Source organism: Glossina fuscipes, unplaced genomic scaffold (genome assembly GCF_014805625.2).
Source record: "Glossina fuscipes isolate IAEA_lab_2018 unplaced genomic scaffold, Yale_Gfus_2 0, whole genome shotgun sequence".
Lineage (NCBI taxonomy): Eukaryota > Metazoa > Arthropoda > Insecta > Diptera > Glossinidae > Glossina > Glossina fuscipes.
This window is the reverse complement of record NW_023998414.1, coordinates 19,356,873-19,490,335: the sequence shown is the minus strand read 5'-3', so window position 1 is coordinate 19,490,335 and position 133,463 is coordinate 19,356,873. Positions and strand designations below refer to the sequence as shown.

Here is a 133,463-nt window from a genome sequence, read left to right as displayed (position 1 = left end):
TCTACCGTCACTTTGGTTGCTCCTTTGAAGCAATTGATAATAACATCGCACCTATTGCAAACCAGTTTCCAACTCGGAGTTATTGTACAATCTAATACCAAAATTCCATGCTCGCATTCCACGCAACCTGATATACCGAGGCTGTTCAACGAGTGGGGGCACGTAGGATGGGTGCAAGAATTGCATCCAGCATTTTTCGGCATATCCCTGAAGGGAGGATGATTATAACAATATGGACAGAAAGGATAAGAACGTCCTTTCGCGCCCGTTGAAAAAACTAGCAGATCAAATTCATCAAGCGGACATTTAAATTCCCGATAAAATTTTACAGTGCCGTTGTTTGGGAGAGAGTAAGTTTCATCGCAATGTGAGCAATGTAAGCGTGCCGGCTTCGATTGGATATATTTCATGTAACGACGACATTTGCCGCAACGCGAATGCGCTTTGCCTGTTTCAGCTAAGGGCGAAAACGATACTTCAAACAAACTATCCATGCTGGCAATATTCTTAACGAAATACAAAAATTTCAAACGAAATATATCTATGGCATGTTCAAGTACGGCGTTAAAATTCGCTGAACCTTTCGCAATTAAATTTAACATGGACTCAACTTCGGAACGCATAGTTGGCAAAACTAACTCAGGATCGATCTGAAAATGGAGATGTTAAGGATGATCTTCAGTTACTACTCTGGTATCATTACCTTTTGGTAACCGTGAACTAATACTATACCCAAAGTAGTAGGTATAAGTTTACGACCGCTTCCGATGGTTACATAATTACGCTGACATATATTGTTAATATGTACGGGAATGGACGCGTCTGTCCCAATACCATGCTGTTCCATTAGCGTAATCAATTCTGCTTCTGTGAGATAGTCTGGAGGGCTAGTCTGATTTTCGGCTAAGCGCACATCATTTATTGTAATCTTTTGACCTTCCACGAAAGGTGGTATTGGATCATCACGAGCAAATGCTTGCCATGTCATGACCTTTGTAAAGCCAGGATCTATTAAAACGTTTGCAACGCAACTAAACATTTCAGTACCAACACGTAATTTAACGGTAGTAGTGCGATATTTTAAATCCTTAGAGATTGTGCCCAAAAAATGACGGCATATAAAATCATATATACGCCACGTATCGCCATCAAAATCGGCTCTGGTAGCCAATTTCATAGGTGTGATAGGCGGATGATCACCAGCATCTTTACCTTTTCGAGGTGGATTGAAATCACCCAAAATTACTTGAGCCTCGCTCCCAAATTCGCTTGAAGATTTCAAAATATGTAATACAGCTCTGCGGAAGGTAAATTAAATTTTTAATAGCTTGAAAAGGTAGACGCACATATTTACTTTAAATCGAAATTGGCTGGATATTGATTGGTCTCGGTTCGCGGGTAACTGATATATCCTTGAGTATATAGACGTTCAGCTATTTGCATTGCTTGAAAGGGGCCTATACCTAATCCGGCACTACAAATACGCATTAGTTCTACGGTATTCAAAGCCTGCGGCCTACCCTTAAATTGCTCTTTGGAAACAACACTTTCAACTCTAGATGGGAATGTATTGGATTACTAAAATAAAATTCGAAATTTCGTTAATACTAACAAAGCTTCCTTTTGTTGTTTGACCAAATTCATTAACATAGTAGCTATTTCTCTTTTGAATAATCGCACCCGTGCCCAATCGAAGTTAAATTCTGGTTCACCAGCTTTCAACTGTAAATACCAAAAGCTTTCAGGTTTAAATGTTTGTATATCATCGTGCCGTTTTACACAAAAACCCAATGTTGGTGTTTGGCAAGGTCCGTACGAAATTAAAGTTGAATCCAAGTCACCGTAACGACCTTGGAAAAATTTCGTTTGAAATCTGGTGAAAGCACATCCTATACGTAAATCTAATTCTTGCCGAGCATCCACAGATTTCGCTTCATTCTCGTTTGGATAACCCAGCGTTTCCATAGCGCTCTTGATATCTTTCTCAGTGATAGCAGAAAAGTGAGCACGATAAGTTATATTGCGACTGTAAATATTGTGGATGACATGTGCTACGGCCGCCATGACTTCATAGCAAATGTTTTCGCCTTCTTTATCACAATCTAGCCACAAAACCAAATGTTCACATCCCCGTGCCTCTTGTGCCAAATAACTATTCATATGCAATTTGGGATTTGCTTCCTTTTTTTCGGTGGGACAGCCAAACAATTCGATGGGATCTACTTTATCCCAAGAATTATATTTGCCTGCAAATTCCAAGCTCATTACGTGGCCACATACGGAAGTCATACGAAACAATACCGTTTGATTGCGGAATTGTCCACTCCATTCGTGTACCGGGCAGTTGTTATTAGCTAAAGCATACAAATTGAAGGAAGTTAAAAAAACCGGCGTCATTTTATGTTACAGAAATTGTTAACCGTCTACCAACCCTTTCTAGACGAGCATTTGCCATTTGATAAGATCTGCGCCAATGAGGTGGCTAAAGATGACTTTTCAGCCACCATTAAAACTTTCTTCATTTTATTCAGTTACAAAATCATTCCAATTAAATATTTAAAACTTGTTGCAGGAAGTGTTAAATGAAGCCTCTCGAACTCGACTTCGAGCTTTCTTGTTGTTTATTTAGATACGTACTGAATTTGTGCTATGTTTTATTTTTACAGGGTGACTAGTGCTTGCTTAAAATCAACAAATTTATGGACGACAATGCTGTCTAAAGCGCTTAACACAATGAATGCGCTGAACACATCATTTGCATTGCATGATTGCAATAAAAACATATATTGCATTATATGAAGTAAAAAATTTCTTTGGAAATTATTTTTTTTTGAAGCAAAGACCAATTTTAATTTTTTTTGTGGTATATATTTATAGAGTTGCTTCATTTTATTTGTCTTTGGCGCATTGTACAGCGAATAGAAAATTGGGAGCAATAAGGGATGATTTGATATTCCTTGCAAGTAATTTCGAGTTACGAGTAAAAAGCCGTTCCGTTTTCTATTGCAAACGTTTTCTTTTTTCTATTTTATTCTGGATTTTCTTTTTTAGAGTAAATTTTTCATAACATTAAGATCCGAAGAAACGGAAATTAGCGACGAGCCATAATTACGTATTGCCAGAGTATTTGCTAAAATTGACTGAGTTGAATAAATTCTAAAAATCTGGTGGCAAAAGACCTTGTTCCTCGGCATGCTCTTTTAAGCAAGCACCGTATTCGATTGCCGCCTCACAGCTTAAAAAAAAATAAATAAATAGAAAAACGCATAATTCAGAAAACATATATATAGAGTAACAATTTATATTCATTTACTGATCCTCGTTGACTGACAAATTTTCGCACGCCTCTACCACTTCTATAGCCAACTCCTTTTTATTATCATCTGTAATCATAATTTGAGCCACTTCTAAAGTTTTTTCTTTAACCAGTTTTCCATCATCGTTCATCTGCAATACAGTTAACCATTTAAAAAGCAAGAGTTATTCATGTGATGCTAATTTTTCTTTCTTTTTTTTTTTTTCTCATACAATTCCAAACTTTTTCATCACGCAAGATCTTAAGCATTTGCCTTCAGTGCTATCAGCCGGCTTATGTTCTAAAATGGCAGCTATGTCGTCTAATATGTGCGTAAGAGCAAGGTCAATTAAATATATCGTAAGAAGAAGAATTTATTTTAATTTACCGTCCGTAGCTCCGGTTTCATCTTTACAATCATTGGCAGCAGCCAAAGCGTTTTCTTTAGTCAATTCCTCGGACTGCAATGAAAATAAATTTTGAGCTTCTATAAGCATAAGACATATAAGCGCAGTTTTTCATTAATTCATTTCTCTTTTTTTGTTAATAACTTAAAATCAAACACTATCCCTTCTAGTAAAGCAACCAAGCAATTACTAAATATTAAAGAACGCAGGTTAGCGATTAAAATTTTAAAATGTTATGACCGTTCAAGGTCGACCATTGAGCATGCTACACTACTTATTAACGATCTGTTCCCAACAGAGCTTTGTATGGGAAAGTGATCGTAGAAATGACTTCTCGATTGAAGCATGTTTAACAAGGTTTGTTCTTGGATCAACACATGCGCGAGGGCAAGATTTGAAAATTCGCTGACCTGAAGACTAAATAAAAAATACGTAAACAGATATTACATAGATATGCGGTCAGATTAACAGACTTTTATTAAAACGATTTTAAAAATGATTTTGAATGAATGTGCAAAATAAAAGGTGGATTTTTTTGCTGGATGTTGCATACATACTCACAAATTTAATTTACCCTTACGATATGTGATAAAGTCTGGCTTTCAAATGCGAATGAATTTCATTCCCGTTGCAAATGACATCAATCTTTTCAGAATAGAATCGGCATTGAATCGGCATTCTATCACTTGACTACAAATTCAAGACATATTTAAGCTGCGATTTGATTTTCTGCTTAAATAATTTTTAAACAGTGTAAGGCTCATAAAATTGCCGGATCGATATTCTTCATTTTTTTTTCTACCCAGACCAAAAAGCAGGATACAGTCAGCAAAGTCAAGAAAAAAAAAAAAGAAGATAGCGTGTACACTAGAATGAAGTCTTACCTCCCAAAGAAATATAAAAAATCGGCTTTCACGTCTTTCAATTTAATGTAGATAGATACCAGATAGATACCGGTGTGTTTATGCTACATTTAAAAAAAGCTGTAGTCAGCATTAGCGCCAGGCAGGGGAAGTAACTGAACGTAATTAGCGTAAGTGAGGTTTATTCGCTTATATATGCGTATAATTATTAGAAGCAAAATTCCAAGAAATATCTGGGGCAGCTAGAAAAAAAAATATCCATTTCTCTTTTTCTAGATTCGACCTTTTAAGTTGCGTGAAATGCGGTATAAGTCACTTTTCACATTTACGCTTATGAAGGATTCGTAGTTATTAGATAAGTTCTTCCGTTTGCAACATTACGAAGCATTAATCGCGAATCTCGCAAAACATTTTCAATTTGTTTGCAAAATTTTGAATGGATTCAACTCTGTTCCTCTATCGCTCGTTGTTCAACGTTAACGTTAAACAGAACGTTATAGCTTAGCTTACATATTTTCAGTTTATTGCTTCAGATGAAGTCTCAAAACGGACACGATTCGTTTACAAACACGGCCGTAACAGTAAAAGAATTTCAATTTGCGTTCGGCAAAAGAAATTGAATCAACAGTCAGTCAGCAACCATAAAAAACGATCGCTTTTCATCTAATCAATTTCGCAATTTTGTATCAAATCTAATATTCCAAAGGGAAATTCATCACAAAACACTCCAATACCGATTGTTATAAAACAAATAAAATATAATGCACAGCGGTCGACCGTTAAATGGCCAACATAGATAGACCTGCGGGTATTGTAGGCGTGTTGTTTGAAAAGTTTGAGTCATATTCAAATTCCTTTGCAAGTTCATAGGTGATCGCTTGATTTTTGCGAACAGGCGAATGTGTATCGCAGATACTACATAGTTGCGCAAACGAACGGTCGGACGGATGAAGGGACGAACATGCTTAGGTGCATTGTGAATTCGGATTTCTGAAGCTTACTTCTGCGCGTTGTAAACGCATTCAAAACAAAATTGAATTTTGATACTTTATGATATTGATTGAGTGGGCATGGTCAATTTTTATTCATTTTTGTGCAGGTGCTGCAGCATTGCTGATAGAACATACGTTCAAATGTTTGTAGGTTAATCTGCTATAATTTATGACTAATGGGGGAAAAAACAATTTTTCATTCCTTTTAAAAAACAGAGGTATCTTCTTTACTTTACGCAATACTGAAAGAGTGCCCTTCAACCGATTTGGCCCAATTTTAATAGCAACCTGGACGTAAGAACTTTCAATGTTTCTGCCATATTTGGAGTTAATAGCCGCATTTTTGCGATTGTGAGATTGTTTGAAACAAACGAACAGTCGGACATGCTTAAATCGATTTAGATTTGTGTTACTGATCAAGATTATATATATATATACTTTGTGTGCTTTTTGCTTGTTATTCAGAAAGTAAAACACATCACATCCACTATACAAAAATAGAAAATATCATCTATGCTCGTCCGATATTATAGAGTATGAAGATGTAGTGCGTTTTCTTCGTCCTTTTTTTAGCATCACGCTGATAGATATAAAAAAGATTCGTTCACGATCGAAAATAATTTTCTTACTTTTTCGGAATTTTGAAACTTGTGAAATTGAATATAATGCACTGTAGGCTGTTTGACAAATTCTTGTGCTCGTACACAGTTCCCCATTATTCGCACATCCTAGCTTGATGCAAAAGTAGGAGGAATGAGAAGCTTTTTATTGAAATCTCGTCGTGAACACTAACCGACAGCATGCTCCTGTACTATATAAATACGTTCCCAATGATGCGGCCAATGATGCGTTCATAATTAATTATATACGTTCACGTCTACCTTTACCTTTTACTTGGTTGAGTTTGGCAGATTCACCCCAAAGCAAATATTAATGCCTGAGATCTATTTTGTTGATATGAAATGGAAAATAATTTCATTTTGGAAATTTCCTTTAAATCCTATACTACTACAGACTGCAATACTATTTCATTACGCTATAGATAGATATGTCGCACCATCATCATCGTATCATTAAATTTGAAACCATATTTTAAATCTTAGGTTGCCGAAGCAGTCATTGCTCGCTTTAATAATATGATGAAAATATTAAGATTACTTTATTTTATGTTTGGTTTTTTTGTTTTTATATTTTTATTGTATTTACCCGAACAATTGATAATTCAATTACAGTAATTAATAGACAAAGATTTATTAGAAATTTCATATTTTATTGAATTGAATTTTTTTTCAAAATTGATTTTTACACAAAATAACTGGAAAGCGAGACGAAATATTTGCGTTGTAATGAAGTCCGCTGGTAAGATTCTAATAAACAAGCGATGAAAGAATTCAACGGCTTTTATTTTATTGTACTAAGTAATAAGCAAATTAATGGGGGGAAAAATTAAAATTAATTTGTCGATTGTTTTTATATTTCAATAGTTTTATTTTTATTTTTGTTCTTGTTGTTATTGTTTTTTTTAAATTCTTTCATATATATTGTACATAAAAACATTACAGTATGTTCATTATCAACTTAATTATAGGTTGAGAGAATTATATCGTTGTGTTTGAATTTTTGTTTTAGTTTTTTTGGTGAACGTGTGAAAGCTAAATTATATAATTTGTTGCTAGTTGTTGTTAACTAAAGAATTAAAATTTTCACAAATGAACGATTGAGATAATTTTCCATAAAATATTTAATGACACCTAGACATGTAATTATTTATTTATTTATTTCTTTTTCATTCTCTTTTTACATATGCATCCAAATTAAAATCTTAATAACAATTACTATAAACAATTATGAAAAAACAACCAGCGATCATAAGATCAATTTAATAATTCTTTAATAAGAAATACATTATTAATTAATAATTTCTTTTACAATTAATACAATTAATAATTTCTTTAATAAGAAATACATTCGAGAGCAAAAATGACGTATAACCCTTACATTTTCAGCTCGAGCCAAAGTATTTATTAAATTAAGTTTAGTTGGCAAATGTAACTTAAATTAAATTAAAGTATACTTTGTCAGTTTTTAAAAAAACACCTAATGCTTTCCCTTGACCAATAAAACAATAGAAATATGCAAAATCGCTCGTTTCAGGTAGCGCTGGTTCAGCAACACTGACCAGGTATAAAAGGATATTTAAACAATCAAATTATTAGAGAAAGGCATTTGTTAATACGAGCCTGACTGGATGCGATTCCATCGGGTGTTTCATCGAATAGATAAATTTTCGCACAAAGTCCCAGTGGTACCTTATTCCATTCTTTCGTAATGGCGGTTCGAAGCTCCCCAAGACTCGTAGGCGCCCTGTTTCTGCTCGTTTTTTTTTTTTTTTTTTTGAGATCCTACCGTAGATGTTCATTGGGATCGGAATCTGGGCTTCGAGAAGGCCACATCGTAGCCAAGACAGCAAGCTTCTCCAAGTACGGACGCATTCAGGCGACGGCATGTGGTCTTGCATTGCTAGAAGGGAGGGCTATCTGCTGAGACATCGACTGTAGCCACCAGCCTCTTGATTTCACTGGTGTACCCGTCGAAAAGCATATCGGCTTTAATTTAGCTGTTGTGCTACTTGGCTTTTGCTCTTTGTTTCCAGTCTCAATTAGTGTAACCATTTAAGAAACTGCTCCTGATATGCGATCCATTTCCTTGTTCTAAATGTCTTTGGATTCGATAAAGAACCTTTCAGCGCTACCTAAAACGAGCGGTTTTGGGTATTTCAATGGTTTTATTGCTACTGTAAAGATTTTGAAGGTCATGGCAAACCGTTACGAATTTTTCAAAAGTTAACACCTTGTGCTTTAGTGTTATTTAGGTTATGTTTGCAACTTAAATTTAATTTAATAAATATTTAGGTTCGAAATGAAAATGTAATGGGTGTGCGATTTTTTTCCCCTTGAGTGTATTTGGTAATTGAATTTCAACTTTTATTTACGCAGAAGTTGATTTTAAGGATAAAAGAGGATAAACCAAGACGACAAAGCATTCGAAAGCACTTTTGGCAGAGTAATGTATCTCTAGTGAAATCGTTTTCTATCTAATAACCGATGTACTGCGAGCAGATGGCTTAACTTTTGTTTTTGCCTAATAGTCTCCTATTTTTTTTTTTTAATCACTTTTGAAAGAAAATCGTGCCTTAAATTAATTTTGTATATTTATTGGCAAAACATCCTGTTTGTGCAACAATCGATAGACATGCAAGCCGTTCACATACCTGTCAATGGAAAATTTCCCCAAATTATTTACATATAATTTATACATGTTTTCTTTTGTTATATCTGCTGTTGCAGATATATTTCTCAGAAATTTGCAACGTAAACGAATTACGTGCCGAAAATCTCATAAAGTATTAGGAAATATTAGTATATTTGCATTTCTCAGTAGTGGGCTTCGAAATTTCTGAACATATGAAAATTTTTCTTCTATAACCGATCGAGACCATTATGGCCTGAAGTTGTTTTATATAAATAAGTAAAGAGTTCCCTTCGTTTGTCAATTCGATCTGCGTAAAGAATGAATGACTAAATTTTGAAACTTCAAAAATTGATTGACAAAGGGATGGATGATATAGCCACAGTTGCGTTACAAAGAATTAAAAAAATTATGTTCGCTTGCGATCGAATCCTTTATACCCACCGCAGTTACTTCAAAAAAACAAAAAAAAAAAAAGGGCACAACTAAATTTCCATACTCTTTAAAGCTGGAAATATTTGTGTGAAATATATGAATAATATATGTGGGTCCATCGCGATTGTTCCCGTTTTCGTTACCAAACTGTATGCAAGAACTCGCAATGTTTTCGGAAATTTTTGAAATCAATATCTGCATTTTTGACATATACACAGACGCACAGATGCACATGCTCATATGAGGTCTTTGAAGCTTCCTTATGGGTATTGCAAACGTTTTGACAATGTAAATATTTACCCCACCTTTCGGTGGTGTTTATTGGAATATACAAAGCCGTTTCCCATATACTCATAATCAAAAAAGAAAAAAAAAAAAAAAAATGTATATATATATATATTTATAGATATATAGATATTCGGTTTAGATAGAATCTCTTATCTATCTATAATCTATCAATAACTTTTGTATGAAATTTGATTAGAGGATAAGGCGTAGATCTATCCTTTTGGTATATCGATCGCATAAACTGAGAGCACAACCGGTTTTCATGAATTATAACAGATAAATCTGCAAAAATTTCAACGAATGAGCCACGCCTACTCCATTTCATGGTTCGTCATAATTTCATTTGAATCCACATTCTTTATAACGCATATAAACAAGCTTCAAAAAACCCTTAATGTATATAAATTCTTGGTCAGTTTTAAATTTGGAATGCGTCTAAGCATGTCCATCCAATCATCTGTCTATCTGTCCGTATTCGCGAAAAGACTTGAAAGTGACCTAAACTTCTACTAAACATGCGAAAAAACCTCAGATCGCTTTTTCTTTATGTGATTTTCGTTCTTTACTCATAAACTACAAGAGAAACACGTTAAAGGCTTCCAATTTTTTTTCTGAAAATAAAAAAAACCAACCGCGCCCACTTAATATTATAGAGTATGAGAATTTAGTATTTTTCCTCTTTTCTGTCTTTTTTAGGATAATGGTGATGGGTAGAAAAGATTTTGTCACGACCGAATATAATTTTTTTTTTTTTTTTTTTTTTTTTTTTTTTTTTTTTTTGTGTATGATAAAGCAAACGTATGAGCTGCGCATGTTGACCTAACTTCGCATAACTGGAAATTTATCCCACTTCTCCCTCTCAATTGACGCTGACCTGCTGCGACTTGCGCAGCATATCATTTTCGCATCTTACGTCATATTCTGAGCTAAAGATTGAATAGATTTTAGACTATTTTATATATACATATAAAATATATTTATTATATCCTAAACCACTTATGGTACATGGTACATTAAGATTGGGTGGACATACGTAATACCCAAAAGAATTTGCGATAGACCTCTCTTTTATTATACCGATCGATTTAGAATCCATCTAAGCTTGTCTGTCGAGCTGATGGCTGTCTAATCTATTTTTATATTCAACCTACAGATTGCAAGATTTTGAGATAGTTTGAAAAAATTAGGTACAACTACCGTGCGTGCATCCAAGGACGGACGCTATCAAAATTAGTTTAGACCGCCCCTGGTATAAATTTCGTGGTGAAAATTGGTTTATAATAGCAAATTCACAAAAAAGTTAACCTTACCGAATTCGGACCAAGTAGGTCTATTTGTTTGCATACCGCCGCATAAAAGGATTTTTAGGAAATGTAAGCCAAAAAGGTCTAATTATTAACGTTTTATGATGAAAAGTGCATGACAGTAACTTGACATAAAAGTTAAGTGAAACAAATTTGAACGACATGAGTCTATTTTTTGAACCCGACACGCTATAAGATTTTTTATGAATAGTAACTCTTTCAGAAAAAGATTACATTTTTAATATTTTATGATGAAAATCGGTCTTTAGCAGCAATTTTGAAAAAAAATTAATGATGGAGAATTTGGATCACATAGGTCAATTTTTTAGACCCCAGCATATATAAAGGTTCTGATGGAAAGCAAGCTGTTATGTGGACAAAAATGCTCATTTCTCAAGCTTGGTAAATTTGGATCATACCATATGATGGTTTGGGTACCCTAAAATATGCGGGCTTCCATGAAAAATTTGCTTTTGCATCGAAATGATGTGGAATTTTTGGTGTATTCTTACCAAAAACGAGTGCATAATTGTACTTGGCAAAGTGATGTAGGGTATGCTCAGCCTTGCCCAACTATAATATTTTTACTTCATTTTTTATATACAATAGGAATAAATTTACCAAAAAAAAGTTCTCATCATTAGTGGCAGTAAGTGTGAGTTAATTACTCCTATACTCTCTAATGACTTAAGGGGTAAATTAATTTTATCACACTCTTGGATACCTTATAAAATGGGTATGTATGTTTTTGATTATTGTTAAATTATATATAAATCCACATTTTCTTAAAACGTGCCAATTAAAGTGTCCAACTTAGGCTCAGCCATCTTCTTATGCAGTTGGATGCTATTAAGATTTGAAACACCACGTATTTGTTGACGTTCAAGGGTAATATCTTTGCATCAACGTCTTGTTGATCTTGTCTCTTGTTTCTTTAAAAATTCAGAAATATATTATTTATTAGATCTCGTCTGACGGTCAATATGTACATGAACCGATCCGGATGGTTCGAACTGAGAGGAAATAAGATAAAAAACTTTCATCTCGAATAGATTAAGAAACGTATTCAAACTTGTAAGTTATCTATTATGAAAAGTATATAAGATGCTGCCAGAATCGTATATGACCTCACTTCTATGTGAATACCGTTTTGCAACGTACGGAAATTTATAGAACTTACTTTACTTTAAATTCAGGCAAGAGAGAAGATTGGTCTTGATATGTTTTTCACTGAGCAAATAATGAAATTTGTTTTTTATATCGTTTTTATACTTTTCGTAAAATTAACACCGGTAAGCAAGCTTCGAAATACGACAAGAGAGAAAATATTTTATTGAAATATTTTTATGCAGGCAAAGCAGGCAAGTAATTTCGAAATATTAATGGACATGATAAGAGAATCGGTTCGTGAATGCTATGAAGACGAAGCGAATACGATTAAAATTGAAATAACTGAAGGTAATGAAAAAATGAAAAAAACAAAATATTTTCTTCAAAAAAAAAAAAAAAGCCAAGTATCTAAATAAATGTAGTTTCGATTCTTAAATTCGTAGAAGGCTTTCGCGATATATTACAAGGCGAACAAGAGGAAGTTTCACGCAATGGGAAATGTTTGCGTTATTGCATTCTCAAGAATAACAATTTGGTATTTATAACTGAAGCTAACACATTTATGTTGTAAGGAATTTTTTATTTCATATTTCTATTTTTTTTTTTTTTCGTATTGCATCCACAGTTCACTCCCGATAATTTATTAAGTGAAGAAGACGTCCTACAATTTTTTGAGAATCTATTCGCCGTCAGAGACATTGATACGAACATTATACAGCATATTATTAAAAAGTGTGATAAGGCAATGAAGCATGAAGAAGATCGGTAAACCGTTTTGTTTTCTTATTTTTTGTTTCGTAGAAAATTTGAGATCATTTTTTTGTTTTCTTCACCTAACAGTTGTGAACGTGCCCATACAGCGTCCGTGTGTATTTTGAAACAATTAAAGGAGTTGGAACTAATCAATTCAAATTAGTATAATTTTTAGTCAATATTCAACGCTCTTGGATTCAAGACATAAGGTATAAAGACTACTTTTTCTTTAATTATAAAACTATAAAATAACATAAAATAGTGCAATGGAGTTTCCTCTTTCAACACATAGGAACTAAAATCAAAAATTTATTAAATTTTCTTGTTAGAGTCCTTTCGTTAGAAGCTTTTATTCATCTTTACAATAATGAGGACAAGTAAGAAAAATATATTCGACGGGGGCCGAATCTCAGATACCCATCACTATGTTTTTCACATTCTGCCATTTTTAGGCAGATAATCTTATAGATATAATATTTTCATTTAAGGAATGAACAAAATGGTTTTAAACATTCGGTCTTGTTTGCCTTATGATAAATAAGCATTAAATCTCAATAAGGTAAAAAAAATTAAATTTAATTACTCGTAACTTTGCGTGGATACAGCCGATTGGTTCCCTCTATGAACCTAGAGAGTAGAGAGTGTCTCGTAAAGCAAATGTGAAAAATTTCAATCTTCTAACTTTAACAATTTCCGAGTAACGAGCAAAAATCAAAAATTTTTGTTAAAAAAAACTGGATTGCCTTCAGTTTACCCTCCATTGCACGCTTCTGCTCTGACCAAATTTGCCACATTTTCAATACCAACCCGCGTGAATCCAGAAACTTGGAATGTTTCTACTAAATTTGAAGTTGATATCTTCATTTTTGCGACCAGGAGAAGGCTAACAACACGCATCACGCAGACGCACAGACGGACGGACATCGCTAAATGAATTCAGAATTTCACGCTAATCAGGGATATAAATACTTTATAGTGTCTCTAAAGCTTCCTTTTGCATTTTATATATATTTTGGAAAAAAAGGAAATGAGTATACGCTCATCTTACAGTGGCGGGGCAAAAAAATGAACCAATTATGTTTTCTCCATAAAAAGAAACATATTTTTGAAACACACAGAGTAAGAATCGGCAAGGCTGATCTTTAGATGCCTTAAGCAACTTTGCCTAATACAGTCATTCATTCATTTCCTTAATAAGAGATAAAATTCTCATATTGGAAGAGGCTCAAACGTAAACGTGATCTAAACTTAGAAAGCTAAAATTACCTGGCAAAGCTTTTATTAGTTTCCAGTTGCGTCCATCATGACAAACCACAAATTACGATAACATGCAAAGACGTAGGTCCCCTATGGCAGATTTGCCAGCGATCAATCTTCGCCATACAATATTAAAAATTAAACCTTTTTGACAAATAAAGTTTCATATTATCATTACAGCTCTTATGCTATCTAAAAAATAGAGCTACGTAGTCCAAAGTAGGGTTGATTTCCTTGTCGATTTACTATTATGAATCAATTTTCCACATGAAATATTGAATATTAGACCTCACTATCATAAAAAGATTCAGTTCTCGTAGGAACGATTATATGGGAGGGGGGTTCAAAGAATTGCCCCTGCCGTGGCAAATTTTTCGTACCAACATAGAATGTCAAAATACTTCTACTCGGTGACGTTTGTCGAGAAATTGCAACATTTTCTCATGTCATTTATATGGGGAAAAGTGGACCGATCCAAATGCTGTCTTCCTTGGGTCAAGGCATATCAGTGTATCAAATTTCATCAAAATCTCTCACAAATTGCGTTCTGTTGGCTGGACACAAATTTGCATGGTCAGACATCAGACGGATGAACGGTCACACAGGCTTAGATCAATTCAGAAAATGATATTCGATTTACTGGTAGGAGCATCAAAATGTTTATCGTTTTATCTATTGTAGTTCATGAGTAATGAGCAAAACTTCATCTTCTTTACTTCAGTTAACAAAGGTGTTGTCAGTTTATGTTTTCTTATAGGACTACCGTTTGACCGATTTCGCTAATTTTCAATTTGCGTGCAATTTGAAGTCAATAATGCTATTTTTTCGATTAGGACCACATTTACCATACACATTACATAAACGGAACGACGGGCAGATCAATGCGCTTAGAACGATTCAAAATTTGGTGCTGATCAAGAGTAGAATAGAGTCAAATATGTTATGGAAGTTCTGAAACCTCCTTCTGGATATCGCAAAATGACTATATCCCCAGAGTTACAACAATAAAAATTTCGATGTGTATTAACAGCTGATCCTAGAGTACCTGTACAAAAGTAGAATATACCATGGCCATGGACTCGGAACATTATAATGTATCGGAATTTCCATATTTGCGAACTTTTATGCCCACCGTCAGAGGATGGGGATATATGCATTTTGCCAAAACGAGTGGGCATAAAACATATTAATATTCTTGATGGGCATCAAATTCCAAATCGATGTAAGCATGCGAGCACGACTGTCTGTCCATCAGTGCCAACATTCTATAGACCGAGAGACCGCAAGAACCGAACTAACGGTTTCAAATTTGGCTGAAATATTAAAAGTTCTTGTATCCAGGTTGATGATGGACACAATTGGTCAAAGGACACATCCGCGATACAACATAAGCTAAGAGAATTTCCATTTGCAGGAGCACGAAAATGGGTTTTTTGCTCTTTATTCATAAACTACAATAATACAAATTGATATAATCCACTTTACGACGTTTATGGTGGATACAAAAGATCTCGCTACGACCCAAATTAATTCTTTTACTTATTTCCTTTTTCAATCTTTTTGAGCCCCAAAGACGAATCGAATTTTCTTACTTGTTTTATTAACGCATTATAAGAGCTATTATACATAATACGTCCGACCTTTTAAAGACGAATCAGGTGAACATTTCATCATAATGACTTTTATAAATCATTAAAAATGTGTTTAGCTTGATGTTGTTGTGACACCTTTCCTATTAATCCCTTGCTGTTTAATCTCATTAATTTCAGAGTGGCCATAGAGAGTGGAATTAATCATTTGGCCGGGTTGTAGTAGCTTGTCATACATGGCGTTAACCTAAGCTGTGCATTGTTTGAGCAGCTTGGTCCACTTTGGACCACGATCTTCTTCGTTTATTATTGTACCTTGCACCGTTTGTTATTTATCTCTTCACAAACAATTGGATCACGATTTTTGTTGCAGCAACGATTCACGGATGAAATTCCCCTACTGTTTTCTCCCCTATTTATTCAGGTGATATTCAAATCGTTCCAAATTGCTATTAATCAATGTTCAAATCAATCTTCAGCAATGATGTCATGTCAAGATGAGTGTTGGATTTCCTTAATTTCTGAAAAATTTTATCGACTTAAGCGAAAATAAGCAAACAACAACTTGCGTGCTGCAAATTTTGGTAAATCGTTTTCATCACAATGTACTGAATTTTTTCAAAAGCTTTCGGAACCTTATCGTTTAAGACGAGATGTGATTGTAAAATTAGTGAATTCTTTCGGAATTTTAGCTAACTTTCAAAACATAATTACTTTTGGCTGAATTAGTAAATGTCACAAATGCTTCTTCTTTATTTTACTTGTGGAGTGTTGCCTTCAATTTCTGGCTTGATCGGGTTAGTTTTATAAGAAAATGTGAGACTTTAAGTTAATCAATGATAAAAGGCGCTACGAAGTTTTTCGTTTATCTAATACAACCTGACATCGCAAAAGTGTATTATCATTTCTTTTCCGCGCGGTGCTCTCACTGAGAGACATGGCTTTTTGTTTATATAAATTTTCGCCTCGTTTTTGAATAGATTATAATAATTTTGATAATGATTTAATTTTACCTTAAACTTTAAGTGAATAAGTTGACTTTTTCAATTTAAAACATAAATAAATGAATTTCAAATTGTTTTGCTACAAAGTATACCAAAAACAAGCAAAAAAAAAAAAAAACTGAAACTAATATTTTGGTTACATAGTCTATGCTCTGGTACTGATACACATAGATGATAACTTGCCAATCCGAAATGTGCATTTATATGGAATATTGTACCGTTGGAACTGAAATGGCCTTCAATTAAAGAATTCCATTCAAACTAGAATGAGCCTTATATGTCACATAGCTTGGAAAAGTTTCGTACATGCATTATAAATATCTTGTTTTAATCAAAATTGACTATGGCTTGATTGTCTATGGCAATGAAGGCAAATGCAATATAAATATTCTAAAGTCGATTTATTACCAAATGATGATAGCCAGCGCATAAGTTTTCCGAAGGATATACATTAGCAATATTATTGTCATTCAGCTTTAGAGAATAAAAAGCTGGAATGATAACAAAGCTTTTTTGCACGAACAATTCGATACTCGAAGAGGACAAAAAAAATAAAACTCAAAAATTACTATGCGCAACAGACTTTCGCATATATAGTCATTCGAGCATATGGCCCTAAAATACAGGCGGCTTTAAAAGTGAAGATTTGGGACACTTCAGGTCCAGCGTAAAAAAATCGTTTACGCCAAATTAACTCTTCAGAGAACTGATCGCAAAGATAATTCAAATTTGAAAAATAACCGTTAGTACCTTCTCTTTACCGAAACCAAACAAACAAACAAAACGATTATCATCACAGATAGTCTGTCAATCTGAAACCTTCTAATTCCTACCTGAAGTACTACTTACACATGAAGGAATTCTTACAGAAATACAATAGAAATTTGCCAGGTGTCGAGTAATATTGGTGTTTTGGGATGTGAGCCGAATAGAACATAGGCTTACATATCATGAAAGCTCGCATAGATCCAAGTTTAGCAAACTTAACTTTCTTTGCAAAAATTTTATTATTTTTCATAGAAGACTAGAAATTATATTTAGAGGCTTGCTTTTCATGATAACACTTATATATGCTAGGGTATAGAAATTGACCTATGTGATCCAAATTCTCTAATATTGATATTTTGCTTAATTGCTATTATGAACCAATTTTCATCATAACATATTAGATAGTAAGCATTCTTCTGATGGGCTTACTATTCATGAGAAATCTTATACGGAGTAGGCTGCAAGAAATAGACCGATGCGATTCCAATTGCGTGCACTTAATTCTTATGTCAAATTGCTATCAAGCACAAATTTTCATCATAAAACATTAACGATTAGATCTTTTTATCATATAACGATTCAATTTTCATAAGAACAACTGTATGAGAGGGAATTGCAAAAATGGACTCTGCCGAACTAAATTTTAATGCCAATTTTGACAGTCGAAATAGTATTACTTAGCGGCTTTTATTGAGAAATTTTGAGTAGAGAATTTTTTTTCCATATAACGATCTTTCAAAAGTAAGGCATGAATATCTCGAAAATTTGCGACCTTTAGGTTGAATATAAAAATATATTGACAGACCTGGAGACGGGCGGATAGACATCTGATCGATTAATAATAATAGTAGACGAAGCCATCTCAAATTTACCACAAGCGGTTTAGAGTATAAAAAATAACTTTGTGTTTAATCATAGTTTAGCAAAGACACAAAATTGTAATTTTTAGCAAAGACACATAAGAAATCAATTTTTGCGCAAATTTTGAATAAATTAATCCCTATTATTTTATTGAAAACTTTTTGCTAATGTGTGCAGAATTGTTTAATATTTATATATTATATATATTTATTACATATATAAATATGTATATATATAGAATATATAAATTATTATTTCAGTCTTACTATATAATACAAGAGTAGACAAACGACTAATTCTTTGCTGTTATTGGTTTATTAGGTTTCATGTAATCAATATTTATTGTTGCGTACTTACTTTACTATATATGTGCTTCACAAGTAATAAACATTGATTTTGAAGGAGAACCTGTTTGAATGAATGAATGCTAACGTTTACTAAACAAGCATTGTTTTTTTTTATCCAGTGCTGGATAATAGTGGCAATTGGAATAATAATAAAGGAGGAAGTTACACCTTAGCCTTAGAAAAGGTTACCAGAATTTTTCTTCACATAAAAGCAGCATAAATGTAAATTGCAACGTTTTGTGAAAGTCTAGAACTAGAAAGCCTTGAATATTTAGCTTTTAGAGTAGTAATGCAAAACAGAAGGTGAAAGTACAACTTTAAAAGTCCAGGGTGAGGTGAATTGCTAAGGAAAAACGTCTGGTTAGGATATCTCAGGGAGAATCAGTTCATACATAATGTTGCATATGTGTTTTATGTAAAAAGCATAACATACATGAGTTTACCAATATTGCACAGATTTGCTGAATAGTTTTACAGCAAATGCCAGTTAATTTATATGTACGAGTAACATCTACTAAAGACATTTATTTAATAATGAAGAAAACATAATTCTGTTTACTGGCAAATAATTATGTCAGTTCTTTTTCCTGAAACCAACACATTGTTTATTACTATTCGATTTTATACAAGTTGCAGTAAAACGAAAGATTTGATCTTAGTAACGCTCAAAACTGTACAACCCATTCCAGATAAATCTCTATTCTATCTATTTTAGTTTAGTATAAATTAGTTTGATGTTAGTTTTACTCGTCTAGAGCTTTTGAGCCGCTTCAAATGTGAGACCGTTCATCCATTCAAACAATTAAAAGGAGACTTTATTGCTTTATGATGAATGTCTTAGACGGATCTTCATATAAGTGCATTTAGATTGACGTTTACAAACTTCAAAGGTGAATAAATACGAGTCGTATTATAAAGATGTGACATCAAAGAATTTATGATTAAATTCCGCGTCCATTCTAAATCGGGTGTTCGCTTACAGGAAGCTGAGAATAGGGGGCAAAGTTGCTTCAACTTGATGTTGCAACCGTAATGCTTGACCTATCCATCAGAGAAGTTCTTAAAATAGTAATGAGCGCATTGTATACATCACAGAGAAAGTGGAAGAGTTTCATCGTAGGCGATCATAAGCAATGCATCATTTATTTCACGTACTATTGAGCAACATAGAGGTCAATCTTACCCACAAACGGAGAGGATCATGTACTGCTTCTATCTAATGCAGCAACGACTACCTCTTTTTCCTACCTTGTACGTAGTAGTGCTCATGAAAACAAAACGACGAATTTCGAAGACGAATTTCGCACAGATCTGTCACTTTGAAAAGACCTTCGAAGAATTTCTGTCACTTCATGTTATGTTCAAATTTGTCTTTAAAATACGTAAGTAATTGAAAGCCTTGTTGAACAACAACGGAATAAGAAGGATGTCTTGTAAGATTAACCCTTCATCCAGTGGCAAGCATGTACTTATAACCATGTTGCGTTCCTAAGAAGAATCTCCATATTCCCATCGACGCTGTGACTTCTCTGGGTCTATTAAAATCGTGAATCTTTTTGCCGGATTTTTCCGACGGTATTTTTCTTTTGCTGTTGTCAATGCATCAGGTCATTATCCACATCAAATGGGGACCTTACATCGATCTCAAACTTGATCACTTCTGAATGTCACATATTATAAGCTGTAAGCTCACTGAAATATAGTTATGCACCCGGACCTGATGGCATTGCATCATGTATACTGAAATCATGCTCTGGCGAACTATGTAATGCTATTGCAAAGACTTTCACTCTTTCTCTGCGGACAGGGATTTCCCCTTTTTTGTTGGAAGAGTAGCTTCTTTACGCCCTATTCACGGAAATGGAAACAGGCGTCAAGCCGGGAAACATAGAGGCGTTGCTATGTTGAGTGTTCTGCCTAAGTTGTTTGAACGAACTGTTAACCAACCCTATCAAATATTCTATTTGTCCATATCAGCATATATATTTTTAAAAGGAAGATCAGCCGTCAAGAATTTATTAGAGTTTACTTGCCATATTTTCAGGGTTTTTTCTAGTGGCTTTCACAATAATGTCTTATATACAGAATTTAATAAAGCCTTTTGTTTAGTTACCCATAAGTTATTGGTCTTTAAGCTCCGAGCCTTGCTGTTGCCTTGAAATGAATCGACTTTTTTTCCGCAAGATGGATTGGTCAGAGAGAGTTTTTGTCAACTCCATCTAATCTGATGAATTTCCCGTGAACACAGATGCTTCTCAAGGGTGCCACTTAGCCCGCTGACTGTTTATCCTGTACGTCACTGACCTCCCTTCCGCGACTACGCTAATGTTTAAAATTGTTTTCCCCACTTAAAATGGAATCGCACTCTTCTCTTTTTCAGTTCGATTTACATAACTTGGTTAGAAAATTTTATCCATTCATATCTAAAAAAAAAGCAAGAAGCTTTCCTTCTTTAGGCCGAATACATTTCCGACTTAATGTTTTCATTAATTCACACAAATTGGAAAATGTGGATTCATTTATTGATTTAGGGAGATTGTTCGACGAACAACTTTGCTTTAATCTCCTTATTAAGCTACCTAAATTGAAAAGTAGTTCTGTACTTTAGGTAGGTCTGGCTTTATTATTAACGACACACATGTTAGAAAGTGGTTGTGCATCTTAGCTTAGTGAAATTAATGCTTGAATATGCCTCAGTCGTTCATTAGCAACCGGTACTAATTGTCCAGAGGGATTCGCCCGTTGTCTCTTTATGGTAATGGATTGCTTTTGCTGACCTTGCCTTCATTAGGTTCCTGGTCGATCTGGTAAATTACTTTATTTTCATGAAGCTCAGTCAACGTAGATATAAGTATGAACCATTTAAGTACCTGCAGGATATCTATAATTTAAATCCAATATCCGACTCTTTAAATTCTATCAAAGCTACTCTCTATAGAATGCGAGCTCACTCTATGTCGTATTTGAACTGACTAAAATATGCTGCTAACTAAAATTGGTTGCCAAGCCTGTGCATGTTTGCAACGGTTTGCGGCCCGGTTGGGAGTGTGCCTCTCTGCTGCATATTATGTACATGTTTTTTTTTTTTTTTTCTTTTTCTCTTCTTTACTTACGCATGAATTATGTTTTATCTTCCTTCTTAATACATTTTATTAGAGTTTATCGTAAGTGAATGAAATTTATTTTTAAAAATCGATCTAATTCAGCTGTAAGTCCATGGTAGCTGAATTTCATTCATGGTCAACGAGTAAATAAATAAGTCGTCAAATTTTGTAAAATTGTCTTCATGTGACTTGCGAAGTATGTGATTACATCTCCATATCTTAGTTAGTCAGACACACCTAGAGAGATCTATATGCAAAAACAGAGTTTGACGCAAATCAAGGATAGTTTAAAAAAGTGATCACTAGTTATTACTAATTGTTACGAAAGAGAGGAGAGTGAGGAGAGTAAGTTTTCTTCTTTGCAAAAAATATTTTTATATTTTTGAATTAAATATTTAAAAATATATTTTATTTTAATATGACATCTTTATTTCGCAATCATATAACATAAGGCTAACTAAAATATATATACTTCGATAACTGAATATATTTGAGAAATTTATATAAATATCCAGGATCTAAAATTAATGTCATACAACTGTTAAAGTCCATGATTGCACTTAACAGATCCGCTGTGCCATCTACCGAAGAATCCATGATTTAAAGAAGAAGAAATTTAAACTTATATTTAACGTTGCAATAAAAATTTCCAAAATTAATTTTTTTCGTTTACTAAATTTACTCAGTTTATGCAATTTGAGAAAACCATATTTTAATTTTTTATAAAATTATTATTATTATTTTTTTTTTTTTTTTTTTTCGCGATTAAATTAATTATTTCAATTTGATTTTTGATTTTATGGAATATACTTCCCAACGGAATCCGTTGGCAAGCGACCCTTTCTTGAATTAAAAACCGCTCATGCGAGAGATGGTACGATCAATGTATTGTTTTTATTTATCGTTGTAAATGTAATTAAAATTGACAGATTTCGCGGAGTGCTCGCGTTTGACTTTTCTGCTTTTTTTCTTTTATTGAATTCTAATTCAAAGTTTTTCTGGATTTATATTTATAAAGTTTATAGTAAATAACTTTCTTTTAATAAAATTATAATTTTTTCTTTTAATTGATTTTTATTTACTCCTTTCTTTTTATAATCTTTTGTTTTACATTTTTTATTAAAAAATTTTATATCAGTATTTTATTTTATTTTTTTAAAAATTATTTTGGTTTTCCAGTCCAATCAACATTCTATTTATTTACTTTTTTTTATTTTTTTTTTTTTTTGTTAGTTTCTGTAATGAATTCCTTTAGTTATTGCTCAACATTTTCCAGCTCCGTGCAATCTCAGCAAAGCAACAGTTTTTGCTGTCGATAGCTTGATGTTTTTGTTTTAACTGATTTCAACCGCTTCGTGTGTACGGAACTAAATTGTGTTAAATAGCAATATTTGAGTTATTATTGTTATTTTATTTTTTTTATTTTTTAATTTACTATGCTGTTGTTATTATTGTTGTTGTTGTTGCTCGTCGTACAATTCTACTTCCATATAAATGCTGGTGTAATATGAAAGAGTATGAAATTCGCATACTCTCGTCTAAAATTCATACCATTTGCACGCTCTTTTTGTGTGAGAAACATGCAAACAAAATCTCTGCTCCGCTTCATATTGATTAATCTGCTCTTTGTCTCTCTTTCAAAATGATCTAATGACTGAAGCAATTTCATTAAAAGGTAAAATGTTGTTATTGTTGCTTTAAAATTCCACTTCTATGTTACCTCACTATGTTTGTAGTGATTGTGAAAGTTGTGTGCTTCACATCCATTGTCATAGCTTAAGGTTATTGTATGTTAATTTCATTATTTCGTTTGCGACCTACAAAGTCAAATAAATACATTCTGGACAAATATTTAGATTCTATGTCATTATCTGTAATCGCAATTGTTCAACTCTTTCAAAAATTTCGAGCTTAAAATAGCTAAGAATCAAATTTGAAAACTTAATGCATCAAAGTTCAGATCGGGATTCTGAAATCTGGGAAACATTTTTTCTACCATTACGACTATTCGATAGGTATGAATATTACAATTATCATTAAATAGGAACTGCCTCGTTGTAGAACAATACGTACAGGTGCAATCGATGTTAAAATGGTCTTTTTGTTAGCCCAACCTAACCTAACTTAGTACGGTCTGAGAGATCGTAATCTTTGTCCATCACTTGCGACCTACCTACATAGTGATAGTGACTATATAGCAGATTTAATTATTCCAAATTCAAAAACAAGGCAATCTTAATAATATTTAGTTCTTATGTTGTCTGTTCAAAATACGTCTCGAACCGTATATAAAATTTCATTTACCATTCTTTCGTTTCTTCCGCACATCGCCTCGTTTGTTTCTCGTCTTCGCTCTCTTGTGAAAGCAGAAGGTGTTTGACGAAATCTCCTTGCATTTTTTTAATGTAAACATTGTATGAAAATTGTGTACGATCGAAGACGAATCGCCAACACCCGCCACCTAAGGCAATCTATTTGTCTTAGGCAACGGTTAACTTTTAAAACTAAGAAAAAACCTCAACTACTTGTATATGGCTATTATTATATCTGTTAACATGCAATTACTTACGATATAAAGTTTATGAACGCGCAAAAATGCTTTGATTCTCACAGCTCTCTGCTAATTTGCATTCCCATTCAAATGGAAATTCTTAATCGGCGAGTTGTAAAAGAAATTGCAATTTATAGAAAGCAGTTACCTAAAAAAGGGGTCGACTCTTTAACAAACACTGTAAACGATTATCTCAAGTTATGTTGTTTTCTGCAACAAAATTGCCCCCAAGCATAAAAGCCATCATGGTTGCTACTGCGTGAGTTAGTAAAATATTGAATAAAATCAATGACTTCCTCCTTTCGCAACAGTTTGGATTCTGTAAAGGAACGCAACACTATATAACAACTTTTCAAAATTCGTCATTTTGTTAAATCAAATTTTTATTCTCGAATTTTTATTACTCGACATCAAGGCTACCTTCGATGCAGTTTGGCACAATGGACTTGCTTTTTGAAAATGCGTTGTAAACATTTTTCTCACAAAATTGTTAACTTTATACAAAGCTTTCTGAAAGACATGCACTTTGACGTCTAGCTGGGATCTTCCAGTTCTTTTCATTCTTCATTCGATATATGGCAATGAATGGAAGAAACATCGATTCATCACTATACTCGAGAGTCAAATGGGTAGTTAACCGAATGGACAGCAATCGGTAATGCCACAAAAACTTGTAACACTGCAGCTTTGAAGCTAATGAAAGTTTGAGTTAGTGCCGTTAATATGTCAGACCGGAGACTTATTGAGTGACGTCTTATATTAAATTAATAAACTTTATTAATATATTTTCTTCAATGGTTTATAATATGTAATCATAAGAAATAAGATTTTTAAACCAGATAAATAACTACCAGTACTTTCGATTGCTTCACTGGCACGTATTCCATAACAAAAAGAGAAAAAAAAAAAAAAAAACCCAAGATCATAAATTTATATTAGAGAGTGAATATATATCGTATCGACCCAACGGAACTAAGCTTTTGTTTAGGTGTCATTAACAACCTATGAAAAAAGTAATATTTCGCTTCATATCATTTCCATATTAATTAATTACATGACTTATATAATATATAATATTGTTATATGCAAATATGATTTTCATTTGCATTTCATTTATGGTAAAACGAATGTTAGCGGTTTTTTTTTTTTTTTTTTTTTTGCATTTCGTACTCAACAGGAGAACGAAGTTATGCCAATTTGTGCTTGCGTCATGTGCTGTGGCCTCGTCTAGCTGTCCGTGCTTGATTGCTCGCTGAAATGCTTTAAATCTCAACAAGTTTAAACGTCAACTAAAAACTTAACCCACACAAACGCACATATTCTTGAGCAAATTTCACAAATCAGATTAACAATGGGTGACAGACGTCTCCTTCTAAAAGTATCACTCCTCCATAATATTAGGTCGGCACGAAAATGTTTCCCGTTTTTCCATAGAATACATGCAGAAATTTTTTTGACTTAAAAGTGTCCATCTTTTCGATTTCTATAGCTAATAATTGCCACAAGCATTATTGCTTTAGAGGACACTGTTTTTTCCATTGTTCATTCTATTTATATGTAAAACACAGCCGGCTTTTAATAAAAATTTCATCTACTAAACTGACTGCAAATTTGTTTAATCTTTTCGTTTCGAAAGTTTTACCATATATTGCTCTGCTTAGTGCCTACTTTGATCGATTGCTGTCATATCCTAGACAATGACCATTTTGAAGTGAATCAATGATCGCCTTTAACAGATTCTTTACGACTGCTACTACACAGTTGGGCAGACGGATAGACGCATGCTGCATCGATGGGTATGAAAGCTATCAACAGAGGATATGCCCTCGTTCACCTTCGTGCATGACTCAGACGTACTGTCATGAGAGCTATCATCTTAACCGAGATAATGAATGTAGTCTCATCTATCTCTTCCTGCGTTTATCGGCCTGTTGTTGCGATTGTCTCAAAACAATATGTTCTTGATTCAATTTGACAAAAAAATATTTGAAAATCATAAAAAGGACTTGCTCCATCTGTCTTTAACGGAAAATTGACCAGAAAATGAGTTTTTTTTTATTGTTAATGGCTTTTATTTCATTAAGCTTTACGCGGCTAATGACTATTAAACTTTTAATACTTATTGCTGATACGTAAAAAATAAATAACAACTAAGTCTTACAAAAAAAAAAAAAAAAAAAAGACAAAAAAACTATTTGCATAAGAAACAAAAAATTAAAACAAATTAATTAACTAATATTTTTGGCACAACAGAAAGTGATTTCTATGATAATTATTGATTAAAATATCAAAACACTTAAGCTTCTTACATGTACTTAATGATTACATAATAGATAATTTTATATAATAGAGGAAAAGGAAGAAAGCATAATACTTTTTTAATGATACTTTGTGACTTAAAGACGGGTTATTTCAACTTTTCCACCTGTCAGCTGCAACAAACGCAAACGTTCCTTGCCGGGAAACAGGCTACGGTTGGGTATATTGAAAGCCTGCTTTAGCACGCGAATTGTGAAGTCGGGCAGCAAACAAACAATCGTGATAAGTAAGCAAAAAAGCCAGATCGGTAACGAGCTGAGTAATTTGTTATAGGACCAATATATATCTGTATCGTAGCGTCTGAAAGTTCGTATTAGAAAGTTAAGGATAAAATTGTGATTTAAAAAGAAAATCTATTTTTTTTTTTTTTATTATTTTCTTGACTTTACTTACATATCAATAATGTTATAGACAAGTGTTGTCATCATGAAAGAGATTATCGAACCAATTATTGTGAATATGTACCAATAAGTGAGGTATTTGGATTCTAGCCATAGCTTTAAATTGCTGACAATAACCACCAATTGCATTAGCAGGGTGCCAAAGCAAGAGAATTCAACCGTTTGACCGACATTCAGGAGAATATCATTGGCGGAGAAGACGTTGACAGTAAAATAAAAGCATATCAGTGCGTGGTAAACGGCATGCAATATCCATCGGATAAAATAGGGCCAACGTAAATTCTTATTATCAACATTCTTCCGATACAACTCGGGTTGACTGTGTGCAAAAAAAGAGAATAATTTTTTTTGATTGATTTTTGTTATTCTGTCCGTAATATTTATAAAAGGCTATTTTTTTTTTTTATTATTTTTATGAATTAATAGCAACATCGAAAACGAAACGATTATCTCTCCTAATAACCTGATCTTTGATTTCAATTAATATCAAACACGTCTATATATTAGATTCTTACCTCATTAACGTCTGCTCCGTGTGGGATTTTTCAGTTAGCGATATAAAGAATATTGGCAGCGACGTATACATCACATTGTACAGCGTTAAAAATAACGAATCGTAGACCGATACGGATGAGAATAATGTATGAAATTGAAACAGGAACATAATACCCATAAAGAAAATGTTTTTATAAAAAAAGTACAGAACCAAAAGTGTTAAGCGCGTAGTATGATAATGACCATGAACCAAGACCAATCGTTTTAACATGCAAAATTTTGCTAAAGCGAAATCCGAACAACAGGCTGCTTGACGACCCTCTTTACCAATAATTCCAATACCGACATGAGCTTCTTGGATCATAGATACATCGTTGGCGCCATCACCGATAGCAGCGGTATTATAATTTCGCGGCGATGTTTTAATCAGCGAGACAACTTCACTTTTTTGCAAAGGACTTAATCGGCAGCAGAGAACTGCCGTACATTTAATAGCTACATCGCGAAATTCAATAGGTGTATCATTTAAAGCTGTTGTTAAACTTTTGCCATCAATGAGCAAAACACATTCACGGCCCATACCGAAAATAATTTCACGATCTAAAATATTTAAATGCAATAGCATGTCATCTTTACGCCTGCATTCGACTATAAAATATTTTAGAGCATCGGACGGGACATGACCGCAGGCTAATGCTATATTTAAAGCTGTCTCCACTTTATCGCCTGTAAGAACCCAAATTTTAATGCCAGCCTTTTGTAGAGAAATCAAAGTATCGGCCACATCGTCCTGCAAGGCATCTTCTACGGCCGTAGCACCCAATAACTCGAGATCTAAAATACAATAGAAAGAGGGATTAAATCGTTTTTGTTGTGCAAGGTCGACTATTAAATACCCTTCAATACTTTGATTAATATAATTCTGAACTTCTGAGCTTTCAAAATAAAATACCAAAAAATTTGATCAGAGAAGGAATCCGAAAAATAGATCCATCTAATCCAAACGTTCTATAGTACATTTATATGCCAAATCGCTTTTCTACGCTAATTTTTTTCACAAACTACTTAAAGTTCGATCTTATTGCTTTGCAAAGGCGAATTTCTTGTAAGAGTTTTTATATGAGAGGGATTTCAAAAAAATGGTCTCACTTCATCTAAATTTTCCGAATTCATTTAATACATCAAAATGCCCATATTCAGTGTTAGGGGAGTTGCACACATACGGACAAAGCTGACAAGTGATGAAGTGTATAAGGCTTATACTATAACTACTGTAAGTGGCAGGGAGTATATCTACGCTAGTCTTACTTACTATTTTCGATATTGGCATAACACTTTTCACTTAATTCTTTTCTGCCCTCCAAGGAATTATTGGCTTCGTTTAGCTTTTGCAGAAATTGTCGATATTCGCTTTCGGTAAGTTTTTTACGTGCGACCGCTAAAGTACGCAAACCCAGACGAGAGAAATCACTTATATGGGCATCGGTTTTAGCAATCATGTCTTGAGAATTTCTATCGCACAGCGGAAACACGTAGCTTTCGGCACCTTTACAATAAATCCATTTATCACCTTTCTCGTCCTTGACTATAACACTCATACGCTTCCGATCGGAAGTAAATTCTAGTATATGTAACCGAATAAAACGTAATTCCTCGTAACTTTTATTCGCATGGAACGCTCGTGAATAGTCCAAATGGGGCGGCGCGATTCGTATGCGCAGTAGGTCATCGTCGTCACCCATATAAACCAAACCTAAATAAGCGCACGCTTCTACTAAAGCTTTCTCATCAGGACTTGAGGCTTGGTAATCTAAAGAGCTGCAAAAGACGCGAGAAAAAAACATGAGTATGACGCATTGGTGTCTTAGTTTTACTTACTGGTAATAACATAATTTAATGCTTTACCTCACTACGGTAGCGATTTCATTTTTCCTTCTTTGCGATTCGGCTCGTAATAATAAAGTTGGTTGCCTTTGAAAGTTTGGAGCGGCATAAGATTCACGTGACCTAGTGCTAGGCGAACGATATACCACAGAACTAGCTTTAAAAACAAAATTTGTCAATAAATCTTTAATGATTACCGTAGGTATTCTTAAACGTACCTTGTGTTTGCATAATATATGCCGTGGGAGTGCCATATGATTGTGTTCGACGATGGCCATGTTGAAGAACTCGTCTTGCAGAACTATTAATATCGGTTATATTACTAGCTGCCGTACTACGTTCGGGTAAATCTATTTCAGAGGTTGAACGTTGAAATTGTAACGATATAGGACGACCTCCACCCTTAAAATTGTGCACAGACGATTGAATATTTAAATTGTTTAAGGCGAGAGACATCGGATGAACTCGGACCGAAGGACGAGTAAAATTTGGACTTCTTTTAATTATGATGGGTCTCTTACGTCTTTCCATTTTGTTCATATCACTTAGCAAAGGATTAACGTCGGAGGTAGTTGATGAAATCGCTTGCACGCCACTTGGGTCTATCGTTAACGAAGTTTCCATGGCGTTAACATCGCTTTGTTGACTAGAATGATAACTTTCTTCGGTTATATCGCCTATCGTATAAACATTTGTACACGACGCAGCCGAATTCGCTTGTTGCAAGCTGATCTGAGACGCATTCGCATTCGAATTGTTATCACTGCCAGCCACTTGAACTGTATGGCAAATTGTTAAGGCCTGGAAAAAGATTTTCTGATCTTTCTACGAAAGAGAGAATAATTTAAAAAAAAAAAATTTAATATAATTTTCCGTTAGTCCCTCCAATCTACACTCACATTAAATTTATTTATATCAATTTGTTCTAGCGATCTCTCCTCTTGTAAGCGGGTCTTTTTGTATTTAAATTTTTTACCAGCTATCGAGCATTGCTGAAAGATCATTTCGTTTTTCGTCAGAGTACCGGTTTTATCCGAAAACAGTATATTAATTTGGCCCAGCTCTTCATTTAAATTCGAAGTGTTTACAATGCACGGTTGATCGTTTGACTCATCGTACAATTGCAAATCCCACTCCATAAACAGGCCACCCAGGACTCGATGCATTTCAATTGTAACATAGAGCGAAATCGGTATCAGATAGTTGAAGAGTATCAAAAATGAAAGATAATCTTGCAAAAATTGCTTGACACTATACACATCTGCTGGCGGACCCAAATAATCCAGGTACGGTACAACAAAAATTTCATTGTATCGTTTCAGGAAATACAATAACGTCACTATGCCTATCAGAATTATTAAGATGAATATTAAAAATCTATTGATAAACATTTCGCAAGAAGAAATTTTATGGCGGGTACGCCTAGAATTCAATTGTAGTTTGGTAGTCATGCCGGTATAAACCGCACACCCGATCACGCATTCGGTATTTTTCACTCTCGAGCCACGCAATAAAAGGTTTTCAGCCGAAAGTGGTAAGACTTTTCCCTCGGGACCGGCAAGTTCAATTTTGCCATTGAAACTATATAAATCCGTTTTGGAATTTTCGCATTCAATTATTCCCAATTTATGCAGTTTATCCAGATCCATGGTGGGTAAGTCCCGGGGTACCATTAAAGTTTTCAAATTTGATTCACCATCAAGATTAGCGGTAGTTATAAAGCATTTGCCATGAGGATCAGAAGAACGCATTAAAACTAAATCGCAAGGTACATCACAATCGCGTTCCACTACAACCAGATCGCCTGGCTGCACATATTGTGATTGAATGGTTCTTTCAATACCTCTCATAATAACCGTAACTGGAACAAGTGATAGAAGATAAGTAATTTTTATTAAAGTTAATCAATTGAGTTATGTCTATCGGACAATTACCGGGTGATCGATTAATTATATTATCGGTTTTATAGCGTAGAAAATCTTCATAACCTTGTTTCGCCGCTGTTACAGCGACTACAAATACCAATGGCAGCAATGATGTCATCGGCGATACCGGAGTATCTGTAATTACAAGAACATATTTAATAAAACCATTTATTAGAAACTAGAAAATTGATCGTATATGCTCGGATCGGATACAATATATATTCATTATATTTAATCGAATTTTAATTAAACAAATAAATAATTCAATGGCAACAAGCTGTTGATCGATAAAGTGCTCGTTAAAACAGTCTCACTAAATGTCACGAACGTCACATTTCATTAATGTGACGATCATAAAATCGCAAAATAACGAAAAAAGAATTCCCATTATTTTTTACAAAAAAAAAAAAAAAAAAAAAAAAAAAACAATCATCGCAAACGAAGCTGTTTATTATTGAAAAATCTTTCACTGAAATTCAAGATACGATCGCTGGACAATAGGAAGTATTTAACGGTACACAAATTAAATTTACACATGTTTGCAATTTAGTTGTTTTTTTTTTTTTCCAGCCTATATTCATTCATGCATGTGTGAAAATTTTACAATTGAAAATCACTCAGTTATAGGCTAAATATTAATAATAACCTTGGCCGTGATAAACGTTTCCATGGATGCTCTATGCAGCGAGCACAGTTTGCTGATTAACCATTCCAGACCACGCCTAAAAATCATTTGCTTTCGAAATCTTTAAAAAATCTTGTTCAACTTATATATAAAATTTTTGGATTGTAGGCGTGTCACTTAAATACGCCTACTTCTAAATGCAATTGCGCGAATGAAAGCTAATACGACTTTTCCATTAAACACTCACTCATTATATTAGTTCTCTTCCTACCAATATCTTCTTCTTCCTGTTTTCATTGACATGCCATCTATCTGTCTACTCTCGCCTAAAATGGAAACATTTTTCGATATTTTCGATTTATCTCTTCAGTCGGCTGAAAGTAATGTACCCGAAGCGTCAATTTAAACGCATATAGTTAACTCAGGTATATAGGGTTATTGCGGAATGATATAAATTGAAGCTACCATATGACTTGAACTATCGAAGAAGCAATGATGTGCGAGAAACTGCAAAATCGTGATACTACAAACAACAGATATCTATATGCTTGAAAAACTTCCGATGCTTCCGATTCTTTTCAAAAAAGAGATCTTTGAGAAGATGAAGCAGCAGACGCCATACACTTAATCAGTAGAGAGAGGGAAGACTCCATATATAGTTTGGGAAGACTTATGCAACGCGCAGGATGCAGGATGTTTTTATGAATCGATTTAAATCGTCTCGGTCCCTCGATCCATATAAAGTCTGTGCGTGTATCTTGGCAAGTTTTAATGAAATTTGACGCACTAAAATGTTTTAGGTGAAAGAGGAAAAACACTACTGCAAAGCTGGACTACTTCCCATATATAGACAGCAAAGTTTTGCAAAAACTGTTAAAAGAAAACAATTTACGCATTTTTAATATTATATTTCCCCGCAAAAATCGCTGAAAATCAATATTTCGACAATCAAAGGCAATCGAAGCCATTAAGGCCTCTTATAACGGATTACAATGTCTACGATAGGCATATGAAAAATTTCTGTGAAACGGAACCTATTTTCAAAAGTATTATCCAAATTTGGATTACTTCGTTTGACGGTTTGACTTTTTCAAAACGTCTCTTTCATAATTTCTATTAAGAGGCCTTAACCTTATATCAATGATAAGCAAACTACGGCAGAGTATATCGCGGTCGGTCTTTTTCGATTGTAACGTTTTAATTTGTTATTTAATAATTTTATCTTCTACTCACCAATTAATAAAGATATTGTGGTCATAGCTAGAAAATAGAAGTTCGCTATACGCCGAAATTGTTCCAATAAATTCTGAGGCAGAAATGTTATAAAAGTATATTTTGTGGATTTTATGCGATTCGCTTCTTGCCGACGTTTCTTCTTTTTGTCTTCGTCATTGCCGCCAATTTTAATTTGCAGCCAATCGTTGACAGTGCTAACACGAGAGCCCTGTAAAAATAAAAAATGAATGAAAGTTTTTCATTCAAGTTTTTCGCAATACGAGAGAGAGAGAGAGAGAGAGAGAGAGAGAGAGAGAGATCTTACGAGCTATGAAAACATTGTAATTACCTTATGCCATTTCCATGATAAGCTGGTCTTAACATAATTGCCGTTTTCAGGCTTATGGCATAATGGTAAGCCACAAGGATTACAATCAACTCGCCTATAGCTCCCTAAATGATCGGGTCGTGCGATAAAATTCATATCGTAGAATAAAAAAATTTTGTTTTACTTCCACAATTTACAAAAAAAAAACAAATTTTCTTATATAGAATTTTGATTTCTTCGAAAAATTCCCGCTTATTTTTTGAACGCGTTAGACGTCGCATTTGTAGTAATTCTTGGCAAATTTACATAAACATAACATAAGCAATTAAACATTAAATATGAACGATACTATTTATTTGTAATCCGAATATATATCCGAATCAATATATATATATATATATATAGCTTTTTTGCCTTTATAAAAGTGGCTTCTGTCCTATTTAACCAAATTTGCCGGTAAACATTATAACTTGTTGTCTTGTTCTTTCTTTTCTTTTTTTTCTTTTTCTCAAACTCATGCATACATAAATATTAATTTATATTTTTATTCATTAGCACAACATACGCTACGCTATGCTGAGAAATTCGGTCCAGTATAATAGCAAACAATGGTTGTTGTTGTTATTCTATGAGCAGGTAAAAACGTCATCATCCATACACACATCGGTTATAATCTTCCATTTATTTACTTCGATTCACATTTGTTTATTGAATTGCACATTTTAAACGATTTTTATGGACTTTTAATTAACACTTTGAATCATACACAGTTGCAAGAAGTCATCATCATCATCATCATCATCATCATCATCATCATTATCATCATCATCATCATCATCATTGTCATCATCATCATCATCATCATCATTGTATGTTATTATTTTGTTATTGTATCCAGAATAGTTATATAAATGAGCAATAAATGAATGAATCTGATTAGGTTAAGTTAAAATGACTGCACGGGTCAAGGTAAGCTCGTGCAATTCAATGATGGACGCCTACTGGGATTTCACGTACAAAAAATGAACATAAGTAATTGGATTAAGTTAAGATGACTATGCCCAAAGTCAAGGTAAGCTCAGATACCATAATATAATAATAAACCAATGTGCCCAAAACTAACAAAGCCTAGCCTGAGAGCAAAACCAACTACGCTGATTAAGATGAGAGGAATAAAATCGTTTTACACCTATCTACGGCATAAGAGAATTTAATATCAATCTTTTTCTAATCGTTAAGGATAAGTTTTAGATGAGAAGAAAGGTCATATCGACTGATCTTTGACAATATGATCACATTTACTAATTTTGAACGGTAATCCTCCCATAAAAAATGATCTCCAAACTCATCTGTAATAAAATGCTTTATTGAATTAGAAAAAACAATGTTGCAAAAGACCGTTGACTTGATTGAAACTCTTTAATGAAACGATGAAATTAATCAAGTCCTTTACAATCGCATCCTATTCATCGTGAAAGAAAGATCACGTAGTCTAGAGTGACTGACTCGATTATTATATCAATCCAATCTCTGCCGTCGATTTTGAAATTTTTTTTGTTAAATCAATCAATAAAGAATGCCCTAATTAATGTTCCAGTACACAAGCCCAAGTTACATAGACTGACGGAGGAATGTCAGAAGTTACTTATTTCAAAGGGACAACTCATCCACCCTATCATTACATATATTTATCGCAGATGTATGTATGTTGATCAACTTTATGCTGTACCATAATTTAGTTTCGTTTTGGCAGATTGACACGTGATATAAAGATGATTGACACTCCGCAGTCAATTCTTAGCCCCGATCGAATCTGTTATTCAATTTAGACGTGAATTTCGATCCCTTTGAAAGATGAATGCCATTTTGAAACACATAGAACAGATGAATATGTGACACGCTTGAATATGAATTTATTTTTGGACAATTCTTTACTTCTTCTATTCACGTTTCATTTATCCTACCTAGAATACAAGGTAAATAAGCAAAAATCTCAGCATTTTTCACTCAATACGAGCGATCGGAACCATTTTGAAGTGAGCTTTGCATGATTTTGGTAAATACAGAGTCAGAGGTCAAATAATTGCCAACGGAATAAGAAAAATCGTGAACCACTATCCTTAGTTATTTATTGTTAACGTACAAATCCATGTATTAGTACGTTTTCATTATATCTTGCACCACTTATGGCCTATATTGCGGTATATTAAGATTGTGCGTATGTATGCAACATCCAGAAGGACTTGATGTACGCCCACCTTTTATTATACCGATCGATTAGGAATCAGTTTCTGAATCGATCTAAATTTATCTGTCCGTCCGTCCGTCTGGCTGTCTTGTTTTCTTGCATTCAACCTGCAGGTCACAATTTTTGAGATATTTCGATCAAATTTATGACACTGAGATGTTTTCGCCCAAGAACAAGACCTATTGAAAATAATTCAAATCGGACTACTTTCTCGATCACTACCCATATAACATTATTATTTTGAAAACTCGTTATGTGAATAACTGCAGACTGGCGGACCATGCCATTTTTGCCAAATGTTTTAAATTTTCAAAATTCGAATGCCACACACTATATATAAGAAATGTTAACTCTGCATCCCATTGCACGTAATTAACGTCTTTTAGTCCTGGTTTTTTGCAATAACTAAGATACATATTAAATGTTTATACATATATATATCTAGTTTGAAATAATTTATTTTTTTCATAAAATATTGTTATTATCCATCCATCCATACTCGGAAAAATCATAAAATTTTTTATATATATTTTTTTGAAATTTTTTAATTAACATTATATTTTACACAATTACACGTTAAATATGAGAAACTGTATTCAATTACGCTTTTATGCCGTTTTCGCGTACATTCGCAATTTGAGTCAAAAGCTTACTAAACCTGATATTGATCTTAACTTAAACATCAATCGGTGATGTTTTGCTTGCTTCTGCCGTTTCTTTTCTTTCTCTCTCCCGCTCACGCTCAGTCTATATTATTACAAAATAATAAGAAATTCTTTTTTTATACACAACTATTAGAAGATTCTGTATTAATTTTATCGTTTCGTTTGCAACGTATAAACGTGTGGACAAAAATTATATGTAAGGAGGAAAAGTTGATTCGTTAGCTTGAAAGCAAAGGGTCGAAAAGCTCTCAAGCAAGCTCAAAGCAATTGTAACTACGTAGCGTGCTAATGTGGAGATACGTGTTTCGCAAATTTTGAGGCAATTTTAGTTGAATGAAATTTAATTAGCCAACGTATTTCATTCGGAAGCGAGCGCCTTAAAGTAATGCGATCGAACAAGTTCCATAAGATAGATTTGTTGTCGATCTAAGCGAAAATCGGAAGCTATTAAGCTAATTCCGCAACCTTTTTTTTTTCATTTTTTTGGAATCTTGGGTCACTTGTTTACAGCTTGGCTTAATTATAAGCACACCTTTAAATTTATGTACAGGTGACCTAATGACTTATTCCCCACGCCTATCTGCACTGCGCTTCCCTCTGTCAATGTCTATTTCGTGCCCATAAATGCGTTTCTATACCCTTTTAGTTGTTCGCCCGTTTATTTGCGCGCCTCGAAACAATTCGCTTACTTAGCTTTTAACTGTTCGCTTGCCTTTCTACTCCTTCTCACTTGTTCCCTTATCCACTTCTCAATCTATTCGCCTAGTCATCTACGAATTTGTCCATCCATATACTTTCCTTGTGTTCTTATGAGCAATACTTTTCGCTTTTTTCATCTGTTTATTGTTGGATTTACAAAATGCTTGCAAACTATTTCTTAAATACATTTAACTTAAAAAAAAAAAATTAACAAATTCTCCAACTTGTGGACGTTTCTATATAGAGGCGCTCAAGATTCGCCTTCAAGTGATTATAGTCTTTTTTTTTTTGTTTTTAATTTTTCTTCTAAAAAGTCTATTAAAAAAGTATTACTTTGTACTGAGATAAATGAGTGCTCCGTCGTATTTGTATTTCATTATTTTTACCGCTTGCTAAAAATGTTTGTGTTATACGCGCTTTCTTATGTGCACAAGATGCAATAATCATTACATACATTTGTAATGAACTCTTCTCATTATACCCTGCATCACTTGTCATATATGGTATGTTAAGTTCGTACGAATGCTTGTAACATCCAGAAGAGCTTGCGATAAAACTACTTTTTATTATACCGATCGATTTCGAGCTATTTTCTAAATGTAAGTCTAAGCCTGTCTGTCCATGTGTCTTTGCGTTCCATCCACAGGTCGCAATTTTTGAGATATTTTGATAAAATTACACTGACGACCTATTGTGGCCAAACGGCGCACTCTATTCATAGGTACACTTTTTCGACCACTCCCCATATACAGCCTTATTTTGAAAAGTCGTTATAAGGGAAAAAATTGCAAAAATCGTTCTTTAATAATATTTCGATATTCTAAATCGGTATAAAAAATTTGCTTCGGCTGAGGCAATTTTTTGAATCCCCTGTTATATAACCGTGCTTATGAAGACTAAATTTTTATATGGTAAAAAGGTCTAATCTTCAACATTTCATGATGAATAGTAAATTGACACAGAAATCAAACTCATAAAATTATGACCACGTAGGTCTATTTTTTTGGACAATATCACATATAAAGATTATCAAAAAATATAAACCTTTTTATTCCAACGCGGCCTCATCTTCTTTATTATGAAAATTTGTTCACGAAAGTAATTTGATACAAAAATCAAGTGAACCAAATTTGAAACATATAGATCACTTTCGTGAACCTCACTCTATACATGACTTCTCATGAATGCTAAAAGCTGTTCAGGAAAAGATTTAATGTGCAATAGTTTGTAGTTAGAATTGATCTTTAGCAGCAAGTTAGCAAAAAGTTAAATGGCAGGAAATTTGGATTGGATAGATCTATTTCCTAGATCCTAACATTTATAGGGGTCATTATGGAAGTAAACGCTTGTAGGGAGAGAGAGTTCATTTTCTAGTTTTTCCAATAAATTAAGTTTACTAAATATGAATTGCGTCATGTACTGTTTTGGACACCTTCCAATAGTACCGCGTTTCATGAAAGGTGGGTCTTTGCATGAAAATAACGTGTAGTTTTTGCCACAATGGTTACCAAAGCGTGTGAATATTTGCACTAGGCGAAGTAATGTAGGGTATCCAAGGGTCAGCCTTGCCTGGCTATTACTTGGCTCACTTGTTTTTAACTCTTATGATGTGAGAAATTTTTTTCGCTTATATCAGCAAAAGCAGTTTCAAATTAATAATTAATCGCTCCAAAAGTTGCGACATTTTTCAAAACAAATTGTTTTCTAAATAAATTTCCATTTACTTGGACTGATATTACTTTAAACCGTAAATAATCGATTTTTCAACCGAATAAGATCGTAATGAAGTTCTTGCTCAGTAATTTGACGCTTTTGTCGATTTCAAGATGCACACCATTTCAAACATCGAATTTGTCCAACTAGTGACGTCATTAGCTTGATCGCAATATTTATAGGCTAAATAGCATTTCTTACGGCACTTCATTGCCGAAAGTAATTTCGCGATGAAAATTTTCATCTTCTTTCTCTTCGACATAAGTGAAAGGGCATTCGTTAACATTACAATAATCGTCCGATTTTAATAGTTATGGCCACGCAATTTTATACGTGTATCTTTGAAACGAAATGGAGGTAAGATTAAAGACAACAATTTAATTACGATTATACGTAATCTCCAATAAAATCGAATAAAAGTGAAAGGAGAATATGTATGGACTTGCAACATGAACGATATGCTTGTAGAAGAAAGATATAAAAATTTTCTCACGGATTAATGTACAGATAAGTTTTTCCACCCAAATAGAATAAGGTGAGGTTACTTTTTGGATTCATTCACCACTATTGCTGAACATAGTGAACTCTAATGTGTTGCCCTTCAGTTGTTGATTTACAACAACAACAACAACAATAAAGCAATGAACTGTTAAGTTGAAGATGTTTTAAAAATAACGATCCAATAAAATTAATGAACTTTTGTGGTTTCGGTAAAAGAGAGATAAATGTTGATTAAATAATTTGTCAAGTTTCGCTAAATAATACCAAATGTTGATGAGTGTGATAAAGTGTTTCGAACTGTCGCCCATTTTCACTTTAATTCAATTACTTGAAGGAAAAATTCAATTTTCAGAGACATCTTACTTCTCAGATATTGCTTTCTTTGATTCGAATCGATTGATTTATTTTTCAGTTTTTCCGGACGTTTCTAAATTTTTTTGAAAAGACAGATGCTTCCCTCGTCGCAAAGTAGAGAAATGCTGTCCTTTTTTTTAAAACTTAATCTATGTAAGTGCTCGCAGGTCGTGTATATTAAGCTTGCTTCCTCTGTATCAATCTTTCCATGAAATGGAACGATATTATTGTACTTTATTATTGCACCTATGGTAGACACAGCAATCAAGTATCGTAAGCTTTAATGGTTTTTGTCTAACCTCGAAGTATGAATGAAATAAAATGAATAAATAAATAATAAATATGTAAACATAAGTAAGAACCATGTAAATAAAGAAGGCCGACATTAGATACCCTACACCACTTCGCCTCGTACACTTATTCGTTCGTTTTGCATGCAAAGCCATACTTTCGATGAAAGACCGAATATTGGAAGATGCCCAGAACATAACAGGACGGGATCTAAATTTAGTAAACTTAAATTTTTGATACTTTTCAATTTACATATATGTATATATATATACATATCAAGTTATATCTTTTTACCATGTATAAATTCAGTTTCCGTAGGAACGATTATATGGGAGGTGGTTCAAAAAATTGTCCCAAGCAAACCAGAAATTTTTCATACCAATTTCGAATGTCAATGTACAATTGCTCAGCGAGTTTTGTCGAGAAATTTTGAATACTGCAACTTTTCCATATAACGACGTAACAAAATAGGTCCTATTTGTGTATTGAGAGTGTAACAGTGTAAGAAATTTCATCAATATATCTCAAAAATTTGTGACCTCTAGGTTGAATACAGAAATACCTGAACAAACATTAGATAGACCGACGGACAGATGGGTGGACAAGCTTAGACTAATTTAGATAATTATTCGGTATAATAATAGGTGGATTCATCTTAAACCATTTTACCCTTTGAATGTTACGTACGTCCGCACGAGCCTAATACACCCTGTACCAAAACTGACATATAGGGCATAAAAACACTGCAAAGACACGGCATTGCTTGTTGCATTTTCTACCACCTTACAAATGATTTTTTTAACGGCTATATGACGGGAGCATCAAAAAATTGCCTTAGCCGGTCTAAACTTTTCACACCAATTTGTAAAATGTAAAAATATTATTACTCAAGAAATGTGGAAATACTATTACTCAGGGTATCAAAAACAAGAAATGTTTCGTCATATGAGAAGAATATAATTTTCTTAGTGAGCTACAATTCGGACTATGAGGATCGAAATCGAACTTACTTGACAAAAAAACTTTAAAAAAGCCAACCATGTGGTCAAACCAAAAAAGTTTCATACTTTCGATTTTTCAATCACTCACTCGTCTTCACTCACCTTTTTAGTACAGGATTTGTTAAATAAAGTATCCATGATTTTTGTCTCTTTTTTCTGTCATGTTTCAAATATTACACCAATTCTTGCTTGAAGTTTATTCAAGCATTACAGATTTCATAAAATCGCTAGTTATTATGATTAGTTTTATAATACTTTAGATTACTATTTCTAATAAATGAAAATTTATATACACTTCAAGTCTATTGAAAAGAGTTCGTCTAATGGTATATACGTTATGAACTTTTTAAGTTTTGCAGGCTTATACACCGTTGGGAGTTCATTTTAGTCATTTTACCGCTGATAAGGTGAAACACATATATATATATATATATATTTATATGCATACATACATACATACATAAATACACACGAGCAAGCACGCGTACATATAGATGAGTACTTGCCTGAAGGCATACCGAAAATCATAGCAATAAAATCCATATCAGTCACAAACGAAACTTTATCTTTATTCGAGACTTTTTATACCATCACCGATTAGACAAAACGTACTAGATGACAGCATAAAAGTTACGGACATTTCCCTTTGCCGATAGATCGAGAGAAAAAGTTCATAGCGTTCATAAATATTTTTCTACTATTCTGAATAAATCTTCTTGAATCTTGGACTGATGATCTTTTGCCGGATCATCGCAATATCCGTGGTTTTCGGGGGCGAAAAACTGAATCAAGTGATTTTCTAAAATCCACTTTAAAGACAGTTGCACTTTTGCATACACATGTCGGACATTAAGAGAGTAAAACAATTGACAGGTTAGGCCTGCGCGATTGATGCATAGAAGCGTCACGGCCAAGCTACTTTGCAAAGGTATTTAAGGTGTGTATGGTGTGGCATTGGCTTCAATTCGAAATGCTTTACCTCAATAGCCCTCTTTAACAACTCATATAAATTGTTAAGAGCAGAAGAAGACTGTCCAAGTTGAAGCGGCCTGTCCAATCTCACCGCATGTAAAGAATTTCATAGCATCGCATCAATTCAGTTTTTGTCTCCGATTAAGCGGTTTCATAGATCTCTCGAAGAATATGATATGATGTTCTCATATCACTTCAGCGGGATGTCTCTCAAAAGTTGCGCTATTTTCTCGAACCGCTTCTTATAATCGGGCGTGTAAAAACGTTTGCAAAAAGTTTTCATAGAATGAAAAGTTGCAGTCTTTGTTAATCTTTTTTACAGCTATCACCAAGTTTTCAGCTAGATTACGAAGCGTTATCGCTTTGATCAAAATGAGATTATAAAATATAGTGAAATTTTTTACAATTTTGTTGACTCACTTTCGCAACGCAATTACCTTCGTCTCAATTGCCAAATGACTGAGTTTTTTGCGGACAGAGTTAATTGTTAGCAAAGGTGCGCAACTCGAAAGGCACCTATTGCGGAAAACGCTACGAACATATTCCTTGATTTAATATTTACCCACAGCATATATTATAAATGGATAAGAAAGGTGTATTGATCTCTCAGTTAATAATTAAAGTGAATGTAAAATGTTCTAACAGAGCCGACCCTTTCTTTAATTGGCTTATTCTGCGGCCAAAGATGTTCAAAAGTCTGCGATAAAATGTCTCAAAAATGAAGATTCGGGATTCATAGCGCTTCTTAAAAAATTTGAGGTTCTTCATAGCAGATTGCTATTGAAAACGAGGTAAATCGTTCAAAAGACATACCTACAGCATGCGGTCCAAGACCGCATTAACAGTAGGTTTCACCTACCCAACGTTATAGAGCATCGAAGCTTAATTTTGTGTTTATCTTAGAACAAAGGTGGTCTTTAGGATACAAAAGATTCGGAAAGAACAGAACATAACTTTCTCGCTTGTTTTTCGAGTAAATTAGGCAGCTTAGATGTCTCCGGCATTCAAGCACAGCGATTGCAATATGCCGAACGATCAAATCGCTTTACAACGATGTTCAGTGCCATTAATGAGAACTTTTATTGATGTTTCTTAATAATTTTGTCAAACGTCACGTTTCCGCTCTTTACTTAATGCAGCTTTATGAGCTCATAAATTCGAACCTTTATGAAAAATATGTGACCAAGTTGGCATATTACATGTATATGTCCTTTTGAGTGACGAATAATCAATCATAATTGGATAATCAATTACGTTCATGGTACATGCACTCTTTGTTTGAGGACATTGCGACATACATAAGACAACGTTGCATATATCCAGCCAAGATTAAAGGACAAATCACCTATACGCGCGGCAAAAAGCTTGAAGATCTCGTTTGCGTTTTCAAATCGAACTTAGATACACACTTCCCCCTGGTGCAGATCGCCATTAATCTTACATATATTTAAGAAACTAGTTGTGCAAAGAAGAAAAATTGTTTGTTCATTGCGACTGACTGTAAACTACTGAAGGAGAACTTAAACAACATATTTATGTAGCATATTTTTTGGGTTTTATATATATAATTTTATCCCATGCCAAAAAAAAATCCTGAATTGTTTTTTAATACAAGTTTTAGTTCCTTAAGAATTTTTTTTTTTAATCCTCACCCTATATAAATGCAATCTTTTATAAGAGGAACCTTAATTTTTCGGACTGTATGCAGACTTTATTGAGCTACTGTATGATGAAACGGGGATTTCTCCACGCAATAAACAGAATTATTTAGGACGCTTTAAAAATGCTCTAATTTAGATATTGATTACATAAGGTATGAATTGCTGCAACGGTTATGTCCACAGCTTAAAGCTAAGAGTAGACCATGCTGATTCTGCCGAAAACTTCTACTTAGATAGGTAAACACCTTTCTAAAAATGCTACTGTCATTTTAACCCATAGGGTTAAAGTTAATTAGAATCAATCAAACCTTACTCGATATTTTTAATCATTATTATTATTACAATCGATTTAGACCAAAGAAATAAATTCTAGGACGAGCTCTAGTAACTAAGTTTATCGCCTATTTTGTCTTTCTTTTGTATTCCTTTTTTTAACGTAGATTAGATGGTTAGTTTAGCAGCCTTAATAAAGTCAAATATTGCATTGGTATCAAGTCCTGTGTGTTGCAATGGTATGCCCATGTCAGATTTTGCAAATTTTTTGATTCTGATAGAACAATTTTAAAGCTTATATGCGAGTAGTGCGGATGATAGTACTAACGGTTTTTTCGATTAGCATTTTTCCCCTAATACACTTTTGAAGGTCAAATTTTTCCATTGCCCCGTCCATAGTAAACGATGCGGAAGCTGCGTATTTGGCCGCTGGGACTGCTCACACATTTCCTAAGAGACTAAGAGCTCTTTTTAAACTCCCGATTACTGAGTACGAATAATAAGCAATTGGAACTGTGTGAATAATGTCAACTCGATCTAAACAAAATTTGCACTCGCACACAATCTCTTGATCTGAACTGACCAACTATTCGATCAACTGCAATTATAGATTTCAAAAGGTGACACAATGTACACATTTTACCATTTGGATGTAATAATAAACACAATTACAACTTGTATATAAAATATTGTAAAATATTCTTAATAATTAATTGAGTTGAAAGAAAAGAAACGTTAAAAAAAAAAAAAAGTGAAAAATGGAAAAACTTACCATATTTAATAAATAATAATATTTCGTAAAATTGTTATCATATAATCAGATTACAGTCAGATTTTTCATTATAAATCAAGTTTCAAACTTTAGCTTTAAAAAAAGAAAGAAAAAAATTTCATCTCTTTTGTGCTTCGGTACGACGCGTTCACTGGCTTTTCAATTCACGTTGATTTTACAAAAATTATAATACGTTATTTATCAATATTTATCAATTGATAAACAAATTACAAATAAGTTACGTTTTGTACAGTCAAAGTTGCGATGAATAATAGAAATTATAAAAAAACGAATTAATAATGAAAACTATTGCAATTGAAAAGGTTTTCAAGTCATCGGACATTGCGTAAATTGGTATCGTTATCTAAAGCTTCAAACGCGGTAGCTATACAAATAGGGAGAATGAAAAGGTGAGAAAGAGTTACAGTTATCGTTTATTACATGTTATTCAAGTACGCAATGAATATGTTTGTCACAGTCGTAAAGCACTCGATAATAATTTAGCAAGGAATACGTTTAAACGATATACAATGCGAGGGGCTGTCCACCAAAAAAATCCTACAATTTTTTTTTTTTTTGTTTATTCACAAAATAGCAGAATTTATTTTGTCTGTTTTTTTCCTATTGATATTAATTACATACATATTTAAATATGAATTATCATCGTTTCTTTATGACGAGGAGAAATCTAACATGAGGCAAATTGGGAAATATGGATGGATATGGAAACATAGGCAAAATATCAGGTCATCTAAGCAGCCTTCGCGGGATAACTATTTGTTTTTTAATTCTTTCCACTGGACCAAAATGGAACTTATGGATATGACCGAATAAGACTCTCCACGCAAGTCAAAATGTAAAGCAAAGTCCAAAGTTGGACATAATCATATCAAACGTAAATAGCTAAACTGAAAGTTGAAAGTCAGAGATTTGCATATTTGCATATATTGATTGGATAAACATTTACAATCAAAATTGTTAAGAAGAGTAATGTATTATATGAAACGAAATTAACAATCACACAAAGTTTTAGTATTAGATTTTAATTTATATAAATACATTTCTCTCGATGCGTTTGCAAATCTAAACGCTAACAATCGATTCGTTTCTCTTTCTGTCTTCCACCATAAAAATTAGTTTAAAAAAGAGTAAGAATTGGAAAAATTGCAATGCAGTGCACACCAAACGAACTAAAACGATAAGTTCTGTAAGCTATGCGGATATCATTGAAAATGTTTTCTGCATCGCCTTGAACGTGTTCCTAAAAAGTGTATTCACTACGAAAATCTTAAGGGGCGAGATATTTCATCCGCGCTAGCATTTCATCTGCATGGTTAGTGGTGGAAAATCCAAAGTGTGAATATTACACAAGCAGTTATTTTTGGCAACTAACCATGAGCGCAAAAGAGCAGCAACAAAAAATCTCTTCTCTATAAAAATAGTTGACTAAATGAGGGCAAAAACCTGGCAAGAAAACACAACTCCGATTTTAATATCGACGTCCGAGCATAGAGAACATCAGAGTTTGGCTCGATCCCTGGATTGGCTGGATAATTGAAATAATCCCCTCGCAAGCATGGCTACGTGGCAGGAAGTAATCGATACTTTCAATAATATAAACACTCGACTCCGATGCATGCAGCAAAATGTTAAATGAATGCTTTGAAACTTAGGGATACAATTCTACATCGTATGTTACAACTTGTAAATCGTAAATTGGGTAATATTTTTGAAATGAGGGAATGTTTCACTCGAACGCTTACAATCAATCAATATTTGCATTTTATTTTAACAGTCTAAATATAGATAAGAAAAAGATATGCAATGCTATCTCAAAGAAAATAAGAAAAATAATTACGCCTGCTCGTCTCCGCTTAATTTGACCCAAATATATACGTACGCGACGTTATCATTTCTAACCACTCCAAAGTAACTACATGTGTCGCTTCAAATCATTGAAGACTTAGAGGTTTAAAGTTATCTTTTTCAACCTCCAAGTAAAAAACGGGTCATTTGTATAAAATATTTTATTAAAAAAAAAAAAAAAAAAAAAAAAAAGAAAGTACTAAACAAATTACAAAAAATGAAATCGAGACAACTTGTATTACAAAGACACAAATGAATTGACTAAGACTTAGGAAATAATTTTATATATTGCCATTTATACAGTCGTGTAATGAGCCTTGCAGTGTACTGAAAATAGACATGAAGGAGAAATAAAATAATAATTTAATATTTTTGTTAAAAGTTTCTGGATAGAAATGAAGAAACAAACCAATAAACTCTGATACCGGATCATTATCACCCTCGCCACGCATTGTCCCAGTAATTTCCTCATTCTCCACCATCGGTAGAAATAGTAAAACGAATTCCGGTGAATAAGGATGGGTAATAGTTTCTAAAACTTCAGTCACGAAATAGCGTATAAGGGAAACATCGGTATCACCTTTGCCCCAGCATTGTTTAATATATTTGACAACTGGTACTACACAACCTCGCGTCAAAAGATTAACCATGCGATCCAACAGCATTTTTTTCATTTCCAATTGGACTAATATCTCTAACTCATCCTGCTTAGATTCAAATAAACGTATTAATAAACTTAAAATTTGTTGATGTAAGGTGGGATGGACTGCTGCCACTTCATCCAATATAGCCAAATGCGTCGGACAGCTATCGGTAGACAGCTTGAAATATGAAGGCTCGGTAACTGTATTTTCAATCCAACGTATTACTCCTACACCCACCACGGGATACCTATAAACAAATGTTTCATTAAAAATCGTTTACAACCACTTATACAACGTTTCTTACTTAATACAATTATATAGAGTTTGCAGTTCAGCTATCAGTTCTGTGGAGCCCTTATTTACGTTACATATAGCGTGTACCTTTTCAACGGCCTGCGTAGTATTTTTTAGCTCATCTTTATTTAAAACTCTTTCTGCTAAAGGCCGCTTTTTAGCAGGCGTATCCACCACAGAAGCAGCATATGCCAGCAAATAAATATATTTCGGCTTATGCTCTGGATTAATTTTTACACCAGCTTTAAAAAGAGAATCCACTAACAATTCCAAAAACTGTGGATTTCTAATTAAATCTATAGGAGGGGGGTCAGGACCTGAATAATTCCGATATAGCACAGTAATATCGGCCGGATTTAAAGTATTGCGGGAAAGCATCGAAGATAAAGCCTGACAAGCCTGCGGATAAGCAGCTGAGCCATTGAGGGCCATTGTTATTGGTGTGACATTCTGATTACTAGAAGAATCTTAAAGGTATAGTTATGTATATATATATATGTAACTCTTTTTTCTATACAAACTTTTGTAAAGCATATTTTGTAATCTCCTGTGCTAGCCGTTTCATATTGAAGCCACCTTTTTGTTCTTGACTGAGTACTTGTATCAAAACCTGAGAGTAAACATATGTATGCTGTCCATGACACACCATACGCGCGCATTCCTGTATAGCCCCCTGTATGTCTTCAGGATTACTCAGAAATTTTGCTATAGACGTTTTCAAAACTCTAGAAAATACTTCAATTTGTTGAGCAGCCGTTGATATTGATGTTATTTCACTTTGGAAGCCAGCGTCCGAAATTAATTTAATTGTAAAATTCAACATTAAACAATCAGGATATTCTTCAGCCAGACGATATATCAAAGAACGCCAAGTGGGATGGTCTATCATCTCCGTTAACCAATCAGGTGTTTCACCTTCCTCTGTGAATATAGTATCAGCTTTTTTCGGATCAAATGTTTTCAAAATCATATCCTTTAAATGATTTTCTACCATCGCTTGCACATCGGTCACCTTAACGCCAGCTAATATCAACCATTCAGCCAACAAGTTGGCCATTTGAGCTACTGCCTTATAGTTCTCCGATAACATCATAATGACTTCTTCTGGAGACCCGCCAGACTGGAAATAACGTTTTAACTGAGTAAATATGCCTGGTTCCATAATGTAATCAGGTGTAAGGAATTTCTCCAAGCATTCACGTATAGTTTCCTGAGGATTGTCTTCGGGCATTTCCTAACAATATTGAATTAGAACAAAATTGAAAGTTTACGAATCAAACTTACTTCATCTTCTCCTTCCGGTTTAGTGCGGTTTTGTTGCCAACCCGTTTCATCATATTCTGCAATTTCCATATTATTCATTTTGTGCGAATTAATCTACTTTTCATATAAAATTCTTAATAATAAACAATTTTAAGTCCAAGCGTTAAGAAATAACAAGTGAATTTTTTTTTAATTTGTTTGCTTTATTAGAACAAGAAGAAGCATGAAAAGGGTTGCTTCTTTATTTTACAGTTGCAACATGAAAGTTACTATAACAGGGATGTTTTAAAATAAATTATAGGTAATATTTTGCAATAAACCTATATTGGTAATTGGAACGAAATTTTGTAACTAAAGAACACAATAAGAAGTAATTACGTTTCTCGGGATAAAAATTCAACTTTTTCAAATTTTTATGAGGCGTTGTGAGAATTGTCAAATTTTATGCAGAAGAAGAAATAAAGAAAATTTATTTTGAATTTAGAAATTATTTATCTAATTTTTTATGTTATACGATTTAAAATTTTTGTCGATGCTCCATACCATTTTACGATGAATGAAGAACATGCAATAAAGGCGATTCATTTTCAATTTAAAATATATATATGGAACCAAAACCTTAAGCAATCCTTTTTCTTTGCTTAACTACACAAGTGAAATCCATCTCCATGTTCTTTTTTAAGCGCTTTCTTCTTCAATGGGGTTGATTTTTTCATTAAGCGTAGGAAAGGCAACACTGGCCGAAAGTCATAAAAAAGTTTTACAGAGTGGTTTGAATAAATTTCAAGCGGGTACTCTCTAATACTTTCGACGCTATCATTAATATTCTAACTAATTTTTTTATTAAAAATCCTTGAAGAAAAATTGGTTTAAATACAATAGTTGTGATTTAGGTTAAAAAAAAAAATTACATATATATGTATATAAAAAAAGTAGCTTTGTGGCAAATTTCCCATCCCTGAGTGGAGGATATGTTTTATCGTTTCAAGACACAAAAAGGAAGTGTACACCAATACTTTTGATCAAAGTAGTATTCGACCCGCGGAAAAGCACATATCGCGCAATGTATACATATTTTTGATCGATGTAAAAATCGGGCCACTTTTTCATATGATTTCATCTATTCATGGATGTACCGATTACTTGTTTTTTATCCATTCGTTCTGAATTCGTCATTCTCTTCATATATTAGTCTCTCTATGCCTGCTTATATCGAGAAGTAACCATTCCTCTCCTCTTTTTCCTTGTGTCCCTGATAACAGTTTGTTCATTCAAAAATATCGTCCTTTTCTCTGGATGTCTTCTTGTGCTATCACCCCACCTTTTGCGTCATATCGCTTAGTCGATCGTACCGTTATCCATCCTTTCATTTTTACACCAGTACCCACTGGTACTCTGGTAGTAGCATAATCTAACCATTGGTCCAAATATCAAGTTGTTTCGTCGTATGTCGCTATTGCTCTATGTTTTAAAGTCCTATGTTCTACAACAGCCACAATTGCTCCCATCAGCCATCATTAAGATTCAATTTATCCACTTACTTACCTTTGGCATATCTAAGTTTACATCTTTTCCTATAAGCGTATTAATAGAATGCAAAGATCCTAGTCTTTTCGCAGAAATTAAGCCCCAGATCAGCATCGATCAAACAAAGTTAGTTACACTTTTGTGCAAGTTTCGCTTGGAGTGGCTGTATATCGGTGTACTAAACACTTTCGAAACCAGTGATAAAAGGAAGTTAAGGAAAGTGCTTGTAATTCTCTTAAAAGTAGTAGTAGTTGTAAATGGCAGTCCGTTTAGGTTTAGAATTGAAAATATATTGATTTTATTTCGATGACATCGATCGAGAATATCGATGCTTTTTGTCATCTATGCTATGCTAGTTTATCGATGGCTTGCAATATTTTGGAAAGAAAAGAAGAAAGTGTCACTCATTCCATCCCAAATGTATGTGTCTTTCGAAATATATTTGAAAATAAATATAGCGAAATAAACCGATGCAGATAAACTGGGCAATTTTTTTTGGCCCGGCTTGATGAAAGAAAGCCAGAAGCTTTGTATCTCAATAGACTTTATTTTGGGTTTTTCTAAATATTGCTCTTTTCTGTTTTGTTTTGTTTTTGTTTTTGCTTGGTTTAACTAAACGTCTTACTTTTTGCGTATTACAATACAATACATCTCTTAACACTAAGCAAATACAAAATTTGGTATATATTACTGATTCTGAAATCAGTTTGTAAATTTTTGTTTTTTAAAACTGTACGGTTTAAGTAGTAGTGATAGTAATGGGCAGCATTGCTATCAGTCACTTCGTTTATAATAATACGAAATAAATTAGAAAACAAAAAAACTTAAAATATATATAAAAGTTATCATCGTTACTTAACAAACACACCCACTAGTTGTTTAATAGCAAGGATAACTTTAACAAGAAGGACACGTATTAACTTAAATTAATTAGACTTGACTAGATTTTCTTTACATAAATAATAAAGTACGTTCAAAAGTTTTTAACAACAAAAAAAAAAAAAAACAAAAAAATCCATCTCTTTCTTAAATTAGGTTTTTGTGTTGCATTTCGTTTTCGTTTCAAGCTATTTTCAAGGGTCGTCTTTGTTGCTTTTTCGTTTACGTTATGTACGTATATAAAAAAAGAAAAATGAAGAAAAAGAAAAAAGAAAAACAATACATTCGTGTTTTAATTGCTTTTTTTGGCATCTTTGCCTTCGCCATCTTTGATCTGACCACGACCTAAAATCTTGGCCAAGCTATCCCAAATGCCGCCAAAGAAAATAGCGCAAAATAGATTTTCGAAGGGCAAGAAAGGATCGTGGATACCCAATAGAATGGAAGACAATTTGAAGTAGACCAAGAAAATAACTATGCCGAAATACACTAAAGCATGCGGGGCAGACATCCAATCGGTTTTCTTGTCAAGAACAAAGATAATTGAAGCCAACAGGGAAGCTTTGGTGTAACTGAAAATTTTAAAAGTAAAAATAAACTTAATGGAATCAATCCTTTATGACAGTTCAATTCAATTTTATAACATACAAGGACGGTTGCATGAATTCCATGGCGGTAGGAGTCCAGGCACCCCGTATTAAACGTTCTAATAGCTTGGTAAAGCCAGCACCGTTGCCCTTTATAGTTCCAATAATAATCATTATTATCCAAGCGTTTGGATACAATTTCGCGGCATGTGTAACACCGTCGTATACTTTTTTGGCTCTGTAAATTTCTTTCATAGCACTGGCCACTAGTTTGACAGGTAAAAATTTACCAATTTTATAACCAATATCGAAAGGCGTATAGAAGACCATATACCTAAAGAAAGGTAAAGCATGTTCGAGTTGAAACTTATATTGCGTTGTTTAGTTCTTATCCGAATTTGTAACACTTACCATACCGCTGTGCCTACCAATAACTGGGGAGTATTTTTTAATGGTGCTAGGATGGGCTCACCGAGTAGAGCGTTTGCTACCATCGCTCCCGAAAATATAACCAGCATTGTCGACAACCAACAGGCCAGCGGATGTTTACGTGAAAATGCCTGCGCATTGGTACCCAAATCTTCTCGCACCGCGAGAGCGGCCAACAAACTGTGCGCTATATCAAAGTATGGAAACATTTTCAATTTGATGACCTGATTGGCCATATCCAAGAATGCTTCGGGATCCATGTTGATTCAGATGTTGGGTCCTTCGTTCGGTACTGAAATATAATAATAATTTTAATTCAATTTAAAACTTGAGAAAAAAACCTCTTGTTATTTAAAAGTGTCCACATTTCTAGACATCGCCCCAACGCCCGCCTATATTGTAAACAAGGAAACTGAAAACTATAAACTTTCGACTTTCGGCTTATTAAATATTAATGTGTTACAACGCTCCACTCTAGAGCCGCAATAACACGTAGAAATTTGTGCAGAAGACGCTATAAAACAAATATATATTTGTAATTAGAGCGAATAGTGAAATCGATATGAATTTACTTTAATATATTGAGTGAATATTTTCGCTTCCATTTTTAACAAGAAACAATACTATAGTGGATCCTGATCTATCACCATCAAAGGTCCTTTTACAATTACTCATATAAATACTTTTCAAAATAAGTGTCGTAAACTATATGTGAATTAGTTGAAGAAATGGTCCGATCAGAACCGTTTTCAGTAGCGTCAGTCGTTGAGCACAAACATGTCAGCGTACCGAATTTTATCAAAACGTCTCAAAAATTGCAGTCCGTTAATGTTAAGCGCCGACAGGCGGACCAGCGGAAGGACGGAGGGACAAGTTTAAATCGATTCAGGAAATGATTCTGAATCGATCAGAGGGTCTATCTCAAATCATGCATACATCCGCACAAACTTAACCTAATGGACGGTACAAAAAGCGTCACTTCTTAATTAAAGAGCCTTTGTTATTGTAAATTTATCGGAGTTGTCGAAAAGCTCTTAAAAAGATAATGTAAACGCATGATCAATTCACAATTATTATTCGCTTTACTGCTGTGCGAGGTTAAGCTTCACGAGGAATAGCAGGACTTTAAGGGGGAAAATCTCGGTAAGAAGATTTCTTAGCTAACTAATGGTAATATTAAAAAACTGATTTTAGGCGTGGCAAGATCTTAGATGATCCAAAAGAGTGGTTTTCCGAACACAATCGTAGTGCAGTAGCTGTTTTTCTCGAAGTGTGATAATGCGAACGGGGCTTTTCGAAATTGACAATAAAATAACTTCCCCAGTTATTATTTTTGTATCATCTGTTTCCTACGAAAGACAATTTTTTAAGAGCTGTTTAGGCTCATACCTCATTGATTGCGCCCCTTAACTACCCTGCCTTACGTATTAAGCGACGCAAGCCTTCATTTATATGGGAGTATCTGATCGTACCTGATCAACTATTGTCGACAACTGAAATTAAATTCAGAAAACTTTCAACATTAACTAGACATGTGTACAGCAAGCTTGCTCCTGGAATTTCAAACAACCACTCATTGATGATATTGATGCATAGCAAAAAACATAATAGAACAGCTGCATCAATAATCCACTTGATGTATTTAACCTATTTCTATATGTACTGTAGCGGTTCTTAAATAACGCTCTTACCTGACGAAATTTTATTTACGCAAACTAAGAAAGAACCAAATGAAAACATTATAATTGCGCAAGGCCGATCTTTAGATACCCTAAACCACTTCACCTAGTGCAGTTGTTCACTCGTTTTAGCAATAATTTAAAAAAATAAAATACAATTTGGCAAAGACACACTTTTCATGGACGTCCACATATTGGAGCATGCCCAAAACATCGCATGACGTGACCCAAATTTAGCAAATTTAATTTACTTTCTCAGTCTCCGTCAGAGAAAACTAAAAATTATACTTTCTCTCTATATAAGGGGTTGCTTTTCATCATAATCCCTATAAATGGTAGGATCTAGAAAACTTATTCAATCCAAATTTCCTACCACTAACTTTCGCAGTGAATTGCTACAATGGACCAATTTTCATCATAAAATATTAAAAACTAAACCTTTTTCTAAATAGCTTACTATTATTAAAAAAATCTTATATAGAGAGGAATCCAAGATATAGACTCGTGTGTTTCAAATTTGGTGCGCTTCATTTTGATAACAAATTTTCATCATAAACCATTAACAATTGGGCCGTTTTGCCATGTAAGGATTGACATTTTCTGAGAATCCATGTATGCATTGTTCCAAATTCGGTAAAATTGATTTCTTTTTCAATTTACTATTATGAACCAATTTTCACAGTAGTGCAGTATTGAAAATTAGACCTTCTTCCCATATAGAGGTTTCGTTTGCGAACGAACGGTTTTACAAGAAAGGCTTCACCAGCCGAACCAACTTTTTCTTACCGATTTAGAGAATTAAAAACTCTTGGGAATTTGTATATCCTTTTCAAGATCCTAAAATATGAAAGCAAGTGGGTTTTACAGGGTATTGTAACTCGTGATGGCAGACGTTGTAAAAACTGTAAAGTTAAACAAAAACGAAGTTTTATTGAAAGCTCGGTGAAATTTTGCTGTCCACGGCACAGAATGGAATACGGTGGATATTAAAAAATTCCAAGTCTATCCTAAATATCAACGCTGGATCCCAAAGAGAGCTTTTGCTCTCTGCACAAACTCGGCAGAAATTTCAATGAAATGCCTTAATTACGGTTTTTGTATAAATAATATCCCTTAAGCGGATTTTGTTCTTTTCAAGATATAGAACCAAACAAGAACCTGCTATTATTCTGCCTACAGAATACCTTTCCGTACAATTTTCTTTTAGAAAGTCTCTACAAAAAACAAATTTCAACCAGAGTTGTTAGTAATTATTGATCATATGCACAAATCCATTGCAAAAATCGTATATATTTTCAATCTACAAAAGTCTTGTTAAAACTTGAACTTGTTAAAGCAAATATCTCTTCTTCGTACATGGCGAATATAATTTACGGGACGCTAATTTCGCATACGCATATTTTGAATTCACTTTAATCTGCGGCAAAAGATCGATTTGTATTAGTGGAAAGAAATTGCGAGCGGCATCCGTCAGAGTTCCCCTACGAAATTGTGCAAAGATCTAATAATCCCCGCCGTATCTCATAGTTATTCGTATATTTACAATAATTTCTCTTCATTTATTTGCCATAACTCAAGTCAATTATTTAATAATCTCTAAGGATTATGAGCAAAAATAATAAAAAAATTAAACTGCCGCAGTTGGTTCTTATACCACTAATGGCATATGTGAATATGCACAATAGAATACATTTGCATGCCATAATTTTTTTTTTTTTTTTAATTTTACATGAAAAGCCGAAAAAAACTAGAAAAACTATAAGAAACAACGATGTTTTCCTATTACACAGCGAACGGAAGAAATGTTGAAGATATGTATGAGAGAAAAAAAAGCCCCGCACGGCATCTGAGCTCCAAAAATAACGTACACAACACACAACTAACAGCATTTGTTGAACATATTAAGAAAAAAAGGAACGGAACAACAGATTGTAGAGAAAAATCGAAAAGAACTCTTTAATATAATAAATAATAATAATTTTTTTATTGTCATTAGCATTAGCGTTTGTGAAACGAACTTTACAGTTTATAAAACTTTAGAAAAAAAATAAACTATGGTTTATCAAATTTTACATTGTTTTCCTTTTTTTACAATTTTTTTTTCTCTCTCTTTTTGTAACACCATGCACAGCGGTAAAGTATTGTTGGAGTCACTTTAAGGAAAAGTTAAAAATATTTTCCCAAAAAAAATTACTTGTTTTCTTATGCTCTCAGTCAAATATTATTAGAATATGTTAGCCAACCGCACCGCAGCAATAGCAGTTCTTGGGAAATCTCCGTGTGATGTAGAAAAAAAGCTTAAAATTAAACTAAATATAAAAAACAAAAAAAAAAAAAGTTGGCAACCGAATATTAGAATGCAGACGTTTCTAATGCGAGAGCAGACTTTACAACACAGAATGCCGCCCAGAAACCGTGAGACCGATGCGTTTTGAGAAATGGCCCGCAAAGAACTATTCCAACTTGTTTAAATTTAGACACAGCCAAGCGTAGACTATCAAAAGTATGCAGTTAGTTGGTAGTGTGTGCATGTGTATATGTCCGCGCTCGAATTTGTTTCTACGTAATAATAAAAAAAGCCAATTATTTCTCTCTCTCTCTCTCTCTCTCCCTCTTCTTTTTGGTCTTCCTAAGTGATGTACACAAAATTGCCTCTATTTCAAGATAGTAGTTCTAAATTTCCCCCAACTTGTCTGGCAACGAAGTCAATTGGTATACGCAAGTAAATCGCGTTTTTAATTTATATCGCATCACGTGTACAGATTTAGATATATAAAACATAGCGCGAAACTACATTCTATTTGTCAATTACATTAACTCCTATATAGTGAGAATTCCCGAAAATATACAGTGAAATATCGCTTTATGCGACTCATGGATCCAATAAATATATCTTTTTTTTTTAATGAAAGCGTAACAGATCTACGCGCATAAAATTATACATTATTATTATGTAAATGCATAATTTTCATGAAAGCCCTCATATTGGAGGATACTCGAACGTCAACGTCGTCTTAATTTAGCAAATTTAATGTACTTGTCAAAGATTTTATTGTTTTCCAGTACCTTTCGTTATAACAAGCCTCAAATAAGGCTATGTCGCCATTGAAGAGCTTCTATTTATGATGCGGTCAAAAAATTTATCTATGTGATCCAAATTTCCTATGCTTGCCTTACTAAGAATAAGTTTTCATTATAAAATACTTAAGATTATACCTTTTTGGCATATAAAGCTGTATTTTCCCTTAGAACCCTTATGCGAATCTACGTGGTACAAGTTCGGTAAGGTTAATTTTTATGTCACATTATTAATATAAACGAATTTTCATCAAGAAGTATTGAAAATTAAGATTTTTTTACCATGTAAAAACTAAGTTGGAAACGTTTCTAATCCAAAGCTTTTACAATAATTTAGAATGCCGAAATACTATTACTAAACGATTTTTGTCTCAAAATTGTAGAAATTATAATATTTTTCTTAGAACGACAGAAATGGTCCGATCCGAACCATTTCCAATAGCCTTTGTCCTTGGGCCAAAGCAAATCGATGTAATAAATTTTATCGAAATATCTCGCAAATTACATTCTCTAGGTTGAAAGCCGGAATGCTTAATGTACTGTACACCGCAATTAATGTCTCGCTCAGGTGTGCTCCTTAGCAATTCCTTTAGTACGAAAATATTTATATATATTCTAAAAAGAATTTAGACGTCATAAATAAAGAAATACCAAAAATTGTATAACTTTCCTTAATTGCAGTGGAAATCGTTATGTGCCCAAAATAAAAAACTCGTATGCAATTCAATTTACAATCAAATTCCATTTAGAATGTTTTTTCATTTGAAATGCTGATAATATGTCACATTGCCAATAATAAATGAATTAACCCTGTAAAATCAGAATAGTCAAAATAGACAACACGGACTTATATATATTCCGCTTCAACACAATGGTGCGTCATTCTTATTTTCGAAACGGGATGGAGGAAACTTTGCCGACTTTTAATGACACTTTGTGGGAATTGGCGCATCATACGATTATGCATGTCTATAGGTAAATAAAACAAAGTGAAAACAGACACAAGAAATAAAGACCATTTATTTTCAACTTAAAAATTATTTATCTAATTTATGTTTCTTTTATACTGATTTAAAAACTTTTTATATTATACAATTTAAAATGTTGGTTTAAATCCTATATCAATCTATAGGAAATGAAAAGCAGGTAACAAAGGCGATTTATTTTCAGTTTTAAATATATTTGTGAAAGGAAAGCATTTAAGCAATTCTTTCGCTTTGTTTTATTGCGCTAGTCAAATCCTCATCCATGCTCCTTTTTTTGAAATCAATTTTCTTCATCCTTTATTTTAATAATCAAACAAAAATTTAATCCGCTTTTACATTAATTTTCTAATCATTCATGTATTGTTTGCATTGATGGATTTTTTGCGCGAGCACAAGTTGCGTTATGTGTTGCTCATTAACTGTCAAAACAAAATTGATCGTATTTAAATATCGAGCTTCTGTCGCATTACGCGAGAACACAAGTTTTTTTTAAACTTTTAAGATTCGTGTGCGCTTAGTTGTTGACAAGCAAAACACAATGCACACACTCATTTGGTCTATAAAAACAAAATAAAACCATATGATTTTCTACGTTATGAAAAGCAACGAGAAAGACGCCAAAATTAAATAAAATTATAAATTGAACTACATAATAGAAACAATAAAAATAATAATAATTAGAAGTTAAGCCAGACTAAATAATTTGCAAAAAACATACGTGAAGAAAATTTTTTACTCTATCAACTTCAACAATGCTTGTATAAACAAACGCAGGCCATATAATTTCAGTTTAATCAAGCACGCAAACGTTGCGTTTTAAGGCTTTTCTGTTGCCGAAGTTTTTAATGTAATCATCCAATGCACTGCACAGTATTGTAGATTTTTGCTTTGGTTAAAAAAAGAGAGACCTGTTTCTTTTGTTTATTATAATATTGAAACTTTTTTTTTTGCAAACGATATCATGTTATGCTTACCAGGTTTAAAGTGCTCAGAATTTGTTAAGGAAAACTACGATTTATTTTCAAAGTATTAATTACTCTCTTCAGGCATATTTATCATAGTATTTTTTCTAAGCATAGTTTTAATAGTCTGTATAAGCTCACATGAAATTTCATTGTCGTGTTTATGCAACATTTGCTTTAACTCATCTTGAGCACCCATTTCATCAGCGTATATATCTTTCAGCGCATCATATTTTGCATTCTCCAATTTTAATGAAGCCAACATAAAAGAATTCTGCACTCAGTGTTATGACAAGTTTATTAAACTCCTTACGCATGTAAATCAATTTACTTACCTGGAGGAATTTTTGCTTTAATTCTTCCACTTTTTGTTCTTGTTTTTCTTCATCTCGTTCCGTGTTTTCTTTCATGTGATCCCAATCGCGCGGTAACAACACATATTCAGGTACCGAAAATAACTTACTATCAAAATCATTAATTTTGGATAAATGACTTTCCATAGACTTCAAAATACTTTTAATCACACAATCTTTTTCTTTAGCCAATAAATTGTTCCTCTCTTCCGAGTTTACCAAACGCTTTATAATATTATCCAATAATATATCCACACATTTCTCCACAAAACATCGTCCTAAACGAAAAGAAGTGTGGATTTATTATCACAGGAATAGCAAAAAGTGGCTACATACTTTCTAAAGAAATCTGATTTGGTGAAAATCCAAAATGTTCGAACGTGTATCCGCTTTCCATCGTACAATACAATACAAAAATTAATTATAATTGAAATCTTATAAAAAGTTACGAAATGCAAAATGTGTGCTCTTCGCGGTAAAATTAGAGTTGTCCCAACCATTGCAATATAATAGTGATTTTTCAGACAAACTTTGGGAAATACCTGTATGGCAATAATCAATGAAATTAATTCAAAACATGTAAAAACTTTAAAATCAACATTTCCAAATAATTTAAATTGCAATAACATTATAAATGTAAGTCCAAATTTTTTAGTTGCCCCTATTTTACTGTCAATACTTTTAAGATATTTCTGTTCGAACGTGTCTTTTTATTAATTTCATTTGTGTTGGCAGTTCTTCTATGACAAAATTAAAAAATAAATAAGCATTTTCGCGTGGTTTGTGTCTAATATCTCTGTGTAAAGGTTGGTTTGCGTCCAAAGCTTCCCATTACACGATGAAATACCTAGTTGTTTCACTGTTTTCAGGCAGTTGATCAGTTTTCAGAAAATGATAAAACCTGTCACAAGTAAAGTGGTGAGGAAAACAATTGCAAGCGTGAAATTCTTGAATATTTTGTGGATATTTCGTTTTGATTAGTTGACGTTTTGTTTACATTTTAGAGGGTTCGTTTTGATTGGTTGAATTTTTGTTTGAGATCATCGTTTTTCTTGTTTATTTGTCTATATTCTAAATGTCGCGTTTTGGAATTTTGTTGGTGCACTTGATTACTGCTTATATTCTAAGGAAGCATGTGCTCTTTCTCTCTCTCTCTCTCTCTCTCGCTAATTTTATTCTCTAGCCTTGCCTTTTTCCCCTATTGTGTTGGCTTACGCATGGATTATATTATTTGACTCTTTCCTATGTAGAAAATCGCTTCTTTGAAAAGTTTATTCATTTTCCAAATCATATGCCAATCATTGTCCAAATCGTGACCAATTCCATAGAAAGCTGAGTAGGTGAATTGCAATCGGGTACAACGGAAAAGATTGTGCATTTTTTTGTAGAAGCATCGAGTTGCCGCTTACCGGAATACAAGGAAGTGTTGGCTCACGTAAAGCTAGATCGTTACAAGTGTTACAATGTGAACTTTGGTAAAATATAAAATAAATTAATTCATGGAGATAATAATAGATAAAGGATAGTTTCGTAGAAAAGAAGTTATACATGATCTCACGAGAAATAGGAAGGAATGATGGACAGACGTTTCTTTGAAGTTTATTCTTAGCCTCTCATAGGCAAAATTACTTACTTATGTACATGTATATATTAAATATATGTATAAAATAGCAATACAATTTGCATATATATATTTTATTAAATGAATCATATATCCATATGTGTACAATCATTTAGAAGCGCACTTAAGGTTTTTTTAATAATTGGTTTCGTTTATTTACACAAATGTCATTTACCTCGCGGCGAATATTTTTCCCGGAGGGAGTTTTTGGTAGACTATCTAAAAAGTAAATGCCACCTCTTAGATGCTTAAAATGTGCCATCTTGCTGGCAACATAATCGTAAACGTCATCCTCTGTAAGTGTACTATTTGGTTTCTTAACTATGGCAGCAGCGGGTAAATGGCCGCAAGAGATATCGGGAATGCCACATACGCAAACCTCAACTACGTCCGGTATTGTGCTTATGATATTTTCAATTTCCGTTGGATAGAAATGAAAATTATTATACTTCACTATGTCCTTTTTACGGTCGAGTAGGTATACCCTACCGTTTTCGTCAACGTATCCGATATCGCCACTATGTATCCAACCCTCTGAATCGTATGTAGCAGCGGTTGCTTCAGGATTTTTATAATAACCATGCCAAGGAAACTTTGTGCGTATGTGCAGTTCACCCAGTCTCCCAGGACCCAAAGCCAGATTGTTATCGTCAACTATTTTCAATTCAATATTTGCAGCAACTTCGCCAACGTCATTTTCCGCTTTCATTTCGCCATAGGTGCAAGCTCCCGATGCTTCGCTCATCCCGTAACCGTTTATAAATAAGAGTTTTGGCGCGTAACGTTTTAATTTAACAACGAGAGAATACGAAACCATGCTTCCGCCACACAAATAAGTGCGCAAATTAGATAAATCAGTTTCTTGAAGTCTCGGTGAACCCAATGCTTGAGCTAATTGAGACGGCGGTGTGAACATGATAGTTGCTTTGTATCGTTCAATTATTTCGAAAAAACTCTCGGGACTATAAGCATTCTCCGATATGATCCTGGTGCCGCCAGCCGTTGTGACGCCAATAGCAACTACTATACCTGACAACCAATACAGTGTACTGAAGCAGATTATCCTATCATTTGGCTCTAATTTACTAAACAAAAGAAATAAAAAAGTTACTCATACTTTAATTCGATTGTTGGATATACCCACCACCTCGAACCATTAATAACGAACAGTAAAAGTAGTCAATTTAGGCCGTTTCACTTTTTTTGCTTTTTTTACACTCTACACACCTTGTGATACAAGTTTTGAAATGCCCACTTTTCATTATAACTACCAATTCCAAATCAATTTCTGAATCGATTAAAGTCTGTCTATCCGTCTGTCCCTCTTGTTGTCGTATCTTCATACTACACGTCGCAATTTTTGGAGATAGTTTAACGAAATTTGGTACACTACTACTACTACGTGTCTTTTTCCCCGGTGATGAGCGCTGTTGAAAATGGTTCAGATCCGCCGACTTTTCCGACCACTTCCCGCATGACAAATGAATCTAGTGATGAGTATAAATATAAATAGTAATCATGCTTACAAGATCATTCTGTTTAAAAGATTGACATGCGACAAACAGACGCCTTTTGGCAAACCCGTAGTGCCTGATGAATACAATATTACGGCCACTTCGTTGCCACCCATTGGCAATGTCGGTACACTGAAAAGTAACGACAAATGTTACGCCGTTAAGATCATATTTAGCTGGAATTGCTATTGCTACTATTTTAATTACTTGAATTTTTCTTCTTCACCAACGCAATTAAGAAATTCATTTATATTTGGAACACCTTCAATATGGTCCTTGACCGTGTAAATGGCTTTGGTAAGATTGCACTCCTCAAAGATTTCCTTTATCACGGGATATATTACGCCGTCGCAGAACATGATTTTCGGCTTCGTAATTAAAAAAGCATGTCTAAGACCGTCCCTATCGAAACTGATATCCATCGTATTGATGATCAAGCCAGTCGCCCATGCTCCAAAAACTAAAGGAGCTATAAAATCGCTATTAACCGCACAAACGCCAACGATATCTCTCTGCTTAAAATTTAATTTCTGGAAATGCTGTGCAACACGTATCGTTAAACTAGCGATTTCACCATTCGTATACGTTTTTCCGCTCGGGTGACATATCTAGGCGAATAAGAAAACGCATTCATTATACAAATATTTCATTAAATCTTATCCATCCATATGATTCACCTGCGTTATGTGATTGGGATCTTTCATGAGCGCTTCCAATAGTGCCGATCCAAGCGAAGAATTTGGACCATACAATAAAGGCGCGTCTAGACCACGCCAAATTTTCTCCTTATCATTGTAAGTACTTTTCGTTGAAATCATTGCTTTCCTCCTTTCCGTAGACGACTATTTAGCTGTTGATCTAGGAAACTAAAAAACTCGTTTGTCTAAATGGTATTGAATAGACAAGCGCCGCTTCTCAATATATTCAAAACTTCTGCTTAAATAGCTACTTCTGCTATACAATATCTCCTCATGTTTATAGAGATTAAATGCATTATAAGTAAATAGCAACGCCATAGCGATTATCTTGAGCAGCGATTTTATCAAATAAAACTTGCTATCAAAGTGGCATTGCATATATATGTAGGCATTTGGAAGCTGCTTTTATTTGTATCATTTCATTTATTTACTTATGCATACATACACATGTATATATATTTTATTCTCCATTCTCTTGTAAAAATTTCCATTGTCATCATTGGTACGAGGGCCACACAACAATCGCTGCGTTAGGAATATCAGGGAACAGCGTATATATATATATATATATATATATATAAATATATACTATAAGTGTCCGCGTGTGTGCTTGTGCGCATGATATTTTTTCCCATTGCCTTGAATTTCTTCGTTTCGATAACCTTTCGCAGAAACCTACGCGAATAATTGAAATTTTCCCACATAGCGAAAGAGAGCGTATCTCAGAAAATACAGTCTCATTGTCCTAACAAATTAGGTGCAATCAGCAGAGGTGGATGCAATGGCAGACCGTAGAGCAAGTATCAAGCAAAAGATTCGATTCGACTTTGATTTTTAGCTCAGGCCAAATGTTGTGAATTTAAATTACTTTACGTGTACCTTAAATAACTTGATAGATAAAAATTCAATTTCTCGCTAAAAACTATCCTTGGCGTTAGCAGTCATTTCACACTCTTCGCACTGCCGCAACGAGAACCAGAAAGCAATCTCTCTCTTATTTCAAAAACGTTTATTTACTTATTTATTTCCTTACCATGGTGTGATGAGATATGATTTAAAAAGGTGTCGGGTAACTAGATAACTGTTAAGTAACTAAAGAAATTGAGGCAGCAATATAAATACAGTTAAGGTGTCAAGAGTCTCTTGTGTTCGGAGAGAAAGGCGAGTTTTGGGAATCATGTCTGCTATAGAATAGTCTCGCGTCCTCTCAAGAGGTTCGTTTGTTGATAAAGGACATTCGGAAGAAAAGTATCGTTCATAATAATTATAATAAGAGAACTAAGAGAATGCATTTGGGTATGGTGAAGAGATTATTGTTATTGTAGTCTGACCCGTTAAGAGACGGGTTGACTGATTCCAGAGATAGCGGCTTTGATGGCCCTATACGGTGAATGGATCGCCTGACTGGAAGAGAGGGCGAATGAGATCTCTTATCACCATCAATCCCAATATGGATTGGGAATACAAAGACTCCTGACATTAGCTTAGCATCGTGGAGATAATACATGTTCAAAAATACCCTTGCCATTTTATCGGTCAGACTTAAGTACATTTTTAAGCTCCAAAATATTTGGATCGAAAGCGTTGATCACAAGAAAACGGGTTCACTTTTGACATATGAAAAATTCAGTGATGGACTAATTCCACGAAACGTTGCCTTAGGACCATAAGATTTCGTGATGCGACAAGTGTAACGACTTTTTTCCTTGATACTATTTAAAAAGCAAAACCGAAGCCAATCTTTCGCGTATACTTCTTTCAAAAACAAATATTTATAACCAATTTCTCACCCGCGAGGAAAAACAATCTTTCACAAAATGAAAAAAGTGAAAGATATTTTAAATATATAATAGAAAAAAGCGTTTACATCATGTATTGTTCCAAAGATGCAATGCTTGCAATGCATTAGCTTGCGCTTCATTATTGCAAAAAAAGTATTAATTTGAAAGCTTGCACGGTAATCATCCGGCTGAAAGTCAGTTTTCGCTTTTGTATTCAGCCGCTTTTGCTAAATATCTGAACATTAAAAGCGAAAGAAAAACTTCTCATGTACGATTAGCCCGTCTGATTATTTGCTTTCCATAAACAAATAAAAAGCGAGACAATTTTTTGAGAAATCATCTTTTATAGTAGGCACGTACAATAAAATTTTAGTTAATAGTTGCTGTATGATAGAAGTGTGTTTGTCGTTTAATTATCTGCTTTCACGTAAGTTTCAATTGCATTCTAACTTAAGCAACGGAATGATTTTCTCGATTACGTCAAATAAAGGAACGTTTGTTGAAAAAGTGTTAATAATAATGGGTTAAAACGTACCCGCGTTCCAATTTGATTTCATGTTTTTACTATTTATTTTCTTTTGTCAAAGTATTACGATGTGATGCCGATCCGTTTAATGACTGCAGATACTCAACCAGATGATCTATATTTTACGTTAATACCTTGCGCTAATGAACAGAAACGTTGTAAATTTAGGCTAGCGATAATTTGTTACAAACGAAATCAGGAATATGAAAAAAGGGAAAGAAGAAAAACTTCTTATAAAAATCAAACGATTAAAAATCCAATAGAGCTTTGTATGGTGTTGCCATGCGATGAAAACCAATAAACTTTTTTTATACCAAAGGTATTAACTGAAATGATAATAAGAACTTGTGATCGAAAACATTTTTATAATTTGAATTTGAATAATAAATTAATGTTTGATGTATCGGATTACAATTTTGCCTTACAAGTAGATTAATACACTTTTCTATTAAAATTTTCTTTTATCTCGACTAAAAATGTTGACACATGTTTATTTAAATCTTAGCCCTTAGGTCCTCACGCAATAATGCGTTATTCCATTTTTCAGTTTAATGTATTCTTAGTAATAAACATAGTGAGAAGTAGCGTTACCATATTATTTGAAACACAAAATATAAGCAAATCGATGTAAGTATAAATAAAAACGTATGGTTTGAGAAGTAAAATTAAAGAATTTAACGTAGACGTAAACAAGTCGAAGCCGAAGCCACCACATCATCATCACCATCACATATATATATTTTCGACGAGTGACCATATTTAGCCCTTTATTCGGCTATCAACCCTTTTCAGAACTATTAAAAATTCAGATCGATAGCTTAGTGCCATCGATCAGGTCATGCAATGGATAGTTATTAGAAACTTACTATAATCCATTTAGGGCCCGCAACCTACTAAGCGGCTTGCTAACCCCCTAACAGTTCCCCCCTTTTGAAATTGTTACCCTTGTTGTTGTTGAGCCGTAGAGTATTTTTGTCAATAAGCTAGGCTTAACGTGGTTTTAAAATTTTGCAAAAATAGTTATCAAAACTCTGATCATCTTGTTTTGAAAAATTTAAGAGAAACCCCTTACTAATATTCAGCAATTGAAAACTGGCAACGGATAGGAGAAATTCGGTCTGAAATGAATCCATTTTTCAATTACTTTCCGTTTAAAATTGCATAAGCTAGGCCATGAGCAAAGCGTTTCCATTTATAACCATTAAATGAAACGTTCGCTTCAATTTATAAAATATCACGGATATATAATTTAATACTTGCATGTTTTTTATATACTACACACACACATAATATATATATATATATACGTAAATGTATTCAAAATACTTATTATGGTCATTTATTATTATTTGATGTAAAACTTTTGCCATTTAGTAATCTAAATTGCCTTGAGCGCCTGTTATAATAGCATCGATCCATATTCTGGCAGCAGCGCCGGAAGCTGCTTGTAGGTGGTAACTTCGTTTTTTAGTCTTAACAATAAATGTACAATGAGGTCGACCACTCTTTGACGCGTTAAGATGATCTAAGTAAACTTCATCGATAGTCTGGAAAAGAGAAAAGAACAATGCGCGATTAAATATTTATAAATATATATTTATAATTCATTTCCATCCAATGTCATATGATGGATGTGCAGATGATGGTAGAGTATTTTACCGAAAAATATGCTCCTCCTCTCGGCTTACGCTCAGATTTATCGGCGTAATATATGAAAGCATTGCTCTGACGATCTAATACAAACCAACGCCTAGACCAGCCATGAAAAGTGGCTCCCAATTTATGAAGATATCTGTAATGTTTTACAAAAAACGAAATATGTTTAAAGGTTTATGGGCTTAAGAGCTTAAGCGCTAATGAAGACTTACCCGCGACAACTGTAAGAATCGATAAATACATGGGGACACAGGGATATCTGATGACCGGCTGATTCTATATGCTGCCTTAAGTTTAATTCTGCCGAAAAAATGGGCAGGTATCGTGTTAAAGGTCTTTGATGTTTAGGTAAAATCCGTTTACGTCCACTGCTGTTATCATTATTCATACTTGTGCTTCTTTCTTCGGAGTTCAAACTTACCGAGCACTTTTCATCACCATCTATAGCACGGCAATTAGCTAACGGCGAAAGTTCATTGCTCGATTTACAGGTGGCTTGCTCGGATAACATTTCATAGCTTAATTCCGAATTAGCTTCTGAAAGTGGACGTGATTTATTTTGATTGGACTTCTCACGATTATTGCCTTCGTACTCTGGATGCGAATGCCGTTGCTATAGAATTATGATATGAAAAGAACAATAATTTTCGATTTTATGTTAATTCTTCATTTAAGTGATCTTTTAAATTATCTAAAACTACTAATCGTATAAATCTTGGGTATTGCACGCTCTTCTCGCTTGCTATGCCTAAGACAGACACAAGCAGCCAAGGTCGAGTAAACTCAGTCATTTGCTTTTCGTATTTATAAAAATTCCAATTTTACTTATCTATTGATAATGAATTATTTGATGAACGATTACATAAACGCTTTTGTACAATTATAAGCAGCAACAACAACAACAACAACAACAACAACAATGAAATATAACTATTTTACCTGTTGAGAGAGAGAACAGCTTTCACTTTTATTTATTGTGACAACATATTTCTCAGCCTCTATGATATTCTCCTTATTTTGGCTGTCGAGTCCACACATCGCTGAATGTTCCGTAGCGTTTGAAAATTCGTTTGAATTATTGGCGTCACTAAAAGCAAGCATAAAAACCCATATCAAATAACAATTGTTCGCATTTTTCTAACTGATTTAATTCATTTGCATATATAAACTGAAAAACACAACAACAAATTATAAAAACAAGAAACAAAAAAAAAAAAAAGACAAGTTGACAATAGCAGCAGAATGCAACAAAAATCGTACGCTTTACATGAAATAAATAGAATCAATAATAAAATTAATGATAAATGAACCCAATAATGATGAATAAAAACGAAAACAAAATATGCTTATATTGCCTTTACTGATAACAGACCCTGCTCATGATTTTACTCACTAATACCATCAGCTGAATACACGCACACCTAGTTAGGATCTAACTGATTGTATATATGTGACTTTGATCTGAAAACTGTCATACATATAGAGAATACTTTATTCACGTATCCATCACTAAACGAAGGAGGAACGGGCTATAGGGCTATAATTCAAATTGCAATCTTCGGGAAGTTACTCAGGAACAAAACTAGGGTTAAAGTCCCAAAAATCGAAATAGAACGGCAATGAGACTTACACTTAAGTTTTTAAAGCGTTGATGATGCGATTTGCCAAAACGCGAAGTAAGCTTTCTACCTTCGTTTTAAAATGTTTATGATGATCTCAACTTTAAAACAATCAAAATTTCCATTTATCGTAACGATTACTTATCAAGTATTTATCCGTCAGTACATTTGTAAGTATTATATTTTTCTTTTTTACACGATCATTTTTTTACTCTTTTTTTTTTAGTTTTTTTTTGTTTTAGAATCGTAGATAGATCAGTCTGAATGTGGTTCTCATATTCTAAGTTCCGGATAACACGAAACAGGTCGGAAAATGTTGTTTGTCTTCAAATGACTCCTAGATTGAAGCCAGCACCTTAAACCAATACACTCTAAGAGTAAAATTTACTTTTTAAATCGGAACGTGTAGGTTGAGTAACTTTCTTAGAGGCTGTAATCTACAGTTTTTTTTATCTATTGTTAGCTTTCTGATAAATTTACGCTAATTTTTTTCACTTTGGTTCGGGGCGTATGCACTATGAAATGTACGTTGCGGATAACGCCCATTTCGAAATTCAACCTGTTAACGACAACTAAACACCACACACATGCCGAGTTTTGTGTGTCAAGCTTTCCATTTCACTTTTTACAGTTTACAGAGAGATGTGACAATAGAAGGAAGATAGACAGACAAGGTCGCAGGCGTAGGGACAGGCATGATCAATGGTACTGTCTTGACTGAGAAACAATATAAACGCTCTCATTAGGTCTCCGAAAAATTCTATGCGTTACGAAAGGGAAGGCAAATCGGGTATACCTCACTACTTCGGTAGGGGATATAAAAAAAAAAAAAAAAAAAAAAATGTTATTCACGCATTTGTTAAGCTCGTATTTGGAATTTAAGTTGTTGGAATTCATCTATAAATGTGAACATGGCATAAGTTTGTTAATACGCTTTCACTCTTCGAACTCAATTCTTGTCCCTTAAGGAATTTTCTTAAACGAATGGACAGACATTATCCTACAGCGAATTATACATTTCTCTTAAGCATTGGTCAAGGTATACATACATGTTCTTAGTAAAATGGCACCAGTTATTACTAAATTACCTTCAGGTGCACAATCGTGTGTATCTGTATGTATGTATATGTAGTGGGTAGGTTAATGCAATGATATATTTTAACTAAACTCGTATGTGCTATTTTATATGCAAGCTGGGTACTTGAACTCGATGTGCATGACTCTCGAGGCAAAAATCGTTCACCCGTCTCCCTTTAACTTTAATGCATTCATGCACTTAGCGTGTTTATCTTTGTTGCAAAGTATGCGTTTCTGTTATTCATCACATCAGTGAAAAGCGATATATATATATATATATATATATATATATTGTTTGCGGAGATATATACAACATGCAAAAGAACGTGAACCGACCGATTTTTGTCTGTCCATCCGTCTAAACTTCTTATATTCTTGCGTTCAAGCAGTGGTCACAATTTTTGAGATATTTCGAGGCAATTTGGTATATCGACATGTTTTGGCTCCAACACGAATGGAACGGGCCGTTTTAATGTTTTTTTTTTGCCAATTTTAATGCTTTTTTTTTTTTCTTTGATATTGGTATTAAGTGGATTAAGCCAATAAGAAGCGTGTCCTATATGTCCAGACAAAACCGTTTCAGAGGGCTATTTAAATCAAATCAGATCTAGGATTTTTATTTTATAGAAAATCCAATTAGTTTCGTCACGGCCAATATCTTTAATTTGATCGTTCAAGTTATTCCAGTGGAAGTATATTTGACAGACAAAATTGTATCAATGAATTAAGTTCTTTGTGCCTGAAAATCGACTTAATTCATATCAAGCAAAGCCAAAGTGTCCCGGGACCCATGCACAGGTGACAGCCCCCAATTTGAGATTCATATATCATCTCGTGTGTTTCAAATACATATTGATTATCCACATCTCTTTTATTTATTAAAAAAGCAGACAGTATATCCGACGACAAGGAATGTAGCAAAAGTGCCAGAAAGTTCTTCCAACCCGCTACTGCACTGATTATTGAGAGAACGTTGAGTTTATTATGCAGAACTTTGAAATGAATTATCAAAATATGGAAGAAAATCAATGAAATTTCAAACACAAAGCAGTTTATCAAAATTGCAGGTATGCGTCAAAACAAGGCATTGTTTAATGTTAAGGATATTTTCGACCGCTACTGTCGCGAGATCGTGTTATATTAGCTCAATCTTAGATTTGATCAAATTTTGAAGCTAAAAATCTCTTCGGAAACATCTATCGACGATCAAGGTTCGCTTTTGTTTTTTTTTCTTTTTATATGGCTAGTCACGCAGGGGATGTTTTTTGTACGCCGCAACGTAGAGTTATGATTAGGAAGGATGATAAGTAGAGGAAAGGAAACGTCCGACATAAAAATGGAAACATCTATGAGCTTGTGATACATTTTTGCTTTTCATTGAATTTTTTTTTCTTTGTAATCCAATGGAAGGCAACATTCGTTGCGGCACAGATCGCTTAACCTGATATAAATACTTTCTTCAAATGATTGACATAGATGCGAGCGAAAAATCGTTTGCAAGTAAGATCCATTAAAATTTCGCTTATATGTATATCTTCTTGAGCTCGCTGGTTTGTTTCTGCATTTTTAAGTGCCCAGAGGACTATTGTTTACGTCTTGGTAACTTATAATTTGCTTTTAAAAGCATTGGCATTCAATTTTATTTTTATTTTTATTTTTTTTTTTTTATTTATTTATTTATTTTTTTTTTTGTATATATTCTCTTCTCGTGTTACGGGTGCAATATTTAATTTGCTTGAAGATCAGATACGAAAGGGAAAGTGCATCCGACAGTGGTCGAGGTTTATTTGATTTTCTCTAATTAGAAATAGGATAACTAACGAAAACTAAGAATAAAAGTGCCACCACGATTTACTACCACACACTTACTCGGAATACGAGAGGTTTGCTATATACTGAGCGCAAGCTTCATCATGAATCTTTTGCTTTAAGTCATTCATTTTTTGTCTTTCGTGTTCAATAACATAGTGACCTTGATTAAAAAAAAAAGAAAGAAAAAAGAAAATACAAATAATAAAAAATAAACAGAAAATACAACACTAAAAATGAATACATATATGAAAGAGTCTTCCATTTATATAATAATACTACCTTGTTGGGTCAAAAGCAATTGACGGTTGCGTTCGATTTCTTTAATTGAATCGAATATTTTTGTATTGGCACCTGTTGCGGAAATGGAAGTGTCTGAAGTTAGTTTAGATATGCGATCAATATCATCTTGGGAAGGTACTTTCTTGTTTAGCGGATTCACTTCAAAGATTTCACAGTCAAGGGTAAGGTTACAGGCTACTTCAACATTTCCACATTTGGCCTTATCCGAGCCTTCAATCGAGCTCACTTTAATAATATCCGCATCAAAATTTGTGGCAACAGAGGTTGTGACGTATGGTGATTCAATGTTATCGTTAAAAAATATATTTTCATTAATACTTTTGGACATGACATCGGTATTGTTATGCTTGGTGCATAGCAGTTCTGTAGAATCAAATAAGGATTGCGACATAACCGAGGTCGTTTCAATTCCATTATTTTCTTCCTTATTTATAGTTTCAGCATTCTCCACTTCCGACGATACGGAATAAGAAGAGGGCGATGGCGAGTTCTTTTCCGGTCGTACAGATGCATTATTAAAATTATTTTCCAAAGTTTTTAAATGATCTTGGCCGTTCTTAAGTTGCTTCAAAACCGTTAACAGTTGATTATTTAGAAAAGACGATTCCTTTGTTGTGCTTTCATAATTATTAACGAGCTGTCGTTCTATGTGTTGCAATTCTATGCGTTTTTCTTCAATCTTTAGAATAAGAGCTTTTTCCTCCGCATGCAACTCTTCACGATACGCGTGCCATTCCGATTCGCCCTCTAAATACTGAAACTCTAAATCCTCAAAAGTCTTGCGATCATTTTCCAAGGAATCGCTTAATTTGATAAGTTCTTCTTTAAGGCAAACATCCTTGGGCTTCTGCTGCAGCATTTCCTTTAACCTGCATTTTTAAATAATATAAATTAATCACATATATATGAAATGTTTATTCCTCTCATCTAATATGGACAAGAAAATATATATATATATATATATGTACCTCTTCATTTGATCTTGTTTCATTTCAATGGATTGTTTAAGCTTGGCTTGCTTGTTTTCATCCATAACTCGTGTAGCATTCCGCTGAGCTTCTAAACGATGGACCTTGTTCTGCAAAGTCTGTAATTCTTCTTGCAATTTATTTTTAAATTTTTCGGTCAACTGAAGTTTGACAGCAGGCACTAGTGACGATTCTATACTTATCTGAAAATAATTAAGCCGTATTAGGTGTGCGCTTAGGCTTCGTGCCTCTGCAGCTATACTCACCTCTTGTAGCGTTTCCTTTTCCTGTTTCTGTAGTTCAGAAATTTGCGATTTCAAAATTTGCATACGATTTAATAAATCGGTCTGGAGAGATTTCATCTCATTTATATCAGAATTATTAGGTAAATCGTTTCTCAATTCATCGGAAATGTGGTTAGTGTCGGCAACGCTGAACTGACCTTTACGTAGAGTGGTTCGAGGTGCTGGTGCCGGCTTTTTGTTTGGCTTTGGCGAATTTGGAGCCTGAATCTTTAAATTTAATGTCAGATTGTTAATGTTTCTGTTGCTTTTCCCAATAATTGAAGGTTTTGAGGAAATTGCTTGGGGTTGACAACGACTGCTCTCCTCAATCGCTTGAATTTCAAGATTAAATTTCTCTTCAAAATTTTTGATTAACTGATCGTATTCAGTGTTATCGGCTTGTTTAATTATATTATTTGAAATATTGTCCTTTTTTGGAGACATGCATGTGGTGCGTATTTTAGTGCGCGGACTTTGAGGCAAAGATTTTGCGACCACCACATTTTCATAGCCAGACTTGGGGGAAAGAATCGATTGATTTATTGCCTCTATACGATTTTGTCCAATAATGCGTATATTTTCGTAGCCATTGTTTGTGTTCATTATATTAGTGACACAATGTGACCGTTCCAGATTGCCATCCTCGGAAAGACTTCTATTACTTTCGGATAGAGACTGCTGCAATTGACCGCCGGAAAAATCATAATAAAAAGGCGATTTTTTATCTCTTGGCAATGATCCGTTCGTTTTGATGCGATTCTGGACAATTGGCGATGAAGTCAGACTGCTGTTACAGCTTTGATTTTGACGATCAGCATATTCGGTGCATATTTTAAGCATATCTTCTAAACGTTCTTGCTCGTTCGAACCTGATTGTGTGTCCTGAACATTTGTCGTACTTGACGAGCTATTGTTCATTTCTGAGTTAATGCAATTCATGGGAAAAATTTGAAAGCCGCCGTATGCGCCCGGTTTGGGATATCGTTCATAAGCGTTGACAGCGTTACGATGTGATGGCGATGCGGAAGATATATTGTTTACTTTAGTTAAAAACTCTGTACCCGTTGGTTGAGACATTGCGACATTGTTGGTGGGAATGTTAACAAGCTTGTTCTCACTAAGCTGAACAGTTGTGTTTAATTTACAATTCTGGACTTGATTATTAAGTAAAGTGTTGCAGATGTTCTTTTCATTGCGATGATTTTCGATCAAGTTTTTTGCAAAACTTTTGTATTTTTTGCCCAAAACATCTTTGGCCGGCATATTTACAGTAACAAGATCAGAGGTAAACACCTTCGGGCAGTGAAGCTCATTAATCTCGGCGGGAGCCAAGTTATTATAAACTTTATGATTATAAGCATTCGCTTTAAACTTTGGTTCTTCTTTTCTATCATTTGTACCGCCGGTAACGATGCCATGTGTACACTGATCTCTCTGAAATCCCTCCATTTCACTCGAAGTATCATCATTACGAATAATACTGTTTAATTTATGTGAAAAATCATCTTTCGATTCCTTATTAGCAATAATTTGCGGTATGACGGATATGTCTTCTTGTGATTCTATTACGGAGCGCATTAATTGAGCCTCGGCAGGATTGTTAAATCGTAAATAGTATGAATTACCAATGGTTATCATCGCGCCTTGGGTTAAATTGGTATTTTGGACAATTTTCTGTCCATCGATGAGGACACGAGCATTTTGTTCCGGCTGCATAGTAACCCGATTATCTCGGCTACGACTGATTGTACAATGAAGCGATCGCACACCGGGACCATTGAGCGATATGCAGCAACCAGTGGACGAGCCAACTGTCGTTTCGCCTTAAAATTCAAATAAAATCAAATATTTTATTATTATTAATATTATTATTATTAGCATTAATTTAGCCAAAGAAATAAATTCCATGACTAATGTCTTAAAGCACTAGCATTTAAGACTAACAGCTTTATTAAGAAATCTACCGCACCTGAGATTCGAACCTACGACCATTAAACCATTGTTAGTCGATATCATTTCACTCAGGTCACTCAAGCGGTTAATTAAAAATTATTATTATTATTATTATTATTATTATTATTATTATAATTTTAGACTAATAAAATAAATTCTTAGACAAAAAAAAAAAATACATTGAGCACCAGCAACACAGGCTATCGGCTCTAATTTATAAAAGTACATTAAATATTGAGCCTAGCAGTGTTGATAAAGTAATATATTGTATTGATATTCTGTTCTGTAGCTGATTGTAAAATGTCCATAGGGTTAATCGTTCCAAATGCAATACTACTAGTCAAGGTAAAGTTAAGGCTGCCACGGAGAATGTGCTTTATAGTGAGAATTTGTTCACATTTGCAGATTGGGGAGGAAGACTTTTTTCAGATTCATTGGTGAGTTGCATTTGTTTGACCAAAGCGAATTCTCGAAAATGTTCGGATCTTGATTTTCTCAACATTTGTTGGATATAAAGGTGAAGTTCATTGAGGGTTAATAAGACAGTAATGCTGATGATGATGGTATTGTAGATTTCCTGTAAATTTCTCTTTAACATTTCTTCCAATTATTCGATGACATCATCCATAATTAGAGGTGCAGAAGCAGCATACTTCGCCGCTCGATCAGCCCGCTCATTTTCGAATAAACCGATATGACTAGGTACCCATAACAATTTAATTTTTTCGCCGGGTGTTGAAATTAAAAATTAGATTCGAATATTCATTCAAAAGACATGTAAGAAAGTTATAGTTGGCTGGGTCCGAATCTCGCAACCCATCCATCACTTTATTTATTGTTTTAAAGAAAAATAGTGAATGAGATACAATTTATTTTCAACCTTTTAGTTCACTAAAAGATATTGTCAAAAAAATATTTAATCTACCGCGTCGTGAGGTCCACCATAAATAGCGTAATATTAACATATTTAGCTTGCTGCCTTCTACTCTCCGAATCTTTTTATTTTATAAACATATCGGTGGTATTACTCTAAGAGAAGATTAATCCCCAACACCGTGGTGTCCATCATATTTATTTTCCAATTAACGCATTTTTAGTTCGAGGATATATCTTCATTTAAGGAATGTATAAAATAATTTTAAACATTCTGTCTTGTTTACCTTGTGATAATAACCTCAAAAAGGTGAGAAAATTACACTTCCACTGCCAGTAACTTTGTACGGGCATGGCCCATTTTTTTTTTAATTTTTTCAAATGTCAGCATTCTATGAGCAATGCGCAGAAACCCATAAATTTTTGCTTAAAGAAATGGAGTTGCGTTCAGATTACGCTTTAGTGGAGGCGTACGCTCTCACCAATTTGACCCATTCTCGATAGCAACCTGCCTGCAGAAACTTGTAATATTTTTAACAAATTTGATGCCGGCATCTTCATTTTTGCGACCAGGAGTGTGTCGACAACGCACTCCATACAGGCATACAGACGGACAGATAAGGTTTCATAGATCCAGAATATCAAGCTAACCAGGATAGGCTGAAACATAGGCTGAAACTTCCTTTTGGTTGTTGCGAACATTATGACGAAATGAGTATGCCCCAATCGTTGGGTAGTGGATATAACTAACATTATTCGTGGCAGCTAATTCTCTCATCTGTCGCTCTCTCTCTCTCTCTCTCTCTCTTTCTTGTAAAATTGTAAAATATGATACAAAATAAACAATGAGCCAATTGTTAACTAACCCGTTTACATACAACAAGTTTACAATATTAAGTACAGGTATAATTCATTCATTGGGTAAAAATTGCATCGAAATCGCATTTTAAAGGCAGAATATTCAAAATTATGCGTCTCTTCACTGTAGTTGACAAAATGCTGATATACACCCATTGAAGATTTGATTTATTAGACGTCATCAATCAATTTTAACTGATTAACTGGAGAGCAAGATCATTTTGCAACGAAATTTCGTTACCTCCTAAAAGACTACTAGTACTTAAATGCGTTTTTGCCTTGTCCGCATATAAAACAAACGCCTTAACTACATACTTCTTTTTTTCTTTTATGTTCAAACTAGATTTGCGCGACAGACATAAAATCAATCTCTATAAACACTTTCTTAAAATATTCAAATCGATATAAGCTTTCGCTTAACGACGTTCTACTCTTCACATCCTGGACGAATGTGGAAAGTGAGAAAATAATTCCAATTGACATCTTTTTCGAAATTGGAATATAGAGGCAAGGCATGCACGTCTTCCCGTTGAATGCATTCGTATCGCCCGGAAATATCTATTAAAAATTCTTTACACTTTATAGGGTCCATATATTATAGACAAAAAAACCAAATGAATGTACGCCCACCTTACAGTAGTAGGGATATGGGAAAGAAAAGTAACAGCATCTGCTGGAATTTATTATCATTATAATTAATTTATGCCAAGGAAATGCTTTTGTATACGAAAGCCACTTAAGAAAAATCTTACTCCCTCCGATCGAACATTTACGTAGTGGTTTATGTTGATTTTAAGGCTAAGGACGCAAGAACATCCAAGAAAGTCAAAAATTTTGAAAGCGAAAAGCCGCAGCGAATATAGTACGGAGTGTAACAACATTGAGAAAAAAGTGGAAACCTCAAGTAATATCTAAAAACTTTTAATGGAAACAAACCGTGGATAGCAGAGTACGTAAGAATCGCGGCTGTGAATCGCAGTACTCTCGTGCAGGAGGTTCGACTATATATTGCCGAATGTAAAGCCAATAGCTCCATTGCAACAGCCAGTAGAATTTATATCAAAGAGATTGCACAGACGGACCGACATGTTTAATAACATGTTTAAATCGATGAAGACGCTTTCTTCTGGGCGTTGCAAGAGTTCTACAAAATTTCATTTTTCAATGTTAGGTATAAAAAATGAAGGAATGGTTCAAAGAAAAAGGTTGCTATTAACGTAAAATGCCGTTTATTGTTATTCTTTGAAACGCTATCGAAATTCGATCGAAAATCGATAGATAGATAGATAGATAGATAGATAGATAGAGAGAGAGAGAGAGAGAGAGAGGGGTGTGAAAGCCAAACATTCATCGTACTTTACTAGGAAAAGTCCCATGACGATATCGATCAAGAAAACGCCACAAATAGGTTTCATCCTAATGTATAATTCTATGAGAAAGAAGTATTAGAACTCACAATCCCAAAGAGCTAAGATCCTAGGAATTTAGATGGCCATGGCTAATCGTCAATTAGAGAAAATCTGTTGAGGGTTGTGGTGGTGGTGCTGGTGGTTGTGTCAAATACACATGAAAACGGATATAGCTCATTTCGTTATCTATTTTTTCAATATTTCACAACAACGGGAACAAGAGTCAATAATTCACTTAAACTATTGATGAAGGGTTTGAGCAAACACTAAGGTAAACTTGCACAGATTTTGGCAGTTTTAAAGAATTAATAAATGTGTAAAATAAAACAACTCACCAATTGGTATATAATGTATTGTGACTGCTGTGCTTAGTCGTCCCCCGCCCAAACTAACTAAGTGCGGATCATTGGCAGCGACTCGCAGGGAAGGATCCTTTTTTAACGACATCTTATAACAAGAAATTTATTTCTTGACGTATAATTTCCGCATATACATATACTTTACACTCCACTTTACTAAACACGAATTGAAATGTAAATTTTTTCATAATTCTTAATAGTTTCAAGTGAATAGCGGATGTAAGCGTATGTAAAGGTACGTAAATGTCAGCTTTATATGGACTTTCCGCTTCCAATCTAATAATTATTATTAATTGAGTACACACTTTGTATTTATTATGACTTCACTTCATTTAAGATACTTTTAATTGTGTTATTGTGCGTTGTGTGCGTTGTGTGCGTTGCGTTTTACAGTTACAATCGCAAACAAATTTTACCCAAAGCACACATGTATGCATATGAGTGCAAATGCAGGCAAAAATACATTATTCAATTTTTAATTCGCACAACATACACTTTTAATGTAAAAAAAGAATTCGAAAATCAAGCATACGATGAATAATCGTCTATTATTAAGCCTTTAAAAAACAAAACACTTTTTGCAATGTATGATTAAAAATACAAAAACGAAAAACATTTTGCATTCGCATGAGAGTGTGTGCGTGCGTCTTTCTTTTTTTTTTTCTTATTTAAAGAAATTTAATGAAATGGCCGCTAACCTTTATAGGATTTTATCAATTTATCAGTTGTGCACGAGAAATAATTATTTAATATTACTTTTTCTATGATGTTTTAAAATCGAAAAAATTATAAATATTTTACACGCACCACACTTAAGCCAACTAAAGTGAAAACTGATTCATTAAGAAACACGAACTACGACAACTCTATACTAAACGATGATAAATAAAAGTAATGTTGCCGGCTTGACGTTTTTAAAGCAGTATTGAACAGGTAACAACTTGGTAATAACAGTAATTGCAGCATGACCATGGGGACTTTTGCCGACGGCTTTGCAATTAGCAGATTTCCTGGGTTGTAAAGCTGGCGGCTTTGCTTGCCTACCTTTAAGTGTAGTATTAATGTAATAATTAAGATTGCTTATACGTCCTGTTAGAATTTCTTTTTAATTTTATCTTCTTTTTGATGACGAAATATGTTTATATGTTTATATATGTTTTATTAAGTCTAATCAAAGAATAATCTTTTCGTTTTTCTCCGTTTCCTATACTGTATAACGGATTTAAAGTTAAAAAAGGAAAGAAAAGCCACAATATGTTTGTTTGTTTGTATAGAATTTCAACAGATGTTTTTTATTGATTAGCAGAGAAAAGTATTACATTCTTTCTGTAAATAGCAGAATATTTAGCTACTGTTTTGTTTAATTTTGATAATAAAAAAAAATAATGTCGGTCTACTTTTAGGCTAACTTGTAAAATTAAATAAGTAAAAGTAAATAATTTTAGTTCGCGTATTTTTCGTTTTTCACAAGAGAAAAACGATTTTTAAAGAAAGACTAGTTACCCAATTTTGTCAATTTATCAATATGGCATGAAAAATTGACGCTTTGCATTTAAAAATCTGTGTTTTGCCGACGGCTTTGTGCTTTTTTGGTCTGTTATTTCACAGAATTGAACCCCTTTTGTCGGTAAAGTTGGGCATTTAACATAGCTGATTGGCGTTGCCATTTAAGTTGTTAAGTTGGGCTTTTAACCATTTATGTATTGTAAGCGACTCTGTACTTTGCCTTTCAACAGGGAATTTAGCTAGGACTTTGATTAAAAATTATCACGGTTTAATTCTAATCTAACTTGTAAAATTATTATTATTATTGTTATTATTATATATTTAGCCAGAGAATAAAAACTGAAAAAAACTTAACATGAGCTAACGGACCAAAAGAGCAAAAGCCGTCGGCAAAGCACACGCAATTTGCATTTTGCAATGAATTTTAACAGATTTCGTTAGTCATAAAGCTCTTTTAACAGATTTCGTGAGACATAAAGCTGGCGGCTTTGCAAAATAAAAAAAGACCACTAGGAGGTTTTCCAGCCCTTGAATGAATTGATTTACAATGGTTTTTAAATAACATTAATATGCTCATTTGAAAAAATAAGAGGAGTGCAAGGTACAAGAAAGTAGTTACCAGAGGCATTCGAAAATATGTATATGGGCAAAAAGATACAGGAAAACAAAATATAAAGATATTTTCTAAGATATAAATTGAGCGGATTATTCAATGGCTTCGGCTAAACATTACATTTATTTGCTATTCAGATATATACCGATCAATAATAAAGAACCAGTTTGAGTTGCTTTATTCGCAATGAAATGAGAGATGAGGATTAACTTTCTTATTGTTCTGCTGCTAAGTCACGCATTTCATTGCGTGAAATAGGCTTTCTATATTGTTCAATTCAAAAAAGTTACATTATGAAATTGCTAAGAATATTGATTGTAAAAACGACTTTATCTTAAAAAGTTTGGCTTGACTTAAAATGCGCTTTTTCTCTGCCGGTGCTGCGATATCAAGTTATCGATACTGCAATATCTAATAATAATAAAAAGTAATAGTTTACTATTTCTTTAAACCACTATAAAAACCACTATTTTTGCGGCTGTGTGTATTGTTTTTGTAAATCTGGTAAATATTTTTCTAAACGTAAAAAAGCAATCAGCTGAGAAATTTGTAAAAAGTTTTTTTTGCTGTCATAAAGTTTAAAATTAAAATTCGAGGCCGAAAAAAATTCAATATTCGCCACTTTTAATTTATATTCGGTTCGATCAGATACTATCCTTATTGCTTAGAACTCCATATAAGTCTTGTTCAGTTGAAAGGGTAGAGTGGTAATTATGGCATCTTCGGACACCGGCAAAGAGGAAATAGATGAAGCAGAGGTAATAAAAAATTAGTAGTTTTTTTTTTTTTTTTTGTTGCCGTCTAAAGTAGTACTTATAAATGTATGGATGTATGTTCAGGAAGAGGCTTTATTAAAATCGGATGATGACTATGACATGCGTGAGGTCTCAGAGCAATCTTCTATTAACTTGGAAGGACCACTAATTGATGAGGATTTTTTAATCAATGACTCATCCAAGTCGCAATCTAATGCTAAATCAGATTTTACTTCTAATAATAAAGTCATGAGTGAAAGAAAAGAAAGCGAGAGTGACATTTCTTCGGACAATGAAGACGATGCGGAAAGAGAAGCTTTGAAGCAATATGAGGATCTTGTTGCGGAGCTAGAGTCTGAAAAATATGCATATGACAAATATGTACGTTTATGCGATTTATCACAGTAAGTATCATATGCATTCCCAGCTGATTGTTTTCATAACATTCGTAATATAACATACTCATAGCGCAACCGGTGATTTGGACAACATCCGTAAAGCCTACAAGAGTTTTTCCGAAGTCTATCCCCTAACTGCAGAACTTTGGCTTCGCTATATTAATGTCGAACTAAAACTGGCGCAGAGTCCGAACGAGATTGAAAAAGTTGAAACGCTGTTTAAAAGAGCGTTTCAAGATTACTACTGTAAGTACAATTTCTCTTTGCATACATTAAAACTGGATTGGTAAAAGAAAGTGGCATTATTCCAGCTTGTGACTTGGCTGAGAATTTTGCTTCGTTTGCCCCTCGTTGCAAGGATGCAGATATGATATGGAAGCAAATATTAAGTACTTATGGGCTGCATTGTTTCCAAAGCAGATATTACTTTCAAATGTATCGGAAATACCTGAAAGTATTTTACAGTATTGAAGACAATCAAAATGATTCGTATATAGAAAGCTTTTTAACTGAGCTGCGTCATCCTCACGTGGATATGGAAGAAAGTTTTATCGAATTTAGAGTGTTCTATGAGTGGAACAAAGAAACGCTTTCACAGAAAATAAAGTGGGAAGATGTTGAGAGACGCTATTTCAGAGCCAAGGAGCAATTACAAAAAATTTTACCCTTTGAAGAGAAACTGAAAACGTACGCCGAGCATGCTTACCGTGAAAAAGTGGACACCTACTTCGAATACATAGAAGCTGCTGATAAATTGCTAGATGAAAATGTATTGCAAACCATATATGAACGCATGGTTGCTGAATGTTGCCTCAACGCAGATTGTTGGCTTAAATACATAAAATTCATTGAATACCGCGACGAATATGGACCTCCAGATGGGTTACCCGCCTTCCATCCGTTTAATCAAACCGCAGATGATATTAACAAGCGAGCTTTGCGAAATTGCTCTTGGTCGCCTGAGCTATATATCAAGCGGATGCGTTTATTTGAAAAAATGGGCAAAACGAAAGAGGAAATTCAGGAAATTTTAGAAGGGGCAATGGCGGCTGGGTTTCAAACACCCGAGCCGGCCGTCCTTATATGGCTTGAATATCTCACTTACTTAAGACGTCACACCGAGTGGGGGAATGAAAATGAGTGCGATACCTTACGCAAAACTTTCAACTTAGCCTGGACAATATTGGGACAGCAATGGGGTGTCTTAGCTGATTGCAACTGTGAAATATTGCAATTCTGGGGACGTTTAGAATATGGACCCTTGCAAGATTCAAAAAGAGGCAAAGAACTATGGACGACGGTTATGGGTAAGCAATTGAAATGAAATGAAATTAAATGTGAATAGTATTTAAGCTTGAAATAAATTTCCATGTGATATACAGAAAGTTCCGATAACGCATCAAAATCCGGCCTATGGATAGAATTTGCTTTATTGGAAATGAGACGTGATTTGGAGTCCACTAGAAAGTAAATACATTATCATATTCGCATGAACTTGTATGAAAAATTCATTCAATTTCTCCTCAAATGTCAGCATATTTAGTAAAGCACTACGCTCTGTTAATTTGGACAATCCATCTGTGATAAGCTCGGCTTGGGAAAGATTTGAACGTTGCAATGGTACGGCGAAGACTCTCGAGAATTGTCTTAAAGAATGTCATGGCATCAATAAGAATGTAAGCTTAAAGTTGTCGCAACACAAAAGTAACATCAAATCTAAAAAGGAAGTGAAATCTGTAAAGAGGAAAGCTTCACCTTTACGAGATGAAGTGCCTTCGAAGCATTCGAGGAATCTTGATGCCGAAGTAAATTCATGTGAAAAGCGAACTTTCAAAGATCACGAGGATCAAACCATCGATATATCGAAAGACCATTTACGTATTTTTCTTTCGAACTTGGATTACAACATAAGCGAAGAACAGATACGCGCTGAATTAATCGAGTTGAAAATCGTTAACGTGGAGTTAATACGGTCAGCAAATGGTAGAAGTCGAGGATTCGGTTATGCAGAATTAATAAACGAAGTAAATAGAAAGACCCATCAATCGTTCCAACTGTGTTAGTTCAAAAATCTTATTTACCCCTACTACTTTCTAGGACGAAGTGGAGAAGGCTCTTGCAATGGATCGAAAAATACTGCATGGTAGGCCGTTGTATATATCAAGTGTTTTAAGAGACAAGCAACAGCGTCAAAAATTCAAATATTCTGGTAAATTTGTTAATGAAATTCCCAATTTTTCATAATACCAACCTCGAGCATTTCTCGTTGTTAGTCGAAATTGAGCCGCAAAAGCTGTTTGTCAAAGGGTTGCCCCCCGATGTCACTGAGCAGGAATTGAAGGATATTTTTGCGGCATTCGGTAACATAAAAGATGTCCGGCTAGTGCATCACAAGTATGTGACACTGACAAAATTTGAAAATTTCCATACCCACCAGGCAGCGACATTTGGTTTTTCATTTCTTTAAATGATCACTTTTCAAAAGAAAGTCGTGCTTTTAGTTTCGGTTTTTGCGATTACAACATGCATTGTTGTTTTTGATATATAATATATAAACTGTCATATACGATTGTGAGACAATACATAAGGATTCCGATTTGATATTTGGCATTTGCAAGCTTTCTGTTTATGAAGCTTCAATAGTGGACAGTCGATTGCCTTGGGGGGCGAGGTATTGTTAATAAAATAAATGACCGTCACTCACTCTCGCTTCTTTACCAAAATTGCATTCAAGCGTTCACACAAAATTTTACTTACGTCAAACAATGCCTCTAATTCAGCCTTAAGAAAAGCTCGAAAATTAAACGTTCATTCCTTAGTATTATTTCATCTCCACACTATTATTACATATGGTCGTTCGCGAGCATGTTATACTAAGTATTTTAGTGGTATACGAAACTTGCTTGAAGAAGCAGATGGTGGGTATCGAATAAAATCAGTCTAAGCGAAATTTCGCTTTTTTCTTTTCGAGTGCATCATGGAATCTTTACTTTCACAGATCGGGGAAATTTAAAAATATCGCATATATAGAGTACGAAGATGCGTCTTCAACTGGCAAAGCTGTTTTAGCCCTGGATAAAACGAAACTGAGAGACCATTTAGTGAGTAAACAAATATTGCTACAATTCTGGAAGTCTATTAATAATTTCGTTTATTTAGTTGTCTGTGGCGATATCTGCTCCACCGCCGAAACCAACTACTTCGCCCAGCAATCCTATGAAGTCGTTGGGAATTATTCCGCACAAACAAAGAAAAGCTTTTGACCAGAAACCACGCATGTCACTAATACCGAATGCCGTGCGCAAGAATTTTCAAAGTCAAAATGCGCCAAATTCTTTGAATACGCTTATCAATCATAACGGCGCTCCCAAGACGAACGAGGATTTTCGCAATTTGCTAAAGCGTTAAGTGTATAATTGAATGCATAGATTGTTTAGATACATTCATCTTTACGTGAGCAAAAATTGAAATAAAAAAGAATTTGAAGAAGGCGGAATTATGCATGCTCTAGAAGAGTAATTTAAGTGACTACCTTCACGATCATTGGCTATCACCTTTTATTAATATAAACACTGTCGGCATAAAAATGGCGAAATGACATTTTTAATGTATTCATGATTTAAATTTAATGCTCTTGCTAACTGTGGCCTTTATGCCAGATATTTCTCCACTATACCGTGTAGACTCCTTTCGAACGGTTCGCACGGCGCCTTTACGCCTAATCAACGCTTTCCGATATTTACTACGATGTTTAACTCGAGGATTACGCAATTCCTTTTTACGATGTGGCGTAAGTCCTTTATTTTTGGCCATTTGATAAGTTATACCTCTGCGAAGAATCTCATCACCGGGATTTTCCTCTTCATGATCATCGCCTTCATTTAAATTTTCGTTTGAGTCGTTGCTTTCTAAATCAGTCTCCATCCCTTGCTGATTAACTCGATTTACGCTTGTGTTTTTCTTACAATTATTTACTTCAAGTTTGTGGAGCTCAGGTTGGACTTCTAGTACTTCGAATACGTCACCATCTTCTATCCGTTCTAGAAGTGCTTCTAGTTGAGGTTTAATTATGTTCTCGTGCTTGTCAGCCAATTTTTTTAGCAGTTTTTTCATCTGATTTAATCTTTGGACAATAGGGTGGTTCTGAATGGATACCCTCTTTGCCTTGAGCAGTAGATAAAACATTAAATTGTTGCAATAGGTCAACGCAAGGTTCTGATAAAATTTTGCAAATTTTAAGGCCGGTATCATAGGAACGTTATTATTGACGACGTATTCAAGAACTGGATTGTGTATATTCTGCATTTCTTCTAAATAACCCTCAAGATCACCCACTATGCCAGCGAACTCTGGGGAGTCCTTTTCAAACAATTGTAAACGTTCTCTTTTCGTTAATCCAGAAAAATCGGATATCAGTGGCACGGTTTCAGAATCCTCAAGTTTTCGATCATCGGCTTGATCTTTCGATGTACTTGTTGTAGCGTCTAAGAGAAAATCCTCCTCTTTTAGTTCCTTTACCAAGCGTTGCTGAATACTTTTCGCTTCTTCCGCTTCAAATTCGGCCAATTCCTCTTCTCTCTCATTGTAGGAAGTGTAATCTTGATCAATAAAATCTGTATTATAATAGTTGCGGCTACTTTTACCCCAATATTTTGTATCGGGTAAATCGTCGTCATTTTGCTCGGCACCTTCTATATCACTATCATGCAATCCCAAATCGTCATCGTTCAAATTATTTTCCTCATCGCTTTCATTAAACGTCATAATTTCATTTTTCCGTGTTTTCTCTTTTCGATAAGAGGTCCGAACTTCCTCCAATAATTCCTTCTCCTCCTCACTATATTCATTTTCAGAATCAGTGCATACATCGTCAACATCATCATCCTCCTGGTTTATGTGAATTTTATTCGACATTTTTATTGTATTATTAAGCAAACAGCACGTGGACAAGAAAACTAGAAATCCGTTTGGCAACAAGTAGCACAATGCAGGAACATGCCTATGTACATAATTGTCTTCTTCTGTTTCTTTTTAAATGTTCAACGAAAAACAGATGACTCGCCGTATCGTTTTGATGTTGTAAAGCTCGTAACGTATGTGTTTTGTTGTTGTTCATTGCGCATTAAAGACAGGGTTGTTACTCTCTGTAGTAGTTACCACCAGTATCATGTGATTGTTTTTAGAAATGAGATTGTTTACTTAACAAATGCCTTTACCTCACAATGGAAAATAGACTATTCACGGTGGCAATGAAACTTGAAGAGATAGGAAATTTCCAAGATTTGATTTAATGATAATTTAAAATAAAATAGAAAAGCCAAAGAAGGTTACGTTCCTAGCCAATATTGTATCCATCACCCTAATTTCATAAAATGATCTTCGAAAAAGTGAAAAACGAAATATATATTTGGAAAATACTCAAATCGATGGAAATTTTAGCAACTTTGACAATTTATTGCTTTTCTTCATATTGTAACTTATATTAATCTAGTTGAAATTTTAATGGAATGGAATTTTTCTCTGCATTTCTTCTTTATCACATTGTGTATTTCTAGAAACTACATATACAAAAATTCTTTTTCAACATTTTAAAACATTTATAAAACAAAACTATTTAACAAACATCACATATTATTAACAATTCAAATAGATAACTTTTCTCAACTAACATCAAAATTTGAACAACAAAATCACTTTGGATCTGTTAATATTAAAAGTGTTCTCAATTTTTTTTTTCTTTTTAAGCTTAGTATTAACAGTACTTTGCAATTTTCTGTGAAAATAGTTTGGTATTGGCTCCCGAAAAACTACATAACTTTTTGCCATTTTTAATAAAGATAAACGTTGGGATACTTGTTACCCGATATCTATCGGCAAGTGCTTGAAATTGATCCACATCGATTTTAAGAACAGTCGCTCTATAATAGTGCGAAATCACCTTCAAATATTTATCCATAGTTTTACAGGGACCGCACCAAGTGGTATAAAAGTCCAAGATGACCAACGTATTACCAGCAGTTCCTAAGACATTTTCAAGCTCGGCTTCCGATGTTATAATTGAAATCAACATATTCTTAAATAGAACGCAGCAAGTAGGTAAAATAGTAGTAAAACACGTAAAACACTTGCAACAGCCGTGACGACAAGCCTTAATAAATGAAGACAAAGCAATTTTATAATGCAGTTTGCTATAGCTGAAATAACGGTAAAGCTTGGTATAAAAATGGCGGGAAAGCTTTTGCTGACTTTTTGTATGAAAGCACACAATTCAGCTTAGTACTCTTTGCAAGCATAATCACTCTGTGCAATAAACGTAGCCAAATGCAACCGTATAACGTAAATAACGTAAAATTTTTTCAAAAGAAAACCTGGTAGAGCAAAAAGCTTTTAATGAAAAATTGCTAAATTGGAAGAATCGTAAAATTGAATTTTTACCTAGAAAGATTTTTGTGTTTAGAGCTTGAAAAGAAAATTAACGTTGTTTATTTTGAATTGTTTTTCGCACTTATGTAAGCAATAATAAAAAAATAATGGCTTCTCCAAGCGCTACAAATATTCAAAATTCTCGACGAACTACCAACGTTACACCGAGCGGTGGCGGTGCGACATCCGGAACAACATCTCGTGCCGCTATGAGGACTAGTACTAAACGTCAAACTTTGACAAAAAAACTTGACGACACCTCTCTGGAAAATAAAGTGCATCTCATTGGCGATAAAGAGGATTTTGAGAATATATTAACAGCGGCTGGCGACAAATATATTATGGTTGAATTTTTTGCTACATGGTGTGGTCCCTGTCGCATGCTAGCCTGTAAAATAGATGAATTGGCTTCTTTATACCAAGATAAGGCCGTTATGGTTAAAATCGACGTAGACGATTTTGAGGAGTTGGCAGCGGAATATAATATCACTTCTATGCCTGCGTTTATGATAATAAAAAATAAACAAAAAGTTGAGCATTACTGTGGCAGCAAAGTTGAGCAATTAGAAGAATTTATAGAGAAGTACTTGGGAAAGCCCGAAATGAAATAATTTGAATAGTCATTATAGAAAAAAATTCGCGGGCCATTTTATTAATTTCCTCTTGCCAGCACTTGGAATCTCTGTATATATATGAATAAATCTTTTCATTTTTTCTTTTCATGCATTCATTCTCGACTTTTAACAATAAACTAGGCACTAGGTAATGACATTTGAATTTTTAGTTTGAAATAAATCAAAATTTTTGTTTATTTCGGATATAAATTGAAAGGAGAGAAATGTCCGCGGATCCGCATCCACGCCAGACAGCCAATCCAATTGTATTAATAAATGATGAAGCCGAATATAATAATGTACTGCAAAAAGTTGGCAGCAAAGTGCTCGTCATTGAATATTATGCAAGTTGGTGCGGACCGTGCAAAGTGATAAATTCCAAATTAGAAAAATTAGCTCAGAAATATTCGCACAAGGTAGTTATCGTTAGGATAGATGTCGATGAATGCGAACAATTGGCAATCGATAATAATATAGTCGCTATGCCAACTCTGATTGTAATGAAGGGTAAACAGAAACTGGGGCAATTTGCTGGTTTTAAAGTGGACCAATTGGAAAAAACTGTTGAGAGATTAATTAAAAAACCAGAAGTTGTGCAAACGGATCAACAATCACCACCGTTAGTTATATCAGTGCGAGAACCGATTCGAAATGATCCTTATCAACAGCCGTCGACAAGCAACCCTGACGATGCAGATGCTGATAATTCCGCCGACGTTGATACTCCGTCCACATCGAGAAGTTCTAAAATCAAGAAACCTATACGCTTATCGGCCACCCGACGCATTTTAAAATGATGCATATGTACTTTACATTATTTTTAAATTTTCATTAAACACGCTGAGTTGATTTTCGATTCTTTCAAAATTTTAACTATATAACCTTCACTGGTTTGTCAAACCTGATTTCAGAAGAATAAAATAGACTAACGAGTAAAAAAACTAAATAAAATAATTTAAAAAAAATCAAATCAAAAAATTATTTTTGTTGGTCTTTTACAAGAAAAAGCATTTGTGAGAAAAGAAAAGAAATAAATAAATAAAATAGAAAATGACGTACAGCGTTCAAAGTAAGGAGGACATGGAGAAGCAGATCAATGAAGCGGGTGAAAAACTAATTGTCATTGATTTCTATGCCAGTTGGTGTGGACCATGCAAGATCATTAGCCCCAAATTGGAGGAATTGTCTGTTCAATATTCTGACAAAGCGTTAGTTTTAAAAGTGAATGTCGATGATTGTGAGGAAATCGCTTTAGAATACAATGTAACAAGCATGCCGACGTTTGTTTTTATGAAAAATCGTCAAATAATAGACATTTTTGTCGGCGGCAATCCAGAAAAATTGGTAAAGAATATGGAGAAATACGTTGGTGGCGAGCCGTTGCCAGTTTATGTAGATAATCCTATAGAAAGTGATGATCTGGAAGAAGAGCAGTTAGAAACAGCCTTGGACACTGCACCAATAGAAGCCGCTGTCGAAGATCAACAACAGGTTATCAATTAAATGGAAATTCTTATGTGGGTATATATATAAATATTTCTTACAATAATTCTATATAAATCTTTTATTGTAATAATTAAAATCCATAAATTTCAAATACACCCTTTTCCCTTACAACTTGGAAAACTTGTCAGCTATCGAGCATGGAAAGATTTTGCAATTAGGCAATTTGTATCATTTCATCAAATAAATAATAACTCTTGGGGATTCCATGTTTTTCTTACGAGGGCAAAAAAAAATTATTTTAGCTTAAAGTGGAATTGATCTTTCCTCCTTCTTAGCAATGAAAGTTTTTTTTTTGTTAATTTGCAAAAATGCCTTTGATTTTATTTTTTCGCGAATGTAATTTTCATTGCATGGGATGGTGTAATTTTAAAGCCCTGTAAAGCTTCCTTTGCCGCATTGCTTTGTAATTCCGTAGCGAATTCAACGAAAGCTATATCATGACGATTGGGTACCAAGCGGACCTCTTTGAAACCAGGAAATTGATTAAATAACATGGAGAGCATCATTTCATTAGTTTCTTCTGGCAAATTCGTCAGGAATAGAATTTGATTAGGTGGTTGTTCGCTCTGAGTATTTGGATTCGTATTTTCCGCATTAGACGCCTTCTTCTTTTTATCCCTGTACAATTTTTAATAAAAAAATAAAACAAGCTTGCACATAATATCGCTTCTAACATACTTTTTATCATCCGTCGTTACAACCGGCTTTGAGGGTCTCACTTTTTTGGGTCTCTCTTTAAATGTACCTTTAATTTTGGCCACTATATCCGAATCAGTTTTTGCGTATGCAATACGCATCGGCTTATCATAAAATGGGAATCCTTGCATGGTGCGTAAAGCATTCGATGCACTCGCAATTTCCTTAAAAATGACAAAAGCTTGACCACGCATCTTTAGCGTTTTCAGTGCGACAATATCTAAAATTTGCCCAAATTGTGAAAAAATCGCATACAAGGATTTTTTCAATTCTTCTTTTTTAATTTTTTCATTCAAATTATTAATATATATGGTCTGATTTGGACGCAAATCCATTATTCCGTCGAATAATTCTGATTATTAGAAATTAAAGGAAATAATATTTGTTTACGATAACACACGATGCGCTGCAATGTTACCAAAGTAAAAAAAATGTTATATCTTTACAGTGATGCAGTGATGTAGAAGATAGCAACGATAAATTTTACCAAATATACTTTGTACGTAAATGTTATATCCTTTGTTACAATGCGTTTTAAACGAAAATGCCGTCCTTTCTCCATAAAATATTACTAAACTATATTTTATTACTATTTTTAAGTTATCTGCATGAATGGTGAATTGCCTCACACTACAGATCGACAATAATATTTTAATGTATTCAGAATAACATAATCGACCGTCATACAATTCGAAATTACTACATTTTTTTTTTAGGAAATTGAAAAAATCATTTTTGTTCTCTTGTTTTTTTTACAAAAGCTTTATGTGTAGAGAATATAATTAATAATTAAAATAAAATAAACACTGCAACACTATACTATGGCATATTATAATGCTTCCTGCATATGCAAATAGCATCTTTCTGCAAGGCTTGTTTTCTGCATAAACTTTGCGCAGCACTAAATAAATTATGGTAACAGCCTTTGAAGCTAAAAATCGGTCTTAGATTAATAAAACGATTTACAAATTTGACAAAAATATGGTATGATTAAGACAGCTTTTCGATTTGAACGCCATTCAAACTCGAATTGCTATTCTATACTCCACCTATATAAGTGGTGAAAAGGCACAATAATCTTTACTACATTGCTCCGCGATATATTTATTCACATAAGTTAACACTTGGCATATGTGCTCTTAGCTGACACATATCACAATTAGGCGTCCACGATCATCGTCCCACTAGAAAAAAAAGATTTGAAGCTTTGTACAAATATTTCCTATAATCAAATGTAACATTATTTAAGTAAATAATTTTTATTTGTGGCTGCAGATAGGATGTACGGATGTTCGGTTATAGACAAATGCAACTCTCTTACTTGTTTTAACAACACTTGACAGCACCGATAGTTACAAAAAAAAATCTAAGGAAAGTCTTTATTTTTTTATTATATTGTAGTGAGTAAAATGTCAAAGAATAAATTTCACGAGTCTTCCTTTGCGGATGCAAAAATAATAGAAGTGAAATCAAAGGTAAAAGAAAGGAAAATGCAATAATACTTCCATGTAAAGCTTCCTCGCATTGATTTGGTGATTCATTAAATGAAATGAATTTTTCTTTTGGCCAAATTTGTTTTGTTTGTCTAAATTAATAGATGTTTTTAAACGATCAAATGTTATTATATTTCATTTTTTATTTGGAATTTATCGCCTTTTAAATTTGTGGTTATTCTCGTTAACATTTAGTTTGATGCTGAGTTTAGACGATTCGGTCTCAGGCGTCATGAAGAGCCGCCAAAATTTGATAAATTTTATACGCTTATTAAGGAATTGCATGGATTAAATAATATACGCTTTGTAATCCGTTATATTGATCCACGGGATCAAGAATTACTGCCTATAAACAATGATGATAATTATGGACGTGCCCTCAAAACGGCGCAACCCATCTTACGTGTAATAGTTCAACGTGAAGAGGATTTAGAGTATGGGTGTCCGAAGCCGCGCGGTAATCATTTTAATATAATCAGTATGCTAGGGCAAACTCCTGGCAAGCAAAAAGCCCCTCCAATTTCAATGCCGCATGATTTTCGTCAAGTATCAGCAATTATTGACGTTGATATTATACCAGAGACACAGCGACGCGTTCGTTTGCTAAAGCATGGCAGCGACAAGCCTTTGGGATTTTATATAAGGTAGTGTCACGGCATTTTATTTAAGAAATCAATGTATCAATTGTTCCACTTCAGGGACGGAACCTCGGTACGCGTAACACCGAATGGTTTGGAAAAACAACCTGGTATATTCATATCCCGACTAGTACCAGGGGGTTTGGCTGAAAGCACAGGTTTATTGGCCGTCAATGACGAGGTCATCGAAGTAAACGGCATCGAAGTAGCTGGAAAAACATTGGACCAAGTAAGAAAGATAAAAAGTTCGATGACGTGATGCTTTAATCATTTTTAAATTTCAGGTTACTGATATGATGGTAGCCAACAGTTCAAATTTGATTATAACCTTTAAGCCGGCCAATCAACGCACATTAACTTCCCCGCGACGTGGTTCTTTTTCGCGTACTAGTCAACTGTCGAGTGGTTCGCATCAAACCAATCATACAAACACATCCGATGAACTCGAACAGGATGAGCAAGACGAAATCCTAGACTTAACTGGCGTCACTTTGGATGATAATGCCGGCGGAATGTCATTAACTCAAACACAACATCAGCACAAGCAAAGTGTAACTGGTCCAGGCGTGGTTGAATCACGCGATGGCGTTCTACACCTTTAAGAATAAAACTCCGCACACGTAGTGCTACTCTTATTATATATATATTCTAAAACAGATAGACTTCAAACTGTATACAAACGAAGTGCCTTACAGACAACCAATTAACCAACCAATCAACCAACCAACCAACCAATGTGATTATTGATAATTATTGCATAACTTAAAAAAAGGTATCAGTCCTCTTACTGTTACTTAATTTAAAACTTCTGGAATTGTGGTAAACATTTTCTATCGCTATTAAGAAGCAAAGAAATGGGCATCAATATCATCATTAATTACATATATATTACAAAAAGCAAAAAAGGCACGAATGCATGCGTTAAAGCAAAAAAAAAAACAAAACAAAACAAAAAAAAGCATTCCGTTCTTGTTAACATTCATACACTGAGTATTTGGTTATGTAGCGTAGTATTTAGAAGTATTGAGTTTATTTTATTATTATTCTGAATAACATTTTGTTGAATGTATGTATGACTGCATTACAATAAAAGAAAAATTTTACTTGTATTTTTGAATTCTGTTTATTTCCAGTATATAAATGTAGTTAAAACCTGGGGTCAATCACTTTGTGTAGTCTCTTTCTCTCTTTGCAGGGATTGCCATATTTCCTTTGCATTTGGCCTATCGTTTGGTACTTCATTGGTGCACAAATAGAAAAGTTCTATAATGATATTGTAGTCATCACTAAAGTCGAAGGCTCCTGGTAGAGGCGGCCTAGTTCCATAAATCAATTCATCACTTAAAGAGTTTTCCAAACTTTCAGAAACATTGCTTTCGTCTAACTCAGTATCATCATTTGATTCAGATGCATTGGAACAGTTTTCCTCGTTATTTAAATCTTCAATTTCATTTTGTTCAACTTCAAAGGTATGTGGGGGGACCAAAGCGATAGTCTCATAGATAACCAAACCAAAGCTAAATATATCACAGCTGCTGCCGATTTTGCCATCTTTAAAAGTTTCTGGAGCAGACCACAACAAGGTGCCCACATATTCTAATTTAGAATCCTTTGTAAAATCCACATGACCAGTTTCATCTAACGGCAAGCTAACGCCAAAATCGCAAAGTTTGCATATCTCAAACTCGCCCTTCACTAAGACGTTATAAGACTTGATGTCTCCATGTAAGAGCCGTGCTTCGGTGTGCAAATAGTCTAATGCCTTGGCTATATCCTCAATTAGTTTTTTTGTTTGAATAGCAGGTAAAGGTCCTTCACTTTCTTCAAAACGTCTTTCCAAAATTAAACCCAAAGAAGTATTACAACACTCCATGGCAAGTGCATCAACGCCATTGCAATCCTTGGTAATTGTCCTGAAACCGATGATATTTGGGTGTTGCAATTGCCGTAAAATTTCAGCTTCTTTAACAATGCGACTATTTAAGGTCGCGTATTTATCTTGATTTAATTGTTCAATACGATGCGAAGCACGTTTCACCGCCCAAGGCGAGCAAGTTTGGCCTGATCGTTCCAAACGGTACACATTAACACCGGTTCCGTAACCCAAATTTCTCATGAATGGCGAAGGGGGTATATTAAGTGGAGAACAACCTTTTTTTACTTCCTCCGATTGCGGGTTGCGCAAAACGCGTTGCGGGGTTCCGGATTCCTGCATTTCTTCTGCCAAATCTTCTAATGAATTTAATAAAATGAAAGCGCGCTTGCGAGTGGGCGTCTTTGCAGTTTTTTTTAAAAAGCTGTCATTTCTAGAGTTGCAATTGTTCCAATTTTTCTTTCTATTCGTTTCCATATATCTTTTTTTAGAATTATTTTGAGTTGCCAGATTTAAAAAAATTTATATATATAACTAAAGAGAAGCTATATTCGATTTGGAACGAGTTTTTCAGCATTTGTTTGCCTTGAAAGTACTCGCTAGATGAATGGTGAAAGCTGCATCGTATATTTGTATATTTGTCTTGTCATCAATTAATCTACTTAGTTTGACATGATGTTTTGAAGAAATCACATTTTTCCGAATTTTCTTCGCTCTTGCCAAGTTAATTTTAAACATCAGTAAAATTCGTTTATGCAGTGAATGAGAAATTGATATGCTTTTTTTTGTTTGTGTTGAAATATACCAAGCTTATGGAGCCCTTTCTCTGTTTAATGATGAGGCTATATGTCTTCTCTTGAGTGGTATTTTTCAATCCTTTGTTTTAAAAGTATCGATTGTCCAGACATCTATTTAGCAGTCTACTCGTTTTGAAAAAAAGAACAAACTTAGCAGAATTTGTCCTTTGATATGTTAAAAGTTTCGCATCTGAATGTTGTTTACTTCAAAATGTTTCTTTTCGATAACCTTATTTACGTCGTTATTTTAATAGGGGGTTTTCATAATCATGTGTTTTTGGTTTTTGGCATTTGGTCAGTGGCAAGTAATCAGCTGTCATACCATTTATTTTTTGGGAGTTTCATATTTGACGCTTTTACGTAATTTATATCAAGCAAAAAAAAAAAAAAGAAAAAGATGGGTAATGCATACCATCGTGCTGTACACCCTGATACCTTCCCGGGTCCTGATTTTGAGCCGACGTTTGATCCGCTACTTGGCGCGCCTAATCGAAAAGTAAGAGTTTCAAATGTTACCAAAGAGGAAATGGTGTCGGCAAAATTACCCCTCGAAGATCGTGATTATTGTGCTGATGTGCTACTTAAATACAGAGCCTGTAGGACGAGGGTCTTCCCATTTCTATACAAATGCCATCATGAAAGACACGAGTACTTGACTTGCGAATATGAAGATTATGTGTTGCGTATGAAGGAGTTTGAACGTGAAAGGAGACTATTGGAACGCCAAAAACGCATCGATGCTGCTGCTTAATGATAATTTAGAAAAAAGAGGTATCGCTACATAGAAAGAAGCAAAGCAAAGAATCAGTTACTTAGTTAAATCATAGTGAAGTGTTCCAGGCAAAAGTAAAATAAAGTTTGCGGGATAGTGCACGACAGAAAAACTGGCGCTGTATATTTGTGCTTAAACTTTAAATGTACCGCACATCTTGCTGCATACTTTTATCAAAAAAGATTATTATTTTAACATTTTTCAAAACAGAAGTACTAGCAGTAAGTAGAAAAGCCAGATCTATTTAAGTTTCTGTTGTTACTGATGCGTTAAACTTAGCTTTATTTAACGTCTAAATAATTGCTTTGCCCTTGATTTTCTTCGAGAACTTCATTTTCTTCTTTTTCGGCTCTTTAATGGCGGTGTCCAACGATTCAATGTTGTCATCTAAACGTTTTGTGCCGCTAAAAAAAAGGAGAAAAATTACATGAAAAATCATTAGTTTTCGAAAAAAATACACGCGTAGGATACCTTTTCACGGATATCAACGTTAATTTGGAAGGAACGTTGCTTAAAGCGTTTGTCCAGTCTTTTTCGTCACCTTTTATTTGGTAATCACTTTCTACCTTTAATTTCTTCAATTCTTCCTTTTGCTTCGCCGTCAACTGTCGGGCCGTTTCCTCCAATTCGTCGTTCAACGAGAGAGTTAAGGGCTCAAAATCGTTTCCATTATTCAATTGTTTGTCCTTGATCATATTGCTCTCAATTTCATTTTCGATAACAGTATTAAAATATTTTGTAATTTTTTTTATCATATCATAAAATTTGGCTAATATTTGATTTCCTGGCATATTCAGTTCGGCTGCTATGTCATCAACCTGTTTTCCTTGTATGCCAATTGCTAAAAGGATGGCTTTTTGCAGAGCATCTAGCTGAACATCGGCTACTTTGCCTTGAAAATATAAAGAACCAATGTCTGTGGTCAGATCCAAGATCAAACGAAATTCGATTTGATTGCGTGAATACAACTCAAGTCTTTGCAGATCGTGCGGTAGAAAGTAGACATCCAATGTTTGTTTATTCAAATCTTGTACGGAATCGAAACTAACCCATTTGTTGTCAAGCAGAGAAAGCGCCAAACTGGATGGAAATTCTCTGAATGCTTTGCTTAAAAGTTTGGTTATCCGCCGCCTAAAATCGTTAAAGTATAAATTTAACCAATCGGTGCACTTTTTTTCATTTTTTAATGAATGCAACATTATGCAGGTATGTTCCGCAGTAATTTCGTTCGCTTTTTGACTTATGTAAACAGGCACGAAACCCAGGCTTTTCCAGAATTTTAACAAATCCTGAGTGAGACCATATGAAGTGCCTAAATATTCAATATGTTCGGGAATACGTTCAGTTAAACGTTTCAAAAGCGTCGGTATTTTCTTACGGGGACGTATTTGCTCTTTAAGTAAGCCCACGTGATCTTCTTCAATTTCTTCGATGCCTGTAATATGAATACAAAATAAATGCGACTTTGGAAAAATATGAAATCCTGACTCACCGTTTTCATTTTCATCATTATTTTGCATCTCATTTAAATTAGTAAATTTTCTGCAGTAATAGTCTCTCAACAATTTTATAGCTTTCTTTCCATAGCCCATCTGCCAAGATGTTAAAGATACAAAATAATTGGGAGATTGCCGGATGAGTGGCGTTTTATCATACGAACCCTTTGATAGTTGGGATGGGTCGCAATACGCACTATTCGTATTCCTGGCAGCTTAGGAAACTCTCGATCGCCATATTGCTCAGATATATTCCAAGGTATCAAATCCCCACTAGCTTTCTTTCCTCTGCCTAAAGAATCGGTTATGCTTTTCGAGGATATTTCACCTTCTAAAGCGACTTGTATAACCACTAAAATTTCTGGCAATTGATCTTTACGTTGTATCGGTCCTAATAGACAAAATAAATGATGGGCTGGGGCATCGCTCATCATTTGCAAATCATTGGGGCTATTTTTATAATGAGAGGCCACGTATATAGACACCAAACGGTGTAAAAAAGATTCCGCCGCCTTGTGGTAGGAAAACAAAGCATCGCGGTCTATATAATATAGCTCACAAACATCGGGGTTCGGACAACCGGAATTGATAAACGCTACATTAGTTGCATCCAAGCACAATAAATTTATTAGCCAAGTTTCAACGTCGTCCCCTTCGCTGTACCGTATGGATTCTTCAAGTTTGATCTGTTCGGAGAAATTTAATCATAATTTTATAAGACGTGTCACTTCATTGAAATCACAAACCGGTGGAGAAGCTTTGTTCTCTTTTTGCAATTGTGTAATCAATTTTAAGCTCAAAGATCTTCCGGTTCCTTCATAGCCGTTAATTGTGGACGCCAAAAATATTAAATATGGACCAATCATTTTTTTTACCAAGGGCAGGGGTATAGCAGCCGCTTCATCAATAAGTAACAGATCGGCAGCATTTAAAAGATGTGTATCGTTCGGGGCAATGTATTGTATTGTTTGCCTGCCCATGCGTGTCATGTTAATACGTATGATGGCCTTTTTGTAATCGGAATTAGTAGAGCGTATGATTGTATAATCGGTATGCTCTTGATATGCTAAGCTATCAAATCCTTTAAGCACAAATTCAAACAAAGTTATCAAGTTCTCGGGATGGGGCGAAGTAACGTAAACATTTACATAGCCAAAAGCAATTGCTGCTGCTATTGAAAGACCCAAAGCTGCTGATTTGCCTCGGCCACGTGAAGCTGTTAACGAAATTGGCGGTCTATTGAAGAATAAAAACCATTCAGTAATAATTGAATCATATAGGATCATAAATATATCATTTACTTAAGTTGCTTTTCTGCTAAGGCTTCGATAAATTGAGCCACTGCTTTTGCTTGATCATAGGTTTTACAGCGATTCACTAGCGGCCCTGCTGGTGGAGTATCTCGTAAACTGTCTTTCAGTTCAGTTAATAAATCTTCGTTCTCTGATTTTTTTATTTCTGCAGGCTTAGAAGAAAAGTATTAGTGAAATCATAAGAACGACTTCTGTAACAATTATGGGAGAATTAGGAGGCTTTAAACAAATTCTTACATTAACGGGTACCACGTCAACAATTTTCGAGCTTAACGGTAATACGACAAGATCATCGCTAATCACTAAACATCTCTTGCAGTCGGCCAAAGAAAGTATAAGTCGTTCATTAAAACGACATGTAATTGTTTGGTGAGCTTCCGTACGGAATCTCTTGTGCACGTCCATGCTCATGGTAAAAAGCTGTTTCAATGAAGTTATAGACTTTAAAAGAAGAATTATAAGACCACCACCTTCTACAGTTTCCATTGTACGAGCCAGTAAATTTGGGGTTAAAGCCTCGAAATCCTATAAAATGTTGTCATATAATATTTTATACACGTTTTAGAAAATACGAAGTACCTGTAATACACAAACTCCATAAGTTCTTCCCAATATCGCGTGAGTTTCTGAATAATATCTTCCATGAATTGTGGTCGCCACACGAAAAGTATCAAATAGATCCGCATCGTTGATATCAATTTTACCTGCAGCTATTTTCTTTGCCCTTTTTTTGCCATGACTGAAAATATGATATTTAAATTAAATAAAAATTAATTTAGAGACTATGTAATTACTTAGATATGGCTTCATCTTTGTTTTTATAGCACCACAATACCGTTGGCCGGGCTTTCACGGTAGACTTTGTTAGAATGTCATATAAAATTGGTACCTAATATAATCAAGCGAATATCAATAACAATGTATAAGCACATGAATCTATTTGCTAGTTTACCTGGTCTCTGGCTTTGTCACCAATAATTACAAACATCGTCCTATGTCCCAACTTTACGCCATTTTCAATCATAACTCTTATACGATTGTCAATCTTCTTTTTAACCATCGCTATTGCGTCCTTTTAATATTTTTTTTAAAACTGCTAACTGAAGGGATAATGGCACGTGCAACACTTCTTTTAATACGTTCGTCCGCGCACAACAACTTTTAAGCAAGTACGTATAGAATATAATCTCACGAAACAGCTGTTTTTTGCGGTGACTCTACAAAGTCTAAACTAACAGATGAGAAGTCAAACAGTGATGTGTAACGAGCAAAGGAGGATCGTCTTTTGTTAGCTGCTTTCATCGCGCGGAGATATAAGGTCGGTTTGTTGGTTTGGATAAACTGAAAGCTAAAACTAGGCATGTATAATAAATACGTTTGAGTTTGCGAAACTCATATATTCCCAGATGAAAATTAATTATTTTATATTTGAATATTTCTGCAAAGCCGTAGATTGCTCATAGCTATGAAAAGAATTTGCTTATACTTCTCTGTTCCGTGGTATTGTTATTACATTAAGTAGAAAGCAATTAATATTCGGTTAGCTAGCTACACGTTTATTCCTAATGCTTTCGATAATATCAGCACCAGTTCTAAGTAAATGAACATTTTTCGCTTTTTCATTTAAAACTGTGCCTAACAAAGAAGACATTGATAATTTTTAATTTATATATATGCCAGATGGTGAATGTAGTTTCCAAAGACAGTTGGAATTTAAGATTTACTTGCAGGCAAAAACAAAATATATATAAAGTTGCTGTGAAGTAATATCTTGTTTTCTGGCTCCCATAAGATGTATTGAAGCTCTATTCGGCTCTCGAAAGTATTTCTAATTTAATATTTGTGTATAAAAAAAAAAATCAATTTGTTCCTATTGAGCAAAACTTTTCTTTGGGGTCTCAGTAAAAATATTGATACTTTTATACGACTCCGGCCAATCTAACTTATGCATAGTCAGGAACTGTTTATGTATAGACAGAAATGCAAAGGAACTTTGATATATTACGGTTGTTATACAGATCAGTTCATCTTTTGGTGACAAAATTTACCACCAGAAACAATATCCTGGATTCATAAATTAAGAAGAAAAATTGATTTGGGGTATTTTTGGATCGGGATATTGGGTTTTAAAACGAATTTGCAATTATTTTTGTAGAGTAAGTTTTCAATTTGTACTTTGGAGATGGAGTGACAAGATGTTGTCAAATAGATTGCGACGGTAAAAAGTATATGGAGTTATGGATAGTATGGAGATGCATTTTACCGCATTGTAAATCTGTCACGGTAAACTGCCGTGAATGTAATAAAAACTCTCGATAAAATTTATAGTAAATAACTTATATTTTCGATAATTTCTATTGGAAAATAGTATATTCTCTAAGCGCACATATTCTAGATTAAAACTTTAAGAGATATATATAGTTCACAGATTAAAGCATTTCACTTTTTTCGTTCATATTTAAATTCATAAACTGGGGGAGCATCCTTGGTTCCTTTCTGTATTTTTTTCGGCTTTTGTAAACGAGGTTGTTGCAAAGCTTTTTTAATTGCCAACTTTTGTTGCACTATAGCCAACTCTTTTTCTCGCTCTATACGTTTCGTTAATTCTTGATAAGCCTGCTGTTTTAAAGCGTTCGCTTTTTTGATTTCCTGGAAATTGAAACCATCAAAAAGAAAAATAACTTACTATCAATTTACATTTGCATTTTCATACTTACATAAGGATTTAGTACTGTAAGGTTAATTTTGTCAAGATGGGACAGCCTCGGCCTATTTGTTTTGCGTTCTATAAGATCAGGGTGTGTGTCTAAATGTTTAGCTAAATCGAATTCTGTGGACTCTGCAACTGTGCCATCATTCGTATTATCGTCTTCGACAAAGAAAATATGTGTATTAGGAACTGTATTAGCAAAATCGATCATGTGTAGTTGCGACTGCAAACGTTTGATTTTTTTGGTCTCTATTGTGCGTTTCATAGTTACATATTTTAGATCTTGCGTCTGCATCAACGCTATCTGTTCCTTGCTATGCTCATCCTTTTCGCTTTCATCTTGTTCATGATGTTGCCCATCCTTTAGTTTGGAACGTATCATATGATGATAAAACTCATCCGGATTTTTATTTAAGGCGCGTTTGTGCAATAAGTGCAATGTTTTCGCTTTGCGTTCCGCATCACGTGCTCTCCTTTGGTAGTCTTTCTTTTTTTCGAGTAAACCCAAATGTTTACGGGATTCTGGTTGATGACGTTCGCGATGAACTTTCTGGTTACTCTTAGATGCTTTTTTCCAAGATGACATTTTTATAGCAGTATAACTTGAATTAAATATGTCATAAGAAATCTGCCTCTATAAACACAACTTCCAATTCTCCGCTCAACAATTTATTTATTCGTGTCTTGAAGAGAGTTGCCAAGTATTTGGCTGCACCAACTGGACAGTGTTGTCATTTAATAACTGTGAGGCTGGAGGGTAATCAGGTACGAGAAATTTATGTTTCGCAGTTGTATTTAGTTATTTGGATAAAATAGCTGAAAGCTAACTTTCGTTTACGTGGTTATTATTAATTTAGCCAGAGAATAAATTCGAAGATTATAATTTCAAGGAATAGCGTGCAAGTCTGTCGGCTTTATTGAAACAACACAGCACTGCGAATTTTCGGCTCTTGATATGCTGATTTGCAAAAAGGAAGAAGCTACGCCCTCTTGCGCATTGATTATGTAGCTTGCATTAATTCTCCGTTGCTTTGACAACAAAAGAAAGACAATCTCTTTTTTTGTTACATGGTAAGACTTCAGATGGACAGGCGGAAGGATATTCTTCAATTGATTCAGAGAACGATTTTGAATTGATCGGTATAACAAAAACGAGATCTATCTTTAGTCATTCTAGGTGTTACATACATAAAAGTGCATAAACTAATAATTACTTTGTGCCACAAGAGGTGTAGGATTTAAAAATACAATATTAAATAAATATTGATGTATAAGAGTATAGATTGTTTGTTTAAGATCTTTCATGGATTGATTTTTAGGGATTCAATGTTTTTTAGACTGCACAATAGTTCGATTCGTAATGATTTATCTATCTATATATATATTTGCAGAGGTATATCGACGATCTGCTCTTCAAATTGCTGTTTCAGGATCAATCTTATTGCTGGTAAAAATTTTATCGTCGACATAATGTAACGTAAACTATTTTTGACGACTAGTTCAATGATAAATTATTTTAGCTGTGCTTAACATTTCTATAAATGTATTACATCGAGCTTGGAATTAAGAAGAAAAAGAAAAAAATGAGACAAACGTTATTATGTAATAAAAGAGTAACAAACAGTAAAAAAGTACAAAGTAAATAAAGTTAAATATTCTTATTTAGCAGCTACACTGAACATATCAAATAAAAGCGACTGTTAATTTATTGCTAAAATTGTGCACTTCATAAAAGAAGAAGAAGAAATTAAGGCGCAAAATGCAAGACAAGGAAGCCAATGTCAGGGAGATGAAGTACGTAAGAGGATACAGTGTCTATGAAAATTGGCAAGGTAGCTTCCTATTTATATATTTATTTATTTATTGTCTATATATTTTTGTAAATACATTGATAAGGTTTGGATTTAACGGCTGCCGGGTAACTTAGATCATACGCTCTTCCGTATTGAAAGCTCTATCGCACTGGAGATTTGAACTCGCAACCATTGATTTATTCGCCACGAACCTTTGGCTACTCGGCTGATCATGCGAATGAATTAGTTCATATATCCAAGATCCAAATTCATAGCAGGCATACGATGTTTTTTTTTTTTTTTTGTAATTAGAATATTATTATGCAAAGTGATATAAAATGTATGACTTTTTAAGATATTCGTTAAAATTTCCAAATCAATGTATTATTATCAATCGAACAGCTCGAATCTGGAGTGCAATAGACAGCATAGCTTTCAATAAAGACGATAGTCATAGGTGCTAGTGCGCTTAATACTTTACACTTGGAATTTATTTCCCTGGCGAAGTTATTAGGTGCTTGCAGAGATTCTGATCGCTTTTTACTTGAAAAAGGCATTTATTGTGGAAAATTGGTACAAAATGTGTTAATCAAATTAGTTGCTATCATTTTTCACAATATATTATGACAATACGGCGATATCATGTCGAAAGAACTAATATTGGCTTGGCATCGATCCAATCACCGATCCATTTTCGCGCTTTTTCTACGCCTGGTGCGGATTTCTTCAAAACAATAACAAAGCGCTTCATGATTAGCGTCGGCGTACGCTGAACAAATCAATAATATTAAATGGAAAACTGTGAATTTATGCAGAGGAGCGTCAAAACCATCGAGTGCAAGCTTTATATACGCAAGTATTTGTCATTTCTTTATCATTTTTACCTATCGAAGTCTCTGATCAAAATTTTTGAAAATACTTAATAATAATGATAATAGCAACAATTTTTTTTGTGTTGCAATCTTTTTACAAATTTCTCGAAATATTTTGATACTTCATTTTTTTTAGTTATGTTTTATTTATATTTAATTGTTTAGTGTTTTAACATAATTTTTAGAGTATTTTCGGCATTCTTACGACCATTTAATGTGTACGCCAAGTTGTTATCATCGCTGTTCGCCTTTAGGTTGTCGCAGGCACTTTGATTGATTGGAAACATAAACGATAAATCAATATCGTATCGCGGTAATTTCTCCCTGCAAATGGATTTTGGAATCTTTCATTATAATATTACAATTAAGAGGATCACAAGGGACATTCAAAATGTCCGTTATAGCGTACCTCAAAAAGTTGATCACATTATCACCCAGCTGAGGTTCTCTGGATAGCAAAAGCGCAGACAGATAACGAGGATGTTTCTTCTTTTCAGCACAGTGCATGATTAAGCCCCAAGTTCTATAATCCGTATCCAGAACATAGGTGTTGTAGATACCTTCGTCTTTAAACGTTTAAATGCTTAATATTGTCTGTACATTTTTTTTATCAAAAGGTACATGTGCATATGTTGCTTTGAATTTTGAATATTTGTAAAGAATCATTTCTCTCCTGCTATTGTTTTCGACATGTAAAAGACGGAGCTTAGAGAGCAATTCACTTGCTAAGTGTTTAAGTTACTTAGTTCATTTTTTTTATATTTTGAGGAATGATATATTAATAGACGAACACGATTAAATTAACTTGGAATTTCTCTATGACAAAGTGTATATAACACATCATCATCAATAGATTTCCTGTTTGACGCATATACGGTATCACTGCTCACCGACCCATACTATTGCGTAGTATTTGTATATATATAATATTTGTGCACGATAAAACTCGGCTTCAATTGGGGATCGCGTTTGCTCACTTTTGAGCAACGCCAACAACTTATTGATGAATCAAAGCGTTGTTGGCTTAATGTTGGGTGAAATAAAAATTATTTTTTCAGCATCATGTCACAATGAACGGAATACTCATTCATGACTACGCTCTCGAGTCAAATCGACAGTCATCCAAAGCGACCAGAGAAGTAATGACACAAAAACAATTGTAACTTGCAAACTAATGGTTGAAGTGCCATTAAATGTTGACACGTATCGTTTGAAGGGTGGTACTACCCAGAAATCATATAGGTCGGTTAAGAGTGATACCGTGCATACGGCAGATAGACGACTTATTGAGAAGACTTATTGAGATATGTCAATATGAAATCGAAATTTGCACACAGACGGCCCCAGCTGTCAAGGTGGTGCCATTTAAACTGCATCACTGACGTCATTTTCTTGCTGACCTCAGACAAACCTTTTGCTACGTGCGCGAATATAAAATTTTTATAATGGCGTAGTTTGTAATAGCGTTCGACATGACGAGCTTTGCGGCCAAAAATGTAGCCGAATGATGTAAAAGAAAGCCTTTTTGCATCGCATCGTTTCTGGGAATGACAAGCGGACATATTCAGAGAATATTTATGGTTAGACCAAGGCGTACCGTTAGGACGAAGCGATATAGCAAAAAGACGGTAATCTGTGTTTCGTAAGTCCGGCAGTGCTTAGAAGTCTGACGAAACAGTTAACACCAAAGCATGGGCAAAGTGTTAAAAAAGCGCTGAACAATGACATCTTTTTACATGGCTCGTGACACGTTAGAAATACTCGATTGAGAACGGCTGGCTTATGTGATTTATTCCTCAGACTCGAGCTGTTTCGATTACTACTAGTTTGTATGAGCGACTCGTTGGATGATTGAAGTGAAAAGGCACGGTATCCATAAATTGCCAGACAATCATTTATCATTTTCATACAGTAAATGTGTATTTTGTAAATTTTCTCCTCCGATTTCATGTTGACCTATCTGGTATAAAATAATCGTCTACTTTTATCTAAAGCGATCCGTTTACAAATTTCCGTTTTTGATTGATTGGACTTTGCTAATATATGCTCATGTATGGAAATGGAACTTATAAATCTATATATGCTACTGTGTTCAAAAAGTAAGACCAATTTAATTTTACCTCTTTTTAAATCTATTTATACTACGAAATCTAGTTCGTCGGGTTAAAGTAATCTCCCTCAGATAGCATACACTTATGCCAACGATACTCGAAACAGTCGATTTCCGGAATGGCCTTCAGGCCGTTCTACGATACAGCTCGTATCTCCTCAATCGAGTCAAAACGTTGTTGCAGGAACGGTCTTTTGGGTTTAGGAATTAGCTCGAAATCACAAGGGCTTGAATCAGGTGATAACGATGGTTGTGGAATGATATGGCCTCGAAGAACTAATGCGGAAATTGAGTGCTTTTGGTCCCAATCGAGATTTAACGCTTTTCAGTCTCAAAATATTTTTTTAAATGCTGTTAACTAATTGATACGTTCGAAATGCCAACAGCGTCAGCAAGATGCCTAATTGTTAATTGACGGCTTTTTAACATCGAATCTTTTTGGTTTGTTTGATTTGACTTTCACCGGTAGAGATTGATGGTCGTCCGGGACGTTCTTTGTCTTCAACACGTTCTCGGTCATCTATGAACTACTTACACCACTCGTAAAAATTCCCTTCCGACCAAGTCTGCTTATCGAAGACTGATGTGTTTGCACAAGAAATTTCATTTCGTCTCGTACAAAACCAAGCGCACTAATCAAACTCTAATGTTGTTTATTATGTAAGATTTGACATAGATGTTCGCCACAGTTCCGCCAATTTACGAAAAAAGAACATTTGCGATATTCGATATATTTGCGCAAGTTGACTTGAATATTGGTCTTAATCTTTGAACACGGTATTATATATTTTATCTATTCATGACACAACAATTTATGGCATACATACAAATGTCTTCAGTATGCATCCAATGGGCAGGTGTATTAAAATCTGGTATTTGCCAAGTGATATTCCCTTGTAACTTTTCCTTCATTGGGTCCTCAGCGAAAATATATGTAAAGTTCATAGTGATCTAAATATATATATATATATATATATATATATATATGTAAATATATAAATGCATATGTATAATATAAAATCGTTGTTCATTATGTAAAGTCTTTGTTATATTAGTTAAAATTCTAACCTTGCGTAACTTTGATTTGCGTAAACTTGTATATTAATAAATGAAATGCATGCGAAAGCATGAAAGCAAATCATTATCAAGACAATGTGTGGCGTCAAGTATTAACTTCATTCTACAAATTTATTAATTTTTGAGCATAGGAGCATTGGCAGTGCATTCTAGTCTGTATTTTTATAAAATTGCCTCCTTAGACAGTTATGAAGATACGTAGGAACTGAGTTTAAAATAATCCGAGTTCGTGTACCTATGTATAAAAATACATCTGGATCTGGCTATTAAAGTATTTCGCGCCGACAATCTAAATAGGAAGGATAAGGAAACGTGTACTTATTTCAGTACATTGCATTGATTGAACTCAAGTTTAGACGTCGGCATATATTTAATAGCGTGATGTAATTAAATCTTTTGTCTGGTCTATATATGCACGACGCCTGATATCAGGTAGTGCCTAGAAATAGTCATTCGTAATACGTAGATTTCGGAAAGGGTTACATACCATGTAAATGGTAGTCGTACAAGTTAAACATGTTGAACTAGTTGTCTTCCAGTTATTTATATTAATCAAAATCAGATTCATTTTATTGGGAAAAGTTGGAAAACCATTAGCTCAAGTCAAGGTTTATATATTCTATTTAAAATAATGTTAAAATCTCGCGCTTAGCAGTAATAAGATTTTGATGCTTTGCAAACGATATAACGAAGTCAAACTACTTTTCTGATTGCATGGGCTAACGAAAATGTGCATGATCTACGTACATATGTGCATATGTGTGTTTCATTTTACTATCAAAAGTCACATTTAGTACTTGACTTTGGCTGGAATCAAGTGAAAGTTGTTGTTTCTGATCGAGAAAAAATAAACGCACGTATATATGCCCCCCTCCCATCTTTCCGAATATAAAAAGAAAAATTTCACTTACACATGTTTGTGTATTTGGCGGAAACCAGTTCCTGGTTTTTCTTTTTTTTCTGTTCTTAACTTGTACGTCAAGTGTACAATTTACATTTTTTATATAGGTGGCGGTAAATGTGCACATGCGTGTGTGGCTAGGATACTTACATGATGATCGTCACTAGAGAATGTAAAGTGACTGTGCATGCAGGCATATTCCGGTAGTTCTTCGGTAGATGCATAATATTGAATAACGTGCCAAAAACCCATCATAGCTTCTAAATCAAAATTACGTAGAGCACGTACCTAAGTCAAAAAAAAAAAGCAAAACAAAAAACTTACATATATCAAAGGTCTATATGAACTTTAAAGTGTTTCTCGGATAGAAACGCTATAAATCTGTACATCTATCTATCAGTGCAATTCAATATATTACGTCTGCAAATAAATTCTCGTCTTTTTCCTGATGAAATTCGAATTCAATTGAAAAATGCTGACTATAAAGCTGAATAATCGAAATATGGAATATCGTTCGTTATGGTCTTTTAGCTTTTATCGAGTAGTCTGCGGATACCTACACGGTAGAGAGTTCGTGATTTCGAGGTGAAATGGTCGTCGACCTATTTTGGCACCTGTCCGACTTTGCCGACCTGGCTATCTGCTACATATGATTGTACCAATTCGAAACAGTGTTAATAGGAATGTGACAGGTCTGGAGAATAATCCACAATCGGGTGAAATTTCCAGCCCAAGGCAAAGATCATTTCATGTATTGCTTTTGCTTGCGAGGGATGGGCATATGCGAATTTTCATCACGAAGCAAAATCACTTTTCGATTTCTTTTGCCCGTAAATGGTCGCTTACACTTTCATTAAGCACCTCATTCATTCATGAAATTCATAGAAATAAATCATATATAGGAGGGAAGGAAGTGTAAGCTCTTCAAATGAAGTTCTACCCTTTACTTATGTAACTCACTACGTCCATTATGCGTTTTGTGTTCATGATTTCGGAATGAAGCAGTATGATTTTCGAAGAGTGTTCCAGTGTTCCAAATGTGAAGACAACATAATATATATTCTGTTGCGGACGATTCTTTTACACTTTACGTCGTTGTCCGATTTTTGTAGAATAATTTTTTGGCAGTTTAATTGTAGCAAAAACCAAGGTTCTCAGTCTTGGGCCCGTATCCTTTGAACGTCTGTTTGGCCTCTCCTCAAACTCTTTTTGTAAATTTTTAGATGATTACTTCTACTTTGCGAAGGGGAGAATGTTTACTACAGACACTATGCAGTTGGGCAGAAGTGAAAATATATGCTTTTTGGACTCTTTAAAACTTCCTTCTGGACGGTGTAAATGTTTTGACAAAATGCACATACTCCTCCATACCCCGGTAATGGATATATAATATGATATAATTTAGTAATTGACATTTTTGAGAATCATTACATCATAGATATTACAGTGAGAATCTTACAAATCAAATATTGATATAAATTTAAAATGCAAAATTTTGTGACATTTGACACGAGGCGGTCATAAACAGCTTAGCGTTAGGTGACCAGGACAAGCCATTTGCTAAAACATTGAAATATGTCGATTTTCACTTCACGTTGATGTTATCATCGAGAAAACTGAAGGAGTTTTTTTTGAAGTATCGCTATGTACGTCTCCACTCTTTACATGGAAAAAATTCGTTTGTTTGACCTATGCCTACGTGAAATATTTAGGTTAGGGAAATTGTGAACTTATCACGTTTACTATTTGTCGGTGCTTTAAAGAACGATGCAGATTTCATAAGTAATATTTAAAATTAATTCATTCAACTATCGGACAATTGTATTACTTTCATTATGCGTTATCTACTTACGTCATCTACTTACCCCAAAGAAATGAATTCTTAGTTTAAAATAAGGCGTACATTAATAGCTAAAATTATCGGCTTTTTATTCCGCACCTATTGGTATGTTAATAAGACCATTTTTTATGGTATTATTACACGGTGCGCTATTTATACTATAGAGGTATATTAAGTTTGTGCGATTGCATGCAACACCCAGAAGTATTTACCTTTTTTCCTATGCCGAGCAGAGAGTTTAATTTTTTGAATCAATCTAAGCTTGTCTGTCCATCTGTCGCATTTGTTTCCTTATGTTCAGCCTGCAGGTCGCAATTTTCTCGATCATTCGCCCTATAATTCCTTCTTTGGAAAGTCTTTATATGAGTTTTTGTTTTAAGTAAGGTGGTGTAGGGTATTTAATGGTGAGCCATCTACCACTATAATGGTTTTATTTGCATTACCCGTGTAATGCAATGGCGAATTTGTAAATTAATTAAAGGGAAAAAATAGATCAAATCGTATACTCTTCCAGAGAAGACATTGTATTGTATGGACTTATAATAAAATGTATAATTGGTCGCGTAATATTCAGTCGCTTGCATGTACATTTAATTCGTATTGATTGATGTTGTTTGCCGGCCAAATTATAATCAAGGAATTTTCTCGAAAGAGTTGAAAATGTCTTTTCGCCAAAAGCGTGTACGAACGTCTCTTCTCCCTCTTTTCAGCCATCATTACGAATAACTGATGGTTGCTAACGTACCTGCCTAGGTCACAGGTAAGTATAATTTAAATAGAAATTTTTACATCAAAGCAGAAGACATGTGGGAAGTTGTTATGAAACGAATGAATCTTTATACGAAACATTTAAAAGAGTGTTACATAAATAATGCTTCAAAGAGCGACGATGATAATAAAACTTTAAAGGAGAGTGAACAGGAGGAATGATGAAACGACTAAAGGGAGAATGGAAATAAAAATGAAGTGGAAATGGGATAAGAAAGTGTTTGCTTATACACAGGTCGTTAGAAAAATAGGTCCGAGATGTACTTTTTAGTTCTATGTAAAAGGTAGCTTCAGCAAAGCTGGCCTAGCGTTTTTACACGTCTCCACTACTTTCGCTTTAGCAGCTTTTCCACGCCTACAATGATATGGATGCGTTTTCTTTAAAGTTGTGAGAAATGAAATGATTTGGTGGATTGTAAAGGCAAATCGCATTTCTTGGTGGAGATCAGAAGGCGAAAAAAACTGACAAACATACCTTGAAGCGATAAATCAAAAATAAATTTGTTTGGAAATAATTTGAGAACGAAGAAATGCGCTTCGGTCAAGCACTCAAGGCAAAATGTTCCGAACCAGATTTACGAAAAAAAAAAAAAAATCGGAGTATGGCGGAAGAAATTTTATGAACTGGGGCCGCCTTGTTTATAAGGTTGTGGGTCTGATTCATCTCAGAATATGCTATGGAATCTGTTAACGAAATTTCAGCAACATAATGATCCGAAACGTGATTCCGGCAACATAACATGATTGTCACTGAACGGGCATCCCAGTCTCGGTTCTCCTGAGAATCTTTGGCAAGGTCTAAAGCGTCATGTTTCCTGTAGCAACAAAAAACAATTGTGGAAAAATCTACAGGGAGAGTACGGTATAATATATTTATTCCTTCAGTAGATTAATTACAAAAATCGAGGCTGTCCTTAAAAACGGCAATGGTCGTACCGGCTATTGATTTTTGATTACTTTTACTTATGAAATATTGCGTTACTATTAAATTTTTGGTATATAAACGCGGGACCGCGCAATATTTTTGAACTGCATATCTCTTTAACTTTTTGTTTATACTTAACAGATAACTGTAAAACTGTAAATAAATAAATGCTAAATATAATATAATACATAATAGGAGGGCAATGGATACGAACACATTCCGCCAATATAAAGCAACGTACACTTATTTTTCTTTCCATCCATCGGTGTACGTAACAAATATTAATATTAAAAAAAAAAATTAGTAGTTGGACGTGTAGTGTGTGCTGTAAACGATCCTTTAATATTTATATATATATCTGTTATATTTTTTGTATTACTGTAACTATTATAAAAACTTAAGCTCTAGAATCTGTGATGTTTTTTCATTGAGGTCAATGGCGATCGTCGATCGATTGAATTGCATGTGAGTTACATTATAATAATGGTAATAACTTACGTTTGGGCATCTTCTTTTTAAATCGGTTCGTTTTCGAGTCGTATAACTATTGAACTTTAACCATGAATATGTAAATTCCGTACAATATAAGATTATTGCACATAATATTAGCAATTTATTATTTGCAGCCATTTTTTTTTTTTTTTCTTCTTTTTGACTTCAATAAGCAAACACTTCCGGTTATAAGTTATTTATTTTTTTCAAAACTATCACGTCATGTCAATAAGAATACCAACACTTGACTATTGCTTTGTGAGTTTTTTACAAATCTTCAAAGAATTTTGTGATATGTGTAAAAATACCACATGGATAAAGTGTATACATTAGAGTGGTTCGTAAACCCCATTACCATTATTATTATTATTATTATTATTATTACTTTTTGTTTTCGTTATCAGTACGCTTTGGCACTTGTGTGTGTGTGTGTGTGTGTGTGTGTGTGTGTGTGTGTGTGTGAGTATTGCGCTTATTAAAAAAAATAAAGTTAAAAATCTTGGAAAAAATGCAAGAAATTTATGTTGAGCTCTCAAAAACAACACACACAAATTAAAAAATAATCTTGAGCCATTTACTAGTAGACTTTTTTTTTTAAGTACATACTGTACCATACATATAGAATGCCTAATAACGATAATTATAATCTTTCATATTATTTGATTTACTGGACGGTATGTTAATTACATTAATAATCTTTAATGTAAAGGGGTCTGCACAATAGCGCATTGAAAATTTCCTAAAGGGTAACTAAACTCTCTCTTAATTTAATGATTAAATCTATATATTTTTCAGTTGCGTTGCGTAGTTGTGCGCATAACTTGAACATAAATTCACTTTTTCCTGTTACATTGATGATGATCCTCAAAAATGCATTTCACAAATTATTCAGTTTCAGCAATAGCGTCATCTTTTAATGTGCACATGCTATTAGTTTAATTTTTTTCGCACATGATTCTTAGTGCTATGCCATGAGTGCGTTCATCTATATCACATCATCTTAATAATACATAGCTTGCGTATGCAAAATAAAGTGAAAAGAAATTGTGCAGCTGATGGGTGCTAAAAGATTCGGTTCAGGCCTTATGCAGCTCTTTCTTCCTCTGAATGTAAATTTAATCAGTTTTCTCGCAGCAGAAATTCAAAATAAATAAAAAAAAAAAAAAACATACTTTCAGAATTTCTCAACAATTGTCGGATGAGGTGTCGTAGAAAAGCGTTAGATTCAGGTCACATTCTCACGTTAATGTATTTGCTTTAAATCAGGGATAGGGTACCTTCTCAAGATTGTAAATATGAAATTTATCGTTTCGTGTCATTTTCTTTTTAATTGATATTTATGCGAATGAAATTTAGGTCCATGATGCTTAAGAAGTATTATAACTCATCATTGTTAGGTGAGGCATAGCGCATAGAGTAGACAAAAGTCTGCGACCATCAAGCCGGTGTTCGCGCATTCAAATCTCGGTGGGGTTTGTTATCACACTTGGTCGTAGCTGTAGTGATACTTACCTATTGAAGCACATATCTACTGGCTTGCGGCTGCGGCCCTCTCATCCTACCTCCTTCTTGTTCCCTTCACATAACCGTGTTACTCGTCTAGGTAACATCCCTTGGCTGACTGGTCATCTTAAGCAAAAAAAAAAAAAAAAAAAAAAAAAAAAATCGTACTGTGGCTGAAGAGCTCAAAAGTGTGGATGAAGAGGTTAAATATGTTTTTTTCGAATTAAAGAAGAAAATATTCCGGAATGCGTCATTTTTTCTCAGAGATGTCTCTTCTGCTGCTAAGTTGCCTGCAATGCTGGACTCAGTATTTCAATATCTCCTTTTTTATGTACATGTTACGTACAGTTAGTGTTAATGGTTTTCCTACTCCTGCATTGTGGTTATTTGTGCTCTCGATATCGTAGTGCATTCACTATTCATTACCCGCAAGTACTTAACAGTACTAGATTTCGAAATGAGCAGGAAAAAGAATATTTCATACAAATGATCTTCTTCTTCGTACTATACTGTACGCTTTAGCGTGATAGTTTAGAGAGTTGCGTATAGCTTAAGGACAGTAGTATTGTAATAAAATCCTTTGCGTTGAAATCTTTTAACATTTGTTGATGTATTCTCTCTAGCGACTGGCGGTGCACTCTTTTGTATTCTGAAATCAGTTTCAAAAACATGTTCTCCATATCTAAAATCCTCAAATCCATTAATTTTCTATTGACTGACTCTCGCTTATGCAATTTGTTTTTTAAATGCCGTAAAAAACAATCATTAGTTGATAAATCTTGCTTATACGGTGATTAGCTGGTTGGGAGTTCAGAGTCACCATACTAAATTGATATGAAAAATTTTGGATTGGATGCGACAATGTTTTAACCCCTTCCCATACAAAGCTGCAACGAAAATTGAAATTTCATTTATGGTGAAAAAAGTGCAATTTGGAGTATACGATGGTTGAAAATTTTCGCATAATAGTAATCTGGAATATATATTAATTTTACCGAATGTGGGCTATGTAGATCTATATTTTGAATACCACTTCACATAGGGGTTCCAAGGATGCAAAAAAAAAGAATATAATTTTTAATATTCTGTGAAGAAAATTGTATGATAGGAAATTTGGATTATCCAGGTCTATTTTTTATATCCTATTTCATATGAGGATATCTAAGGGAAAGCAAGCCCTTATATGACGACAAAGTGTAATTTAAACCAAATGAAAACTAATTAAATTTCTAACAAGGAATTAAGTTTGCTAAGTTTTGATTACGTCAGTTGACGTTTTGGTCACCCGCAAATTCGGAGGCATCTTGTGAAAAGTGCAACTTTACTTGAAAATAATGTAAAATTTTCATTGTATTATGAAATGAAGGAATAAATGTATTAGGCAAATTGATGTTCGACTATAATTGTTTTTTTTTTTAATTTCCAACTAAGTTTAGCGGGTGTAAAAGATTCGGCCTTGGCCGAGGATAATTTCTATACTTGTTTTTCTTTATTAAGAAGATGCACGAATAAAGAGATCAAGTTTTATACATTTTATATTCGTTACTTAAGGCCTGGTGCACTGTGTTTATTATGTCACATGTAACACTTAGATATACGGATCACATATCATGATTTTATTCTTTTGTGCACTGTTGAAAGTTCACCGGTCCCACAATCAAAAAGATGAAATAATTGCGTCATTTATTAATTTGTGGCAGTCTTAGATTACATTGAACATGTGAGAAAGTTATATTCGGCAGTGGCCGAATCTCGCACACCCAGCACTATGTTTTTCGCATTCTACTCCCCCAGTTTTTTTTATTTGACACCCATATCGCTAGGATTATTAAGACAAAAGTAATCGCGGTATCTAACACCTTCATTTTAAAATGTACCCCTTTTTAGGTAGACAATATATCTTCATTTAAGGACTATACAAAATAGTTTTAAACACTCGGTCTCGTCTGCCTTATGATAAGTAAGCATAGCACGTCAAAAAAGTGAAAAAAAAAACAAAGCTTAATCACTTGTAGCTGAGTGCAGGTATGACGGATGCTTTCCATTTATGCACGTAAGGAGTAAAGTGCTTCGTAAAGTGTGTGTGTGGAACATTTCAGCCTTTTAACTTTTATAATTTGTGAGTAACGAGCAAAAAACCAAAAATCGTTCCTAAAAAAGACGTAGTTTACGCTCCACTGCGTGCTTCGGCTCCGACCGATTTGTTCTACTTTCAACATCAATCTGCGTGCAGGAACTTTTAATGTTCTACTAAATTTGAAGACGCACAGACACACAGACGGATAGACATGGCTAAATCAACTCAGATTTCAGAATTTCACGCTGATCAAGAGAAGGTTTTTAAGGTCTCTGTTGCTCCCTTTTCGGCGCCGCAAACGTTTTGACAAATTGAATATATCCCTCATCTTTCGATAATGGATATAAAAGAAAGAAGAGAACATAGCCTCACAGTTCTTTATTTACCCTATCATTGTGTTATTAAATAAATCCAATTTAAATAATACGAACTGATTAGGAGTTAAGTCGAGTATTAAATAGATCGTTTGAGTTTTTATTTATGTAAGTATAGGTTATTACCTTTCAGTTTCCAGGGGTTATTTGAAGATATAATAATACTTTCTACGATTTGAGTTTGAAGCGTCAGTATAAGCGCAGGTGCAAGTTGCGAAATGAAAGTTCATTTATATGAAACGAGTAAAGCGCACCACAGTCAAAGACCAAAGAGTTGAGGACGATATAGAATTTTTGCGTACATCGATTTTCCTTTTCCAAAGCTCATAGAGGAATTTAAATTTTTACATTAATCTCGCGCGTTTTTTACAATTATAACGATGACGTATTGCGCTGTTATTGAGTTCCTTCGTTACTTATGTTTCACATGTATCGAGTAATGGCCACACCATTTGATCAAACTCGCCAATGTAGTTTTGTCATATATTGTAACATTATGGTATAATGTTGGCCAAACAGGCTGTGCCTGCGCATATATGCAGTTAAAGTGCAATATCGTCTCTCCATCTACTGAATGTACAAAGCAAAGATCTTAAGAGTTTTCAAATAGAGAGCCGGAACTTATACAGAGAGTGACGTTTTAAAAATTGGAAAACTGTATCATACCTTGCTGTACAGTTATATACCGCATTGTTGTCGATGCTTCTTCAACTGAGATTGGGCCTTCACAAACCAACATATGCTTACATATGTGCTTCTATAGTAGGCTATTGTGTGTGTATGTGTGGGTGTGTGTGTGTGTGTGTGTGTGGTTTTTTTTTGTTTTTTGGGTGGAAAACAATCGACAGGTGCCCACTAGGGGCAGTGCGAGACTTTAACCCGCTAAAAATCATCTACACTTCTATTCCCTACCCTGTGGCACGACCTTTACAGAAGGTGTTGCCATTTAGGCACTATTTAAAGGCCTACGTTGACGATCTTCATTTTTTTGGTTTCTCATTATGTTTGTGATGAAGTTGTCGGCGAGAAGAAACCCTCCGATTTCCATCTGTAGTCTCTATCGTTCATCATGGAAGTTCGGACAGACATAGAACGCATGTTCAGCGTCTATGAGGCACTTACAAAAATTACAAAATGGGTCCTGCTCTATCTTAAATCTATACGAGTAAGCTTTAACACAACCATGGCTGATTATTAATTGTATTAAATAAAAGTCAACCTCACCACGTTGCCTATTGAACCAGGGCCGCAGATCTAGTATGAGACGGTACGTTCATCTACTTTTATTCACCCTACTCTAGTGCTCGTGCCCTTCTTCTACCAGTTGGCCGTTTGCACGTTGCTTGGCCGCATCAGCTGGCAAACTATGAAGTTCGTCTCTACGTATGCCATTATTAGCCCGCAAGTCGATTGATATCATACCAGCGATAATCATTGCCGCATCTTCCGATACCGTGCGATATGCGGCGTAGACCCTTAGAGCACCGAGCCGGTCTTTTTCCAAACGACAGAGCTGTACCAATCAATTAGCAAATCAATTTTCTACGGTCTTGCCTAGGGCCACGCATGTTTGGTAATAAGCGAGTCAATGTCTCTGCTATCTCCGCAGCTTTCTCGCGTTGTATGTACTTATGTCGTTTATATGATAGCCTGCAGATGTGACTGTATCTTTAACTTTAATTGTAACTTTTTCTAGCTTCTTCATTGGGGTTCTTAATAACGCGTCTGCCATCGTTATTGGATTTACAGGGCGCCTCTTCTGCAGCCAAATTGGAAATCCGACAAGCCGTTAGACCTTTCTAGCGATTCGAATTAGCTTGTCATATACTTTGCCTATCGTGTCCCATAGATAAATCGGTCGGTACGTTGGTTCATGCGGTAGCTTGTGTGGCTTTGGTAGTAGCACGAGCATTTGTTGTTTTCACTTTTCCGGGAATATTTGCTTTTCCAAGCATGCATTAAATGTGTTCACACACATTGCCGACTTTCTTGCTCTCAGTCGAGGTGAATCTTATGTTTTCGCTTACCTCTGTCAATGGCACATATACAAACATGTTTTTCTGTGGGAAGGTGTCGACAATTTCCTTTACAAACTCTGGACACATTGACTAGCTTGACTGCGTAATCTTCGCCATAATGAATTTTAACTCTTCAATCAGATTTTAGTAACAGTTTTTCTTGCTGACCATAATAACTTTTTTTAATTGTCTGCGGTAGGAACTAAAGCCTTCGATTTTTGGTACAATCTTCTCGCTTTGTTGCATTGAGCTGTTAGTTCGGCTATCTCGTCGTTGCACCAGTATACTGGATCTTTCCGCTTATAAAAGCAACGTCTTGCCATTGATCCATCACAAGCTATTATAATTCGCCTCATAACTTCTGCAACGAAGGCCTTTGCCGAGTTTCTGTGTTCTGCTTCTTCTGCCTCTGTGTGTGTGTGTGTGTGTGTGTGTATACGTGCGTGTGAATATTCGGTTTCTGTTGAATACTGTCGACGCATTAAGAAAGTTGCTATTGTGTTTCTTTTCTCGGCTTAATGGTTGATCTTCACTTATAAACGCAATAGTGATAATAATGATGTTGCCGATGATAATGATCATACATGTTTGTAAATATAAATGTTTGTTGCTGTTATTGTTACTTTTATTGTTGCTGTTGTCGCTGCCGCTGGTTGCAGGTTTAGTCAGGAGAAAGTGTTCAGGTTGATGTTCTGGCGCTCATAAAGAATAAATTTTAAAATAAAATGTTTTGAACAATATTTCCTGTTTGAATATTTATACAAACGTATATTGCTATGCAGACATTTACATACACATGTACGCATATATGCATGTGCGCGAACGCATTTAGACCATAATTTTTTGAATGTACGATGTAAGTGCGTGAGATTATGCCCGTGTTTGCGTGTGTGCGTTTGGAATTTTTGTAATCAGATAAGTTGTCGATTTTTTATGCTTATTTTCTTCTTAACCGCGCGTTCGCAGTCTTCGTGAAAGTAACATTTTGATGAGGACGTTTTTGGCGCTTGTTGTAGAGTAATCCAATTTTGAATTGTAATAAAGTTTGCCTCGTCGTGGAAGTTCAGTACAGTTTTAAAAACTCAGTGGTCGGGCGATCTCTGATGATAACACAAAAAATATCATATTAACTCTGTTTTTTATATTCTTATTATATAGTTCTAGACTAGTTCGATCTTATTATTATCTTGCCTGCCTAAACTATTGAAAAACGCAAATAAACTAATTTCATAATTTATTATCGCGAGGTTTCACGTTCGTCAGTTCAGCCTTTCGACTGCTTAGTGCTCGAATTCTCAACGCCGCAAAATGTCTATGATTTTAATTGGAGCAATAAACTTTGAGACTAAGCGTCAATTCTTTGTAATAACTATAAAAAAAATTTCTTTTTTTTTTGGAAAAAGCTTAAGATACACTACTTAATAAATAATAAGAAAACTTATCGTAATGCGAGTCTCAACATTTCAAAATTTTTTCTTTTTTATTAATATTCTCCTGAGACAGAATCGTTAAATTTGGAATATTGAGAAGATTTGCAAATTGTATGTTGTTTTGCAAACTCTGCTTACGCTAGATTTAAATTGTTCGGCACGGTTTACAAAGCTTTGCACAGCTCATGTAGACGTGAGTCTGCACTTTTGGATAGTGAACCAACATCCGTAGTAACTTCGTTATACAGTGTTTGTGGCAGTCTACGTTCTCTTCTTTGGAATGTTTTTTCGAAGCGTTTATCGGAGTTATGGTTAGTTTCAAGTGATAAGATAAGCAACTGCAGAAATGTTAGCAAGTTCTATTCGAGTTCGGTCATCGATCGAGTTGCTGTACCGTGCTATTTGACTGAACGCTCCAATGACAGTGTAATGACACCGCTGGATGTTTAGCGTTGATGTGCCTAACCATGCAGCAGTAGAAGGGACGGATTCATTTGACCATCGAACGAGTTCCAATGAAGCTTGCGTAAAAATCAATGAACAAGGAAAGTTTACAGTTACGATAGATGGATCTGTATTTAATTACACCGATCAGTTCAGAATTATTGCCTGAATCGATTTAACCATATGCATCCATCTTCCCGTCTTTCCCCCTGTCCGTCTGCATCCTAGTCTCAATTTACCAAACACATTGGAAGTTCTTGAACGCGGTATGGTATTGAAAATGGATGAAATCGATCATAACCCAAGAACACCTTTGTCTTCACAAGCAAAACATTTCCGTTTTTTTATTCATAAATTACAACAACCGACCCAAAATTATACGGTATTGAAATTTAATATTTTTCGCAAAACTTTGTAGCAACCAGAAGAAGCGTTCATAGACATTGTAAAAGGCATATATATTCTTGTGTAGTATTAAATTCGAATTGCATTTAATGAAAGATTCGGTCATAGGCAAATATAATTCTCTTGCTCGGTATATGCTACACTGCTAGCGGTACAAGGGTATAATAACTTCGTGCGGACGTATGCCAAATGTAGAAGGACTTGAGATAGATTCATCTTTTATTACGTCTATGTCTAACATATATGTCTAACATGTCTGGCCGTCCTGTTTTCTTTTGTGAAACGTACCGGCCGTAATTTTTGTGCCAAGGGCGAGTGTTGTTAGAAATGGTTCACATCAGACTATTTCTCCTATAACGCTTTATTTTGAAAAGTCGTTCATTAAATAACTGCATTACGCCAAGGGGCTATAGGGTGGAATATTATAGTATTTTTATTTGTTTTGATTATCTATGAATTTATACCGTAAGCTTTGTAAGTTGAATAGCAACAAAATTAACATATGCGCATAAGGATCGCAAAAAATTATTCATTAACTGCCTCTGATTACCGAATGATTAAATATTACAATGGTTTGGTAATTGCTTTGCTTATTAAACGAATGCTAAAAGATAGTTCATAGTTCATGCGATCGACTCAAAACTTTATAGCAACTGCAGTAAAAATTGCTATGTGAAGATTTTCAAAGATATTCGAATTAAGCGAGATATCGCAACTCCATAATCGACTTCTGAAATCTTACCCATATCCATAACTATATGTGTATATATATATATATATATATTCTTTTGGAATATCTTTCACAAGAATATTTAATATTGTCTATGTAACATATAAAATGTACGTAATATTATATGAAATCTAAGATCAATTGCAATTAATTTGTGTTCGTAATCAATCAATCAATCAATCAAACAATTAAGTTTCAAAAATGCTGCCCATCTTAAATGTATATTAAAGAAGGTAAATTTGTTTCATCATTAGCATTCCAGATACTTTATATGCATGCATATGCAGAAATTTTAGAAATTCATCTAAATCATTGAAAATTTGTATTAAATTTTCTATTATCGCGTTTGTCTTTTAACCTCAGCTTCTTCTTTTATTGTACATTGTCGGAAAGTTTCTATTGTTTTTTGATTGTTATTTCTGTTCAGTTCGAAAGTGAAATTACTATCGTGCGATGCTTATTTACACACTTCAAAGATTGCTTCTCATAAGTTCGTTCGTTTGTGTTTCTGCATAATTTCAAACTAATACGTGAGCTAAATGTGTTAAACGTTATGTAAATAACCTATGTTTGGGTCTGTTTACACGCAACCACCATCCAACTAGGTAAAGAATAGAAAGCGATCTATACGTACGCGAGCCGACATACATGAAAAAAGTGAAATTGGAAAATTAAAAACTAAAAACTAAAAACTAAAAATCAGTTATCAGTTACATACCAAGAAAGTTATGATTCGCTTCACAGACAAATTAAACTTTTCGTATTGCGAATATTAATGAAAAAAAAAAAAAAAATAAAAAAATAAAAATAAATGTAGTTATAAATTAATAAATAAAAACTAAAACAAGCATAGCAAAAAAAAAAAAAACAACAACAACGATCACGTTAGATTCGAAATTAAGTTGCCGAATGCATCTTCAGGCTTACTTAACTAAATATTGCTTTAACTGTCTTTCCTAGTTGATGATGAATTTGGTATTTTTTTAAAACTTTTCTCACTCACACCAACATTCATTAAATAGTACAACAAAGTACAACATAATTGCTAATGTAAACGACGCATAAGCAATATATGAATAAAGTAAAGATAATGCGCTGATATCAAAAGATAGATTGATTTTTTCATTTAAATCGCCCAGATTCCTGTAAAGAAGTATTTAATTTCTTAGATTGATAGCATCCCAACTGCCATCGGCGCTAACTTTCATGGCAATCGCTTCAGTATTAAAAACGAAACACTTGCTTACTTTCATTTACGAAAACACTGCAAATTTTCGAAATCCCGTGCGGTCAGATAGGTTTTTGAACATACGAGTCGGATACTAGTCGAACTTAAGTAAACGGATTAGGAAAGTTTCGGGAATGATATGAACTAAACTTCCAAGTGAAATAGTCTCGCAGATACGATGCAGTACAAGAAGGTGCTAATGCATGACTTCTTTGGTCAAGCAGCGCATCGCGATAATTGAAGCAAACTTCGTCTTACTATTACTTTTTGATCACAGCAGTACACGTTTTTTAATTGTTGACATGAACGTGTATCAACTAAATGCAGACAACTCGACAGGTCGAAATTGTTTGGCACCTTCATGCCTGTCAATTGTCTATTGAATGTATATACAGGTCTTACAAATTAAATTATTTAGCGCCGGAGGGCATGAAAATGCTTATGATACAAGCTTTTACTTATGAGCCCTTCAATGGGGAGAGTGACAAATTACTTCAATGTCACATTATCCGAATCCTAATGCAATTTTACTTTATAAATAATTATCTATCACATCATGCAATAAGTATTCGGTCTAACTTGATGTTTTTTTTTTTTTCTTTTTTATACGGACTGCCATTTACATTCCCAGGAGACTCTCTCTGGCGTAGTGATGATTACAACCTTCATCCATTGTCACATATCGCATGAAGTATCCATGTTCTGAAAGTGAGCAAACGCGACGCTCCCCTCGAACTCATCTTTCTCATAGATAAACGTTCATGCAAAAGAACGGGATGGACTACCTTTTTATATCTTTAGAATTTTAACTATCTTAAGAAACTTCAATTTTAGGTCACATATGCCGAATACATTATTCATATGGCCGCGTTTGAGGTTAGAAAACTACCTACAGATTTATTTTTTGCACAATCAAGAGTCGTCATAACATCTTTCAAGACAATGCTGATCGTCAGCGGTATTTTTTCTTTACAAAAGGCAAAGTTTTGATCAACAAAAGACGTTCCGGTTTTTGCAATATTTTGAAAATGGCAGAAATAGCATCACTGCATCACTCACTATAATGTCGAGGAATTTAGACATTTATCTCTTGAAGTTTAGTATTATCCAGAAATCATGCGGGCCTGTCAACAGTGTTGCCATAAATGTGTCAGATCGGAGACTTATTGAGTAATGTCTGATTCAAAATGCTATGATTTGTCGTCTACGGTGTCGATAGTTTCATCTACTTATCACGAGCGCAAAATCAAAGGGTTCTTCAAATCGCAATTTTCCCCATTAATATGCATATTTTCGTATTTGTTGTACTCTTCTTTCCCCTCTCTATACCCACTTTTTTACTCTATCCGCAATGTAATAACAACATTTCTTTTTCGTTTTTTTTTTTTATGCTGCATTCTATTCACAGAAATTAGTTCTGCGATTGTTATGCATAATGAAAAAAATCATTTGTAGGTTCGTGCAACAGTTACTAGTACTGTTGGAATCGTTTGTTGATTTGCATAAAAATTCACAGGAGTATAAAGCATACGAGGTGTGTTTAAAAGAAAAAGAAGATGATTTTTCAACTCTCGCAGGCTGCGTACATTCGATTCTCGATTTTTCTTTTTTTTTTCTGTTTTTTGTGTTTCTTTCTACACAACATTTCCAACATATTTGGACATTATCAGCTATTTTGTTCTTGACAGATATAAAAGCCAGTGAGTTTTTGCTACCGAAGAAAATGGATCTCGCGGATACTCGCATTTGGCGAGTCTAACTTGTACGAAAAAATATATGTATATAAGCGGTACAAGCTCTTCACAGAAGACCCAAACGCTTTGAAATCTCCACCCGGCACGTCCACAAGCGACCAAAACGTTGAAACAGTGAACAAAATTGTTATTGGCTGATTAATGGCCTGCAATTTTCTTGGATACTTTGGCCGTAATCATGTCTCAGCCATCGCATTGGCCGCAACTTTTCCTTCTTACCAAACGCTGAAAAGACCGATGAAAGGATGGAGTCTTGTCACGATTAAGGAGATAGAGACCGCATAGCTAGACGAGCTGAAGACCATATCAAAAAGCGTATATCAGAAGTGCTTCAAGGATTGAAAAAAGCGCTGGCGCAAGTGTAAAATATCTGATGGAGAGAAAATAGATATTGACGAATAAATGAATATTTGCCGAGAAAAATAAAAAGTCAATGTTTTCCTTGAACACACCTCGTTCATATATATACACATATATTAATATAAACATAGGCACAAAAGCGTACCACTTAAAAAAAAAAAAAACAACTGATATTTTGAAATCTATTATATTGAAATCTTTTACATATATACATATATATATATATATATATATATATGTATATACTCATACATACGTACATACATAGCTTTACATTTCATTTTCAACCTAAGAAGTCATAATTTTAATTTTTTTATAATCGTATGTACATAAATACTGAATGTGCCAGCTTTAGACATACAAAGGCGGCAGCGAGCAAATTAGTGCACATGTATAAGTGCAAGTATTACACGTTCGCATCGTACTCATAAATAGCAAAGATGATGTCGTTCAGACGAGCAAGCATAAAAGAAGTATGCATTCAGTTTAAACCGAATGTCTTTCGTTAGTCCTCGATATCACTTTAATTATATGCATATATCTTACGTAAATTGTTGCACTTAATTCCTTTCAAAATAGAGATATAGGAATGGATGGACTGATGGATGGATGGATAGAGCGTTGGATGAATAGATGGATGGATGGAGGGATGGCTGGTTTTGTTTTAGGGAAATAATTTTTTCCATTATTAAAATCTTCGATTTGCATAACTACGATCGAATCCAAATAGATTTTCCATTAGAATACGACATTATATAAAAGAATTGATTGCTTTTTGGTTGATTGACATGTTATTCGAGATGAACGGTCAGTGTTGGTTGATAAAAAAAAATTAAAGAGAGTTTATTCTCTTCTTTTTCGGACTTTATAAAAGTAATTCGATAAAATATATTTCACCATTAGAATATTTATTTTGCAGACAAGAATTTAATCTGGCATTGATTGGCGTATTAAACTTATTTAATTTATTCATTAAGTAATATTTGGTTCGCCTTTAGCATTAAGCTTTTGAACGAAACTATATATATTATCATTTCAAAGTTTATAATCAGTAGACAAATGGATATAGTTAGGTTTGATTTTCATGCCTAATTCTAGTTGTTACACACGATGAGATGAAACTAATACATCCGTTTAGTCGCGAGCAAGAAAGGTGCGAGTATCTGCTTGAGAGCGTACTTTTCCAAGTAGTGAAAAAAAAAAAAGAAAAAAAAAAATTAAAATAAACAGAAATAGAGACACTAACAACAAGAGTCACAACAAATAAAAAAAAATAAGAAAAAAAAAAAAAAAAAACTTTGTAACATTGAATCAACTATGTTTTATGTATTTTCTTTTCAACTATTTGGGTCGACTCTCACAATTCATTATTAGTTTATTTTTCATTACATTGACACTCCATCAAACACAAGCCAGCAAAGTCCGGATAGGCTGGCACAAGTACGTGCACACTCATATAATCACACACTCAATATCTATTCCGTATATATGTATAAAGAAAAAAAACAAAAAAAAAACAAAAAAACAAAAAAAAAAAAAAAAAAAGAAAGAAAACTACCCAAAAACAAACATTATTATAACGACGCGGTAACAATTGACATAAACTATGAGTACATGTGTATATAGCGAAGCTGTTGTTACTATTAGCGAGTAGTTTGTCGTTTAGTCATGAAACAACATTATTACTACCATCTGCAATAGATAACATTTACGCATATACATATACATATGTATATATATATATATATATATATATAAGTAAATAAGATCCCTTGATTTTAACTTTTCTCTCTCACACACATATATATATATATACATACACACACACACATACACACACACACCTCGAAAGTTGTAAGAAAGCAATGTTATGTAAAGAAAGTTTCCTCAATACATGACATTTCTTATTATCACTTTACAATGTACTCTTACTAGAAACGAGACAGAAAGTCTGTGTTAATAGCAGTGGATCTATATATAACATGTAACTTTGCTCTGGATCAGGCGATGAGATTTAAACAAATACTCTTGATATGCGTCTCTTGTTAGCCCGTCGCATTCATTGCAAACTCAGCTGTAAACGGAGCATTAAATTTCATTATTGATAATGAAATGATTCGATTCATGTCTGAGTTCACTGTTCATGGAAAGTGAAGTGAAGTGATTTAAGAGGAAAGAAAGGATTAATTATTAATTAATTTCCCACCTTTTTTCATATGTCTATCTTTCACCATATTCTATATACTATAGAATTTATAAAAAAAAAAATTCCTTACTTTACCAAAAGCACTCAAACAAACTGATGCAGCAGCCTATGCTTGAGCCTTCATAACAATACAAAGAGGAAAAGAGCTTCATATTAATAGTCTTCTTGTTGGAACTTACAAAGATGACATTTAAACCTGATTTTAATCTCTCTCTCTATACACAATAATAGTTTTCAATTCAGTTTTAATGAGTTACTCAGTGTAGGGCAATGGAATCCTGAAAATTGCATTGCACTTGCACTTTTACAAGATTATGTTGATGATGCTCCTCCATCAAATTAGTAATTTTGGTGTTTAATGACGAAGAACAGTCTCGACAACCAAAAAAGTTCGAAGACAATGAATTTGCAAGACTTATGCTGAAATCGAATCGAACTGTTCCTGCAGATGCGTACCGACCAGTTGAACGATATATTGCTGAAGAAAAGACCAGCAATAGCGGTTAACGGACGCAAAGTCATCTTCTTGCTCGGCCAAATCTTGCAAGGACACACTGTCGCAGCTTCCAGCGTACTCATCAGACACAGCGTCTTGTGGTTACCACTTGTTCAAATCGATGGATCGCGGCTTCGCTGGCATGCGGTTGCGAAGAAGCGAAAAATTTGTCAATGATTGGATCGCTGCCACACCGTATCGCCATGTCGCAAGAAAAATGGAAAAGACTTGTAGAAAATGATGGAAAATATTTTGCGATTTTTCTCAATAAATACCTTTTCAAAATAAAAAAAAAAAGAGGCAAATATACATGCGCACATGATTTATAAACTTGACTGTTTTAAATAAGCATTTTGGCTCATTCCCTGGACATGATGAGTTTCTCTTGCAATAGATTGTTTGGAAATATGTAGAACTTGTAAGGCAAATTCATATATACTTAGTCTGTTTATCCTCTCAACCAGAGATGTATAGTTATTTATATTTGTATCGCATATATGCGAAATGAAGCTAAATAACGTCTTGTTTTTTTTTTTTTTTTGTTTTTGTAAAAGCTCTTACCAAGAAACCTATTTAATTCATGAATAATTACCCTAGAGGAGCAATCAAATCAAAGAAAGATATTCTCATTTCGTATACCGCACACATATATATATATATATATATATATATATATATACATATATATTAACAATTGTTTGTTCAATCTTATAATGAAACATTGTTGATCAATAGCTCAGCAATACGTCATCATTCATAGAGTAATAAATAAGTGGAACAATTATAATTAATTATTATAGATTTCCCTCTTTTCAATACAAGCCAATAATGATAGTTGTTGGAAATGCAGTCAACATCGAATGTCGATAATCAAATATACAATAACGATAACTTTTCATTTCCTAGACATATTAGGCTTTCTAGATAGATGTGCTTTCATCGAAGGAAAGACCATAAGTGAAAAATATTTAAAATTTTTCGTTTAACTTATGATGGACAAGTGTTTTCACATATTGATTATATTCATAAATCATCGAGAGGTGGCTTATCTCTTACTTTCCTTACCCTAGACCTAGTATGAAATGTCGCAAGATGCCTATTCGATTTAGTCAAGCTGGGCTCATCAGATATTTTTGAAGTTTCAAATGAGTGACTATGGGATTCGATTTAGAATAAAATCAAAAAAATGAAACTTTGATTGCTTATAAATTTATGTAGGCGGGGTACTTGCGGAGGATTTTTTCCATTTTCAATTCAAAAATTTCATCTCTCTATCTTTCACGATTTAAGCAAAAATTTGGGCAACAATGGTGATTTCAGCTTAAGCTTTACTGCGAGAGTGAGTATCCTTTAACCAACTTGTCTCATATTCAATAGCAATCTGCATGCGAAAATGTTCCCTGTATGTATAAACTTCGTAATCGATATCTAAATTTTTCCGGTTAGGGGAGTGTCAATAATATGCCTTCACACTTGTCCATACTACACACAGACGGACAGATGAGGGTTAGATCGACTAAAAATGACACTGATCAAGAATATATAAACTTGGGGAAAGGGAATCTATGGATCTTCCTTTTGGTTGTTGCAAACAATATGACAAAACAAGTATATTCCTTTCGTTCGGCCATGAGTATAATAAATTGCATATTACGTAGAGTCATCTATTTTGTGCTTCCCAGAGTAGATGTAAATAGGGTTCAACTCGGATCCAATATATTGCAACTGTGCCATTATTTGGCGAACGCAATACAGACATGGCTGTAGAGTATATAGAGATTGTTAGAACTTAGTACGAAAGCAACGGAAGGATGAAAGTATGAAACACATATTTGGTTAAATGAGAAGTGCTTTGGAACTAAGAATTTGTTGCATCTCTGATGTGAAAAAACCGACATAATGTTCCAAAATGACTTTTACGTGTGTGAGGGTGGTTTATGGACTGAAAACGTTATGCGTTTTGAATATGAAAACGGCATTGCAGTTAGCCTGAATGCAGAATGCTACATGCTAAACATGATTATTGGTTTTTTATGACAAAAATTAGAAAATTTCGAATTGAATAGTGTGCGCTCTCAACAAGTTGATGTAACATGCTATACATATATGGACATAATCAATTTATTGAGAGAAAAGTTCAATGATCGTGTAATATCTAAAAATACCTATGTGAGTTGGTCACAGAGACGATGCGATATAATTCTATTGGACACTTAACGTTTGGGGTTCTATGCGGCGTATTGGCTTTCCCCAATAAATCATCAACTTACCAATGACCTTATTATTCGCCAACGTTCTTCGTGTCAGTCGTCGATTTATACGGAAAGATGACAAAAATTGTAGAAGCCCCAAAGGTGATCGTTATTAAATAAAATTTAAAATAAAAGAAAATTAATATTAATATCTCTTAACTCCTTATATCTATCACTTATTTGATGACTCTATATATTCCATATTATATACTATATCTGTTCGGGAATGAGTTACATTCCCTTTGACTACCACAATGAAAAGATTTCTTCTTTGATGAATAGTCTTAAAAGACCAAATATCCTTTCGATATTAAATTCATACATTTTATCATATATATATATACATACGTACGTAGCGTTAGGTACACAGCAGTAAGAATAAAATATGTTTTAGCACTTTCTTGCAGCAAGTGTGTGTTTTATGAAGAAAAAAAAAAAAACTTAATTCAAGATATGATATATATACATATATAATATATATATATATTTTGCTTATTGTCCTTTTGCGCGGCGATTGTTCGTAAAACTTTAAATTGAATTCAAAGTTTTAAGCATGATTTCGAAGGGGCATTGAAGATTTAGACGGACAGAATAGAGCGAATAGAGCGATATTACAAAAAATTCACTCGTCTGTGATATACTACTGATTAGAGAGAGTGTATACATATGCATATATATATATATATATATATATATATATTTATATATCTGTGCGTATAAGAAAGAAATTTGATATTACATACCCCCTATAGTGAACATATTTAAATGCGAGTATAATATAAATGCAAAATGCATCATCATTAACAGACTGAAAAAAAAACATTAGTGTCAGATGGGTTAATTAAATTTCTTACTGATTCAAATTTCACCTGTTGGTTAAATGTAGCTGAGAAAATAAAGTGTCATATTTAATGGTGTTTACCGCAACACATTATATATATATATATACAATATAAGCGACGCCTATGCGTTGTCGCTTGAAAACAATCTTTAAACAGTAAACAGTTTATTTTTTTTTTTGAATGCAAAAATTATGGATAAATGAATTTCCATATATTTGAATGTGCAAAGTGATGATACCGTTATTGTAAGATTAATTTCATAGTTTCGTAGTTGTTGTAATTGTAATATTAATAAACATCTATTTTTCATTCATTTCGAAACTTTTCGTATATCGAATTCTTTAAAGCTCTATAGTGTCAATATGGCAAATATCATCAAAATTGCTAAGAATATTAGACGGACAGACAAAATTAGATGAGTCTATATCAAGTCCTTCTGGCTGCTTTAGATATCCGCAAAAAATTAATGCCCCCCTTATATCACAAGTGATATAGACTATAGCAAGGGAGAAGATGTATACGACTGGACCGGAGTTTACCCGAAGTCATAAACAGTGTATATGGAACGGGGATAAGTTCTCAACCAACTAGGCTTATTGTGTCGTTCATTTCATTGCGATATTTGATTTAAACCATAAAACGAAAATTTCATCTCACTCTCTCTAAATGGTGGAAAAATGCCATTAACAAAGGCTATGTAAAATTATATAATCATATGATCACATGATATATGAAGCGTTTTATCTAAATCAGCGACGATTGCACTTGTTAGCCACTAGCGAGAATTGAACTTTCTTCGATTATCGTAATGCGGTGCATTATCAACTCGTTCCGCCGGGTCCAAGCAAACGAAAAAAAAAATATTACATATGCGTTGTGCGTCGTTGGGATAAATGTATTCGTTAGAGTTATAAGCAGATATGTTTTCGGTCTTTGCAACAACAATAATGCCCAATCTGGCCACAACCATTGTGTTTTTCACACAGTTTGGTCAGAAATTTACCTCATATCGTTCTGCAATTATTTCATTTAGAATACTACCACATTTCAACTTACGGCTATACATCCGACTTCACATTTACATCCGCATATCTTACTCTAATATTTCGAATTTCTTATGCATATCTTTACACCCACTCTGATATATTGAAACTGTAATCACATACTAGTTAGAGTTTTTTAGACTTTAGTTCAGTTATAAATCACAAATTTGCCTTTTGTAAGGTATCATTTTTTCTAATGAGCACAAGTGGCTTTTACAATGTCAACAAGTGTGTGCATAGACGCGATATGTATTTGTCAGAGGAACGGTCAGTTCAAGCTGAATACGGCAAAGTGTTGTGTAATGCTTGACGGTCGTGTTTTAAATTTCAAGCCTAAATAATTCTCTTCCAGACTAGAAAACGCAACATACACGCCGGTAAATCCGAAGCCAGACTATCATCTTCTCTTATATATGTTTAGACATATCTGTCCGTCCGCTTAATCTCACATTTTAACAACCAACATATCCACACATTAAGCAATATGCAATGAAATTCAATTTTCGCAAGGGAATCTCAAATCAATAATCAGCCATCTGATGCTCTTATCATTAACAAAGTTCCCATTTGGCCACGGGCAAAGAATACGCCATGTTTCTCTCTCAAGAATCGAGGTTAAACATGCTTCAAGGTCAAATCGCTACCTACAAAAGAAGCTTTAACTTTGGTAAAATTGATTAGCTCACACGGTCAGAATTAACTTGTTGTATATAAATATGTTCGTATAATACAATGTAAGTGGGAGTAAGAACTGCACATACACATGTAGTACTATGTAATTAAAAAATAGTACTAAAAAGTGGTTCAAATCGCAACGGCTTATACGAACTGATAGTTGGTTTTTTTTCATACCCACCACTATAAGATGAGGCGGTGGCGTGGCGGAGGGGGGGGGGGGAGGGAATACTCGTTTTAATTTTGCCCATAATATATGTAACATCCAAAAGGACGCTTCAGAGACGCTATAGAGTATATATATTCTTAATCTGCGTGAAATTCTGAGTTGACTTAGCTATATCTGCCCATCTGTATCTGTGTGTTGGGTATGCGAGATTCCACCACTAGCGAATATGACTTTTTTACTTGTTTCTATTGGAAGGATCCTAAATGACATTTTCAACCAATTTCATGACAAATTTTTTTTTGATAATTAATCATATAGTTAATTAATTAATCATTAATAGCTAATTAATCATAGTTTAGTTTCATCAAAAAAAAAGATATTCAATCACATTCTCTTATTCACTACAATAAATATATCCCCTATGAAATTGCAAATGAATTAAATTAGCTAACCGAGACGTGAACACCTTGACGTTCCGCTTTTTTTGCTTGTGATTTATAAAATACAACAATTACACCATATAAATTTCCATTTTTATTTTGAAAATAGAAAAAAACTTCATCATAGCGCCCATATAACCTCCTTCTTATCCTCTTTGTTACTCGGGTAGTGGATATAAAAAAGTCGGTCATCGCCAAATATAATTTTCGTATTTGTTCTTTTTTTTAACATGATCAATCATTCAGGTGACGTCTGTTATAG

The 133,463-nt window shown here is 34.1% G+C and overlaps 22 protein-coding genes across 30 annotated transcripts in view; 7 read left to right on the top strand and 15 right to left on the bottom strand.

Moving 5' to 3' along the window:
- LOC119645114 (DNA topoisomerase 3-beta) overlaps positions 1 to 2,640 on the bottom strand; it is a 5,855-nt gene extending 3,215 nt beyond the window's left edge. Inside the window, exons 1-5 of the mRNA XM_038045074.1 lie at positions 2,432 to 2,640; positions 1,613 to 2,354; positions 1,355 to 1,555; positions 704 to 1,298; positions 6 to 650 (exon numbers count right to left, since the gene is read on the bottom strand). Coding sequence (XP_037901002.1) covers positions 6 to 650; positions 704 to 1,298; positions 1,355 to 1,555; positions 1,613 to 2,354; positions 2,432 to 2,522 — 2,274 coding nt within the window. The 5' untranslated portion in view covers positions 2,523 to 2,640. The remainder of the gene's footprint in view (positions 1 to 5; positions 651 to 703; positions 1,299 to 1,354; positions 1,556 to 1,612; positions 2,355 to 2,431) is intronic.
- A 275-nt stretch (positions 2,641 to 2,915) lies between these two features.
- LOC119636528 (general odorant-binding protein 19d-like) lies at positions 2,916 to 6,946 on the bottom strand. Its single transcript, XM_038031926.1, has 5 exons — positions 6,764 to 6,946; positions 3,684 to 3,756; positions 3,529 to 3,617; positions 3,314 to 3,447; positions 2,916 to 3,235 (listed from the first exon to the last, which is right to left on the bottom strand). The coding sequence occupies exons 1-5, from the start codon at positions 6,821 to 6,823 to the stop codon at positions 3,157 to 3,159; spliced, it is 435 nt and encodes a 144-aa protein (XP_037887854.1). The 5' UTR covers positions 6,824 to 6,946; the 3' UTR covers positions 2,916 to 3,156.
- A 5,272-nt stretch (positions 6,947 to 12,218) lies between these two features.
- On the top strand, positions 12,219 to 12,859 carry LOC119645061. Its single transcript, XM_038044943.1, has 4 exons — positions 12,219 to 12,291; positions 12,387 to 12,478; positions 12,569 to 12,708; positions 12,784 to 12,859. Exons 1-4 carry the CDS (start codon positions 12,222 to 12,224, stop codon positions 12,857 to 12,859), a joined length of 378 nt encoding a protein of 125 aa, XP_037900871.1. The 5' UTR covers positions 12,219 to 12,221.
- Positions 12,860 to 26,360: 13,501 nt separating this feature from the next.
- LOC119641160 (probable phospholipid-transporting ATPase IF) lies at positions 26,361 to 44,559 on the bottom strand. Of its 3 annotated transcripts, none has more exons than XM_038039684.1 (10): positions 40,944 to 41,037; positions 33,060 to 33,270; positions 31,211 to 31,336; positions 30,176 to 31,137; positions 29,495 to 30,101; positions 29,298 to 29,433; positions 28,705 to 29,210; positions 27,413 to 28,226; positions 26,890 to 27,216; positions 26,361 to 26,796 (listed from the first exon to the last, which is right to left on the bottom strand). In XM_038039684.1, the coding sequence occupies exons 1-10, from the start codon at positions 40,977 to 40,979 to the stop codon at positions 26,574 to 26,576; spliced, it is 3,948 nt and encodes a 1,315-aa protein (XP_037895612.1). In that variant the 5' UTR covers positions 40,980 to 41,037; the 3' UTR covers positions 26,361 to 26,573. The 3 variants fall into 3 exon arrangements, with proteins under 3 accessions (XP_037895612.1, XP_037895603.1, XP_037895619.1); XM_038039675.1 differs by lacking the exon at positions 40,944 to 41,037 and adding an exon at positions 33,391 to 33,769; XM_038039691.1 differs by lacking the exon at positions 40,944 to 41,037 and adding an exon at positions 44,520 to 44,559 and having other exon boundaries at positions 26,362 to 26,796.
- Positions 44,560 to 46,612: 2,053 nt separating this feature from the next.
- On the bottom strand, positions 46,613 to 48,777 carry LOC119638894 (negative elongation factor D). 2 transcript variants are annotated; one of them, XM_038036002.1, is made up of 5 exons: positions 48,608 to 48,777; positions 47,845 to 48,557; positions 47,334 to 47,780; positions 46,795 to 47,276; positions 46,617 to 46,712 (listed from the first exon to the last, which is right to left on the bottom strand). In XM_038036002.1, exons 1-5 carry the CDS (start codon positions 48,683 to 48,685, stop codon positions 46,681 to 46,683), a joined length of 1,752 nt encoding a protein of 583 aa, XP_037891930.1. In that variant the 5' UTR covers positions 48,686 to 48,777; the 3' UTR covers positions 46,617 to 46,680. The 2 variants fall into 2 exon arrangements, with proteins under 2 accessions (XP_037891922.1, XP_037891930.1); XM_038035994.1 differs by having other exon boundaries at positions 46,613 to 47,276.
- A 1,932-nt stretch (positions 48,778 to 50,709) lies between these two features.
- LOC119642933 (trimeric intracellular cation channel type 1B.1) lies at positions 50,710 to 56,146 on the bottom strand. 2 transcript variants are annotated; one of them, XM_038042259.1, is made up of 4 exons: positions 55,761 to 55,840; positions 51,991 to 52,300; positions 51,641 to 51,913; positions 50,710 to 51,564 (listed from the first exon to the last, which is right to left on the bottom strand). In XM_038042259.1, exons 2-4 carry the CDS (start codon positions 52,266 to 52,268, stop codon positions 51,285 to 51,287), a joined length of 831 nt encoding a protein of 276 aa, XP_037898187.1. In that variant the 5' UTR covers positions 52,269 to 52,300; positions 55,761 to 55,840; the 3' UTR covers positions 50,710 to 51,284. The 2 variants fall into 2 exon arrangements, with proteins under 2 accessions (XP_037898187.1, XP_037898182.1); XM_038042254.1 differs by lacking the exon at positions 55,761 to 55,840 and adding an exon at positions 55,882 to 56,146 and having other exon boundaries at positions 50,711 to 51,564.
- A 2,429-nt stretch (positions 56,147 to 58,575) lies between these two features.
- On the bottom strand, positions 58,576 to 59,463 carry LOC119644572. Its single transcript, XM_038044204.1, has 4 exons — positions 59,403 to 59,463; positions 59,049 to 59,344; positions 58,726 to 58,987; positions 58,576 to 58,659 (listed from the first exon to the last, which is right to left on the bottom strand). Exons 1-3 carry the CDS (start codon positions 59,461 to 59,463, stop codon positions 58,781 to 58,783), a joined length of 564 nt encoding a protein of 187 aa, XP_037900132.1. The 3' UTR covers positions 58,576 to 58,659; positions 58,726 to 58,780.
- A 1,318-nt stretch (positions 59,464 to 60,781) lies between these two features.
- LOC119643567 (probable 4-coumarate--CoA ligase 3) lies at positions 60,782 to 65,314 on the bottom strand. 2 transcript variants are annotated; one of them, XM_038042955.1, is made up of 5 exons: positions 65,216 to 65,314; positions 62,879 to 63,067; positions 62,409 to 62,809; positions 62,214 to 62,333; positions 60,782 to 61,772 (listed from the first exon to the last, which is right to left on the bottom strand). In XM_038042955.1, exons 2-5 carry the CDS (start codon positions 63,017 to 63,019, stop codon positions 60,812 to 60,814), a joined length of 1,623 nt encoding a protein of 540 aa, XP_037898883.1. In that variant the 5' UTR covers positions 63,020 to 63,067; positions 65,216 to 65,314; the 3' UTR covers positions 60,782 to 60,811. The 2 variants fall into 2 exon arrangements, with proteins under 2 accessions (XP_037898883.1, XP_037898887.1); XM_038042959.1 differs by lacking the exon at positions 65,216 to 65,314 and having other exon boundaries at positions 62,879 to 63,278.
- Positions 65,315 to 66,560: 1,246 nt separating this feature from the next.
- LOC119635117 (putative leucine-rich repeat-containing protein DDB_G0290503) lies at positions 66,561 to 79,086 on the bottom strand. The gene is made up of 9 exons (XM_038029708.1): positions 78,351 to 79,086; positions 72,905 to 74,745; positions 72,639 to 72,841; positions 71,650 to 72,539; positions 71,428 to 71,530; positions 67,802 to 67,949; positions 67,075 to 67,475; positions 66,866 to 66,998; positions 66,561 to 66,753 (listed from the first exon to the last, which is right to left on the bottom strand). The coding sequence occupies exons 1-9, from the start codon at positions 78,460 to 78,462 to the stop codon at positions 66,577 to 66,579; spliced, it is 4,008 nt and encodes a 1,335-aa protein (XP_037885636.1). The 5' UTR covers positions 78,463 to 79,086; the 3' UTR covers positions 66,561 to 66,576.
- A 1,972-nt stretch (positions 79,087 to 81,058) lies between these two features.
- On the top strand, positions 81,059 to 85,108 carry LOC119641052 (squamous cell carcinoma antigen recognized by T-cells 3). The gene is made up of 10 exons (XM_038039485.1): positions 81,059 to 81,251; positions 81,333 to 81,652; positions 81,717 to 81,892; positions 81,958 to 82,953; positions 83,029 to 83,113; positions 83,181 to 83,670; positions 83,744 to 83,855; positions 83,920 to 84,040; positions 84,645 to 84,747; positions 84,806 to 85,108. The coding sequence occupies exons 1-10, from the start codon at positions 81,207 to 81,209 to the stop codon at positions 85,052 to 85,054; spliced, it is 2,697 nt and encodes an 898-aa protein (XP_037895413.1). The 5' UTR covers positions 81,059 to 81,206; the 3' UTR covers positions 85,055 to 85,108.
- A 130-nt stretch (positions 85,109 to 85,238) lies between these two features.
- LOC119641059 (something about silencing protein 10) lies at positions 85,239 to 86,701 on the bottom strand. Its single transcript, XM_038039494.1, has one exon. It carries the CDS (start codon positions 86,558 to 86,560, stop codon positions 85,259 to 85,261), a length of 1,302 nt encoding a protein of 433 aa, XP_037895422.1. The 5' UTR covers positions 86,561 to 86,701; the 3' UTR covers positions 85,239 to 85,258.
- Positions 86,702 to 87,075: 374 nt separating this feature from the next.
- LOC119644587 (thioredoxin-1-like) lies at positions 87,076 to 87,792 on the bottom strand. The gene has a single exon (XM_038044186.1). It carries the CDS (start codon positions 87,714 to 87,716, stop codon positions 87,399 to 87,401), a length of 318 nt encoding a protein of 105 aa, XP_037900114.1. The 5' UTR covers positions 87,717 to 87,792; the 3' UTR covers positions 87,076 to 87,398.
- Positions 87,793 to 88,278: 486 nt separating this feature from the next.
- LOC119642755 (thioredoxin-2-like) lies at positions 88,279 to 88,680 on the top strand. Its single transcript, XM_038042364.1, has one exon. The coding sequence runs from the start codon at positions 88,279 to 88,281 to the stop codon at positions 88,678 to 88,680; it is 402 nt and encodes a 133-aa protein (XP_037898292.1).
- A 227-nt stretch (positions 88,681 to 88,907) lies between these two features.
- On the top strand, positions 88,908 to 89,480 carry LOC119642024 (thioredoxin-2-like). Its single transcript, XM_038041339.1, has one exon. It carries the CDS (start codon positions 88,908 to 88,910, stop codon positions 89,478 to 89,480), a length of 573 nt encoding a protein of 190 aa, XP_037897267.1.
- Positions 89,481 to 89,733: 253 nt separating this feature from the next.
- On the top strand, positions 89,734 to 90,186 carry LOC119640564 (thioredoxin-2). Its single transcript, XM_038039042.1, has one exon. It carries the CDS (start codon positions 89,734 to 89,736, stop codon positions 90,184 to 90,186), a length of 453 nt encoding a protein of 150 aa, XP_037894970.1.
- Positions 90,187 to 90,508: 322 nt separating this feature from the next.
- Positions 90,509 to 91,323, bottom strand: LOC119641414 (U1 small nuclear ribonucleoprotein A). The gene is made up of 2 exons (XM_038040073.1): positions 90,868 to 91,323; positions 90,509 to 90,807 (listed from the first exon to the last, which is right to left on the bottom strand). Exons 1-2 carry the CDS (start codon positions 91,218 to 91,220, stop codon positions 90,510 to 90,512), a joined length of 651 nt encoding a protein of 216 aa, XP_037896001.1. The 5' UTR covers positions 91,221 to 91,323; the 3' UTR covers position 90,509.
- A 919-nt stretch (positions 91,324 to 92,242) lies between these two features.
- Positions 92,243 to 93,827, top strand: LOC119639361 (partitioning defective 6 homolog gamma). The gene is made up of 4 exons (XM_038036684.1): positions 92,243 to 92,360; positions 92,574 to 93,022; positions 93,077 to 93,245; positions 93,301 to 93,827. The coding sequence occupies exons 1-4, from the start codon at positions 92,295 to 92,297 to the stop codon at positions 93,616 to 93,618; spliced, it is 1,002 nt and encodes a 333-aa protein (XP_037892612.1). The 5' UTR covers positions 92,243 to 92,294; the 3' UTR covers positions 93,619 to 93,827.
- A 299-nt stretch (positions 93,828 to 94,126) lies between these two features.
- Positions 94,127 to 95,338, bottom strand: LOC119641669 (lymphokine-activated killer T-cell-originated protein kinase). Its single transcript, XM_038040457.1, has one exon. It carries the CDS (start codon positions 95,229 to 95,231, stop codon positions 94,176 to 94,178), a length of 1,056 nt encoding a protein of 351 aa, XP_037896385.1. The 5' UTR covers positions 95,232 to 95,338; the 3' UTR covers positions 94,127 to 94,175.
- A 636-nt stretch (positions 95,339 to 95,974) lies between these two features.
- On the top strand, positions 95,975 to 104,250 carry LOC119638192 (NADH dehydrogenase [ubiquinone] 1 beta subcomplex subunit 7). 4 transcript variants are annotated; one of them, XR_005247397.1, is made up of 5 exons: positions 95,975 to 96,457; positions 103,369 to 103,424; positions 103,498 to 103,579; positions 103,644 to 103,809; positions 103,874 to 104,250. XR_005247397.1 is itself a non-coding variant. In XM_038034860.1 (2 exons), exon 1 carries the CDS (start codon positions 96,084 to 96,086, stop codon positions 96,435 to 96,437), a length of 354 nt encoding a protein of 117 aa, XP_037890788.1. In that variant the 5' UTR covers positions 95,975 to 96,083; the 3' UTR covers positions 96,438 to 96,457; positions 99,419 to 99,475. The 4 variants fall into 4 exon arrangements, 1 of the variants encoding a protein (XP_037890788.1); XR_005247396.1 differs by having other exon boundaries at positions 103,369 to 103,579; XR_005247398.1 differs by lacking the exon at positions 95,975 to 96,457 and adding an exon at positions 100,514 to 100,585 and having other exon boundaries at positions 103,369 to 103,579.
- On the bottom strand, positions 96,439 to 100,421 carry LOC119638176 (RNA cytidine acetyltransferase). The gene is made up of 10 exons (XM_038034829.1): positions 100,220 to 100,421; positions 100,062 to 100,156; positions 99,847 to 100,006; positions 99,505 to 99,792; positions 99,256 to 99,419; positions 98,701 to 99,190; positions 98,119 to 98,640; positions 97,951 to 98,050; positions 96,930 to 97,893; positions 96,439 to 96,862 (listed from the first exon to the last, which is right to left on the bottom strand). The coding sequence occupies exons 1-10, from the start codon at positions 100,325 to 100,327 to the stop codon at positions 96,751 to 96,753; spliced, it is 3,003 nt and encodes a 1,000-aa protein (XP_037890757.1). The 5' UTR covers positions 100,328 to 100,421; the 3' UTR covers positions 96,439 to 96,750.
- Positions 101,659 to 102,674, bottom strand: LOC119638185 (probable U3 small nucleolar RNA-associated protein 11). Its single transcript, XM_038034839.1, has 2 exons — positions 101,985 to 102,674; positions 101,659 to 101,916 (listed from the first exon to the last, which is right to left on the bottom strand). The coding sequence occupies exons 1-2, from the start codon at positions 102,561 to 102,563 to the stop codon at positions 101,707 to 101,709; spliced, it is 789 nt and encodes a 262-aa protein (XP_037890767.1). The 5' UTR covers positions 102,564 to 102,674; the 3' UTR covers positions 101,659 to 101,706.
- Positions 104,251 to 104,803: 553 nt separating the features above from the next.
- On the bottom strand, positions 104,804 to 112,904 carry LOC119637441. The gene is made up of 5 exons (XM_038033464.1): positions 112,762 to 112,904; positions 108,881 to 109,018; positions 107,580 to 107,703; positions 105,052 to 105,208; positions 104,804 to 104,966 (listed from the first exon to the last, which is right to left on the bottom strand). Exons 1-5 carry the CDS (start codon positions 112,891 to 112,893, stop codon positions 104,804 to 104,806), a joined length of 714 nt encoding a protein of 237 aa, XP_037889392.1. The 5' UTR covers positions 112,894 to 112,904.
- Between the last annotated feature and the right edge of the window lie 20,559 nt (positions 112,905 to 133,463).

Bases quoted from the DNA above. Each gene is read 5' to 3' on its own strand.
- LOC119643567 (XM_038042955.1), bottom strand. From the start codon at position 63,019: ATGATTTCAACGAAAAGTACTTACAATGATAAGGAGAAAATTTGGCGT. The intron at 62,334-62,408 runs GTAATTAAAATA...GTTACTTTTCAG, and splicing joins GGTGAAGAAGAAAAATTCAA to TGTACCGACATTGCCAATGG. The intron at 61,773-62,213 runs GTAAGCATGATT...TCTTTTGTTTAG, and splicing joins CTTTTAAACAGAATGATCTT to TAAATTAGAGCCAAATGATA.
- LOC119641059 (XM_038039494.1), bottom strand. From the start codon at position 86,560: ATGTCGAATAAAATTCACATAAACCAGGAGGATGATGATGTTGACGAT.
- LOC119641052 (XM_038039485.1), top strand. From the start codon at position 81,207: ATGGCATCTTCGGACACCGGCAAAGAGGAAATAGATGAAGCAGAG. The intron at 83,671-83,743 runs GTAAATAGAAAG...ACTACTTTCTAG, and splicing joins ATGCAGAATTAATAAACGAA to GACGAAGTGGAGAAGGCTCT. The intron at 84,748-84,805 runs GTGAGTAAACAA...TCGTTTATTTAG, and splicing joins CGAAACTGAGAGACCATTTA to TTGTCTGTGGCGATATCTGC.
- LOC119642755 (XM_038042364.1), top strand. From the start codon at position 88,279: ATGAGGACTAGTACTAAACGTCAAACTTTGACAAAAAAACTTGACGAC.
- LOC119638185 (XM_038034839.1), bottom strand. From the start codon at position 102,563: ATGTCATCTTGGAAAAAAGCATCTAAGAGTAACCAGAAAGTTCATCGC. The intron at 101,917-101,984 runs GTAAGTATGAAA...TTCAATTTCCAG, and splicing joins TTACAGTACTAAATCCTTAT to GAAATCAAAAAAGCGAACGC.
- LOC119640564 (XM_038039042.1), top strand. From the start codon at position 89,734: ATGACGTACAGCGTTCAAAGTAAGGAGGACATGGAGAAGCAGATCAAT.
- LOC119642024 (XM_038041339.1), top strand. From the start codon at position 88,908: ATGTCCGCGGATCCGCATCCACGCCAGACAGCCAATCCAATTGTATTA.
- LOC119639361 (XM_038036684.1), top strand. From the start codon at position 92,295: ATGTCAAAGAATAAATTTCACGAGTCTTCCTTTGCGGATGCAAAAATA. The intron at 92,361-92,573 runs GTAAAAGAAAGG...GTTAACATTTAG, and splicing joins TAATAGAAGTGAAATCAAAG to TTTGATGCTGAGTTTAGACG. The intron at 93,023-93,076 runs GTAGTGTCACGG...GTTCCACTTCAG, and splicing joins CCTTTGGGATTTTATATAAG to GGACGGAACCTCGGTACGCG.
- LOC119636528 (XM_038031926.1), bottom strand. From the start codon at position 6,823: ATGAAATTTCTAATAAATCTTTGTCTATTAATTACTGTAATTGAATTA. The intron at 3,757-6,763 runs GTAAATACAATA...TTTTCATTGCAG, and splicing joins TTGAATTATCAATTGTTCGG to TCCGAGGAATTGACTAAAGA. The intron at 3,618-3,683 runs GTAAATTAAAAT...CGCACATATTAG, and splicing joins TGAAACCGGAGCTACGGACG to ACGACATAGCTGCCATTTTA.
- LOC119638176 (XM_038034829.1), bottom strand. From the start codon at position 100,327: ATGGTTAAAAAGAAGATTGACAATCGTATAAGAGTTATGATTGAAAAT. The intron at 99,191-99,255 runs GTAAATGATATA...ATTCTTCAATAG, and splicing joins TTAGCAGAAAAGCAACTTAA to ACCGCCAATTTCGTTAACAG. The intron at 97,894-97,950 runs GTGAGTCAGGAT...TTCATATTACAG, and splicing joins TAATGATGAAAATGAAAACG to GCATCGAAGAAATTGAAGAA.
- LOC119638894 (XM_038035994.1), bottom strand. From the start codon at position 48,685: ATGAATAATATGGAAATTGCAGAATATGATGAAACGGGTTGGCAACAA. The intron at 47,781-47,844 runs GTTTGTATAGAA...AGATTCTTCTAG, and splicing joins ACAAAATATGCTTTACAAAA to TAATCAGAATGTCACACCAA. The intron at 47,277-47,333 runs GTAAGAAACGTT...ATTTGTTTATAG, and splicing joins ACTCTATATAATTGTATTAA to GTATCCCGTGGTGGGTGTAG.
- LOC119637441 (XM_038033464.1), bottom strand. From the start codon at position 112,893: ATGGCTGCAAATAATAAATTGCTAATATTATGTGCAATAATCTTATAT. The intron at 109,019-112,761 runs GTAAGTTATTAC...TTTTTGACTTAG, and splicing joins TAAAAAGAAGATGCCCAAAC to GTACGTGCTCTACGTAATTT. The intron at 105,209-107,579 runs GTATGTATGCCA...AAACGTTTAAAG, and splicing joins GATGCATACTGAAGACATTT to ACGAAGGTATCTACAACACC.
- LOC119641160 (XM_038039675.1), bottom strand. From the start codon at position 33,525: ATGAATTTTATCGCACGACCCGATCATTTAGGGAGCTATAGGCGAGTT. The intron at 31,337-33,059 runs GTGAGTAGAAGA...TTGTAATTACAG, and splicing joins CACAATATCTTTATTAATTG to ATACTCCGGTATCGCCGATG. The intron at 29,211-29,297 runs GTAAAGCATTAA...CGTCTTTTGCAG, and splicing joins GAAATCGCTACCGTAGTGAG to CTCTTTAGATTACCAAGCCT.
- LOC119644572 (XM_038044204.1), bottom strand. From the start codon at position 59,463: ATGGAAAGCGGATACACGTTCGAACATTTTGGATTTTCACCAAATCAG. The intron at 59,345-59,402 runs GTATGTAGCCAC...CTTTTCGTTTAG, and splicing joins AAATCAGATTTCTTTAGAAA to GACGATGTTTTGTGGAGAAA. The intron at 58,988-59,048 runs GTAAGTAAATTG...CACTGAGTGCAG, and splicing joins TAAAGCAAAAATTCCTCCAG to AATTCTTTTATGTTGGCTTC.
- LOC119641669 (XM_038040457.1), bottom strand. From the start codon at position 95,231: ATGCAGGAATCCGGAACCCCGCAACGCGTTTTGCGCAACCCGCAATCG.
- LOC119642933 (XM_038042254.1), bottom strand. From the start codon at position 52,268: ATGGATCCCGAAGCATTCTTGGATATGGCCAATCAGGTCATCAAATTG. The intron at 51,914-51,990 runs GTAAGTGTTACA...ACCTTTCTTTAG, and splicing joins TTGGTAGGCACAGCGGTATG to GTATATGGTCTTCTATACGC. The intron at 51,565-51,640 runs GTATGTTATAAA...TAAAATTTTCAG, and splicing joins GAATTCATGCAACCGTCCTT to TTACACCAAAGCTTCCCTGT.
- LOC119638192 (XM_038034860.1), top strand. From the start codon at position 96,084: ATGGGTAATGCATACCATCGTGCTGTACACCCTGATACCTTCCCGGGT.
- LOC119635117 (XM_038029708.1), bottom strand. From the start codon at position 78,462: ATGTCGTTAAAAAAGGATCCTTCCCTGCGAGTCGCTGCCAATGATCCG. The intron at 72,842-72,904 runs GTGAGTATAGCT...AATTATTTTCAG, and splicing joins AAAAGGAAACGCTACAAGAG to ATAAGTATAGAATCGTCACT. The intron at 66,754-66,865 runs GTAAAATACTCT...TCTCTTTTCCAG, and splicing joins GAGGAGGAGCATATTTTTCG to ACTATCGATGAAGTTTACTT.
- LOC119644587 (XM_038044186.1), bottom strand. From the start codon at position 87,716: ATGTTGATTTCAATTATAACATCGGAAGCCGAGCTTGAAAATGTCTTA.
- LOC119641414 (XM_038040073.1), bottom strand. From the start codon at position 91,220: ATGGATTTGCGTCCAAATCAGACCATATATATTAATAATTTGAATGAA. The intron at 90,808-90,867 runs GTATGTTAGAAG...AAAATTGTACAG, and splicing joins GTAACGACGGATGATAAAAA to GGATAAAAAGAAGAAGGCGT.
- LOC119645061 (XM_038044943.1), top strand. From the start codon at position 12,222: ATGATAAGAGAATCGGTTCGTGAATGCTATGAAGACGAAGCGAATACG. The intron at 12,292-12,386 runs GTAATGAAAAAA...TTAAATTCGTAG, and splicing joins TAAAATTGAAATAACTGAAG to AAGGCTTTCGCGATATATTA. The intron at 12,709-12,783 runs GTAAACCGTTTT...TTCACCTAACAG, and splicing joins ATGAAGCATGAAGAAGATCG to TTGTGAACGTGCCCATACAG.